At 41.7% G+C, this 144,179-nt stretch overlaps 4 protein-coding genes across 5 annotated transcripts; 1 reads left to right on the top strand and 3 right to left on the bottom strand.

The window, feature by feature from the left end:
- Positions 1-27,311: 27,311 nt before the first annotated feature.
- On the bottom strand, positions 27,312-30,906 carry edn2 (endothelin 2). The gene is made up of 5 exons (XM_085792318.1): positions 30,711-30,906; positions 29,900-30,053; positions 29,655-29,768; positions 28,917-29,000; positions 27,312-28,795 (listed from the first exon to the last, which is right to left on the bottom strand). Exons 1-5 carry the CDS (start codon positions 30,778-30,780, stop codon positions 28,699-28,701), a joined length of 519 nt encoding a protein of 172 aa, XP_085648444.1. The 5' UTR covers positions 30,781-30,906; the 3' UTR covers positions 27,312-28,698.
- Positions 30,907-47,743: 16,837 nt separating this feature from the next.
- On the bottom strand, positions 47,744-95,846 carry hivep3a (HIVEP zinc finger 3a). Of its 2 annotated transcripts, XM_085792316.1 has the most exons (8): positions 95,739-95,789; positions 71,058-71,094; positions 62,990-67,214; positions 61,840-62,027; positions 58,570-58,679; positions 58,391-58,465; positions 53,987-54,618; positions 47,744-49,089 (listed from the first exon to the last, which is right to left on the bottom strand). In XM_085792316.1, the coding sequence occupies exons 3-8, from the start codon at positions 66,851-66,853 to the stop codon at positions 48,568-48,570; spliced, it is 5,391 nt and encodes a 1,796-aa protein (XP_085648442.1). In that variant the 5' UTR covers positions 66,854-67,214; positions 71,058-71,094; positions 95,739-95,789; the 3' UTR covers positions 47,744-48,567. The 2 variants fall into 2 exon arrangements, with proteins under 2 accessions (XP_085648442.1, XP_085648441.1); XM_085792315.1 differs by lacking the exon at positions 71,058-71,094 and having other exon boundaries at positions 95,739-95,846.
- A 3,695-nt stretch (positions 95,847-99,541) lies between these two features.
- Positions 99,542-110,338, bottom strand: serinc2 (serine incorporator 2). Its single transcript, XM_085792306.1, has 10 exons — positions 110,219-110,338; positions 107,660-107,821; positions 106,124-106,302; positions 105,890-105,969; positions 105,603-105,740; positions 104,619-104,788; positions 103,894-103,984; positions 103,621-103,774; positions 100,445-100,660; positions 99,542-100,347 (listed from the first exon to the last, which is right to left on the bottom strand). The coding sequence occupies exons 1-10, from the start codon at positions 110,255-110,257 to the stop codon at positions 100,209-100,211; spliced, it is 1,368 nt and encodes a 455-aa protein (XP_085648432.1). The 5' UTR covers positions 110,258-110,338; the 3' UTR covers positions 99,542-100,208.
- A 7,217-nt stretch (positions 110,339-117,555) lies between these two features.
- On the top strand, positions 117,556-143,837 carry pkib (protein kinase (cAMP-dependent, catalytic) inhibitor beta). The gene is made up of 3 exons (XM_085790422.1): positions 117,556-117,759; positions 141,165-141,316; positions 143,533-143,837. The coding sequence occupies exons 2-3, from the start codon at positions 141,175-141,177 to the stop codon at positions 143,613-143,615; spliced, it is 225 nt and encodes a 74-aa protein (XP_085646548.1). The 5' UTR covers positions 117,556-117,759; positions 141,165-141,174; the 3' UTR covers positions 143,616-143,837.
- The last annotated feature ends 342 nt before the right edge of the window (positions 143,838-144,179 follow it).

Raw genomic sequence — 144,179 nt, 5'->3', positions numbered from 1 at the left:
CACGTAGTCTATAACATCCCATTATGGGTGAATTTCCTCTTTAAAAAAGGAATATTTTACAAATCGGCATTGCGATCTTGCATTGAACACCCTCATATTAAACTTAGAAACAGTGAACAAACAGAGGAAACCTGCGTCTCTGAACCCTGAAAAGGCTAAGCACTATAAATATGCCAGATAGTCCGAGCGTTTCGTGGTGAATAGAATCTGGACAATGCATGCGCTCTTTGATTAACCCCACCCACGTCTTCAAATGTATAATTAGTCAGCAGGATTATACTTGAGCTTTTGTTTTGTCTCTTTTTAAGATGTTCATTTCCTGTTACTAATTTGGAAAATCTGAGCATAAATTCCACGGATGAATAAGAGGGAGACGGCGGGGCTTCAACTCACTCAACTAGCTGTCAGACTTCAATCCATGACAGATTAATAGATAGTGCTTGGCTCCAGGGGTGGGCGAAGCACACAGCTTCACTGCTGGAGTCAAGATGCTCCTGGTCACGTAATAATTTTAACTCAAGTATTCAAAAGTACAAACAGTGGATTTATGTAACTGAATGTTTCTGACATAACCTACTGCACTGGATTATTTGTAGAATGTATGGAATGAGAAACTTCCAAACATGGATCAGTCCATGAAGAATGCTCTGCTTTATCTTTACCTCATGTAGCCATTAATAGGACAATGATGGGTCCAAGCTGTTCAGAAATGCAGCAACACTACACTCAGAATCATGAAGAGATGTTTCTGTGATCAGCACTGAAGTAAAGCATCGATACAGGATATTTGCCTGAAGATATTACATTCCTCAGGTAGGGCATACAATTAAAAAATGAATAAATAAATAAAAATCTGGCAAAACTCATGCATTTTCTTATGTGTCTCTTTCAGACTTCCTGGACTGCAGCATGATGAAGAGAGAGAAAATATAATGGTCCATAGATAATTTTTAGACATTAACCAAGTGGTAATTGCTTTCACTCATTACTATTGCTTATTGTGAATATAGAATAATGAGCTACAATGTTAGCTAACCCAAATAGCTGCTGTCTGGTTAAATTAATGTGCAAGGCCAGCTGAGCTAACAGCTAGCCCTAAAAATATTTGAACTACATTTAATTTTTTGTTATGTATTCAACCAGACACCTTTAAATCATTAAAGTCAGTGATCAAACAAAACGGTAACAGCATTTTTTTTAATGCTAAACTCACTTTATGCCTATATGGTCAAACCCCAGGAAGAATAGTGACAGTAAGGTTGCAACTAATGAGGATCCTAATAAAACATAAACATAAACCTGAGCTAATACATTCATATTAGGCTAATATGAATGTATTAGCTGAGGTTTATGTTTATGTTTTATTAGCCAATCAGCAACACATTGTTGTAACACACAAAAGTGCACACATAGTCCATATCAAAAGTTATCAAAAGTAGACATTGTGCAGAAGCAAAATAACTGAGGTCAGCAGATTAATAATAACACACGTGTAATCTACAGCTTTTCAGTATATTGTTGAGCAGTTAAATCTAAAACAACACGTTTTATCACCTTTTGTATATCTAAGGTGAATTTGAACAAGCAATATTGTTGTTATGACACTGCAATATTATGATTATAGTGATTTGTGTTCAACCATGTGATGAAAACCTGATATCCTGACAGCCATAATTACAGACATGAGTTTTTTTTTTTTTTATGTTGTTGTTGCTGGCATATTGTAGAAAACAAAAATAATGATAAAATAGTGTGACGTGTATAGTTTACATTCCATTGACTGTACAGTGAATAGATTAATCATGTGTTCTACGTCAATTCTCTCCGCTCTTAACCATAATATAAGGATGGAAAAAGTGAAACAGCAAAAACACAAATGTGGGTTATATTTGGTTTCAAGGGTGAAACCAGTGGCCTGATAATAGAGCCGCCTACACTTCCTTTTGTCACCCTGCAGGAAACCGACAAAAAAACAATATGCTCATCGCTGTGGACACAGAGGCTGATTATAAACTGCCCTATCACTGCTTCACTCCAACGTTAGATAACCCAGTGCCAGGCTGAAAAACAGATTATGGGTGACTCATGATTTCAACCCTCAATTACAGACCTTTATGACAACAACATGATAGGCTGCGATGACACGGACCGCCACTTCCTCATCAATCAGGCTCATTATGAGCTGTTCCACACACACACACACACACACACACACACACACACACACACACACACACACACACACACACACACTTAATTACCATCTGAAATAAACTTATAAACATCTTGAAAGTGCTGCGACAAGTCAAGTGAAAACTGATAAGATTATCCCTGCAGGACAAGTGGGTTGTTAAGGCAACAAAATGCAAAACGATGAATCAAAACAGAATGCATGATGGGTTATACATTCACTCAAGCTGTTAAGTTGCCATAAAACGGATTCACTGTCAGTCTTCCTTGGAACCATTTCATAGTAATCAGCAGCATATCAGAGGGAAGTATGCAGAATAAGAGCTGACAAACAGATAAGCTTATTATTTTATAGATTCAATACAGTGTATACTAAAGGAGTTAACAACAGTTCCACTGGCCCCTTGTTTGTTTTGTTGAACCATAAGAAGATAAAAAAAAGACCATGTCAGTGTGGTTTTATATCTCCTCTCTCAGGCTTCTCTCTGGAGCTCTAGTAACAACAAGTCAGTGAGCCAATCAGAGGAGAGCATCTGAGCCTCCCGTTCGACACAACACAAACAAGGTATTATGTCTGGTTTCACCACGTCATCACCCATGTTGGTGAAATAAGCGCATTAATTTGACTTTATCACAGAGCGGAGCGCGGGGGCGTGGAGGCGTCTGAAGGATAAAACCGCTCCGTCACATCACAGGAAGTCAAGTGGCCGCTATTGATACTGAAGTTGTCCCAGTATTCTAACACTGTACATTTTTTTCATTGTGGGTTTCTCTCTTAGTCACTCCTAAAGAAATGTGTAACCAGCCAGCTGACTCAGATGACGAGACCGAACTACCTGGAGAAAGTGGGACACGGCTCAGCGACCGGGTGGAAAGTGAAGTTAGAAATGACAATGACATGAATTGAAGGCTGATTCTATAATCTTTAAGGGATCAAAGGGGATGATACAAGTCACACATGATGTAATCTCAACCCGACTGTGAGTTTTCTTGTCAGTTTTATCTTTTGGCTTGATTTTCTTGCAGTAAAAAAAGACACAGAACAGAAGCATTTGGTTGTTGTTTCACATTGACTGATGTGAAGTCTGATGAGTGACAGGATAATTCAGAAACAGAGCTGATGTCAGATGAAGCTCTCAGATAACAGAACCGCAGAGCGTCAACATCACAAGTTCATTTCTGGAAATGTCACTTGGGATTACTTGAAAACACAACAATGTTAGAAAAAGAAACTGGCAGTTTCAGTTTTTGTAGAAGCAGGAAACTTAATTTTAGACTCAAACTGTGAATGAATCAGTCAAAGAAAATTCCATAACTCATTAAAGGGTTTGGAGAAAAGTAGGAAAGCCTTATCTAAACCAAATTTAACACAAAGGTCACCAATAAGCAGATTAGGTTTTATTCCAGCACTCGACCCAGTCCGTCTAGCAGAGGTGACACATCGTCTGTCCATGGATTCGCAGACAGACGCAGAAATGTGGCTGCGGAGAACAAACACAGTTTTTTTATGATGGCTAGACAAGCGGATGGAAGATTTTTGCATTACAGCATCAGGGAGCATTACAGTGTCACAGTGTCTAGTCATAACATTCAGTCGAATTTGCATCCTTTTACTTTCTATTTTTTTCGGACGGTTGGAGAGGACAATAGGCTTTTCATGCGATGCCATACCCATGATGTAATGAAAAAATAACGAAGTGATGTAACCTTCAGTGAAAGTGGCACGAATTAGAAGAAAGCATAGAGGGTAAAATAACCTGAATCATGTCTTTTCATTTTAAAAGACCCAGGTGCAGGTTAATCAAACTGATCAGCTGACTGATAACCTCTTCCATCCTTGTCCATGTCACCTGCAGAGGTCAGTGAACACATCTGACATATGTCATTTCGAAAAAGCTGCATTCACTGTCACTGTCATGTCTGGTTTTCCCCAGCTTCCCTAACAGATAACATTCTCCAAAACCCTCCAGCTAATCAAGCAAACCTTATACAGATACCAGCATGAAAAATAAAAGCAAATGTGGAATAACAAAAACAGTGAGAGGACATAACTATGACATCCTCATATTGTGAACGTATTGGTCTCTGGAGTTCTATTGTCTGTCTATTCAAGAACTTCTTAGGCATTATGGGACATGATCTTTATTGTGTTATTCTCAATTGGCGTCACTCATTAAGAATGAAGCTGGAGCCAGGAGGCAGTTACCTTATCTCGGACAGATATGAAGCAGAGGGTTAAGTCTGGCTTTGTCCAAAGTTCAAAATGCAATGCACATCGAAACACAGTTTAATGTCTCTGAATGAAAAATGAAAGTAACCGACAATGACATTCCCAGCCACTTAAAGGGAGCTGAAACAGTGTCAACAGTTGGCTACTATACAACCAGCAGATATGGAGCAGCATTAAAAGGACAACGAGGAGTTTGTATTATAAAAAAAAAGTCTCATATTAATGTGGATGAATCTACGTTACCCACACTTTTTAACTGCTCCATTTTCAATAAATATATCATTTTGTCTCTATTGTTATTTTGTTATTATTAGTGGTGGAAATGCTGGGCGAGCCGACCAGGGTATCCTACCATACTTTCGGTTTCGCGGACGCTGCCCGCCGGCGCCAAATCACCGTTTATGGTCGGAACTACGACGGTATCTGATAGTATTCAAACCTCTGACTTTCATTCTTGATGAATGAAAAAATTCTTGGCAAGACGTCTGTCTTGCGCCGGTCCAAGAATTTCACCGTGCACGCAGAGGCTCATGGGAAATGTAGTGTGAAAACACTTTGCTTTCCAAAACTCATCGTTGTCCCTTTAACATTTTGTCTATGGATATTCACATTCATCCAGGTCATCGTTATCTCTGGGCAACAAGCAGCTGGACATGTATTTGTCTAGGAAGACGTTTCACCTCTTATCCAAGGGGCTTCATCAGTTTGCAACGCATTGGTCTGACTAGTCCTCACTAGTCTGAATTTGATTGTCTAATGTTCAGAGTCAGTCAGAATTTAGTGGAGCCACTTTTCCTCTGTGCTGCTAACCCTCCTCCCGGCCATGTGCATTTATTTTCATTGAAGCCAGCAAGAAATCAATCAATAGAGTGGTAGGTAATGTTATATATCGTTGTTACAATGTGTATTGTGTAATCTGATCTGTCATAAACAAGAGATTACAGCAGTGTTTTCAATCTTGGGGTTGGGCCCCACGTGGGGTCACCTGGAATTCAAATGGGGTCCCCTGAAATGTCTAGTAATTGATAAAAACAAATTTACTGATAAAGATATTTTTTTAAACTAATTATTATTCTTTTTAAAATTTTATTTAAAAAAAACCACACACACAATCTTAAACAACTTTAACAATACTTTAACTTTCTCGAATATAAATCAAGTTCAGATAAAATGCAGCATATAAAAATATCTGAGCTGATCACATGATCGCGGGGTCGCCAGAAATGTGTGATGTCAAAATAGGGTCACGGACCAAAAAAGGTCGGGAACCACTGGATTGCAGGTTATGGGGTGCGTTTGTGTCTCGGTGCCGCAGAGACGAGAGCTGGGACACCGGACCGGAAGCTCTGATCTTACAATATTTTCAGCCAAGAGACGCTAGGTGGTATAGGCAAAGAGCCTCCATTCTCACTTCAACAAAATCCTGCATAGTTCCTCTTTAACAGATAGTTGCAGTTGGGTAAGTCACTATACAAACACATACTGTCACAAACAAATAGTCATGTGAGCCATTGTATTAAAAGGATGATAATATTGCTTTAAAAAGCACCACTTTCACGTGTCTGGACCGGACTTAAAATATAAAATGTGACTGTGGAGCCTCTCCTCACACAGATAAGATGTTGGTTCTGTGCCATTCTGGAAGAGAAACCCTCAGCTTTTAGCTTTGTAGATAGCTGACTTGATCAACTAGTCCAACAAAAACATTATTTTTGTCATTAGCTGCAAAGGCTATATTTTTAAGGCCAGGTGACTCTGCAGCTTCTGTCATCCTACATTATACAGGGGCTTCCTTCTGCCAACAACACCGGCAAGCCAAGATGGATTACCTCATTCTGATAATGAACCCTTTTAGGACATCATTGGCACATGAAATCCAGTCAGCTAATAGGTTTAAGATTTTTAGGTCAGAAAATAGGCCTGACATTATCAGTACTATTCAGCCTTTCAGTGATTGGAGTCGGGTAAACATTAGAGCCCAAGGCTGAGGAGTGAGTCACTGTTAAGGCTGATGTTGAGGTTAGGTTAGGCACCGATGGTCCAATGTTCAGGGTGGTCAATGTTAAGATTTTGTTTTGCATCACGTTCAACTTTGATGACTTTTTTATCTTCAGATTTGTATCATACACAACATACAAGTTGTACAATTGGCACTTATGGAGAGTTCAATGTGGAGCGAGATGAAGCTTATCAACTGTGCTTCAGGTTCACTCTATTAATCTCTTCTGTCTGAGTCTATTGTCTCACAGACAGAGGAAGGAGCCAGTGGTTCCACTTCATCCTTTGAAGTCGATGAGCTTTTTGTCTTGTTATTGACCAGGCTTAGCAAACAGGCTAATGAATTCCCCTACTGATGTTTCGCAAGTTTGTTCGCATGGGGAGTTTTGTTATCTCTGTTTAGTTACTTGATGTTGAACTGGGCACAGTGGTGAAAAACAAATGCCACATAGAGGGGAAAACAGTGAGTACGTTTACATGGTCAACAAAAGTCAGACACTAATCTGGTTCAGACCATACTCCGATTAAGAAACTACTATGTAAACAGTGATTTCTGATGACTTTAACCTGATTAAGGTCATAGTCATAGCAAACACTGATCGAATTAGGGCATGTGGGGTATTCCTGTTTCAGTTGCATTACCAATCATATACTGTATAGTACACACCTTCATTGCAATATCAACGTTCGTTGGGCGTTTCACTACATTTTATGACAGCACGCGTACACACACGGCCGAGTCAACTGTTTTATGGCAAACAAGAGATATCGAAGAGATACCATATTACATTAAAGCAACTCTCTCCCACCAATCCTTACTTCGTACTCTCATCCAGTGTCTCAGACGCTGTTGTGTGTACACATATTGCATGACAAATAAATAGGTTTAACTGCAATTGAAGCCTCCATCTAACTGCAATTGAAGCCTCCATGAAATAAAAAATGCAACACCCAAATTGGTATCGCACACACACAGTTATATTCAGTTATACATGTCACCACGGTGGCTATTCTGAATGCACTTTCTGCTATTTTATTCCTCTTAAATGAATCAATTTGTAACTTATATGCACAGTGCACCTACATGCTGAACTCAAGGTTGCATAGTTTGGTAACACTTTACTTGAATGCGTATTCATAAGCGTGTCATAAGCTTGTCATAACAGTGTCATAAGTCCGTCATGAATGTGTCATAAACATTATGTCAAATGTCATAATGGTTTATGACTGTTGTCATTAAGTGTCGTTCGGTTTTTGTAATGACAACTTGACATTGTTTGGGTTGTCTTGATTATGACAACTTGACATTAATCAAAGTGACATTACCAGAAGTTGTCTTTGTCATGACAACTTGACATTAAATTTGTTTGGGATGTCCTTCTTATGACAACCTGACATTAATCAAAGTGACATTACCAGAAAATGTCTTTGTCATGACGGTAACACTTTAGGCGAATGGGTGTTCATAAGACTGACATAACACCGTCATAATCATGACATGACGCCTGTCATAAAAAAACGTGGTAGGAGCGCACGCCTGTCATAAACATTAATGATGGATTATGACAGTTGTCGTTAAGTTTCATTCGGTAAATTATGTCACTTTTGATGCAAAGTTGACATTGTTTGAGATGTCCTTGTTATGACACCAACAAAACCTGTCATAAATATGTCATAGCAGATGTAACTGCCAGAAAAAAGGTATCCATCAAGCTTAATATCTTAGCATGACATTAAACTGTCATATATGGAGTCTTTTGACACTGGCTGTCACAAGACCATTATAATTCTGTCATACATGTATCCTTTTCATTAAGATGTCGTTAAGTGTAACTACACTGCCAAATTTAATTTATAACTGTCACATTTCCCTCCTACAGTGATTTAATAATGATTTTGACTTTTGACTGTTTTTACTGCATTCAAGTAAAGTGGAAAGATTTTGACTCTTCATTAAACTGTCATGAAGTGTCATTACATAGTCAAATCAGTTTATAACACTGTCATGACTGTTTTTACTGCATTCAAGTAAAGTGGAAAGATTTTGACTCTTCATTAAACTGTCATCAAGTGTCATTACATAGTCAAATCAGTTTATAACGCTGTCATGGCTGTTTTTACTGCATTCAAGTAAAGTGGAAAGATTTTGACTCTTCATTAAACTGTCACCAAGTGTCATTGCATAGTCAAATCAGTTTATAACACTGTCATGACTGTTTTTACTGATTTCAAGTAAAGTGGAAAGATTTTGACTCTTCATTAAACTGTCATCAAGTGTCATTACATAGTCAAATCAGTTTATAACGCTGTCATGACTGTTTTTACTGCATTCAAGTAAAGTGGAAAGATTTTGACTCTTCATTAAACTGTCATCAAGTGTCATTGCATAGTCAAATCAGTTTATAACACTGTCATGACTGTTTTTACTGCATTCAATTAAGGGGAAAGATTTTGACTCTTCATTAAACTGTCACCAAGTGTCATTACATAGTCAAATCAGTTTATAACACTGTCATGACTGTTTTTACTGCATTCAATTAAGGGGAAAGATTTTGACTCTTCATTAAACTGTCACCAAGTGTCATTACATAGTCAAATCAGTTCATAACACTGTCATGACTGTTTTTACTGATTTCAAGTAAAGTGGAAAGATTTTGACTCTTCATTAAACTGTCATCAAGTGTCATTACATAGTCAAATCAGTTTATAGCACTGTCATGACTGTTTTTACTGCATTCAAGTAAAGTGGACAGTCATGACAGTGTTATAAACTGATTTGACTATGTAATGACACTTGATGACAGCTTAATGAAAAGTCAAAATCATTATTAAATCACTGTAGGAGGGAAATGTGACAGTTATAAACTAAATTTTGCAGTGTAGTTACACTTAACGACATCTTAATGAAAAGGACACATGTATGACAGAATTATAATGGTCTTGTGACAGCCAGTGTCAAAAGACTCCATATATGACAGTTTAATGTCATGCTAAGATATTAAGCTTGATGGATACCTTTTTTCTGGCAGTTACATCTGCTATGACATATTTATGACAGGTTTTGTTGGTGTCATAACAAGGACATCTCAAACAATGTCAACTTTGCATCAAAAGTGACATAATTTACCGAATGAAACTTAACGACAACTGTCATAATCCATCATTAATGTTTATGACAGGCGTGCGCTCCTACCACGTTTTTTTTATGACAGGCGTCATGTCATGATTATGACGGTGTTATGTCAGTCTTATGAACACCCATTCGCCTAAAGTGTTACCGTCATGACAAAGACATTTTCTGGTAATGTCACTTTGATTAATGTCAGGTTGTCATAAGAAGGACATCCCAAACAAATTTAATGTCAAGTTGTCATGACAAAGACAACTTCTGGTAATGTCACTTTGATTAATGTCAAGTTGTCATAATCAAGACAACCCAAACAATGTCAAGTTGTCATTACAAAAACCGAACGACACTTAATGACAACAGTCATAAACCATTATGACATTTGACATAATGTTTATGACACATTCATGACGGACTTATGACACTGTTATGACAAGCTTATGACACGCTTATGAATACGCATTCAAGTAAAGTGTTACCCATAGTTTTGTATGGTTTAAATGTGATTTTTTCCTGTGATAATGTTTGAATGCTTCAATATGTTAATGAGCTGCTGGATACAATAATTTCCCTAAGGGGATAAAAAAGTTTCTATCTATCTATCTATCTATCTATCTATCTATCTATCTATCTATCTATCTATCTATCTATCTATCTATCTATCTATCTATCTATCTATCTATCTATCTATCTATCTATATCTACATAGGCCTACAGACATGTGTCATTACTGTAATGTACATATGTTCTGTAATATGTGAATTGGGAACACCAAAGGAATATTATTAAAGGAACATTTCAACATTTTGGCAAATTGGCCCATTGCCATAATCCCTATAGTTTTAAGAGTAGGTTCGGTGCAAACTATATTTAGTGCAGAGCCGTGAGCTGCTCAGAGCTACGCTACAGAGGCTCATGGAATTTCTTGGTTTCCCTCATCAAACTCATCAAATACACAATCCAACAATTCAAAATTGTTCGTTAGCCTCCGTAGCAAAACTCTGAGCAGCTCGCGGCTCTGCTCCACCGTTCTAAAAAAAAAGATGCACTGACAATTAAAGGTAACGAACCTAGTCCTAAAACTATAGGGATTATGGCAATGGGCCAATTTAGCAAAATGTTGAAATGACCCTTTAAAGCAACTCATGTGAACACCTCAAACAGACTATTGGAGAATTTGGAATAAGGTCAATAGTCAGATGTAAACATAGTCAGTGAGGCTCCAGGAGCTGTTTTGATTGACTAGTTTTTCCTCCTAGCGGCTCCAGCAGTTCAACATCAACCCCTTTGACTTATTACTTTTCAAATATGTGCAGATTCATTCATCTGTATGATTTTATACCATGATCAGGCCTGTCAAGCATATCTGGATCCACCCATCCTACTGCCACCCCCTTGCTCGTGTCATCAGGGATAATCTTCCTGGGCGTCCCCGCTGGATAAAGCTAAGGATGGGAGTGTGTCCAGGGAAACAGAGCATCATGGAAAGTTGATAAAAACAGTTGGGTTTTTTGTTGTATGGGGAGATTCCTGAGACTATAATTAGTTACCCAAAGATCTGCAGAGTGTCAGATATATTTAGGCTAGAAAATAAAACAAAGGTGTCAGAAGTTGTGGAATTCGTGAAAGTGCAGATTGATAAGATCGCGGTGCAGGGTAGTGTCTGCAATGTTTAAAAGGGGATAAACATTCTCAGCAGGGCATTAGCTCAGTTTTCTCCCACATGTACAATAATGACACGATGTTAGTGTCTCAGGCTATGATGGAATTTACCCATTGGAATTTACATTCCTTTGAGAACAAGGTCATTGGAATGGTTTTACCTCCCACTGTTTTAGATGAACGACATGTTAAAACAAGAACAATCCAACCGGGAAAAAAAACAAACAAAAAAAAACACACAGAAAAGAATTCTGGTCACATTAAAAACAAGATTAGATAATGTGTGAGACATTAGTTGCACTTAGGTTGAGGATCACACATACCTGAAGGCAGTTGTTAATGCTTGAAGATTAGCTGCTTAATTGTGTTCACTGCAGTTTGAGTAGGCGGCACAAATGGAGAGTGTCATTGCCACGCTAATCGCTCCCAGACTCTGATCTTTCGTGAGACGTTGCAAGTTCATGTTGTGCTCCAAGACGAGCAGAGCGCCCCAGGCACAGGTAGGCCTAATGGTTTTGATGGAATCGGTTGAGGTGTGGGTCAGAGCATCCCCTGGGTGTGTTCTGCAGATGTGTCAGCTCCCAAAGAGTGGTAATGTAGGGGAAACAGGTCTGAGAGGAAAGACTTGCCACAGGAGAGGTTTTTAACTTTTCTCCTCCAGCAAAATGATAGGTTCTCATTAATGAAGCAATAAAAACAAGAGAGTGACTTGAATCTTGTGTAAATTTGGGGGGAAATGTTTCTCAAACTGAAATTACATTACTTTATCTTAGGGCATGCTGTTTTCACTTGCCTACATCACTTTAATGTAAATGTTTCTCTTTTAAAGTTTCAAAGCAGTTTAATTTCAGTTTGCTTTGACTGGTTTGCATTTTATAGTAAAACTGAGACCTTGTTGTGCTTCCCTGTTTTATTTAAAGGGATAGTTCACCCAAAATTCAAATTTCACTCATTATCTACTCACCCTCATGTCGACTAAGGGCTGGGAGAAGTTTCAGAGTTACTGTATCCGTGCCTTCTCTGAATTACAGCGGGGCTCGCGCGATTTGCGCCGGCGTCAGTGTTGGACAGACCAGGAAGAGGAGCTTCCACTACAAACACACTTAAAATATATACTTATTTAATTTTTTTTGGAACAATTTCTCATGTTGGGGCTTCAATACAAGGCGGACATTACAGACGAGCTGTGTGGGGGTATTTGGATTTTTTTTGGTGTGTCTTTTTGGATGAAGAAAAGTGAGCTCCGTTCACAACCGTCATATGAACATGCAGCGCAGCACGAAGCCCCGCTGTAACTCAGAGAAGGCACAGAGGACTCTGGAACTTCTCCCAGCCCTTAGTCGACATGAGGGTGAGTAGATAATGAGTGAAATTTGAATTTTGGGTGAACTATCCCTTTGTAATGTAATATCACATTTAAAGGGCAACTATACAAACAAGTTTTGCTAACCCTCCTCTCGGCCATGTGCATTTGTTTACAATGAAGCCATGGAGAAAGCAATCAATAGAGCGATACACAACGATATATATCATATAAGATGTTACGACGTGTATATTTGTGTAGTCTTATCCGTCATATACAAGAGATTACAGGTTATGCATTTGTGTGGCGGTGCCGCAGAGACGAGAGCTGGGACACCGGGTCGGAGGCTCTGATCTTACAAGGTTGGTTTTCAGCCAAGAGACACTAGGTGGAAGGAAGAGAGCCTCTGTTCTCAATTACTCCAAAGCTGTTTGATTAAGAGGAAAAAAATCCTGCATAGTTCCCCTTTCAGTTGAAGAAGAGTTGAAGATTTATGAAAATGACAAGTAGTTCCTTGAAAACCAAAACTTTCCCTGATATTGAAATAGCATTATTCCTTCCACAAACATTCTTGGTCAGGGGAAGCTATGAGTTGATATTAAATATACAGTACAGGTACAGTAACAGTGTAGGCTGTAGTATTGTGTGACCGTAACAGGCTCGGTTCACAGGAGACAGTCTGACATGTCACGGCAGGAAGAGCACAGGTGCAAGTTGTAACACTAGCGATGAGTACATTCCATTCAGGTGATCGGGCTGCAGCGCTGCAAGCTGCCTCACTGCCTCACTGCTGCTGCTAATGGGACAGAGGCCTTCAGCCATGTGCCTGTCCCACTATGACAAGTCAAAAAAGGGTCAAAAATAAAACTGAATAATAATCAAACTGACTGAATTTCAAATCTACATTTCTTATTCTTATTCAATATATGTATATGATAGGTCTGGTGATAATCCAGATTCCTTCATTTCCAGCAAATCCCTTGCAAAGACCAAACACAATGCTGAATTGAATGAAGTATTGTTTGTATCAAAGCCTCATATCCTCTGTGCCGCCGAGCTCCATTGTTGTTCAGAAAATATTAAAAACACATCAGTCAGCCACCCTGTTGCTCTGGCTGACATGTTCCTTCATTACTGCAAACACACACACGCACACTGTGACTCAGTCCCACAGATACTGTGTGTCATATAACACTATAGGTGAGAAACTACATTCTTTATTCTGATCCAACAGGTCAAGTTACAAACATGTCCATAACAAATTCACTAAAAATCATTCATGAAATAGTTCCCTAGTTGCTCATTTAATTTTCAATTACGTTGTTATCTCCCGGCAATTTCTTGAAACTTGCCTTGCCAGGTACTTTATTGATTATACCAGGTAACATGTTCCACATTGTGATGGCCCTTTGGTCCTGGGTTTTTGTTTAGCAATATAACCTCTCTCATATAAATTATTTGAGAGTATAGACAATTTGGTTGTGTACTGTAACAGATATTTCTAATGAAACCCATTTAATTGCATGACAACCTCTCTACCACTCTAAGCCATGAGGCTGGTATATGAAGGCTCTCTGTACTGGACAGTGCAGTGCTAGTCTAGCAGCTTTGTTCTGAGCTATTTGAAGCTTGGACAGATGTTCTTTGGCTGCACTCGACCAGACACCCAACAACATTATCAATATGTTTTTCCCATAATAGATGCCCATCCATAGTGACACCAAGCAATTTGCCTCGTGAACTTGTTCAATCAGAACCTGAACCAACTGTGCAAGCTTCTAAAAAATACTTTCCAACAAAATCATCTTTACCCCTTTGAGTGAAACAGAATTGTTGGTCTTCTGTTCTTGGACAGCAGTGTCACAAGAGGACTCCAAAGACCAATCAGACTGTGAAGGCTGAAGGGGAACTCCATCATGGATCAGTCAGCCACAAAGGATCCAAGGGTCAGATCATTAGTTTCTCAGAATTGTAACCAGGCTGCACTTGGGAAGCTCAGAGCTGGGGCAGCTTGGTTGATCTGTGACAGATGCAAATAGAACCTGTGGAGAATGAGACCCCTGAATGGAAAAGGCAGCTTTTACCTGCACACTCAAAACCAGTAGTTCAACTTCATTGTCTTATTATTACCATTATTATCATATTAGTATATTTATGGCACAGGCTGAGCATCTGCCAAGAATAACATACCTGTGACATCCAGGTTCATCACATTTGAAACAGCATTCCTCACAGATAGAGGCGATAAGATTCACTTGGTTACACCTTCAGCCATGATATGATCAATACACCAAACAGTTTATCTGAAACTTAAAAGAATTCCTGTGCAACCATCCATAAAACATCATGTCTATTTCCTGACGCTCACTTGTATCTGACCTTTGGACAAGTGGTGTTTGATGGCGTGGTGGAGAACCACAGGACACAGATTATATCTGCTGAGAAATGGTACAGTTGTTAATCTCCTCCACTGGGCAAACAAAGTTCTGTTGTGTTAGATGAGGTGTGATGCGAGGAGGCTGAGGGCTGAGGGCTGTGTGTGTGTGTGTGTGTGTGCGTCTGTGTGTGTGTTCGAGTTTCCTCAGAAAATCAAACACAGTCTGACGCTGCGTGCCTGTTGACTGTTTCGGTCAGATTAATGAATAGATGGAATGAACGGCATTGATCCAGAGCTCACTTACCCCCTCGCTCCTTCTGAATGTGGTGGGACAGTGAAGATTTATGGCCCACATAGTTAAAGTGGGTGAATAAGCACTTAATAAACAACTGAGTGGATGCCCCATGTGGAGAAGAATGGAGACAGGAATTCTTATCGCATGACCTGCATGTGCAGGTGGAAATACTAAACACTCATTTCCTCTAGTGGAGACAGTCTGTGTAGATGACATTAACGATGACAATACAGGGAATAACACGTAAATCAAGCTTTGTCAAACTGTTTTGAAGACAATGCACCAATGCTTCATGTCTCTTGTGTGTTATATTAAATATTAACCCACTTTCAGCTGGTTAATCCTACCTCTACACTTTTTTGTTCTGCATTCTGTTTTTGCAAAACAGAAAGTGCAGCAGCTGAACATCTAACCCTATAACCCTAACCTGTGTTACGGAGAAAGACGGCGCTCAGCGTCACCCAGGCAGCTCTATGCCTCATGACATAAAGGAAACCAGTAATCAGCTGTTATGACCTGTCATGCAGATTCTTGGAATACATGGGGGTGATTTGTGACAGCTTTCAAAAAACAAAAACAGCAATTCAAAAGAAAGCAGAAGCCGCTTCATATCTCCAAACCAGCTGCCACAGCTTTCTCCACAGGATGGCAACTCAGTCGACACAACACTCAGACAGTCCACTGTCCTCTGATGTCATCAAAACTTTTCAGTATCCATACAAAATACAGAGAATTTCTTCAATAATTGCAGGATGCATCCAAAAGTAGCAGTGTCACGCTCAAGTTCATCTGTACTTCTACAGACTTTGTTCTCCATCAAGGTTTCCATCACACTCTAATCTAATACAACCCTTTAAAAAATCATTTTGCCCTATTTGTTTCATATCTGACTGTATAATGCCAGATCCTCCATGTCAAATTGTGCAATTTCTTGTTTTGTTTTTTTTGTTTTGTTTTTTTTAGTATTTTTGGGGCTTTTTGAGTTTAATTGATGATAGTAGTTAGATATTCTAAAATATTATGAGTTCTTCTTCACTTCTGACTGTATAATGCTGCAACCTCCATGTCAAATTGTGCAATTTCTTTTTTTTGGGGGGGGGGGCTTTTTGTGTTTATGTAATTGATATGATAGTAGACAGAGACAGGAAATGGGGAGGCAGAGCAGCGAAGACTGTAGCCTCTGTATATGAGTCCCAAATTGTGCAATTTTAGTTTAGTTGGTAGTACATGATTCTTTTTTTCTGTGCAACACTATGAATGATTGAGAAAGTCACAGTCTGTTCTGTACTGCAGTGAGTATTCAGACCTTTGTTGCTGATGTAACTTTACAAATGGCTGCAGATTTTAGGTTCCACAATTCCAAATGTCAGTACTGTATGTCAGTCCTGGGGATTTCTCAGCAGTTTTTTTTTTTCATCTTGTTTTTCGATCTCACAAACAGTAGATCTATGACATCAGCAGTGTACCTGACCTGCACACCTGATACTGTCTGCTGTCGTTTCCTCTGCACCTCTGCCTGCTCCAATCATGATTTGAATGAATGATATAAAAAAAAAAAGCCAGGGAATACCAGCATTCCTCTTTCCTTATCCTTCATTCCTCTATGTGTTGAATATCAGTGGATTTCCTAGTTACAGTTGAAATAAAATGTCATATTAATTTATCTTGATATAGTTAATCACTTTTGGTAACACTTTATAGTAAGTACACACTATCAAACATTATTTGAGCTTTACATACTGAATTTACAAATACTCATTAGTATGTAGTATATAAACACAGTTAAAAATGTTTTACTCATCATTGATAAGCACTAACTGTATTATAAACTACACACTAATGAGTATTCATGCATTATAAATGAAGAATTCAATATTTATTAATGCTTAACTAATACTTGATAGTGTGTACTTATTATAAAGTGTTACCTCACTTTTTTATTCTTTTACTAAGGCGTCCTTTAAAGCAGAAGTAAGCGATCCGGTCGTTTTGGCTAATGCTGCGTTCCAGGCAGGCTTTTGAAACCGTAAGTTACGGCTTCAAGTCACGACTTACGACTTTGTAGCGTTCCCGGCAACCCGCAACTCGCGTTTCTCCGTCCTGTTGCCTGTGAAAGTCACTATAACGGCCACTCGTAACTTCCGACCCGTGAACTCGCACCAGATCGAACTGGTACGACTTCACAGGTCGGAAAAACACGAGTTACGAGTTGCCTTGAATGCACCATAACGTCCTGTCAGCCGATGGAGTTAGCAGCCCCCGCCCTCGTCATGGATCTATTGGTCCTCGTCCCTACGTCACCACATTCACGCGCATCCCTTGGCTGCACACACAGCCCTTCATGCCGTTCTCTCTCCTCATTGGATAAAACTTGTAGGATACAAGAAAAGTTTTCTCCTCGGCTCAGAGCAGAGCAGAGTGACTGACAGACCCGTGTTTCGGTCCAAACACTCCATGTAAGTGATTCCCGTCGGAAGATATAACTATTTAAGTCTTATATTAACACAAAAATATCGCTTACTTCTGCTTTAAGTAATCTCCAAACATACATGAATAATACTGTTATAAAAGGAATTGTCGTCTTATATCTGTATTTCAAATTAATTTTGATATGTGTTTATTTGATTTATTATATCCTATTTCATATGTTATCATCTTGTATTGTGCACTTGTTCTGTGTCTGACATGCTAAACTCAGACTGCACAAAGCATTTGCACAGTCACACTACCAGGTCTTATAGATGGGCTACTGTATTGACGTGCACTGTAACACTGGTCCCTTCGCCCTCGTTGACGCCGATCAGCCACAGTTCATCACGTCTCCAGCTGCTCTGTACCTATAGCTGCTCAGATAGCAGCGGGACGTAGTCAGGTGTCTGAATAGCCAATTAAGATCCCCATCAGCAGCGATGGGACAGAGGCTGTTTACACAGGCGCACTGATTGTTTACACTGTCTCAATGTGAGACACAGATGCACAGAGGTGAGCCGGCCGGGCTATCGCTCGCTGCATCTGGTGTACGTGTGCCCGCACACAGAAGATGGGGAGGATGATCTAGATCATAATGTGAAGAATGCCATCCAGTACAGGCACGCCGGCAAGGTAAAGTAAAGATGTGTGTGTTTACAGCCAGGAGGAGGAATGTCTGGTGGTCTGAGGCCGCTGCATGCAGGATTAGAAAGTACAGGCAGGTCATCTCCATAGGAAACACTGATCACACACACTGTTAAATATACACACAGTATTTTTGTGAAACACTTTGAATGATTGCACCGCAGATGCTTAATGAGGCCCACCTTTGAACCGCTGCGAGGAAGCGTCCAGGAATGCCTGCTATTCAAAACATCTACGTAAGTGTTTATTCTCTGTCGGCCGCTCGTGACATTTGGTTTTGAAATGACTGGAAAGTTACAGATTTCTTGCAGCGGAACGACTTCACCTTCTGAGCCGGCTTCCTTCCTGTTCCTGCCCGCATGGTCCTGGTGATGGCTAGACTTCATGTTTTGGTATCAGCAGGCATGTTTGGACCGGCGGTGCTGATAGGTCAGTCTGTCCCCAGTCTGTCCCCGAGCCGCTCCAGTCCCCGCAAACAAAACCAGGAAGAGGAGGAATGTACCGACACCGGCTCTTACTGTAATCTTGGCCAGTTTGGACTGGAACTGTGCAGAAGCAAGAAAACTGTTGATGTGGCAAGAATATTTATATCTAGAAAACATTTTTAACTTTTTTTTAGATTATACAAGTTAAACATGATTGTGCAATTCTGTCCCTGATTCTGGAACCCCCCCCCTTCACTCAAGGTCGTTTCATGCATCACTCCCTTATGCATCATTAAGAAAGGTAAAAACACAAGCAAAAAACAAAAACAAATGTTGCCTATATTTAGTCAGATGTCCCAGTTGATTCAATGTAGGCTTCTTTTACACATTGGCTTCAGATTTAGAAATGGCTAATTCTACTCCTTATTGTGCATTTGTGAATGTTAAGGTTAGGTTAGATTAGGACATGTAAAATTACTTTGGCTTTGACTTGAACATTGCTGATGGTATATCACATTGAACCTGGATGAGATATGTCCATCACAACATTTGGAACTGCCTTAAATAATAATAATGGGTCATTTTATTGATCCCTGAAACATTTTCTTTTCTCTTTTATATGAGACTCTAAAAGTATATTCTGTTTGCAATTATGATGTGAATGTGATGTGAATACAACATGCAGTTTCTTTTGCCCATTGTTAATGCTTTAACATCAGACACCACAGACACTGTAAACAGCCACAGCTACATTGTTAAAAAAAAAAAGGGTTAGGGTTACACATCACTGATCGAAGTGTTTCACATTCAGACTCTGAGGCTGCATTCAAGAGAAGTCAGAACTCTGACCTTTCCGACTTGAAAAAGTGCAATCGAATGGCACCTCAAGTCGAAGCTCCGACTTGGCAAATCGGAGAAAAAAATCTACCCCGACTTCACCGAGAATGAGTTACGGTATGTAACATCACACAACAATCTTCTTTGCAGAGGCACACCGCAAACGGTAAAACATCAATTAAAATCCAGGTCATAGTTATCTCAAGGAAATTTAAATTGAACGCAACTGGACTTGGTTATTTGTCTTCATCAGTTCTTCATCTGACCAGCCTGTTATGAACTGATGAAGCTTGTTGGATGAGAGGTGACAGTCCTCAGTTCTAAGACAGTCCAGTGGCGTTTGATTTAAATTTCCTTGAGATCAATTAAAATGCATTTAAATGCCAAAATACGTACATTGAAACATTCTTTTTCTTAAAAAAATATAGTTTTTGTGCCCTTTAATATTTCTATGCCTTCTGTGATGCACTTGGAATGCAAAGTTTGTCCCAGTCCGCCATGTTTTTGGTTATCCTGGTGTAGCTGATGTGAATCTGGCCCTCTGCGTTGTGTTTCTCTGTACGGACTGCTTCAGATGGGGTTCAAACCCTGGTCTCCTGCACCACAGCTGACGATGCAAACCATTTTGCCAAGCGTTGTCAGCCGGTGTGCTCGTTCTTTATATGGGTGAGTGAGTGCACATCCGTTAACACTGGCATGGTGCATCTCGAACACTTTGAAATCGGAACTCAGAGTTTTCAACTGGGAAAGATCCGAGTTCCGACTTGTCTCGAACGCAGCATGACACCTAACCTGATATGATGCACGGCTCACTCTTTCTCACCTGAGTGTGTGTGAGTGTGTGTTATGGCCGTGCTCCCTGCAGCTCCTCCTCTCAACGGAGGCAAATAACTCACGGGGCCGCCTGCAGCGAGGACTGTAGCCTTTACACTCGCTTAACCTCCTGCACCACTTGGCGCCCCATCAATCACATCTTAACAATTGTTTATGCTTCTACCTGCTGTATGAAAAATGTGTATGAACAACACACTCCAGACTAGCAAGAGGTTGGACTTTGATAACTTTATACTGCTTATAGGAATCTTAGCATATTAGCTGACTGTAGCCGCTGTGTATTCTAGTCTAATCAGATACAACACTAATGATGAGGTAACTTTTTGTTAATTTAGAAACTGAACAATAAAATAAAACCCCCCTTCCCCGCGCCCCAATTTTTCAAGCACTCTTGAAGTCGATTCATTCCACCGCCGAATGCATGGCGAGCGATGAAAAGCAAGTCCCAATAACATCAGAATGTGTGTCTGCGAAAACAACAGGCAGCAGCCCGGGAAGACTTTCACAAACATTTACAATCCCATAATCACCATTTACCATCAACCAGCATCTCCAGGAGAAAAACAATCAGGGCAACAACATTGTATAAGGACTAAAACAAAGCCCAACAATGCAGCCAGTGTTATGACAACGGCGTGATTAGGGTTGCAATCTCAGCCCTCCATCCAGCCCCTATCAGTTCCCTGTGCAAACAGCAGACATGCTCCTGTTTTTCCTTTGTTTCTTTTCCTCTCCCCGTTCTCTCCTGTGCTGGAGGAATTCAGGAGGAATGCAGAAAACGCATCCTGTTTTCATTCCGCGCTCTTAGTCAGCTATTAACGCTCTGTAGTGCACGCTGGGGGGTCTGTGAGTTCACACTGACGTCAGGGTAAATAACTAGGGGAGTCACGGCATGCATGCACTTAATGGACACACAGGTGTGTTATGTAGCCTATCACTTTTTAATTAGTTTTTTATCTCACAATCCATGCACTCTCTGCCTGCACAGTCACTTTTACTGCACGAGTCATAAACAAACAAGCAAGAACCCGTCATATTAACATGTGACCGACTCTTGATTGACACTTCACATTATCATCTGTCATTCCTTAAACGCTAGACCTGTAACCGAGGACATCCTGTAGATAATTGGAAGCCAAAAAGTCTCCGACATCCTCTCTAATAAACATTTTCTGCGCTCACGTCCCTCTACAAGAACAGCCTATCTAAAGTAAACATCAGCTTATGGAGCGACAATGGGGACAGACTGCCCACCATGAAGAGATAAGCGCCGCACGTTACACTCCAGACAAAGAAATCCTATGTCTGGGTAACCACATGCCTCTTTTCATTTTGCCCCTCTGCAGGGTCGCCGTGTGTCGGCTCAGGAGTTAAACTTTAAGCATGGCTTCAAAGCCGACGACACGCCTGCTCCTTTTCTGCACAGTCAGGCTCAATTCAGGGATCCACAACAACATTTCGCTATTTCTATTAACATTTAGGCTCATTCATAATGAAGTTATTTGTCTTTAAATCCATTTTTTGGAGGTCTTTTTTCAATCACTGCATGCATTATCAAAATTCATCGTGAACATTTCAACAGACATTTGGAGAGATGATGGAAATTATGCAAATTCCTCCTGGCCAGTAGGTGTTCCACTCACACTGCCTGCTCTCGTTCCAACCTACCGTTTTACTGGTTGCCAGTTACAGCAGTAGCTAAAGTTCTAATGCTGTTGCCACAGAGATCATTCCAAGCCGACGTTGCCAACGTAACCAGATGTAAATATTTATATATTTCGGACCCGCCAAAATTTATTAAACAATTATTCATATACTATTAAAAAAATTTCTGTAAAATTAAAGGTTGAATATGTAGAATATTTATCAAAAGCTATATTTAAAAAAAAAAAATACATCCACGAGGCGTTTTGAGGGCTACAGAATGAAAGTATTGCCTCTCCTTAAAAAAATTTTTTTTGTCTGAAATAATGTTTTTAAAAAAATTTGACGGGCTCGACAATGACTTTCTGTCACGTTCTGTTTACATTCGCCACTGAACTTTTTTTTTTTTTTGTTCTGGTAATCCTACATAGTCAACCTTTAATACTTTTATTCTGCACCCCTCTAGACATTCTGTGGATGCATTATTTTTGAAAAATTCATCCTTTTGATGAAAAAGTTGTAGCTATAACCTTTAATTTGTCATTTTGTCAAACAGAAATGGATTGTCTTACACTTGGCTTTGTGTAGATTCCTGCAAAGCAATGAAGGATAGAAAACATGGCTGCATGCTTTGTTTATGTTGATACAGCAGGTGAAGTGGCTGTCACACCTGCTGTGCGGTTCATTTACACCAGTTCTTACTGGAAACATGAAGATGCACAGACTTAGTTCACTATTTGGACATGTGTCATCCTGCATCATCAATCTATCATTCAAACAACTTCTATTTTTATAGCACTTTTCATACAGTTTAAATGCAATGCAGAGTGTTTTCCATAATAAAAACACTGTGTCCCACCCACCCCCTCATCCCCCCAACACCCACATACAGCGTGAAAGTAAACTTGGAATAGATTGAACTGAACTGAGGAAACGCTATCTTAACGGTGATCACTTATGGGGAAACATTAGAGGTATTTTAAAATGAGGTGTAAAAGAGAATAAATACAGCTGGGACGAAGGTGAAATCATAAGAAAGGGTATAGGACAAAAACAGAATAAAGTGAATAAAAGCAGTAAAAGGAGTAGGAGAAATAAATATAGACAGAACTAAATCAAATAAGAACATGCTTAAACATTGAATGATAATGATAAGATGACAACCCAAGCAATAATGTGAAGAAATAGCCAAGAAATAACAATTATGTCTAGAAATAGCCTAGACATAATGGTCAATTTCATCGTAATGTCATGTTTTTTATAAAGGCAAAAGTTTACACATGCTTTTCATGCTTTGAATTTTTTGGGAAGGCCAGAATTTTTATCCACCAAGTCCTTGCAATTGTCAATTAAAATACATTATTTCTGGGCCATTTCTACACAATCAATCGTTATTTCTTAGCTATATTGACATTACTATGAAACTGACCGTTATTTCTAGGCTATTTCAAGACATAATGATGATGCAATTACTTGTTATTTCTTGGCTATTTCTTCACAGTAACACATAATTAGCAGCCTGTGAATTAAAGGCTTACCGATAAGATGAGTAAACTGTGAGAAAGTATAAAATAGTAAAACTAATATTAACAATAATTAAAATAATAATAATAAAGAAGGGAAATGCTGTTAAAAGCAAAACTAAAGTGAGTCACTATAGGTGAATAGGGGAAAAAAATTACTAACAGATATCACCATGAAACTTCCCAAGTTTATCACTTACATTAAGACAAATATTTTTTGTATTACAAGTTTTGTCAAATTGTATGTTTAAATATGTAAATGAGGCAATATCTGATGACATATGTGCTAATTTGCATACATTTCCAGAACCGAAATCTGCCACTTACAAAATTCTTGTTTTATTTTGTTGACATATTAGAGTCAGAAGTTTTTACATAGGGGATTTTGGATATCTCTTTTTATCACTTTGTAAATGAGAAAATACTGTCACCAGTCCTAAAAAAAAATCCAATTTCGCCCTGTTTTTAGGAACAAAACTTTGTATAAATAAGGCTTTGAATGATATATCAATAAACCCCTCTGTAAAAACCTTCAGAATATAGAAAGGGATCAAACTGGAAGGTTTGGTGTCTGTAAGTGCTGCTGAAGTTGAGATTTCTGGCTCAGAGTCTGAGTCTGAAAAACTCATGTTGAGAAAACGGCCTTTAAAGACTTGCACTGTAAAATTCCATAGATTGTTAATGTAAATTGTACTTTTGCAATAGGTTGCAGATACAGAGGAAACAACATGACATGACATGGGTCAGACAACAGGCACAGCACAGTATGCCACAGTAGCATGTTAACTTTTGGTGAATTTAGGAGAAATCTACTGATGAAAGAGACAAAATGAAGTAAAATAACCACCTTAATGTGGATTTTCTACCATTTCTTTCGACTTTTCTGCCCTCAGGTCCCAGTCGAGGGCCATGATGACAGAAAGACATCTTGTTTCTGTCCTGTATTTTGGTACAATTAAAAAGGCCACTATCAGAGGACCAGAGGGCACGAGATGGCTCATAGTGTGAAAGCAGATCTGAAAGATAAGCTAGGACTAAGACCATTAAGAGCTTTAAAAACCAGTAAAGGGATTTTAAAATCAATTCTGAAGGAGAGCGGAAGACAACCATCAGTTGAAGTTGTTGAGAAATCAAAAATCAAACTTGGAGCAGAGAAAGCAGAGCAAAGTTTTCACCTTAGGTCAACTGACTGACATGTTTATTCTCCACGAAGAGACAATGCAGCCACTGTATGTTCGCTGTGAGGCAGATAATGTGTGTGTGTAGGAGTGTGTTTGTGCTCAGGTTTTGACCAGTATTGTTTCCAGCTGAGTGTCTCCAGTCCTGACAGAATCTGTTAAACTGTGAAATGTCCTGGTTATTTTCTGTCCCACTCATGTATTCCAGCACCTTCACAACACCGTGCTTCTGAATTCAGCTCTGACTGGTGAGTGTGTTAATCAATCAGTGTATTGTTGTTAAGGAGGACAGGTCGTAGGCCGAGAGGCTGGCGGCTCTTTCCGACAGGACCCGTCAGTATATTAATAGTCTCTGTCAGGCTTTTGTGGAGGATAACTCCTTCTTTTGTAAAGTGCCTGGCAATGTACCTGCTGCATTTATGGTATCCATGGTGTTGAAAGGTGTGCTGGCTAAGTGTGCTAAGCATTTGGAATAATTGCTCCCCACCCTGAAGAGAACTCTTCTTACTTTGCATGCTCCAACCTGTGGTACACACAAACAGCCGCTGTCAGGGTTATTAGACTAGAAACAAACCTACATAACCTCGGTGCTGCTGATTGATATCTCAGACGATGTTTAATCAAAAGTTCTCACTTGTTTTATGTTATCTGTTCCCTTTTACCTTCCATAGCGGCTTCCATAAATGAATAAACTATATTCATTGACAGAAAAGGTTCTGGCAGCTACAACAAAACATTTTTCTGAGTGATATTAAAAATCTGATAGCAGACTTTCAGATCTGCCTTGGAATGAAGACGTAGCTGTCACATACTGGAGCTGAGTAGATAACTGTTTCACTGGCTCCCCAGCTCTCTCTTGACTACTTGAAAAGTTAATTTCCCTACTACGGCTCATGAAAGCAAACCCCCACCCCCACCCCCTTCTCCACCCTTCACCTACATCCTAATCACATGCAGGTTAAATTCTAATCTTTCATCTACATTTTATTTATTTTTACTATACTGAGTGATGTCACGCCCAAAGAATGACCTGCTATTTAACTTCCTTGTACGTCATGTTTCATGTGACCTACTATATGCTGCGTCATGTTATGCCTAGACAGGGGTGATCATTTTAATGGCAAACTTATATCAAACTTCAATTAAAGCAGAAGTAAGCGATCCGGTCGTTTTCGCTAATGCTGCGTTCCAGGCCGGCTTTTGAAATCGTAAATTACAGCTTCAAGTCACAACTTATGATTTTGTAGCGTTCCAGGCAACCCACTCGTGTTTCTCTGACCTGTTTTACCTGTGAAAGTCACTATAACGGCCACTCGTAACTTCCGACCCGTGAACTCGTACCAGATCAAACTTCACAGGTCGGAAAAACAGGAGTTACGAGTTGCCTTGAACGCACCATAACAGTCCTCGTCCCTACGTCGCCACATTCACGGCGTCCCTTGGCTGCACACACAGCCCTGCATGCCGTTCTCTCTCCTCATTGGATAAAAACTGTAGGATACGATAAATGTTTTCTCTTCGGCTCAGAGCAGAGCAGAGTGACTGACAGACCCGTGTTTCGGTCCAAACACTCTATGTAAGTGATTGCTGTCGGAAGATATAACTATTTAAGACTTATATTAACACAAATATATCACTTACTTCTGCTTTAACACCTCAAATACTGTTTTCTGGTGGCACAGTAGGTTGAGTGCCCCTTGTGTAGAGAGCCTATAGTCCTCACTCCAGGCGGCCCCGGTTCGAATCCCGCAACGGGCAGCCCTATCCTGCATGTCATGTCATTCCCCCTCTCTCTGCCTCCCCATTTCCTGTCTCTCTCAACTGCACTAATAAAGGCATAATGTATATATTCTTCGTTTTGTGTCAGCTTTCTGCCTGTGTTTTGAATCAGCTGTAAAATACACTAAAAATGTACTTTGCATCCAACTTGTTTTTCGTCTCTTGGTTATGAAAATTTTAGTTTTAATATTTTTTAGTGTGGGTCTCTGGGCCTTTTTTTGTCAGTTTACCACTTGGCTTCACTGTAACCTTCCTCTTGTCAGCTTTCTGCTACCATCTCTTGTGTTACGGTCGGTTCTCAGCCGAATCTTAAATCAGCTGTAAAACACACTAAAAACAATTATTTATCATCCCATTTGTTTCTCATCTCTTGGTCACATTGTTAGACTTTCTTATCCATGAAAAGGTTGGTTTTGCACCTTTGATTTCAGTTTTAGTAACACTAATTATTGTTCTTATCGTTATAACCAGGTCAAAACTGACACTAACAACACAAATGTCATAATTTTAACCGGAGAATTTTAGAATTTTGTGAAAAAAAAAGTTTTGTTTTATTTTGTTTAAATAGTTAATAGTTAAATAGTTCCTGACAAAGTCAAAAAGCCTTGATGCTACAGTATAAACAAATGTATGTGGTACTTTTATGCATTTAAAACCTAAAAACGTGTCACTGGTGACCCGAACATATATATATATATACACTTACTACTACTATATACTTACTACTACTTTTATACTGTTTTCTGGAACATGTGATTTGCACCTGAAGATCCAACAATCGACACTTAACAATTAAATACAATAAGACTTTTATTTTCCCATACACAATCCAGTGCATTATTCATAAAAATATAAATACATCTCTGAATAAGTTAGCCAATAAATAAATTCAATCATTCAGCATTTGACAGTAAACGTGTAAGCTGGTAAACGATCCATCATACACAGCATTGAGGATGAATACGGTTTATATATTTCTATTTGACCATATAGATAGATACATAGATACTTAATTATTCCTCTAAAGGAAATTCAATTGCCCATCAGGTGAGTATATTTAGACTTGAAGCTCAACAATCCAGGTCAGGAGCCACTGCCTCTATCAGTTCTTGGTGAATGCAGACAAACTGGACAGATAGATTCATGGCACAGAAAAAAAAAGTGCGGGACACAAAAAAAAAATTGCTTTTGAAGTGCATAATACAAGTCAAGAGTCAACAATTCGCAGTCGCTAATAGAGAAAACATAAGTGTTTTTTTTTTTTGTCAGGGGAGAAAAACAATTGTTGCGTGTTTCTGGCAGGCTGCATATCATTGAAACCTTCTGGCTTATCTTCAATCAAAACATTAAACAGGAGCTATGCAATAAACACTCAAGCCAACACAATAGAGCCAGTGTAGTTGTTATGCTAGATGAAAGTATACTGTATATGTGGATGTAGAGGAGCTGACAATAGACCTTGTATAAAGTGAACAGTTTGTGAGATAAATCCCAAAGTGATGACCTTCATTTCGCTGTTGAAGCTGCCATTTTCAAGTAAGCGTCATACTTAAAAAAGAAAAAAGAAAAAAGCAGTTTACTAATTTGCCATAAACATTAGGCGGGACAGAGGATTCCAGCTCTGATACAGAGGAATATTAAAGCAAACCAAAGTTCAGCAATCGCAGAGTAGGTTTTGAGTAAACATGGACAATCAGTTCCCAACTAGATACGGAGTTTCCACCATCCCATAATCCTCAGTGTGGGCGAGTTGCAGGTATAAAACCGTCCTTGTTGTGGAAGAGTCAAACCAAGGCTTTGTCCATAGAAACTAAACAATTGGTCACTGATTGGTCATTGTCAAATTCTTTACGTGGTTGCCCACTAGTCCTGGTGTTGGTTTCCCCATTTCCGTTCTTTGAAAACACCGTCCTTGGCATGGACTCTGTTTTTGAGTTCAGAAAGGTTCAAGGAGAGTTCAAGAAATAACTCTTAATGTCTCCACCCAACATTGCTCCTGCCACAGGGCTCCTGTCTTGGGTAGCTGCCAGTCTTCCTGTTTTGTTGATCGGTTACTCCGTCGACCTCTTTCCATCTCTGGATCCCCAGAGCGGGAGAGACTCTGACCGTTAGAGGAGCCTCCTGAAGGTAAGGGTTGAACCCACGGTGATCGAACCGCCGCCTCTGGTGCTCCTTCGCTCCTCTACCTCCTCGTTCGGTTCTTGAGCCGGTTGACTTGAGCCACGTTCTTGTTTGACAGAACCTCTTTTGCGATGGCCGTGTTGGACGTAACCAGAGCTCTGCAGGGAGAAAACAAAAGAATAGAGGTCAGAGGTGCTTTAAGATGCATTAGAAACGAGCATCCAATCACAGCCCAATGTGGATTAAAGGACCGATCCATATGGTGTCTTGTTCATTTACCTGAAAGATGCGAGCAAGTTGTCTCTGTTGATGTTCTCTGACTTTCCCGTTGAGCCCACAGCATCGGTCTTAATGTTCTGAGAGCTGTGAACAGAAACAACAACAGCATTAAAAAAAAGGGCATTACAACCTTGCAGTGCCTGAGGGAGATGAACCCCTACAATACAGGATTTTGTCTTACATTATTAAATTACTTGAAGTAAAATGATGTCAAGGTCGACCGAGCAATTTCCCTGGAATCCTAAGCCAATGTATTTTTAGATGCCTTATGGGTAGAAATGCAGGGTGTGCCTTATAAAACACCATCTTGGATAAGATCTAGAGATGGTGACTAATCCGTTCTGGCAGTTTCATAACCGCAATAAAAAATGGCAACAAAGCATTCCCTTGAGCGAGAGCAGAAATGTACGGTTTCCAAAAATAGCAGCTGTGCTAATAACACTTTGTGATTCATTTCAAGGCCTCCGGTGAAGATGCGGGCCGTTCTGTCCCACTACCCCCATGCTCTCGCACCATTATCACCCCCTGGATCATTTAGCCTCCTGACTGACTGTCCTCTACATCAACACACTGTTCAGGCCTGTCACACATGACTGACGCTGGAAGGAGACAAAAAAAGAAGCTACTTTGATACAATCAAGGCATCCTGAGTGTACGTGATGGCAGGGAGTTTCTTGTTGCTTGTCTGATGGAGGAATGAAATGTCGAGAAGTAAGAAGTAAGAAGCAAGGTGCTTACCTCTTGTGACAGAAACCGGAACATGTTTTATCGGCAGCGTCGAGGCATCTGCAACGGTCGGCTGAACGGCGGCGGCGAGACAGGGGACTTCCCAGACCGTACGGAAGGAGTTTACTGTAAAAAGGACAAAATGAAACTTCTTAGGACACTGGTGGAAGGATGCAGGCGTCTTCTACTGGAGGTTGGAGTCGAGTCAGGGGGGGGGGGGCTGGGTGTACAGGTAGAGGTCTCATCATCAGCCTTACCTTGGCGTGTTGACCCAGATTATATCCAGGTGACAGAAGTAGATGCACTCTTTATCGTCCCAGCTGTTGCAGGAGCAGCGTTTGGTCCTCACGTGGGCTTTCTGCTGAGCCTGAGCTGGCAGCTCTGCCCGCTCTGATAAGGGCAGTCCGCAACCTAGAAAAACACAAAAGGAACCCAAGATTAAAAAGCGCCAACTAATCCTTTACAGTGTGACTTTGCAAGTCAGTGATTAACCTCGTGGAAAACACAGATGGGCTAACACCCACATGTGGTCCAACAAATGAGGGAGAGATTAAAGGGAGGCCTATTTATCATACGATAAGTCAAGGCACTTAATCCATATCAAACATGGCCTGCAGGCTTGCCAGAGGTGGTTACATCACTAATTCTAATGTGGTCACTCTTCAATTAAAGGTGGGTCTTCTGCTTATCAAAGTAACTGGATGGCTGAACCCAGCTCTTGTTTTGTATCTGATGGCCAAAGGCTGCAGCTTTAAATAATGTGGTTTGCAGGACAATATTGTAATAATTCTGGTTTTTACAGCCTAAAATCTTTATTTATTGTATTCTAAACCATTAAAAAGCAGGCAGATTATTATTATTATTTTTTTTTTTTTTATTTGAAAACCTTTATTTAACCAGGCAGAATCATTAAGAACAAATTTTTATTTACAATGATGGCCTGACATTATTACAAAAACCAACATGTTATATAAAGAAAATGAATTATTCTGACTGGATTTTACTAAAAAATGACTTACACTGAGCCAAACATCTAAAGAAAAAAAAAAAAAAAAGAAAGTTGCTTACCCTCTTGCAGAGCCATGCAGATGATGATGACTGAAGTCAGGATCTTGCACATGAAGGAAGCCATGGTCATCCTCACTGTCTGAAGTTGTGATGTGTAAAAAAGCAGCAGCAGTCAAGTTGACACACTCCAGGAGGTGCAGACAGCTCTTAAAGCTTCTAGTGTTGTTGGAGGCTGGAGAGCAGCAACAGGTGCCTTGTGTTCATGCGGCTGCCAGGACTCGTACTTATACCCCCTCTACGGGCTGATATCACCACGGCCCCTCCCACCTCCGTCTACTCATCTGTCTATGCAGAACAGCGCTGTTACACAACAAGGCAGCGCATACTCCACCTGCCCTCCTCACATTCCACCACTGACCTTAACACACACACGCTGCATGGAGCGCCTCCAAGTGGCCGAGAAGCCCAGAGACAACGTGTGTATAGAGGGTGTGATGTGATTGAAGAGCCGGCACTTTATACTGTATGCTGTATGTTTTCAGTGTCTTTGAAGTGGATTTTTTCACACCAGTATTTTTTTTTTGAGCCCTTATTCTTTGCTTGTAGAATTTCAAAAGTGTCTAAGCAGCACATGTGGGACATTAGATGTAAACTTAGAGATGTAAAATGCTGGCGGACCAAAACTGAGGTCATGTGTGGTGTACATCTGAGGTCATGAGACATAAACAGAGAAAAACAAGATGTACTAAACGAAACTAAAAAAAAAAAAAAAAAATCCAAGACAGTTACCAAAAAAGGGAATTTGTTTGGCCTGCACACGTCGATGTGTCTCCCTGGGCGTGTGTGTGTTGTCTGCCAGTCTGTGTGGACATGTCTGAGGGTGAGGTGGGAAAAGCAAAGGAATGCGAGGCAAATTCTAGCAAGGTGAAAGAAATCAAAACAAGTGAGCTAACATGAACCTGTTGTCTTTCCCAGAACACACTAATGATTTTTTTTTATTAAAAAAAATAAATTATATGATAATAAAAATGTGACTTTGTTATAAACACATAACACATAAATACACTGTAGTTGGAATAAAATACCTCTTCTCATGAAATGATTGTGACAATGTGATTTATATCTTTTCAAAACTTTATTGATCAGTCTCTTCCAAACATCCCGCTGTGAAAATTAAACCACAATTAAGCTTTACAATAGGAATAAAGAAGAGGGTTTAATGGGCAACAGTTAAAAAATGAATGCATTTGGGAACAATTATAACTCAATAATCCTTAGTGTGTGTAGCTATCACTTTCTATGTACTTCCTCCTATACAGTAGTTGTGTTTCTCCTGCAGACATTTTAGTTTGTCACAACGGAAAATCCTGGGTGTGATTGATGACATTAAAAACAACTGCATTCCATCCAGGTGAGCCAGTTCCAGCATCCAGGTATCAGACATGCTGAGTAATGCTGGGACAGACACTGCAGGCGAGCCACGGTTAACAACATTTGATGTTTCGCCTGAACGGTTACTGCCATGACAACGTGACAGTATCATAATATCAACTTTCACCTGGGGGATGGGGGGGGTTAAACCTGTTGACATGTGCTGGGAGCTCAGAATCCAGTCAGAAGTGACAGAAGGTTGTGAGATTGTGGAGAGAGGAGACCAACAGAGACTGCATGGGTTTGCATGTGATGTGCCGCACGGTTGATATGCAGATGATGAAGTCAAGGAGAGCTGTCGGCCATCCCACCTCCTTCACAAACCCTCTCCATCCCCCCTCCAAGAAGGTGAGGTCACGGCACGATTGTCTCACATAGCCGTACACTGTCACACAAACCATATCTCTGTGACACACATTAACCTTCTGAAAGAGATATGCAGCTGCCTGCCACATCAGCTCTCTGCTGCCCACACACACACACACACACACACACACACACACACCCTTGTAAATCTATCTTTGTGAGGACATGTCATTGACATAATGTATTACCTAGCCCCTTACCCTAACCTTAACCATCCAAAACAAATGCCTAAACTTAACCATTACTCTAAACCTAATTTAAACCTAATTATAACGTCTTAAAGGGATAGTAGCATTTTTTTTAAAGTGGGGTTGTATGATCTACAAATAGCCCCTAAGTACTTTAATTGTAGTAGAAGACGCTCTGCACTCCTCCCGTTAGCAACGCCAGCCCATAGCCCTGCCCAGAGATTTACAACATACAGTGTTGTGAACAGACCCAAAGAAACGGCCTATTTTCGCAGCCTAAAAGAGGTTTTACCTGAAAAAAAATACACAGTTCCATTGTTCGCTATAATATAATTTTTTCCAGCCCTTCAAAGTGCAGGAAAAACGCAGTTTTTATTTGGACCTAACCAACTCACGTATCCCTCCCGCCCAGGGTTAGCGCCCCCGATCAGCAGTTGGTTAGGTCCAAATAAAAACTGCGTTTTTCCGGCGTTGCTAACGGGAGGAGTGCAGAGAGTCTTCTACTGCAATTAAAGTACTTAGGGGCTATTTGTAGACCCACTTTAAAAAAAATGCTACTAACCCTTTAACCCTCAAAAAGCCCTTTGAAAAAGTGAGGACCGGCCAAAATGTCCTCACTTCCCAAAAATGTCCTCAGTCTGTTGGTTAAAAACTCGTTCCGGTCCTCACAACGTAGCATGTACAAGAACACACACACACACACTATTTCGTACCAGTGACAAAAACAGACAACATGGATTTGACCACAGCCTGGCTGCCCAAACAGTCCAAACTGTTACAGTATGTCACGCAAACGCCCCGAGGTGTCCCCTCCTCTTATCGCCTATAGAATGGGTTATATAATGCGAATCCACAGGCATGCAGGAGCAGAAGAAACTAATACAGTGTTGATAACAGGTACCACAGTGACGAAGGGACGGACTGGGACTGAGCTGGAATGAGACTTATGAAACTCAGACAAAGACACGGTCAAAGTTTGAATGTGACATTATTTATGGCTCAATATGTCGGTACTTTATTATTGGTGCACTCAGTCTATAGACTAATAAAATATGAAAAAGAGATCTGTTTTCAAAAATGTCTGTTTATATCTAATTTGCATAAAATGACATGTACTTTTCATCATCACCATCAACATATTAATCACATTACAACATTGTAAAGTTAATATAAGGTAATCATTCCTCATGTTATTTAAGTCTTGATATTACATCTTTCTTGAATTGATCATATCTGATAATTTCAATGTTTTTGATTGCTTTGCATCCTATTCAGTTTTTGAACTCAAATTTAGCTTTTATCAATGTATTTATTTGATTAAGTATCACCAGACTTTCAATAACTAAAATTATTGAAGGAATTATTGAAAAAACTGTTCCAAAAACTGTTCCAGTGCCCCTGCCAGTGCATCAGACGTAGTGGGAAATGGTACAAAAATGAAATGTATTTCAGTGGGCCATTTTTCAGATTCACGAAATGATTTAGTTCCACGCTCCCTTTGCCATAAATGGTTTTGATTCTAACTCTAGCAGAGGCCGGACCCAGAAGCCGCAGTTGAAAACAGGAAGGAGTACAATGGTCTGGGTCAGTGAAGAGCATCAAATCGAGTATGGAAAGTCTTACAAATGTCAAGGAATTTTTTACTTCAGAGCTCCAGCAGCAAAACAGTAGATAAAAGGGGACACCTACAGGAACAGGAAAAAACACTGCTGAAACATGCATATTAGTGGATGTTTGTGCGCAGTCACACTTTATAGGGGGCAGGGGGCAGGGGAAATGCCAATAGGATGTGACAATGAGGGAAGACTGGCATTCGACCAACAATTTGTTACAGTGAAGAAAAAAAAACTCATCTAGAGCAAATATTTGTTCATGGAGCAGACTGGAGGAATGGGCTTGATCTAAAGGTACCCCCCCTCCCCCTCATTTCCCCTTCCCGCTGTCCCTTTCCCCTGCTGCTTTCTCCAGACAAGGCAGGGGCAGGGTAAAAAAAAAAGAAAAAAAGTGCCCTTATCTATTTCCCACTTCCGGCTGCTGCTGAGGGCGACAGAGGAATGTGAGATGGCGCGATGACAAACAAATAGCGGAGCCATGATTGCAGAATCCTGACAAATTCCTCTGGTATGAGGTGAAACATATGGGCTGTGACACAATAAGGACACAAACAGGATCCCCACATTCACCGCGGAGCGACAAATAACTCGGGCATTTATGCAAATGCAAATCGAAAGATAAGCGCTGATGTAGGCCGCGCGGCATGTCCGGCTAATTAGCCAGCTGTCCTAAGTAGCAATGTTTCCAAGCTAAGTCAGGATCATAAGCTGGATGTGTTTTGAGGTATAGAAAATAACCCTGTTTTGATGAGCTTGTACAGTATAGATTCAGGGAAAAGAGAAACAATTTGTTGGAACAGTTACAGTTAAGTTTTAAAAATGAAACCTAGCCTGCTTCTTTGGGAGGATGTGAGGCAGCTTTCCTTGTATGCTCCGTGGAAATCCACTGAGCATTTCCATGGAGCATGCACCTTTATTATGGCAGGTGTGGTGACAGTGGTTGATGCTGAGTCATATGGTTTGTAGTTAAAGGGACAACGGGTTTCTATTCGGTTATAAAAAAGTCTCACGTTAATGTGGATGAATCTCCGCTACCCACACTTGTTAATGGCTCCATTTTAGATAAATATATTGGTTTGTCTCTATCGTTATTTTGTTATTATTAGTGGTGGCGGAAATGCTGGTCGAGCCGACCAGCGTTTCCTTACTTTCGGTTTTGTGGCGAGTCATGAGAATAACGCAGCCGAATCGCCGTTTATGGTCGGAACTACGACGGTATGTGAATCTCTTTGGACCTCTGACTTTGATTATTGATGAATGAAAACATGAGTCCATCTTGCGCCGGTCAAAGAATTTTACGGTGCGCGCGGAAGCTCATAGTGTGAAAACGCTTCGCTTTTCCAAAACTCCTCGTTGTCCCTTTAATATATTACATGCCACTCAGCTTGAAAAACAAGGTATTCATGGTAGCCTGATATTATGATCCATGGTGTTGTTACAGCAATTTCTCCAACTTAGATGAAAAGAGCACAAGTCAACAAACAGTTGACCATACACATGCACCAGTTACAGCAAAATAAAAATATGCCATTTCATTCATTCATTTTCTATACCGCTCATATGTGCTTATTTTTCTTCCATTCTGCCATTCATCTAGGCAGCTCCATTCTGACATCAAAACATTACATGAATCATTTTGAAAAAAAAATGTGAAACACACAATCACATTTACAAAAATAGTACCAAATTTACACAAGGTGTTGTTTATGAGGATGTGATAATAGGCTGATTAAAGGGGATGCAAGTCTCTTTGCTGCTGTGTTGCTAACCCTCCTCTCCTCCATGTGCATTTGTTTTCAATGAAGCCAGCGAGAAATCAATCCATGGAGCGGTGGATAATCATACGATATTATGATGTGTTTATTTGTGTAGTCTTATCTGTCATAAACAAGAGATTACAGGTTATGGGGCGTGTTTGTGTTGCAGTGCCACAGAGACGAGAGCTGGGACACCGGGTCGGAGGCTCTGATCTTACAAGGTTGGTTTTCAGCCAAGAGACACTAGGTGGAAGGTGGAGAGCCTCCATTCTCCCTGGAACTAGTTACAAGTCATTGATTAAACCATCACAATTACTCTGAAGCTATAAAAATGTAGCATAGTTGAGGTAAAAAATCTTGCATACTGTAGTTCTTCTTTAAAAAAAGCTGCAACTTTTATTTCCATATACATTCCACAGCTTATTTGGGCTATTTTAATGTAATCTCTGGAAGGCTGGTCTGTGTGTGTGAATGCAATGTGAGGAGGACATGGTTCGGCAGTTAACTGTCAGTGAACTTTAAGACACTTTGTATACCAGATGAACGTTCTTGGTTAAACATTAGCACCATTAGTAATGAGACACCACATCAAGAGAGAAACCACCATGTCATCCTTTTTTTCCTTTTGGGGACAAAACCATGCAGGAAGCAGGCTTGGCAGCCGTCAGTGGAGGCTGAGGTAAGAGAAGAGCGTTGAGCGATGACTCACACTCATACAGACACAGCCCTGATGTGAGTGTGGTGGATGATGTGGGCCCAACGCCTCTAAGTGTAGATGGATGCTCCGATAGCAGCATCTGCCACTATGTCTAACTGGTGTATACAGATAGAAGCTAAGCAACCACCTCAGGTGACTGGGATGTTGGCGTCTGCCACACCACACCTGTCTGCACCCGCCACTCATCTGTAGGGATTTAGAAGTCATGTGACATTACTACTAATCATAAGAATGTTATACAGGGGCGCCTGTACACAGCACAACACTTTTGTTCTTGCTCCCATTTTTCATGAGCTGTACTCGAAGATCTAAAACGTTTTCGATGTACACAAAATAACTATATCGCTCAAATATTGTTCACAAATCTGTCTAATGCTGCGTTCAAAACAACCCGGAAGTCGGAAAAAAACGAGCTCCGAGTTGTCAGAAATGAATTGAAAGGCGTCGAACTCGGAAATTACAGATCAAAAACTCGAGTATCATTTCAGAGCTCCGATTTTCCGACTTGACGTCACAACAAGATCAAAACATGGCGGCCTTCGTCTTAAACGGTAAGAATTTAAAAATTTGAAGTTATTTGTTGAGGTTTTAATGCATATTTTTTTGTGTATTATTGCAGTTTATGAAATATGTGTATGAGCTGTGATTGTTGTATTGTGTTGTGAAATTGTGGTCCTTAAATAACATGTAACAGTTATCTAGGCTATAACATTATGTGCACTCATCTGCAGCGTCTCTTTTCCTCTTAATTTGCCTCCAAAATAAACATCATTTACTGCTGCATATATTTTTCGTATTCAGCAATGAGCCACGATATGTCAAACTTCCTTCGGGTAGGCCTATCCATGTTTTTTCTCTTCTGAGGTCCTGCAGCGTGAATGTAATGATGTCAGAAGTCGGAAATTTCAGAGTTGGGAATTCCGACTTCCAATTTGTTTTGAACACACCATAAATCTGTGTTAGTGAGAACTTAGTGAGAACTAAAAGGCCACTCTAAAATGTGCAATTTTATCACACAGCATAATGCCACAGAATGTTGCAAGTTTTGAGGGAGCGTGCAGTTGGCATGCTGACTGCAGGAATGTCCACCAGAGCTGTTGCCTGTTGAGTTGAATGTTCATTTCTCTACCATAAGCCGCCACCAGCCCAGTTCCTCCACATCCAGCATGTGGCGTCTAACTAGATCTGTTACGAGGGGTGAGTGTAGTATTCCTCAACGTAGAACTCAGTTTGGCAGCTCTTCTTTTTCCTGTGTGGCCATGAGTCAGTGGGATGTCCTTCCCACAGAACTTATTCTATGTACAAATCCTCACACATTCTCATGCTTGTCAAAGCGCTGGTTACTAAGTAAGCAAGTTTGCACACATTGTTGAGTATTATGTGAGTGTGTGTATGTGTCTGGCTATGACTGTGGCTATTAGAGGAGGATGATTGTTATCTGTGTATTGTATGTGTATATGTGTTTGAATGTGTGATGAGAGTGAGAGAGAGTGTATGTGCTGTTAGTCCCTATTGTGCACTTTATGATTTGGCGCTCCTGTTTCCCTGCTTTTATTAGTGCATTCTGTCAATTTTTTAAATATTATGTCCTATTTCAATTAATCTTAATATTGTGTCTGTTTAGCACTTTACCTGCCCAGGGACTACAGGCGGAAATTAGCAATTGTTGCTATAACCTGGCTCAAAGCATCTCTTCTTGTTTTACAAGATTAATGTTTTTTGTGCATTGTCCCTGTTTTAAATAAATTCATTCCATTCACCTCCAAGATGGTCTGAGATCAGCCACCCGGACAGCTGCTGCAACAATCAGTCTGTACTGTATATCCAAAGAATTTCTGCACAAACTGTCAGAAACCGTCTCAGGGAAGCTTCCCTGCATGCTCGTCGTCCTCATCGGGGTCTCGACCTGACTGCAGTTCATCGTTGTAACCAACTCGAGTGGGCAAATGCAGATGGAGTCTGGCACTTTGAAGAGGTGTTCTCTTCACTGTTCAGGGCAGATGACAGACAAGCGTGTACAGTATGGCGTCGTATGGGTGAGCGGTTAGCTGATGTCAACGTTGTGGATCGAGTGGCCCATGGTGGTGGTGGGGTTATGGTATGGATAACGAACACGGGTGCATTTTATTGATGGCATTTTGAATGAGATATCGTGACAAGATCGTGAGGCCCATTGTCGTGCAATTCATCCACGACCATCACATGTTGCAGGCATGGCCCCATGTTGCAATTAAGGATCTGTACACAGTTCCTGGAAGCTGAAACCCCCCCAGACCCCTCCAGTACAATAAAATTGCACATTTTAGAGTGGCCTTTTATTGTGGCCAGCCTAAGGCACACCTGTGCAATAATCATGCTGTCTAATCAGGATGGATTATCTTGGTGCTCACTAACACAGATTTGATACTTTTGTGAACAATGTTTGAGAGAAATAGTTATTTTGTGTACATAGAAAAAGTTTTAGATCTTTGAGTTCAGTTCATGAAAAATGGGAGGAAAAAAACAAAAGTGTTTACACAAAAGTGCTGCTACAAGAGCATATTCTTTTCTTTTTCCTTCAGCCCCCACATAAAATGTGACTGGGGTTGCCTTCTTTCACCTGCACAGTATAAAACTAGGAACATCCTCTCTCAGAGTGACGCTGAGAAACTGGTCCATGTATTTATCACTTCTAGGCTGGACTACTGCAACTCTCTCCTGTCAGGTCAGGATGTCCAAAAACTATGGAGTTATTTTTGTCTCATAAATATCTGTAAACGCACAGAAGGTGATCTACAAATGTTCCTTGGTTTGCACACGTGTTTTGTTATCCACAAAGGGTGATCTACAAATGTTCCTTGGTTTGCACACGTGTTTTGCTATCCACAAATACAAATTTCTAATTTGTAACTTGTATTTTGGTTTTTACAAATAAATGTGTATTTGTAAATATATTGTATATTTGTAAATGTATAATTTTCCATTTGTAAAAACAAAAAAGCCATTTGTAAAACCGAAAATTCTGTCTGTGAAGTGTGACTCTGCATTTGTGGATCACCAATCACACACACGCATCTCTTTCCGCAATGACGTATTTCTGAGACATTCCTGCCGAGATCCACACAGATCCACAAACTCACAGCTGCTGATTCACAAAGGGCCGCTCTCCTCACCAGGAGGAGCAGTGTTGGCGAGTAGCTGAATGAAAACTAACGAAGAAGACTGCTACTGGCTTATCTCGAGAAATTATTTTAATTCCCACTGTTAATGCGTCTCTTTATTAAGTTTTAATGTTTTTTCATGCGATAAAGTAACTGTTTAGATCCCCAATATGCGGTTAGTTTATCCAAATGGCGCCTGTTTGGAAGTTTGCTCCGCCGTTCGCGGAGCAGTGAAGCTCCATCTGTGGAGCAGCTAAGCTAACTAGGCTACCACCGGACGAGCGGTCTATCACAGAGGCTACCGCCGGGCTGCTGTGGTGGTCGGCCGGCTAACCTCCGCTGTCATCCAGGTCTCCCCCGGCTCGTTTTTTCCCCCGGAATGACGAAGCTGGTTAGCCAGCCCACCGCAGCAGACCGGCTGCTGTTTAGATCTGATTAGATGTTTAGATGTTAGACTGTTTAGACCCCCAATATGTGGTTATTTGTATCCAAATGACGCCTGTTTGGAAGTTTGCTCCGCCGTTAGCCTAGTTAGCTGCTAACTAGGCTACCACCGGGCGAGCGGTCTATCACAGAGGCTATAGCCGGACTGCTGTGGTGTTCGGCCGGCTAAGCCGCGGCGTCTTCTCGGGGGAGAAAACGAGCACTTCAGTAAACCGGTTGCTGCCTCTGGATGAGCAGATCATCACAGAGGAAGCAGCTGGGGCTGCTGGTCCGCCAGCTAAGCTGCGGCGTCATTCCAGGGGAGAGACCAGCCCCAACCCGGTTGCTGCCTCTGGATGAGCGGATCATCACAGAAGCAACAGCCGGGCTGCTGAGGTGGTCGGTCGGCTAATCTGCGTCGTCCTCCCAGGGGAGAAAAGGAGCCCATCAATCTACCGGCAGTTTTTTAGAGGTTTACCGCCGGCTGGATGAATTATTTTTAGGAGATACATGTTGTCTCATTCAGTGGTGTAGTCTGTAGGCTATATCAACAAACAAAACTATTTAGTCTATGATGGGCTATGTACAGTCACCACCGCTACATCAATAAATAAATGTTTTACAATGAAACGGTCAGTCAGTTGACATTAACAATGCAGGTCGTTTTCTCCCCTGGGAGGAGACCGCGGCTTAGCCGGCCGACCACCACAGCAGCCCGGCTGTAGCCTCTGTGATAGACCGCTCGTCCGGTGGTAGCCTAGTTAGCTTAGCTGCTCCACAGATGGAGTTTCACTGCTCCGGCGTCATTTGGATAAAAATAACCACATATTGGGGATCTAAACAGTCTAACATCTAAACATCTAATCAGATCTAAACAGCAGCCGGGCTGCTGCGGTGGGCTGGCTAACCAGCTTTGTCATTCCGGGGGAAAAAACGAGCCGGGGGAGACCTGGATGACAGCGGAGGTTAGCCGGCCGAAAACCACAGCAGCCCGGCTGTAGCCTCTGTGATAGACCGCTCGTCCGGTGGTAGCCTAGTTAGCTTAGCTGCTCCACAGATGGAGCTTCACTGCTCCGCGAACGGCGGAGCAAACTTCCAAAGAGGCGTCATTTGGATAAACTAACCGCATATTGGGGATCTAAACAGTTACTTTATCGCATGAAAAAACATTAAAACTTAATAAAGTGACGCCTTAACAGTGGGAATTAAAATAATTTCTCGAGATAAGCCAGTAGCAGTCTTCTTCGTTAGTTTTCATTCAGCTACTCGCCAACACTGCTCCTCCTGGTGAGGAGAGCGGCCCTTTGTGAATCAGCAGCTGTGAGTTTGTGGATTCTGTGTGGATCTCGGCAGGAATGTCTCAGAAATACGTCATTGCGGAAAGAGACGCGTGTGTGTGATTGGTGATCCACAAATGCAGAGTTACACTTCAAAAACAGAATTTTCGGTTTTACAAATGGCTTTTTTGTTTTTACAAATGGAAAATTATACATTTACAAATATACAATATATTTACAAATACACATTTATTTTTAAAAACCAAAATACAAGTTACAAATTAGAAATTTGTATTTGTGGATAGCAAAACACGTGTGCAAACCAAGGAACATTTGTAGATCACCCTTTGTGGATAGCAAAACACGTGTGCAAACCAGGGAACATTTGTAGATCACCTTCTGTGCGTTTACAGATATTTATGAGACAAAAATAACTCCATAAAAAACGTCTCGTGAAAGTTTTGACAGGAGTTAGGAAGAGAGAACACATCTCTCACATCTCGCCCACTTGAGTTTCTCTCCTGCCTCTTCTCCTCTCCTCCTCTTCAGTGGGTGTGAGGGTCTAAAGGCAGAGGATGTTGTTATGTCATGTATTGCCTGTTGACACAAACTGTAAAAAAAGGGGTTATACAAATAAAATTGCCTTGCCTTACTTTCACGGGTTATACTTTTCCCACATATCACTGAAATTCTTCATTTATTTGTCACATGACGACATCTATGTATGACGGTCAGAAGAAGGTCATTTTAAGTTTCACTATTGCTACAAGGTTATTGTTAGTATGCAACTATTACTGATCAGTCTAGAAATGTTGAAAATTTAACTTCCTGACCATCGATAGCTGTCTCCAGAGGTTGGATGCAACCAAGCCTCTTTCCCACACTCTTCTTCCACTGACCTTAGTGTGACGAGGGCTTACTCCAACTCAATATTAAAGGGGAAGGGGGGGGTAACTAAAGATAACTAAAAAGGGACCAACAACGCCACCTGGGGAATTGCACCCCAGGAAATAAAGAACAATAACCTATATTGCAGAACTTATAAGGACACAGGTTCGAAAGACTAAGGAGGCAGAGACAATAAGTAAATAAATTAAATATTTTTATTGCAAAAATAATCAAACAAGGATAAACAGAAATCTAAAAGTAATTTTAATAAGGGAATAAATCTAAAAGGCCGGCTAAACACACGCTCAAATTAACTATAACAAAACTAAAACAGTGGGCTGGGGCCTCAGTGGGAGGCAGACTACTAGAGACGTGACGATTCCCACTAGCCTGGGGTGTTAACACAAAAACACAAAACACTACAAAATCATGCACTAAGGTGCCCCAGTGCCTACTTGCATGCAACGGGAGTGAGGTTTTCCACCACTGTGCCTAGCCTCCCAGCTGATGACACCCAGGCCACAATGCAAATCAAAGAAACAAACATAAGGATCTCCCTGAAACAAAATGCAAACAGAGGTAAACAAACCAACAACCCAATTGACAAACAATGTATTTGAAGAACAGAAAGATCAAAACTACAAGAAATCACAAATGGCCAAATAAACAAAAGGGTTAAAGGCCAAACAAAACCACTGGTCCAAAAAGAAAAGAGGGAAATAAACCAAAAGCAAACCTAACGGAAAAACAACAAAACAGAACAGCAGCAGGGGATCCTATAAAACAGAAGACATAAATTAATAAAGGAAAAACAACTGAAACTCAAATGAATTAAAAAGCGGGGACCCTACTCACCACCCTGGGAAGCAATCAGCAGAGACTGAGCTCAGCCATCTTGGCTCTTTTATACTGCACCTGGGAGGGGGAGGAGCTAATGAGGTGAGCTACATTCACAACTACAACTGAGGTTCACTACATTAGCATGCTAACAACAGTTAGCCATGCCTAGTGTGGCGCCTCACTGCCTGACAGTCGCTGTGAATCCGCCCTGAAGAAGTAGCATTATAACATGTGAACACAACAATAACTGAAAGGTTTGTTAAGATTGATAATAACTGACTAATTAGTGGCTACTAATGCTAGCCATGTAGCTGAAAAATCAAATAAAGAAACAAAAATGTGTCTATAAGTACATGGTTGCCCTACAAGAGCAGCACAATAACATTTTACAACAAAATTATTCATAGTTTATGATGGAGCTCTTTTGAAATGACAGCTGGAATATTGTGCGTGTGCGCCAGAGGTGGTCCAGATGTGGAAGAAGTATAAGATGTATATGGGCCAGATTCAGGCTGTGGGACTGGGTGTGTAGGAGACAGGCATAGAAAACAAGCATGTGACTCAAATAAATGTCACAATTATTTTGCTATTTCTCAATAACAAAGCCAAGATGAGTTGAATTAAAGACAGCGTTGTGTTTTTCATTAGAGTGACAGACACAATTTATCTGTTAAAATCGGATCAGAATAGTTGCTGATTACTTCTTCTGTCAAGCCACATTAGAGGAACCAACTAATCTTATTAATCAGCTGCAGTACAACTAAAAACAATCAGACCATATAGTATAGTCGTATTTGAGGTATATTTGATTTGATTTTATAAGTGAAGTGATCAGTGATGCTTGCATGCTCAAATAGAAACTATAGGGTTTTAAAATCATTATTGCAAATGGAACATGTTGGAGAAAATGAAAATGATCGTCAGTTATAGGTTTTCTATTTTGAAGTCATTTTGACAGAATGTAAGATATTAAAAATCTATTCTATTATTTTGTGACACTGGGTAAAATCCCCACAGAACCTCAGTTTTATGTTGATATGATGAGATGAAAAATTAAATTATAATCACATCTTTACACTTAGTTACAGCTCATTGTTATGATTTCCAATATGACAACCACAAGGCCAAATGCAAGTCAATTAGCAGAGTTTTCATTTTCAGTATTCTCTCCCTTCAGTTCCCTGGAAAAAGTCAAGGATTTCTGCTCTTTGTTTATCAGGTGCTGTGTCGGAAGCTGGGTCACTCTGTTCTGCTGTATTTCCATAACGACAGAAATCCCCTCCTCACGACTGCATGTTTCATTGTCATCTAGATAAAGAAATATTTTTCTTTACAAACCATTGCATTTGTTTTTGCAACCGCTCTTCTTAAGAGTCTTATCTTGGTATTTCTTCTTTAGAAACTCGTCATAATATTTGTTTCCATTATGGATCACTCAGGAGCTGACACATATTTTCAGAGGTGGGACGGGCTCCTATTATTATTGTTACTATGGACATCAAACACTGTAGGCTGCGGCTGCCCAGACTAAAGCTCAGTCACAGTGCAGGATGCAACATACAATCTTTCATTTTCTTCATTTTTATTGTCTGGTTTCTATGGGTGTGGACTCTCAGAATAAAAGTCATTTTTAAAAAGCTTGCACGTGTCACCTCTTGGACAGTTCAGCACAGGAGAGAGGGTTTCACCTACTTTCAGTGTGATGTCATCCTTTTCTGTCTAAGAACGGCTGTGGACATTTGAGTTGCTTTCTCCTGCCACCCAGTGGCCACATGGCTCATCTCTAGTGCTGGGAACAAAGACGAGCTGCCTTCAGGACAGCAGCAGGGTGATCAGATGTCATTTACCATGTGTGCAGCCACAGTGGAATATTACAACACCAAAGCAGCACATTATATAAGTTTAGAATAAAAAATAAAAGAACTACTGAGTCCAGGATTGGAAACAATATTTGAAGGTTAAGCATGACCCTACCACAGCCACAGGGTGGAGCTACAATCCTCAACACGGTGTATGCAGGTTTAAGGAAACATGTTTGGCTTCTCTGAAGTGTTAAAGCTACATGTGAGCTGGAGTCAAAAATGGAAACAGTCAAGACATTTAACTGAAATGTAAGCTGCTATAATAATATGTTGAAAATGTATATGTAATATAAGAGGTTGGTCACGTGTTGAAGCTCATTAAAGGCTCAGTAGAGCATGAAAAGACTTCAAACTGTGAAAAGTCTTCATCAGGAGGTTCTATAGCTCAAATAAATGTGTGAAAGCAACTATGGGCCAGTCATGCAACAAGGACAAAGCCAGAACACAATGAAATGTTTGATCCCAGTTGGGAAATCCATCAATTAAAAAGTAATAAAAAAGTAATGATGCTAAGTTGCAAACAATAAGCACAACACCGGAGTATTAAGAGCAGAAATTGAATTGAAATAGTTGAAGATGATATTACTGGGTGATTAAAACCTGAGATCAGATCTGTTTCAGTTTGAGCTGCACTAAATTTTAATTGAAGAAATGGAAATAAAGTTAATATAAAAGTGATCCATGGTTGTAGCCTATAGTTTATATTCTTACACATCAGTTAATAAAACGAAAAGGGACAGACACACTCAAATCTGATTATTGTTAATCTGTTTAAAAATACAAAAGGTGCACATACAGTCTGAAATTTGTACAAACATGGGGTGGTGTTTAGCTCAGTTGGTAGTGCACCCGCCCCATGTGTTTATTCTACAGTTAAAAGAGCAGACCTGGTTCAAGTCCTGCGTCGAGATATATATATTTATAAAGATGTTATTTTCTTATTCTAAATTCAAAGAGCAGACCTGGTGATATAGGTGACAACTGGTTGATAATACGTAGCAGCTCACACCCACAGCACATCTACAGTATACTTTGATTTTCAGTGCTTATTATACAAAGATAGATTAACTGCAGGACATGAGGACAGGACAACTGCTATAACCCTAACCCTCCCACTGAAAACAGTGGTATCAGCTTAATTGAACCTTTTAATTTGAAATTTTTTACCATACTCACCTTTTACTGTCAGAACACCTAGAGTTGTTTCCTGTTTGCTCTGTCCGGTGTGTGTGTGTGTGTGTGTGTGTGTGTATGTGTGTGTGTGTTGGAGGTTGTTCTGGAGCTGGGCGGAGCTAGAGTTAACGACCTACACACCTGTGAATAATCAAGCCTCATCAGCCTGCTCCTCAGCTCGTTAAGGCCTGGTTCATTCTTCCACTATGGTCTCACTACTGGTAATAATATAGTAATAATAAACCACTGAGTTCTCTGTGTCTGAACTAATGTGTCCAGTCTAAAAACTGTGGTACAGTATGACATGTACTTTTTTAACTCACCTATTCCTACACACCTACTCCTTTGCCCTGCTGTTTGACTCAGACAGTGAAGTGAGTAGGAAGGCAGCAGCTCAATGGTTGAAAAATGTAGTTCCAGTGTTTGTCAGCAAGATGAAACAGCAGAAATATTCCACATAAAGGATATCTGATGTGAGCTTTTTCAGTGCACTGGAAAAAGAATCATGGGAAACTTAAAGGGATAGTTCAACGTTTTGGAAAATTGGCCCATTACCATAATCCCTATAGTTTTAGGAGTAGGTTCATTAACTTTAATTGTCGGTGCAAACTGTTTTAAGAATGGTGGAGCAGAGCTGCGAGCAATGGAGGCAAATGCAGAGACTGCTTGCTGAAAAACTGCCCCCGACGGGAATGCACATCAGCGGTTTTGCATGAATTTACCTCGAAAACAAACGTTGCATTATTATTTCATAGCCTGGTGAATGTGCAGGTCACAACTGGTCCACCAGAGCGTTTTGGAGTTGTTGGATTGTGTAAATCCCATTAGCCTCCGTAGCGTATAGCTCTGAGCAGCTCACGGCTCTGCTCCGCCGTTCTAAAAATAGCTTGCACCGACAATTAAAGGTAACGAAGCTACTGCTATGACAATAGGGATTATGGCAATGGACCAATTTTCCAAAAATGTTGAACTATTCCTTTAAATCCACTTCCACTTGGCACTTTTATGTAATTGTTATATGTTTTTCTGTAACTAACTGCTGTTGTATTACTGTATATCTGTCTGAAACAGGTTCTCTCTTGGAAATGTCTCAATGAGATTACCTGTTTAAATAAAGGTTAAATTAAAAAAAATAAAAAGCTAAACTGTACAATGACTATAGATAACCCCATGTCATATTATCACTTTAAATATCACAAACTATGTACAAATTAAAGCTGGACCCCCCCAGGACTTGAAACCACAGTTAATAAAGTAATGATAAAGACCCTACAAATCATACATTTACATTCCTGGTCATTTGTTAAGGCTTCCCCTCCATCCAGACAGCCATTGACTCACATTCATGTCCTGACACGTTGAAAGTTTATTTATGTCATTGTGACCGACTCAAAAAACCACACGGCGCGTACCACGGTTTTAATATAAATCTGTAAAAATGAGAAGTTTAATGGTAAACATGAAAATGACAGTGATTGTATCATTTATAAAAGCAACAACACAAAAATACATGTATCTGTTTATGAAAAAAACTGTACCGTAGCTACCATGTACGCGAAACAGGTTTCCTCTGGATATCAAATCATTTGTCAGTGCACTCCAAACGTCCCCACCCCCCCTGAAACTTCTTTTCTTAATGATCTTAGAAAAGGAGGCGATCGTGACCCTGCTTCTTCAAAAAACACAAACGAAGACGACAACAAACAACAACGAAAAAAAAAGAAACCGACAAACAATAAGAAGAATAATCACAGCCTTTAAGAATGACAATTCAAACCACAATCTTGACGTAAAATTGCACTTCAAAATACTGGTCAGGGTGAATAAATATTTGTAGTACCTTTCTATATCCATTTTGGTAATACAGTACATTAACACAGCAATAGTATATTAGAGCTGTCAAAGGGTTAATAGGGAAACTGATTAAAACTTTGTCTATTTTCATTCCAGCTGCTTTTGCATATAGTACAGAATTTGCATAATAGCACATAAATAAATTAACACCAATGACATCAAACAAGAAGGTAAAAAAAGATTTACAAAACATACTGCATATCTAACATAGTGTCTATATATATTATTCATATAATTACATAACAGCGTCATTCAAAAGCGGTGCTCAAGTGCTCTTGCCTTTTTGTCCTCGGAGTCTAAACCAGAGCGCGGTGCAGGATTTTCCCACGCAGGCTGGTTTTTCAGTTCTTTTTGCACTGTCCCTTCAGACTCTCCCTCCTATCACAGTTATGTCTGGGAGGAAGGAGTCTGGTTTTGGCCTTGGGCGCTCTCGTGGTAAACACACCTCTCTGTAACATGTGCGTCTGTGCTCACCTCCGGGCGCCCGGTCTCTGTCCTGGGACTGGACGGTTGCTGGACGCTGAAGCATCCTCGACTCTTTCTGCGCGACAGAGAATCCGAGGGACGGCCGCCGCCGCCGCCGGACATTTCCCCCGACGCCTCGGGCGACGTCTCTTTGAGAGTATCTTGCCGCTGCAGTTGAGAAAAGCGTCCCTTCAGAGCGTCCCTCGGCGTGCGGGACGTCCCCGTGCCTGTGGGGTTGGCCGGCGGGCTGGGGCTGGTCACCAGGCTGTAAACAGGGAGGGGGGACCTGGGCTGGATCATGTGGATCCCCCCGATGGGGATCAGGAGGCCCAGGGCCCTGCTGGGCTGCTGGGAGTGCAGGGGGAGGTGACTCAGGAGGTTGTGGGCTCCCCGGAGCCGCGTGGGGGGTGGGGCCACGTGGGTGGGACCGACCTGGTCCACAGACTGTAACGACACCAGATGAAGTGAGAGGTCAATGTCAATGTCAATTTATTTCTATAGCACATTTCATATGGCGAGCATAAACTCAATGTGCTTCAAGATAAAAGCAAGATGGCAATACATGTGAGTACGTATTAAAACAAAAGCCAACGTATTGAGACAAACAAACTATTTTTTTTTTTTTAATTAAAAGCTTGTGAGAACAGATATGATTTGAGATTACACTGGAAAGAAGATATTTTTGGAGATGAGCAGAGTTCAATGGGTAAAGAGTTCCACAGTGTTGGACTAATAATAACTGAATGTATGCGTGGTACATTGAGGAGAGATTTACATGAAGATCTGAGATATCTGTCTGGTGTATGCTGAGTGAGCATGTCAGAAACATAGAAAGGGGCAGCACCATTAAGAGATTTAAAAACAAGTAAGATTTTAAAATCAATTCTGTATTTAACTGGGAGCCAATGGAGAGACTTTAAAACCGGAGTGAGGTGATTGTACCTGTTTTTTTTGTTAGAATTCTGGCTGAAGCATTTTGAATGAGTTGAAGTTGTTAATCCGGAGAAAAGAGCGCTGCAGTAATCTAAACGGCTAGAAATGAATGCGTGAACCAATTTTTCAGAGTCTGATACAGATAAAAGTGATCTAACTTTAGAAATGTTCTGTAAATGATAAAAGGCAGTTTTGGAAATACAAGAAATGTGCTTTTGAAAGTTAAGGTCTTCGTCGAAAATCACACCTAGGTTTCTGACGTGTTCACTGGATTTCACAGAAAATGGAGACAGTAATGACGGGAGCTGGTGCCTGGTGAATGGAGATGAAGTCAGTACAGTGGAGACAGAAGCAGCAGTGACTCAAACATCTCTTGGCCTTGGTGCTAAAAGCAAAACTCTGGAAATAGTTCCTGGGCAGCTGTAAATATATTCTCATCTCTGGACTTCAGAATCCTCCACACAACCTTCCCTCCTTACACAACACAAGCACACACTGGATATTACATAAAGAGCTTTTGTTTGTTGCGACTCCAAATTTGATTAGAGATTCTTTAAATCCCCGAGACGGTGGAACTTCTGCTCAACAGCGCCCGCTCTGGCTGTGATATAAATTACAGGAGGGAGGCACAGAATTCCTGGATTTTTGAGTCAGTTGTTTGAAAGATACCGGTGTACTCGAGGACCCTATGACATCATGTTGTGTGTGGTTACTAGGGTTGGTCTAGAAAGAAAAACATACAAAACTTACTCCATGTGCAGCCCAAGGTCGACATTTTCATTTGTGCCTGACAGAGACTATGGTCTGGTCCAGTTGCTGTGTGAAGCTGGAGACCTCTTGGTGTCACATGATGAGCCTATGAACCTAGTGCAACTGGTCTGCTCACATGAGAGACATAAACACAGCAACGTCTAAAGACAGATGTGTGGCTGCATTACGGATTCATAAAGTATGAAGACAACGGGTAAAGCCTGTTGATGCCTACACTGTGTTAGCAATACTCTGGAATCCTTATAGAACTTCATAAATGCAGGATGAAAACACACTCTCATGATTCGCTTCACTTTCCCCTCATGATGAGTGACTCTCAGCAAAAACAGACAACAACATTTCTTGATAGTTGAACTGATAAGAAGGTAAACCTACTCCTAAAATTATAGGGATTATGGCAATAGGCAAATTGTTGAAATATCCCTTTAAAACCGTTACGTGACAATTTACTAATGTTTGTGATATTGTCATAGAACATGACACAATATCAAGTATATTTGAAATACTACACAGGCAGGGAGCCACAGTGAGATGAGAGTATAGAGAGAGCTATTACTGTATCTGTCACATTGTTGTGTGAATAAGTGTGAATGCACCATACAATACTGAATTGAATATATGCATGACTTGTAGACCAGTCTTATAGTGTGTAAATGAAAAGAATATGTATAGTAGGCTGTGTATGTATCTTTATGTGTATATAAATATATCAGATGTAGTAATATTGAGATATTATGGCGTAAATAGGTATTAATATATATAATTGTATTCATAAATGGTAAATACAGTAATATAAATAGTCAACTGTGTGATGTGTATGTACATGTATATATAGAGAGATATATGTAATATGTAATTATATATGTATTAGGTATTAGTTGTCTCACATTATACGGATATACGCGTCTCTCGACTGGATCTAATTTCGTCGGAACGACTTGTAATGACACCAAAGTTATCTGGGTGAGTAAATGATGGTATTTTATGCTAGAAATAAGGTCCAGATTGTAAAAAAACGGCAATTCCCCTTTAAAGTAACTGTAACTCTGGTCTCCATTCTGAATGACAATGTTAATATTTTCTATGACGCACCAGGGTGGAGGTGCAGATTTCACAGATTACAGCATAAATTCACTGCGACTGAAGTATCTCTGACTAAATCAATATTTAATGGAATCTGGAATCAAATTGATCAGGGACCATGGCAACAGGCAGCAAATTGATTGTGGAGATCACCTGGCAGCAGCCTGGTCCCCGTGGTTACAGGTGCAACACCCTGCCCTGCAGTGACGCTGACTGCGGTCAGAGGTGAGCGCACCAGCGTTTTCCACTGTTATTACGTCTGAGCGTTACAAGGCGGCCGGCCTGAGAGCCGGAGGAGCAGGAGCACAGACAGGAAACAACAAACACATCTCCTGGTGAGGTTCTGCGGTTGAAAACAAATGTCTGGATTTTCCCACACTTGCAGATGGAGTGAGGTAATGGGCACATTCCTTGGAAATCTAACGAGAGCAGAGGGCTGTCCAAATCCTAAAATCATCAAGTCCACTTTCTGTGGTCTTCCAGAGAGTCCACGTAAGACCAACAGAGAAACAAACTGCACTGGGACTTTCCTCATTAACGTCAACATGGGAAATACCCACTTTGTGCCACATGTTGAGGATTTGATGTGTTAAAGTTCTATTGCCAATAACAACTATTACATTATTTAATGTATCCTGTCTCCATGTACGACCAGTGTGTGAGGAGAAGAACTTTAACCACAGCCATGGAAACAAGTAAAGAAGTCCTATGTAACATTGTCCAGTGCCTCTATAGACCTGGTATGAGGACAAAGATATCATCATTATTCTATTATTAGACATATACTGGAACTGCATCAACATATTTTAAGGTATTTCTGATAGATATTCTCTATTATGATATTTTTATGCAAAACTCAAATGTAAGATTCTGTAAAACACATTTATCCTACATCTATACATTTAGAAAACAGCTCACTTTCCCGTGGTTACATGTACAGTGTATCTACTATCACAGTAGAGGAGTTAGGGTCAGTATCTGTAAAGAGTTAGATCACATTAGCCACCATAAGCTACTGCTCATACCAGACTATGTTAAAGGGATAGTTCAACATTTTGGCAAATTGGCCAATTACAATAACCCCGCCCTATAGTCTTAGGAGTAGGTTCGTTACAGTGCAAGCTATTTTTATAATTTATGCAAATCTGCTCATGCGCATTCGCGTCAGGGGCAGTTTTTCGGTAAGCAGTCTCTGCATTTGCCCCGAAAACAACTCTGTCTCGTAATGTTGCGTTATTATCTCATAGCGTGGTGAATGTGCAGGTCACAACTTGTCCACCAGAGCGTTTTGGAGTTGTTGGATTGTGTATTTGACGAGTTTGATGAGGGAAACCAAGAAATCCCATTAGCCTCCGTAGCGTAGCTCTGAGCAGCTCACGGTTCTGCTCCGCTGTTCTAAAAATAGCTTGCACCGACAATTAAAGGTAACGAACCTACTGCTATGACTATAGGGATTATGGCAATGGGCCAGTTGGCCAAAATGTTGAACTATCCCTTTAAGTTGTAGCAGCAAATCCCAGAGAGTGGTCAAACAATCAACAAGATATTATTTAGGTATTTCCTCTTTTAAAAGTTCTATAGTTATTATCTTATATTATTATAACCCCAACATGAACTAGTGCCTGATCACTGCAGAGCTATGGAAGCTTTGAAGTGAATTAAATAAAAGTTTATAACTTTTTTTTCCTAAAAATCCAGATGCAGTGGTTGCATAACATAGAACACAGTCAATAATATAATATGTAAAAGAAAAACAAAGTGCATTAAGCAGATCTCCATGAGCCAGGACAAAGACAGAGTGAAGCTACCATGAACAGAGGTCTCTTTTTTTTTTCCAGCCCTGTAGAGAATGTGAATTAGAGCCTGCTCCTCCGGGACCTATATTAGTGTGCAGAGGAAGTGCTGTGGTTACACCATAACATAACCACAAGTTTGGAGTAGGCATGTTTTTTTATTTTATTTTATTAGGCTGAACTGAGATATTGGCCCATGTTGTTTTTTTTTCGTCGTCGACATGTGGTTCCAATCTTTGGTATTTAACGATCGGCCCCTCGTCTCGTTTTATCAGCGGCTGCCCAGGGAAAACATGTTGTGTCTATTTGGGAGCTCTCCTGCATTATTTTAAGGCCGGAGCTGCAGGCTGGGTTTGACTGATATAAAACAAGAAGAGTTGCCTTTCCTTCCTTTTCCAATAAATGTGTGACTTTTAAATAACCTCATATGTACCAGCCTATCTATATTTGCTCTCCATGTTGACTTACTGGGATTTAACTGAGCCACACAAGATTAGCTTTGTGAGCCAAACGCTGATTTATTTAAAACTGTAGGCTAAACTAACAGAAACGGATCAAGTCACAGGTGAGTGAAGACGGTGGTTTGTACAAAAGCCACGTTCTGACCGCTGGTAATTATACACAAATGATTATAAACACGGCAAATCCAGACTATAACACAAACAAACAAACAAAAAAAAAAGTATTATTATCAATCCAAACCGTGCCAACAGTTTGTGTCGCTGTGTTTTTGGAAGCAGAAGCCCGACGGGGGGACTCACCAGTCTGGCCGTGGCCGGTCGGTCCCTCGGGTGTTGACAGGGTTGATGCTGAGCAGAGCTGTCTGCCAGGGAGCCCGGGGGCCCGGAGGACTCTGATCCGTGGGGCTGGACCGTTACAGGAGAGAGACCTCTAACGGGGGAGGCCGGTCTCAGCGGGGAGGCAGAGACCTGACAACTGGTTGGGGAGAGGGAGGGAGGAGGAGGAGGAGGAGCGGGAGGCTGGTGCGGCCTGAGCGACGGGGGATGCGGTGGAGACGGATCCCTCCGTGGAGTCAGGGACTGGGCGGTGGGAGACTGGGAACCTCTGGACGACACGGACGACGACGACGCGTCCAGGCGCCTGCGGGCGAACAGCGCCCTCCTGGACCTGGCCGAGTTCTTCTGAGCAGAATCCGTGGGGTTGAAAGCGAGCGGCTGGCCGGGCTCGGGCTCGGGCTCCATGGGCTGGCCTCCTGAACCAGCCCTCTCACTATCAGAGGACTGGCAGCTTTCAGACACCTTGGACCAGCTGTCTTCACATCTGCCATCCTTGCCCTTGGCACTGTCGTCCCCATCACGTCCACCTCCTCCCACATCACAGCTCTGCTGACCTTTCTGTTTATCTGGGTGAACTGGCTGGTCCTCACACACTCCTAGGACAGAGACAAATCCACTGTTGAACACATTTTGCTTTCTCTACACTTTTCTGACTGAAACTAATTCCATTACTCTTTTAGGAGTGTTGGTGCCTATAAGAAGATATACAAGAATTAGGGTCAAAGCACACTTTATCTACTTATTTTTCTTCTATTTTATGAACATGGGGCATGATTTTATCCATTATACCCAATTTTATCTTAAGGGATAGTTAAACATTTTGGCAAATGTGCCTATTGCCATAATTCATATATAGTCATAGATTCATTAAATTTAATTGAATGAAATAATCATGAATAACTATGTAACATTATGACATATGAAGCAAAAACTCAGAACTACTTGCACTTTTGAAATCACTCCGTCCAGCAGCCGTGTCTGGAATGTACTGTAGTTCAGACTACGCTTTTTTTTTTTTTTTTTTAAAGTATATTTTTTGGCGTTTTTGCCTTTTTTATTTGATAGGATATAGTAGACATAGACAGGAAAGAGGGAGGCAGAGAGAGGGGGAATGACATGCAGGAAAGGTCTGCCCGGCGCGGGATTCGAACCGGGGACACCTGCGTTGAGGACTGTAGCCTCTACATGGGGCGGCCGCCTTAACCACTGCGCCACGCACCGCCCCCAGACTACGCATTAGCCTTGAAAACAGTTAACTCTGTCTCGTAACGTTACATTATTATTTCATAGCGTGGTGAATGTACAGGTCATAACTTCTCCACAAGAGTGTTTTGGAGTTGTTGGATTGTGTGTGTATAGTTTGATGAAAGGGGACCTGTACCATTCACCTCTGTTGTGTTAGCTGAGCAGCTCACGTCTCTGCCCTGTGGATCTCAAAACAACATGCACCGATAATTAAAGGTAATGAACCTACTCAGGGATTATGGCAATGGCGAATTTGCCAAAAAATGTTGAACTATTCCTTTAATGGTTATTACTGCTGTGACGGACTTTGATTTGATTTGATTTGAGATATTTATTGACAACAGACAAATGTTTAAACGTGAAAACATACATCGACACAACTGCTGCCAAAGGGATAAAAACACAAAAAAGCCGACATCTTATTTCCATCGTGGTCCCTTAAACTGTGACTGTTGTTTTTATTATTATGATTGTCGTCTTGTATTGTTGCCTTTTACTGCACACCAAATTTCCCCTTGAGGGAAACTCTGAACTCTGATAACATTCTGTACGGTTGGATAGCGGTAGCCCAGGTAGATGGGGAATGGGGATGGCTGACAGCGGTGACTGCTTTGTTGTGACATCACAAAGTCACAGAGGTCCAGACGGCAGGTTTTAAAGCTCAGCTGTGTGAATTTCTCTGTGGATTGAGGCTGCCTTATAAGAGCACACTGACATCCACCTTTATATGGCATTAGATCTTTCAGCATTGGCCTCGTCTACAGCACACACACCTGAAACTACTTCCCCGTTTTGGCTTTTGTTTCAGTCCCTATCATTAAATTATCGTAGGAATGGATGAAATTTCATTTCATGTTACGAAAACCTGACATTTCCTCACCGCAACCGATGTGAACACATGTCGACGGGCTAAAAATCAAACTGACTACAGACATCACTGAGCTGTGCTGGGGCCAGCTACTACCAGCCAAGTACATTCTTTCCCTGGGTGTGTAGCATGCGATCGCCTCTTTCATGTTCCCATGGATCTTCCATCTCATAACTTGTGCGCCCAAGATCCTGACACGCTGCTGATTGTTTACACTTGTCTTCAAGTTGAAGTTCAAACAAAGTGGCATGTCATGTAAGTTGACGGACATATCCTTTAAAAGGTTCCAACAGTTGTAAAGAGACCACCTCTGTTGTTGAAGTTAAGGAAACAACTGAGACCCAGCTCAGTGATCTCACTGCAGCTGTGATTTACTGGATGTACCAGTACATTGACAACAGTTATTAATAATATCCCTGTCCTTAATGATGAATAAAGCACATGGTTTTATTCTGTTGGTCTGGAATATGTAATTATATGCAATTTAACTATATCTTATTGCTAATATAAGTTTGATAGATGAGTCTCCTGCCTGTGCTTTGGTTGACAAAATATTCAGTTAACATTTTTTAAACAGCACCCTCAATGTTATAAACACATAATAAAAAAAAACTAATAGCAATACATTATGATGAGTCACCACGGTTATTATAAAAGTAACATGACCAGCTGATCCCAGAACAGTGCAGGAGAGACAATCTAATTAGCAACTCTAAATGAAAAGTGTGTTTCTTACTTTCTCCGAGCCCTGTCCTTCTGGCTGTTATAACGTAGACCGACTCAGAATGTAGGCAAGAGTCGGTCACAATCAGCAGATGCAAATCTACACCACACGTTCCCACTTCTACAGACAGGAAGTGAAAAGACAGTGTTGTAAATCTAATCAGCTGGACTTATAGGCTGCAGGTGGAAGAGACTCAGGAAGGTTCCTGACTTCCTGACAGCAGCAAAGATCAGAGCTGAGCAAACTCTCTGAATAATGAGGGAAGGAGCTTTGATGCTTCTTATCTTATCTCCACTAGCAGAGGAAACACTGGCCACTGTTCCTTACAACTCTGAGACACCACAGACCCAGGGAAATGTTGGAAGACGTACCAGAGCACCTATTATGTTTGTGGCATGATGCAAAATTAATGGAAATCTTTCTATGACAATATATATGAATTTACTCTCTTTCAAAGCCAGTAAGGAAATGTCATAACAAATAAGCTTATTGGATGTATCGGGGATCATCCCTATGTTCCCCACTTTGTATGGAGCCAGGGAACATAGCACCCTTTTTCTAAAAAAGGGTGCTATGTTCCCCGCTGTGTCCAGACTGGGGAACATGCAATTTTTGTACCCATACCTGGAAGTGGACATCTGGGTGACTTGGCATATTTTTGCCTATTTTTGAGTGAGAAGTTGAGTTTTTCAGAAAAAGGGTCCTATGTTCCCCAGTATGTATTGCGACCAGGGAGCATAGGACGTCTTTTGGGAAAAACAGGGAATATAGGACCCTTTTTGAAAAAGTGGGTCCTATATTCCCTGATCGGGGAACATAGAACCCAGGGAACATAGGTACACTCCCATGTATCGTATAGTAGTTTTTTTTTTTTTTTTGTCTTTAAAAAAAAAAAAAAAAATTCACTCCCACTGGGCAACTTACTTGTGATGTATTTTCTCTGCTACAGTAAATGTAGGTATAAGAATGTCAAAAATGCCCCTTGTTCAGTCTCTTAGTGCTCACTCACACCAGGCAATCATACCGTGCCCAAGCCCCCTAAAATCTATATATATATAGTATGTATTAGGAAGGGAGTGTTTGTCCTTTGTCAATAAAGTTGGTTTGAGAGAAACATAACATAAGTATCAGTCAGAGAAATTATAATAAGTACACACTATTAAGTGTTAGTTAAGCTTAAATACTGAATTCATCATTTACAGTAACACATGAATACTCATTAGTATGTAGTTTATAAACACAGTTAAAAATGTTTTACTCATTGATAAACACTAACTGTATTTATAAACTACATACTAATGAGTATTCAAGCGTTATGAATGAAGAATTCAGTATTTATTCATGCTTCCCTGATGCTTAATACTGTGTACTTACTATAAAGTGTTACTGATTTTTCTCTTTAGTCTGTACAAATTCTCCACTACCTCTCATTGACCTGACCGGGGAAAAGGAGGAGCCTAAAAAGCGTTAAAGCATTAAAAAAACAAGGGGTAGAAAGATTCATGAAGGTGAATATGATGGTATACTGTACCTTCATCTGTGGCGCCTCTATAACAACAGGTCTCTGCTCCATGGGGCTCAGATCTCACATGTTCGCTGAGACTCCCTGTAAATACACAGAGGACAGAGTGAGATGTCTGACAGAACAGAAGCATCATGTTCCTGTCTGGCCATCGACCACTGCCCCCCCCTCTCCCGCCCCCTCCTCACCTTCGGCTTTAAAAGCAACGTCACAGCGACTGCAGATGCACGGAGACGACTCAGAGGAGCGGTCGGCGGTGCACTCCTCCCCCTCGGCTCCACCCGGCTTCTCATTTGATCTGTAGACGTAAAAAGAGAGCGAGAGGGGTTGAGCCTTGTCCTCGGAGCTGTCGGTTGTCTATTGATGCTCTCTGGATGGTGACAATTAGTGGTGTAGTCTCATTTTTTGTAGTGGGTATACTGCTTTTTAGGTGGGTAAACTGTACATACTTGTATCACTTGTGGTTCTCAACCTTTTTTATATCAAGGAGGACCCCAAAATTGACACAAATTAGACCACGGACCCCCATTGGACAAAATTTAGAAGCAAACACCAGAAATACACAAACAATCAATGTATGTTTGAATTAGGCATACATTTTTGAAAGATTAGAGAGAAATTTCTGGGAAAAAAAGTGGTGCAATTTCTCCAAAAAAGTTGAAACATTTCTAGAAAAAAGTGGTAAAAATTTTCACAAAAAAAAAAAAAGTTAATTTTTTTTTTAGAAAAAAGTGGTAAAATTTAGCAATTTAAAAAAAATAAAATAAAAATCTGGTTAAACTTTCTCAGAAAAAGTGATAAAATTTCTCAAAGAAATTCTAGGAAAAGTGGTAAAAAAAAATAATACAAAGAGGGGTAAAAATTTCTTTAAAAAATAGTAAAAAAGTAGAACAGAAAAATTGAAAGGAAAAGTGGAAAATTTCAAAAAAGAAAAGAAAAAAAATTAAAACAATTAAAAAAGTGAAAAAAGTCTAGGATAAAGTGGTAACATTTCAAGAAAAAGTTGGGGACCCCCTTGAACCCTGTCAACCCTCCCACTTTGAGAACCATTAACATGTAGTTTTGTTGTACTGGGTATACTGAAATATTTATGCATTTTCAGTGGGCATACTGACTATACCTGAGTATCACATAGACTACACCACTGGGGACAATCAATATGAGTCGTAACAGGAGCTGACAGACAGGCAGCGGCCACTTTAGCACCTGTAAGCAGCTTTTCAGTGCCTGTGTTTACCCAGGGTAAGTGCGCTATCTGGCCCCGCGCTACGCAGTGAGCTCACACTGTGGCAGCTGGGTCTGGGGTCCAACCCCGCATGTACACTGAGGGTCTCACAGCGAGGCACCCACTTCAGCCTCAACAGAGCTGCTTTCATAAGCCAAAGCCAGACCCCTCCCTCTGCCTTATAACCCCCATCACGGCTCCTCACACCACCGCTGTGTCCAAACAAGGGGGAGCCTACGATGTGGCCCAAGGTCCGGAGGGTTTGCTGCAGCCGGGCCAATAAAAACAGCTCCGAGAGGGAGGGAAACCCTGGCCCAGACCAGCTGCTGCCCCAAATAAGCATGAAAAACACAGAAAATGAAAACACATTCCTACGACAAACAATCGTTCTGATTATAATCGGCTGTTTTTTCTTCTATTTTCACTGCAGGCTTCGCGGCTGGATAAACTCTGCAGGTATCATAAAGGGCGGCTTTTACAGTCTCGAAGAAAAAACTCTCTCTCAGTTTAATGAAGGAGAAACACTTTGCCTGGACTCTGCGCTCCCACACCGTAAAGCAGCTATATATTCATAGCCCTTTTCTTGCAGCACCCATTGATTGAGTGTTTGTGCCCTTGTCTTCCCCCAAGCCGGTAATAAAAAATGTCAGGATTGGACTAACTACCTCTCTGCCTACCGTTTTGTCTTTTTGTGGCTCAGACAGACCGAACAGACGGAGAAGGAGAGAGCGAGCAGGCGTGAGGGTGACTCACTCTTTTAAGGAAAGCTGTGATGAGCGTCAACATGAGCCACAACAGGGATTTGTTCACAGACACACTCCCGAAAACCAAAAAAAGAGACACACAGATGGCGGCTCTCTGCGCCCGTCGCCTGCACCGCTTTGCTGCGGTGTTTATTTCTGATGGGTATCACAAGTCCTGAGCGAGGCTGCTTTAACACCACTGAAAATGTATTTCATAAGATATGTGTGTGTGTGTGTGTGTGTGTACTTCAGCTAAGACACATAAATAACAGAACTGTGTTCAAACTAATTCAAACTTTCATTTCCACGCGTCACTTTAGAGTTTCAGTGAATTTGAGTCATTTAATGTATTGGTAACTTCTCTCTGATTTTGGTTCTTTAACTATTTGTGGTGCACTTGAATAGAAAATAACATCATACTAGTAGGCCTAAATAGTGGATCTGTATGTCCTTAAACTGCATTAAACTTTGCAAATGTTTTGCTCAGGACCTGAGGAAGTGCAGTTTTAACTGTCAAGTGTTGGTGGAGCAGAGGAGCTACACATGATGAGCTGAAGCCACAGCATCCCGGAGAGCAGCGCAGCACAATGTATCCAAAGCCAAACCTAATGTATTAGAATTATTAAGAAGTGGAAGAAAATGACTTATACTGTGTCACCTTATTCTGTTGGACCCTGCATTGTTTATTACTGTTGACGGCCAGGTATGTGAGAGAAAATCTAAATCACACCTAGGTTCCTGTCTATTGTTACCTGTAGTCTGTAAATGGTTATTGCTTTTTATGCTGATGTCATTAATCCACATCATCACCATTTTAAGTTTAAAGTCACATTCTTCATCTTAAGTATAAATATGGTTTCTCAAATTCAGACTGTGACACACAGATTAAATCTATCAAGAATCACACTGTCGAGAGGAGTTCCTAATATTTGGTCAATCTTTATTTAAATGAGATGGGCAAAATATTAGGAACACATCTCAATCAGATTCAATGAAAATTGAGTGAGTGAAACCTAAAGTGAAAATATCTCCTTAGAGTGAGGCACATCAATCCTTTTGAATCAGATTTGTACATTATGAATCTGACTTTCAATTCAAATGCAACACAATATGACTAATAACACATGCACATATGTAGATATGTAGTCATTCCATTGGTGTCAGTGTGAGAGAATGCAATGTGCTGTCGCTCCATGTGAATGGCTGTGACGGCTTGTGTAAATGAATCTCTGCGGGGGCACAGGAAGCTGGGTAGTTTCCTGGCTGCAGCCCCTCAACAGACGGGCTCTGCTGGTGCAGACAGCCGACCCCTGGCCTCTCCCAACATGGTGGACAGACAAACAGTTTCCAAAACATACCACACCATGTGACACAAGCCTTCAACACTTGAAGTAATCAATATAAATATCTGCAATATGTCATCGGTAAAACTGATGTGAGCAGCTGACTTCCTATTGCATAGCACAGAGCTGTAGGGAAGTCACACTCACCCTCTCTCAGAGATCCAAACTTCAGGAGGTTGTTCATTCCTGGAGCATGGCCTGACTTCCTCTTCCTCCTTCTTCTCCTTCTTCTCTTCCTCCTTCCCCTCCTGGCTGTTTGATGTGTCTGATGATTTTTGTCCCTTTCCCTTTCCCTCTCCCTCGTGGTCTCTGAGGTGCGACCGGCTGTTGAAGACCTACACTCGAAAGAAACATGGGCAAATTCACCAATTCTGCTCCAGCATGCCCAAGGGAGACAAAAGATTGGGAATTCTCATTGAACATTGTGTTTTATATCATTTGATGAAGAACATTTGTTTCCCCTGTGTGTTGTAATTGATTGTTTTTATGATTATCTTGTCAACATTCTTTTTCAGTAAAAATTAATTATCATTTTAGAGATTAAAAATATAAATTTGTGCCATGCCAATGCCCTGTTTTAAATCTTAAAGGGATGTTTCAACATTTTGAACAAATTTGCCTATTGCCATAATCCCTATAGTTTTAGGAGTAGGTTCATTACCTTTAATTTTCGGCGAGGCGAGGCGAGGCAGAGACGAGGCGAGGCAGAGACGTGAGCTGCTCAGCTAACGCAACCGAGGTTCACTGTATTTCCATGTTTCCCTCATCAAACTAAATAGACAACCCAACAACTCCAAAACACTCTTGTGGACAAGTCGTGACCATGCAACATTACGACACATGAAGCAAATACTTGGAACTACTTGCGCTTTTGCAGTCACTCTGCTGAGCAGCCGTGTCTGGGATGTAGTTCCGGCTATGCATTTGCCTTGAAAACAACTCTGTCTCGTAATGTTACATTATTATTTCATAGCATGAAAGACAGAGTTGTTGGATTGTGTATTTGATGAGTTTGATGAGGGAAGGCGGACATACCGCGTGCTGTGCAGAGCTCATGTCTCTGCCCTGCTGATCTAAAAACAGCTTGCACCAACAATTAAAGGTAATTAACCTACTCCTAAAACTATAGGGATTATGGCAATAGGCCAATTTGCCAAAATGTTGAAAAATACCTTCAACAAGTCTATAAACAATGAATATGAACACTTTAGGATCATTTAATAGTGTTGGTATTCTTTAATTTTCTAATACAATATTGATCAAAAGTGACAATCAGTGGTTGGTGCAATGTAATTACCTCACTGGACCATGGCCTTTTGATGTCCTCTTGCTCCATTGACTCAGTTGTCGTGACTGACATGGAGGATATAGTGTAGATGGAGGGGCTGAGTCTCTGCTTAGAGTGCAGCAGAGAGAGAGCCGTCTTGCTGGAGAGGCCAGGTGGGTTGGGGTCATAGCTGCTAGTGGACCATGATGAATACACTGAGGGCTTCTGTTCACCCAGAGCTGAAGGGTTTGGTTTAACGTAGTTCAAATAGCACCAGCTATTACAGGTGCTGGACAGCAGGCTGGGGTATGAAGGTCCGACATGTGTGACGGGAGAACAAACACCTGGTAAACACGGTTGAGCCTCACGTTTTAGTTCCTGGTTGCACGTGTCCACCGATGCCTTGTCAACACATCCCACTTCCCTCTCTTCTTCTTCTTTCACTCGTTTCTGCTGCTGCTGGGACTCGGGTGGGAGCTCTATACTGTTCGAAGGAGAAAGCATGCGTTTGTTGCCCCCTGAGCCTGATAACCTCTGATCATCATCATCAGACCACAGCTCAAAGTCTGGACCTGAGTTCCTGTGGTTCCTGTATTCAGCTGTTAGAACACCTACATTGTGTGAAACAGCATCAACGGCCTCCTGGGGCCTCGGGGAGCTGGCCTGAGACAGTGTGGTGTATATGGCACACGCCGGGGTGAGGGTGTCTGTTTGGAGACGCACCGCTACTGAAGGTGATGTGGCTGGCCTCAGTAACTCCAGACTGGATGTGATGTGAGGGACAGAGTGTTGGATATGAGAGCGACTTACTCGATTGTCTGAATAATCTTCATGTCTTAGAGGAATCTCCAGCTTCAGCCCTGTAGACATGGGGAGGTAGCGAGCTCTGGCTGCCCCTGATGGTCCATGTGTTGAGTAGGGCTGTGGTGCTTGGGGAGGGGGCTGTCTGGTATTGATGCCTGAGGCATCTTCCTTTAGAGGATCTACAGAAGGACCATGGGTATGAGGGAGTTCTGTGCTGCCTGATAACTGAATATTTTGACTAAGTTTCCACTGAGAGAAGATCTCTTTGCATTGCGATCTAACGGGATTACGCAAGACTGTATCGCCTGATAAAGGAGAAGAAGGTGCCCTACTGTAACACACAGAGGTTGGACTTGCTTGAGAGGATGTGCTAGTTGTGACTTGTTCAGCACTACTGCTTGATATGGCACACTGGTCTTCCTCTTCTTCATCTGGATCTCTGATTGCAGTGTGTCTTATGAGGAGACATTTCCTTCTTTCCCTCCAGCCAACTGCAGAGCGCTCTGGAGACAGACAGCTGTAGTCAAAAGACTTACTGCGGGTCTCAGCCATTAGGACACTTGGTTGTGGGTCATGAGGTGCCTGCTCAGAGGCCGAGCGCCTCATCTCTCTGTGCTGATGCACCCCAGGAACCGTTAGCATATGAAGAGCTCTTGACCTCCTCAGTGGTGATGACGTTGCGATGTCCATGTCGGGTCTGTTCGACTCCTCAAAGGATGTGGAACGACTTGATGCATAAGACGCACTACTGTCCTGACTGGGGCTGCGGGGCAAAGATATCGAGTCAAAACTGGATTCCCCCGAGGACTGGGCAGCCTCAGCTAGACGTAAACGCTTCTTCTTTGGAGGAAGTTTCTCAATAGGGAGTTGGGCCAGAGAAGGGCTTCTCTGAGGCCACTGGAATTCATCAGGTTTCTCTGAATGTTTGGCTATGGAGGTTGGATCTACTGAGATGGCCGTGCTCATGTTAGAATCCTCCGTCACCAGTATCTCTGGAACTTGCACATTGTGCTGGCGGACCAGCTTTCGGGTCGCCAGTTTGGTCGGTTGCTGTTGGGGTTGCTTCTGAGGCAGCTGTTCATCATGAGGTGGAGAGTTCTTTGTTGCCTCAGCAACTTGATTCTCATTGCACAGAGATTCCTGTTTTTCAAATGAACTTGTATGTTGAATTACTGAACAAGTTTGCAATGTAGGTCTTCTGGAGCCCTCGTAAGGGATGTTGCTTTCATCTTTACCCTGCCCAGACAAGAGGGCAGGAGACGGTAATGATGGGGAAGAGGGTTCATCAAATTCAAAACTCTCTTCTTTTCTCCTCTTGCGCACCGCTGAGGCCCCTGCTTTGACAGCATGGTTAATTAGCTGTGAGAACTCCATTTGACTAATTACTACCTCGTTTCTGGGGTGATGTGCTAAGCACATGCTTTGCTTGTGTTTCTTGTAACCTTCCCAGTCTTTACATCCAGTCCCACAGGCCTCACACTCATATGGCTGGGGTTGACTTTGCTTGTGGTCAGGCACAGTGGTTATGCTGTCCAGGTAAAATGAATGGGGACCATCCTGTTCCTCTTTTGTGAATTCGGCACCCAGCGGGATTTCAATGGCTGGTTGCCGTCTAAGCATCCCATAACGCCGGGACGCCGCTAATTCCGAAGGCGGTCGTTCATCGAAGGACTGACTCAGGCGGAATTTGCTGGGGCCGCCACTTGGGGTGTCAAATGAACTGGCTGCTGATGGCATCGAGTGGCTTCTCACCAGAGGGGCAGTAGATGTTTGGCCAGCTGGCTGCTCCACGTTTTGTGGTTGATGATGAAATTTTTCACATGGAACTCCCATGGTGATGGAGCCACTGTTTTTATAAACCAGATCTCCAGGTTTCTGGCTCTGAATGAGGGGCTCCTTCATCGTGGAGATCTTTTGAGACTCTGAACTATTCTTTCGGGACAGAGAGAATCTCCTTGGTTTTACACTGTCAATTTTACTTGTGTCAACCACTGCCTCATTGATGGTGATGAGCTTGGTAATGTGGTCAATGACCTGCTTCTTGGGCACTGTGAAAGGGATGCTTTTTTCCTTCTGATCAGAGGGCTGCTGGTTGTGATGACGGGACATCCTCTGTAGGTGTCCAAGACGTCCATATTTGCCGAGGATGATCTCTGCATAGCTTTTGGCACTTGTGTTCGGGGGACTGTCCTGTGACTGCTCAGTACTTTCCGAGCGAGAGAAATAGCCAGATTCTGTACTGCCTTTGCTGCCTAGAATTAAAGATGAGGTCTTTTCATCTGATGAATCTTGAGGGCCATGTTTCCCTCTGCTTAGACGCAAGGCCAATCTCTTCTTCACTGCGAAGGAGTCATCAGTTCCTGCAGTGCTATCTTTGGCCCTGTCTGTTTCATGATTCTTGGCTGAGGACACACTGCTTTGTCTTTCTGTATGGGAAGAGGCTGAGGACAGCTGTCGGGTTTCGTCTTCCGACTCGGTGACTTGCTCCTCTAAAGATCTTGGCTCCCCAAGCGTCAGACCTGCCTTCACCCTGTGGGTATGCGATTTGCGGTGTTTGTATAGGTTACTCTTGGTCTTAAAAGAGAAGCCACATGGGGCACAGGGGTAGGGTCTTTCACCTGTATGGGAGCGAATGTGTTTCTGTAGGACACTAGGTTTTGCACATGCACGGCCACAGTAAGTGCAGACATACTTTCCCGGCCTCTGAGGCTTACGCTCTCGTTTCTGTTTTGGGGTGCCCTCTTGGGTCTCTGGTTTAGCTTGGGTAGGGCTACCTGCAGAGGAAGGTGGGACTCCTGGGGACAAACTAGAACCTGTGGTTGCTTTTGTTGCTTCATGTTTGTCTTCCAGCACTGTATCCGAGTCAGTGCTCTGCCGCTGGTGCCTGAGACGCTTACGTTCAGGATGCTGTCTTCTGGACTGTTTGGGTTGCTGTTGCACGCCATGGGGCTTCTGGGAGCTGGTTTGCTGTTGCTGACCGGGCTGGGAGGGAGACTTGGGCTGCAGGTCTCTTTGAGGAGACTCCGGTTGACAATGTTCTTGATCTCCGGACTGCTCCCCAGTCGTCAGGCGACTATGCAAGGTCTCCATAAAATGGAAAGACAGCCTCAGGTAGACACGTGGGATGCGTCCGCCTGTGCCAGGCTATCAAGTTTGAGCCAAATCATTAACTGGGTAATCAGATTAATGTGGATGAATTCTAACAAATTATTTCCTCTTAAATTGGTGGTCAGGCCTCATAATGTCCACTTGTGTTTCTCAAACTTTAGTGTTTGACATCAGTGAGTCAGTGACATCAGTGAGTGACACCATCAAATGTAGAGCAATGGCAACAAACAGTGCAGCTGTGATAGGTCCTGTGCTGTGGAGTTGGTCCTCTCTCAACCCTAAGTATCCCATCATGAAGCAGTCAGTGGAAAATGAAGTTCTTCCGTCCTTTCAACATGAAGATCTGTGAAGACAAACAACTCATTATAGAGACAGAACAGTGCATGCAATTCAGTTTTGAAACACAGATAACCCCCTGACCCTCCTCTTGCTAAATATAGATATTTATGTTTCATGCCTTACATAATCCACTGTATGTGTCATAACATTCAGCTTTCGCTTTCCCCTGGCTGCTGAATATGTTTAAATTAGATTGGTTTATGTAATTTTTTTTTTTTTGGTACAAAAGGACATAAACATGCAGCAAGTAGAAATAATGATTCTTCTAACTTTTCCCTCCCCAAGAGAGGAAACATGTCCAACCACTGTGACAGCAACATCTCAATAACCGCCTCATTTGAAATCGTCACGGTCTTTAACGATTTCTAATCAACTGCGCGTTGCTTATTTCAAAGCCACAGAGCACAATGTTTTCATGTTGGACTAGCACCACATTACATATCTCACCCATTCCAATAAAACAAATCACATCTTCCTGCTGCAAGACAGACCAAAAAAGAGAACCAAACAAAAAAACCCCACAGTTTATCATTTTCACACGGGAATACAAAGATCCTCCTGGTTGAGGAAGGTTACATCACTCCCAGCAGTAAATGGAAATCACTTCAGTGATGCTTTCCTCTTCATATCAAAATGTGTCATAAAAATACTTTTTTTTCCTTTCGAGGTCCTTATGAAATTCCTTTACTTCAACTTTTCTTTGCATAATTAATTACACCTAACTAAAGCACTGATCAGTGTAACATGCCCTAATTAATGCTCCGTATTTGATGTCTTGTGTCATCCAATATCACACCATGCTTCCCTCAAAATGATGATCATACAGAGATGCAGTGCAATAATACAGCACTAGAGCAAATGTGTGGCTTTACCTGCTTCTTCATCTCAGAGCATACAGATCATTTTTACTGAGTGACTGTGATTTTAGACACTTCAAAATGACAAACCAAATGAAAGCTCGAGATAGCTGTGAGTGCATACACAAGGTGACTCAGTGGAGATACTGAAGAAAACTCCCAGTGTTTTTTTGTGCCAGCATACTGAAACAGTAAACAAGGCATCCCACGCACTGACCAGCTGGTTTCTACACCCACGTCCTGGTGGAAGACGGCAAAGATGCTGGATTGCATCCAAATGACTGATAACAGGTTGATAACCATCTTTGGTTCAACTTGTGAGAACATTCTAATGCTAGCCTCAGATGACTGTAAAAACCCTAAACACTTTTCTTCACAACAATAAAAGCAGACATAACATACATGGCATGATGTTCTTAGTTTGCAGAAGACCATTCAGATGTCACAGCCTGAATCTCACTGGTAAGGCTAAATGTAGGTCATACAGGTATGGTGTAGCTGGACTAAGAGCTTTTACAGGAACGACTGGCTGAAAATAAGAGCTCAGGCTGTGAGACTGGAGTGAAATTTCAGCTTGAGCACTTGGTACCTTAAAATCACATGATATTTTTAAACTCATGCGATGCATCACACTCGCTCCAGAGCGAACTAAAGACTGTTGATTTGCACCTCTCATGGTGCAAATGAAGCTACAGGCATTTTTCTTCTCTCTCTACATGGATTCTGCTTCCTCCCATCCCTTTGCTATAAATCACATGTCTAGGTGCAATGTTCTCAGTGTTCCAGTCAGACTGCAGTTTGCGAGGACAAATCACTGCATATGTAGCATGAAATGAATATCAACATGGAGATGTTTTTTTTGGTCCTCACACACACATATTTATTATCTTATATCTTTATAGATCATCACTTAAATTACTTAATAAAACATAAAAAAGACTCAAATATGGGTCCTCATGTTTTACACATGAAAGTGTCTTATGAATTCTACTCTACTATGTTTTATAGTTCTTGACTCTTGCAGTATGGGGCTACATTGCTGCTACTAACACATTCTAACTGTATGCATTTGCATTGTGAGTGATGGAAGTGGAACAATAAAGAACCATGTGAAAAAAAATCTGTTTCTGTTGCATCAAATCCGTGCACCTTTCACATATAAAAAGAAAGAAAAAAATCACTGCTTTTTCCATTAAAGTCTTCCAGGAAGCTATGACAGTGAGTCAGAGGGCACACTAGCAGAGTCACTGAATCAACACTTTAATGGAATGAAGCTATGGTTAGTTTGAGGGATTGAACCTATCCTAACCTGCTAATTCATGCCATGACAGTTAGCCTATAAGGAACAAACTCATCAAGCACTGGGCAGCAATAGGAGCAACATGTGCAATGTAAACATTTACTGTCTGTAGATCTGCAAATATATGCGATGTGGACATATTACAGGTACAATCACTGCACCTCCAGTTAATCCCAACGCCTTCTATAAATTTGAGAAACGCTGCATCCATTCACACACGACACAGAAGGAGAATATTGTATAAATGGCTTTTTAAAAATCTTGTCAATTTCCTCTTCTCACACTAATGGGCACCCAGCGGTGGTTCCTATGGTAACGGCCCTAAACCATGTGGTAGCAGATGGAAGGAGAGCTGGAGGGCTAAATTTATCTTCCAGCATCCTCACCGACTACAGAGCGAGAGCGCGAGAGAGGGAGAGGGAGAACGAGGCAGGCGAAGGTGCCTCCCTCCTAGAAGCTACGGCTTTTTTTTTTTTTTGCAGAGGGAATGGTACACATCTCGAAAGAAAATCAATACTTTGGGAGTCTTGAATTTGTACTACACTGATACTCCTCCGTTGGTACAGGGTGGGGGGAATAAGCGAGGAACATGCAGACATGAGGGATGACAAAGAACACCGGACCGATCTCCATGAAAACACCACGCTACGTTACTGTATTCTCGCCGCCAACACGATTTCAGACCTGTCTTTTGTTTTAGAAGAGCAGCCTAAACACAAACGCGAGGGATTTATTGTGTAAAATAACACACGCTGCCTTTGGTTAAAGTCAATTCTCAAACAATAAACAATGGAAATTCAATACATCTGAACGCTGAGAGGCGAAAAAGTGGGAACTTCACTGACAAAAAAAAACCCCCCAAAAAAAACGAGATCCTGCGGACTGATGCGACCTGAGCAACAGTGTCAATGTGCTCATCTGTTGTTGTTGTTCCCAAAAAGTGTATCAGCTGAGCATTAAGCGATGCTGTCAAGTCACAGAGCAGCAGCTTCATCAGCAGCAGCCTGATGGAGGCTCTCCGTCTCCGGGGGGGACGGAGGAGGAGGAGGAGAGCCCTCTGGGAGTCAGCGCATGCACAGCCATCCCTCTGTGTGTGTGTGTGTATATATGTGTGTGTGTCCCCTTGGGAACAACTCCCCAGTCCACAGGAGGACGAGGACATGCCAGGCATTAGGAGGCTGGGATGCACGACACAGGGAGCTCATTCACTTCCCAGTCCGAAGCTGCGAGCTTTAAAACATACACACAGCCCACGAAAAACCCGCTCACTATGTGCACGACACGCTCCCTCTGCTTCATTCACACACAGACACACACACACACACACACACACACACGAGCACCCTCACTGCAGAAGCTGCTCTGTCTGCATAATGTTTAAAAAAAGGCGAAAACATTCGGTTATTTTCAAACGTCTCGCTGCCTGATTCCACAAATTGTTCCTGTTCCTCCATCATCCACTGGTTCATTGATGTAACAGCTTTCTCCACTAACAAAGACCTGAATGAAGAGGAGAGGAGAGGAGAGGAGAGGAGAGGAGAGGAGAGGACACCCCCCCCTCCACCCCCCTTTTCCTCACATCACGTCACTGACATCACCTCACACACACACATCAAAATCACAGCAGATGATGACAAAAAACATATCATTGGCTTTTTCTTTTCTTTTCTTTTCCTTTCTTTTTTTTTACCTGGTAGCAGGTGGTGCTGTCCTCCGCTTGTGAATGACTTGAAGAAGGGAGAGCGGGGACAGGCAGAGAGAGGTGAAGGGAAGGAGGGAGAGAGAGAGAGAGAAAGGATGAATGAGAGTGACAGTGAAGAGAGAGGGGTAATCGAGTCTCGGCTCTACGTGCACTGGGCTGCAAACAGGTAGCTGAGTATATTATGCGTATGAATGAGGAGGAGGGGACACTCTCTCTCCCTGTCTATCTCCACCTCTTTCACACACACACACACACACACACACACACACACCCTCCCTCGCTCAGGTCAAAGTGAAGTAGCAGCTCCTTATTTGGAAGTTGACGTAAGCTTGTGTTGCTTTTGGCAGCGGTGTCGGGCTGCACAGCTGGCAAAGCGGTGAGAGGTAGAGGGGCAGGGTGAGTGGTCGCTGGTTTAATTTGACTGGGAGCTGGGGTGGGTGGGGAAGGGGTGCGGGGGGGCAGAGGGGGTTACTTCATATTTTTAAAACACAGTTTACCCATTCAGGTCTCATTTTTCCATCATAGGCGGAGGGCTACGGCCGCTGCTTTCTGAGAAAACCCTGGAAAATTTGAAAACATATAAGGACCGGCGTGGAAAAAAAAAAGAAAAAAAGAGAAAGAGAAAGAGAGAGGGAGGCTCAGGCGTTCAGTTTTTTAAGAGCAGCTCTGGAGAATGTCCACACACCACAGTGCCAGTGTTCATGCTCCTGCCAGGGGTCCGGCTGAAACGAGTCCAGGCAACTCTGACATCACTGCTCCGCTCTTTTATGCCACGGGTTTTCCCCCCCCTCCGCCAACTGACTTTCCTTTTTTTTTTTTTTTCTCTCTCTCTCTCTCTCTCTCTCTCTCTCGGCAGGCTGAAAGCTCGCAGACATGTGGAGCATTGAGGGAATACCAGCCGGTGGGATGAAGGCAGGCGGTCGGCCGCTCATCTGGCCGGCCGTGAAAAAAAAAAAAGTGGGGAAGCAGAGAGGGGAATGGAAGAGAGCCCGGGGTGTCCATCCTCCACCAGGCAACACAGAGCCCTTCTGTATGAAGACTCTTAATTTGAAATTTGGAATGTGGAAGCCAGCTTGGATTGAAGCTGCCGATGGACTGTTTCGTCAATAAAGGGGAAACAGCTGCAGACTTACTTGTTATTGTTGTTGTTGAGAGATCAAGTAATACAAATACATAGCTGCGATTTTGCAATAACCAAATAATAAGTGCTGTTTCCAACCACAAGTTTAGTCTTGCAGAAGGTCAGTTAAAACAAATGCCTTCATAATAACTCCTCCAGCCAAGTGAGGAAAACTCAAACTGCAACTGGAACTTATAGAAAACTGATCAGTGTTGGAGTTTTTAAAGGGGACATATTATGGACATATCTTTTAAAGGCTCTTTAATATTTAGGTGTTTTTCTTGCCTTCCAGCCCCCAAAATGTGAGAATTGACAAAGAAATCTGTAATTTTCAGGCTCCCTAGGTTGAAATCCATGTGGTTTTACGAGCTGTTCCCTCAGATGTCTTATGTAACAAGGTTTCAAATTTGCATAACACCACCCCTACCTGGTACCAGTAGAAGGGGCGGGGCAAGCAGTGGTTCATTTGCATTTAAAGGGACAGGGCTGTTTTGAGAGGATGAAAAGAGCTGTGATGTTTGATCCTTGGGGTATTTTGACCAAAGCATGTCACAGACATGTCTTTAAGACACCTGGGAACTATTTTAATTTGTGGAAAAGGGGCAGAATATGTCTCCTTTAAGGTCTGTAAGCTAGCTGTTTGTGCTAATGAGTGGAAAGAGAAGAAAATAAAGTGAGTAAGTGTGTAAAGTATGTACATATACGTACATACTATGTTTCTGGTGTTCATAGTAATTACCTTTAATTGCCTTTTATAAGCTGATGGTCTCTTGATACTGAGCTAATAAAAGTCCACCAGGTTGTGCTTTATGATTTCAGATTGAAAAGTGGTAAAATATTCCACGATCATCATTGAATAGACTATATATGAAAAGTTATCTTTTTGTATGATGTACAAAACCCTTCAGTGTGTGTTTTTCAACATGTCATAGTTTCAGTTCTTTTCACTGGTGAGGGACTGGTGGTGTGGGACGTTATGCGCCAACTCCACCCATCAGCCATGATGAACTGTCACAGTGTTATTGACTTCACCTGTCACAGTCACACTGTTATGCCTGATCAATTTATATCTTGTGTGTGCTTACATCTGCAAGAGCTGTTTGTGCTAATGAGTGGAAAAATACAGGAAAGTGGTCAAATATTCCCACCAAGTAACAACACTGTACCATCATCACTGTCTATGTATGAAAAGGTATCTTTTGGTATGATGTTCGAAACCCTTATGTGTGTATATAGATATCTGTTTCATAGGCTGAGGGACTGGTGTAGTATGGGACGTTATGCATCAACTATGTCAACAGCATCATGAAAAACTGACCCTGGATCTGCCACAAATGCTCCCAAAACCCTGCTAAGACCTCATGAGCGGTCATTGTAAATCACCAGTCACTATCCTTTATAAACATGTGTGTTTGCTATTAATTTCATTATCAAATCATTTACAGTTATCAATTATTTTCATGTTTAAGCGGATAAGTGTTAGCATTGTATGTGGGGCACACACCAATGACTTATTTTGGAAATCTAAAACTCTAAAATTGTTTGATTTGGTGGAGCATAAAACAGTCCAAGTATTATATAAAGCAAGGAACTATCTGCTACCAAGAAACATTCAGAGAATGTTTCACGAAAGAGAGCAAGGTTATGATTTAAGAGAGAAATCAAATCTAAAGGTTGGTAGAGCTCGCACAACAAAGAAAAGTTTTTGTGGAGTAAAACTGTGGAATAATATGAGTACTGAAATCAAAAACATTTCGAGTGTAATCATGTTTAAAATGAGACATAAAGAAATGATTCTCCAGAGGTACATTGAATAATTCACACAAGGTGTTTGCTTACTTACTATTTGGATTAAAATGTGTAATGTGTAAAATGTTTAATTAGAACATATGGTTAAAATTATAGGGGTAGGATTAGATAAGTTTATACTTCTTCCTACTCCTTTTCGCTCATGTAAACTGCGTTGCTTATGAGATGTTGTGTATACATTTTTCTGTTCACTTATTATATTATTATTTTATCTTATTTATTTATTTATTTTTTACACTGTCGTTTACATGATCGAAATAAAGATATCAATCAATCAATCAATCAATCAATCAATTGTGAACAGTGAGGTGAGGTTCTCCAGTATCTGCAGCTACAACAAATGGGAAAACTATTACTGACTTATCAAACTAGTATTTTTGGCTGTTAATAAGAACACACTGCTGTCAGGATTTGAATGCCAAAAGAAAAGAAAAAAAAACAATAATTCTAGTTGTATGATTATTTAGTTTTTTGGAAACTTCTCCAAGAATTTCCCCATTGGATTTGACTTTTAATAAGAACAAAATAAACATGGTTAATGGCTGCGATCAGGACCAGGAGGGGGATTAGTTCTGATTTTGAAGTGGTTCTTAGATTATCAAAGAGACAAGAACCTGCAACACTGTGCATCTGCAAATGCTGCCATTACGGTGGCCTGAATGTTATCACTTCAAGACAATCCTTTAATGTGACTTACAGGATATTCCTTGGTCGTTCACGGCAAATATTGATGTTTAACATCAAGATTGAGAGTATTTTTATATCCTATAAAAACGTCTCACACACCTTCCCATTGATGACAAATGATATTTACCGAGGCCTGAATCTGCTGAAAATAAAGGTGGTTATTGCTTTCAACATATTTGGGTTTGTTGTCGTACGTTCTGACTGGACTAATATTGGCTCAGTAAATCTCTCTGCACTTGTCAGCCATTCTGTAGGTGACAGAGCTGCCAGTGTTGAGCTCTTTCACAGGGGAGTTGGGCCTGGGTGCAGCTGCATGGGGCTCGTCTGGATGGCCTTGTCACGCCGCGAACATCGCGCTACCAAACACATTTCCTTAACGGGAATATTTCTATTTGTTAGGAATGCAGGGCGAGACGGGGACGAAAACAAAAAAAGATAATACTGACCTCTTTTCTCTAAACCCAGCACTGCGATTTTCATTTTGCACCTCGAGCTACACAATACATTAACATTTAGCAGTAGCTGAATAGAAATCATGTGCTATTTTTAAAGCTGCAGATGCAGAATAAATCTCTCTTTTTCCTCTCTCTCTTTACTTTTTGTTTGGTTTTGTAGAACAGCTATAACCTCTAAACACAAACCTGCGCTGAAAGAAAGAAATAATCACAAACTAGGCTACTGCTTTTCTTCAAAACTACAAAAGTGTTTTGTCTGAATCTTTTCACTACGTGTGCAATAATTAGCCTACAAACAAAGGAAGCCACCTAACTATAATTTTGTTTATCTTCCATCCCATCACTCGGTATTGAATAAAACTTATATGACAAAAGACGGTACTATGTATGTAGAAATCATCACCGGTGGAAGGTCACACTTTACACACACATCGTGAACACTGATTTACAGGTAAAGTGTATATTATTGTGAAAAAGCATTAAATTACTTGGTTGTTGCAATCAGGGTGTGGAGAAGATTTCAAGCAATTCAGTAAAAAATGCCACAGTAAGATCCCCAACCCTACCTTTAAGTTGAACTTAAGGGTGTCATCATTTTTGTCTAGGCCAGTTTCATTACTTTGTATTTTAAAATAATTCTGTTGAACCACAATTCAAAAGCAATGTCTGATTTGTGTCAGTTAATTTTCACTACATTTTTATTTATTATTACTTTTGTCAGTTTCAAGTTGTTTCCGTGACAATTTAGCAACAGATTTGTCCACCTCTGTATTATGATTTCATGTCCTGATGTAAGTGGAAGGTAATATTTAATAGGGTAGATGGTTCAAAACCTGCATTAAGTTTTTATATTGCTTTCTGTAATGAATGCCAAACATAAATACACATACTGTTGTATGTTGTGGTGTTGGTTTGTTCAGCCGCCTGCTATGCACCGGAAAACTAAACACAATCTAAGATGCTACAACATCTAATGCAAGATTACAGCAGCTATAAAGGGATAGTTCACCCAAAATTAAAATTTCACTCATTATCTACTTTACTCTCATGTCGACTAAGGGCTGGGAGAAGTTTCAGAGTTATCAGTGGCTTCTCTGAGTTACAGGGGGTCTACTGAAGCCCCGAAATGCTAAATTGTCCTGAAAAAAATTAAATAAGTCTATATTTCAAGCTTGTTTGTAGCGGAGGCTCCTCTTCCCGGTTCGTCAAATTTGGACGAACCGGGAAGAGGAGCTTCGAGAAGCTTCCGCTACAAAACAAGCTTGAAATATAGACTTATTTAATTTTTTCCGGGACAATTTAGCATTTCGGGGCTTCAATACAAGAGGGACATTACATACGAGCAGCATGGAGGTATTTGTATGTTTTTTGTGTTTGTCTTTTTGCTACGAAGACAGTTGGTATCCATTTGCAAATGTTATATGGACATGCACTGCTACGCCGAGACCCCCTGTAACTCAGAGAAGCCACGGATAACTCTGAAACTTCTCCCAGCCCTTAGTCCACATGAGGGTGAGTAGATAATGAGTGAAATTTAAATTTTGGGTGAACTATCCCTTTAAGGTATCAGCTATTTATTGTAGGCAAATTGTTTTGTGCAGATTTTAAGGACAGTTCAGTTAACATCAACACAATGAACTGGTCTCTCTCCATACTATAGACGTCTAACAGACCTGCTGCACTCAGAGAAGACTCTCCATCAAACTGGAGGCTAACGACAGTGACCGGTCAATATTTGATTTCACCTAAAAGGCCAATAATGGCAGATACTCTGGTCTGACCCTGCTTGGTTGGGGGCGGAGTGTCAGCACAAGCAGTAGTATGCTGGTTTCGCCCTGCAGTGCCACAGAGGGAGTTTCTGGGCAACATGCCACCTGTCAGAGGAGAGAAAACACAGACAGTGTCCTCCGTCCGCAGCATCCCAGCAGTCCAGGGATTCACATATGGTCCAGAGAGCCTGTGACAGCACAGGGTGGTCCCGTCACCCTGTAGCACTCTATGATCTCTCCAGTGGATTACAACTGTCTGTTTATAATGTGGTTCCATTAAACTGGGGAGGACAGAACCAGACTTCAATCCTGCAATCGGGATTATGTAATCAGATTACAAAAAATATAAGTAACTATAAAACCACATTACATTTGAAAATATCCACTGAGATTACAGTTACGTTGTCTGGGGGATATTTATAAGTGATTTCTTGCAGAGAGCAGGTAGTGATTGTGTGAGTGCGTTTACAAAACAGATTGTATATATCATAGATCATATAATTCACCTTCTAAGTAGATGAATGACATCTGATGCTGAGCCGGGCTCCTCCTTAGAATAAGGTGTTTCGAGTGATCGATTTTAAAGAAATTCAAAATTATCCACAACAATTTTTTTGTTTTTGTTTTTTGTAATCCATTAGTTATGTTAATTGATATTACACAAGTATTACCATGTAATATGTAGCCTAATTGAGTAACTGACAACACATTAAATGAATCAAGTATCAACTCTACAGAGTATCTTAAAGGGATAGTCCAACATTTTGGCAAATTGGCCCGTTGCCATGATCCCTATAGTCTTTGGAGTAGGTTTGTTACCTTTAATTGTCGGTGCAAGCTCTTTTTAGAACGGCGGAGCAGAGCCGCGAGCTGCTCAGAGCTACGCTACGGAGGCTCATGGGATTTCTTGGTTTCTTTCATCAAACTCATCAAGTACACAATCCAACAACTCCAAAACGCTCTGGTGGACAAGTTATGACTATGAGATAATGACAAAACGTTACGAGACAGAGTTGTTTTTGAGACAAATGCAGAGACTGCTTGCTGAAAAACTGCCCAAAGGGGACACGCATCAGCGTTTTTGCATCAATTAATTTACCTCAAAAACAACTCTCATAACGTTCCGTTATTATCTCATAGCGTGGCGAATGTGCAGGTCACAGTTTGTCCACGAGAACATTTTGGAGTTGTTGGATTGTGTATTTGATGAGTTTGATGAGAGAAACCAAGAAATCCCATTAGCCTCTGTAGCGTAGCTCTGAGCAGCTCACGGCTCTGCTCCGACGTCCTAAAAACAGCTTGCACCGACAATTAAAGGTAACAAACCTACTCCTGAGACTATAGGGATTATGGCAATGGGCCAATTTGCCAAAAATGTTGAACTATCCCTTTAAAGAGAAGAGGCCCTTTAATGTTCAGTATGTGTACCTGACTAAAAATACCAGCGTCCAGATCTTAAAGGTTGATGTCTACCCTTTTTTGCATCTGTGTGCATGTGTGTGTAAACCCAGCCAATAAATCCCAACATATGACCATAACCACAGGTCCCCTTGCCTCCCTCCAGACAGCCAGCCACAGGCAGACCAGAGACCCCCCCCCCCTCCTCCCCCCCAACCACCACCACCACCAACACCACTCCCACCGAACAACCGCCAACCAGAACGGAACAGATCCCCCTCTCTCGACCTCAACCGGCCCGGCCGGCCACAGAAAGCAGCAGCGTAACCAACACGTAGTAGGCTGCTCTGCCTTCTAAAAACTGTCTCAACACACACACACAAAGAAAAAAAGGCCCCACGTGCAGCACGCCCTGACTTCCCTACAGTGGACCATGTTGACAGATGTTGTACAGAGCTCGGCTGTGGTGGGCGTTACCGGTTCAGACCCTACTACCAAATGTTCCAATAACATACTAATTCCATATGTACAATTGTAGCTTTATGGACCAAACAGGCCTGTGTATGTACTGTATGTACTCATTTGCCTGTTTAATAGAACTAATGTGTGGTGATAACTTGTCTGATTTGCTGCATTTCCAGCTTGTTTTTGTTCACTGTACCAATGTGTGACCATAGGAGCTTTATTTACGGCCTTGTTTAGCAGAAATTCTACCAAATATAGGAGATGTGAGGACGGCGCCAATGAATTTCCACAATACAGAGGATTGAATTAATCCAGTGGATGTGGTGGAAAGAGCTGGCCTGCCTACTAGCATGCATGTCTCAGTAACAACAAGACGGTTCATTTTGCTGATAGGAAACAACAGTTGGAATCCATCAGTTGTACCTTTACACACTCAGTGTTACATTCAGCAGACTGTTGCTGTTATTGATTACCGATCTAATGTCATGAAGTCACAGTTATATAATTCTGATATTGACTGATATTCAGTCAGACTGCCTGCAGGTACAACAACACACCTCCATAACGGTGCTGTGTAGAAAGTAAAGCTTGTCTCAGCTGTAATGTCGACATAAAGAAACTGATCATAGAGTCAGCCATGTTTGACTGTGTGCTCACTTGAAGCTGATCTGTGTGTGTGCTGCTTGTGAAAAAACAACAGAGCACATGAAGATGTTCCTGCATCAGCAGCAGGCTGACCCGTCAGTCTGTGTAAACTACAATATTAGCAAACATTAGCTCAGCAGCTAAAGAGCCGTCTAGTCTTACAGTTTAGATCAGACCTGCTACGTGAATGTCACAGTTCAAATTCTGTTTGCTTTGGGACTGCCTGTGGGAACTTCCTGCCATATTCAAGAGCAAAATATATGGCTGATGAATTAATATTTGTTGTTTTTGTCATTATTTTAACATTTATGAGTTGAGTGTTATCAAATAACAAGCTCTAGTGCCAATATTGTCTTTTTTAAAGTCTTTTTTCAGAGTTTTATGCCTTTATTTTGAAAGGATGGCTGGAGAGAGAGAGGAAATGGGGATAGAGAAGTAGGGAATGACACTCATTAAAGGGCTGCTGGGTGGAATCGAACCTGGGGACGCTGCAGCGATGACTATAGCCTCTGTTTATGGGGTGCCTGCTCTACCCAGTGAGCTATATGACGCTCTAATATTGTCATTTTCTCACAGTTTTGCAGACAAAGCAGCATATAAACTCCTCCAAAGCTAATCTGATAACACAGTTTATTATTGTTTAGTATTATTCTTACAACCACAGGCCTCAGTGTCATTATATAAAACGGAAAAATGCCTCCTTATCCATGTCAAACTGACGTGCGCTGACAGATGTGCAGTACGGACCACCAAAGCGTTAACCAATCCCTTAACAGTTTCAGTCAATCATGCCCCGCGGACTGATCCGCACGGGTGGTCCACCACCAAAGCCCTATTTTGAGCCAGGAAAAACCCTGCGTCCCCGCCGCCGGAGGCCGTGCCAGACACCGGCTGATGCTGCTGCAGCTCCTTGGTCAGCAGCGCAGGCCGATAAAAGCCAATACTTTACAGCCCTTAAATTATAGAGACGGCAGAGGAGAGGGTTCAGATACGTAGCCACATACCGTATACGTGTGACCACCACAGACTGACACAGTTCAGAATGGGGATGTCACCATTATAGATTTTATAGGTACGATTATTGTCACGGTATTACGATTATTATGCAACAATCAATTTCTTTTAAACACTATGAATGTGTCAAATCAAATATAGCCAAAATATACTTACATAACTGATTGTTTAGACAAAATATTTTAAATATGTATTAAAGCAGAAGTAAGCGATCCGGTCGTTTTGGCTAACTTCCTGTCAGCCGATGGAGTTAGCAGTCCCCGCCCTCGTCCCTACGTCACCACATGCTACGCGTATCCCTTGGCTGCACACACAGAGAGGACCGCCCCTTTATATCCTCATTGGATAAAGGTTGTAGGATACAAGGAAAGTTTTCTCCTCAGCTTACAGCAGAGCAGAGTGACTGACAGACCCGTGTTTCAGACCAAACACTCTATATAAGTGATTGCTGTCGGAAGATATAACTATTTAAGACTTACATTAACACAAACATTCCGCTTACTTCTGCTTTAATATAGGACCAATTAATCCCCTGTGGGAAATGTTTCAAATCTATACCAAATGTTTAAGTTTATTTTAATCTTTTTTTTTTAAATTACAAATGACACGCTTACATTTACATTCCTATTAATTCAGTGTTACGTACAGTATGTACATGTAAATTTACCAGTATCTGTGCATTTACCTTTACTTTGACGACATGGTTCTGACATATTATCTTTTTTGGAAACTGACAGTATTTAGGAATCTTTACGATTAATTAATTGTGGCGTCTAATACCACGATTAATTGTGAAAACAAGTAATCGTGACATCCCTAGTTCAGATAGTTCAAGTACATAACCTGTATATGCAACAGAATTCCACACACACACACACCATGATTTCTTTTCTGCTCTTCAAACTTCACTATTCCTGATGTATATCCCATAATTACACCAGGGATCGCTATGAATAAAAATTGTGCCATATTGATATTTACGGCCGGAGACTCACCAACAACAGGTTCATTTACAGAAAAGCGGGGGAAACTATATATTTAGAGCAGCAGCGAAACCAAATCAGCAACAAGGAACGAGGGACAAAGAGCAAAAAGAAAGGGAGGCATTGTAGAGAGGGGAGAGAAAACAAGTTGAAAACGCTGAGAGGAAACGCTAAATACGGAAGAGATGACCGGCCAGCCTGCTATATCTGTCCCCACATCTAAGTTGGGCTGCCTCTGCGAGTGTTTGTGGTTTCAGGGTGTGAGTGTGGGTTTCGGCAGGCCCCGCCGGCTGAAACTGTGACACTGTTTGCACACACCCGCCGCCGCCGTGATGACAGAGTCACACTGTTATAAGGCTGCACCTGCACTCCAATGAGAAGCCTGCGTCTGGCGGATCAGCGTTTCTGGGATTGAACAATTAATTCTTAGGGACGCAAAGCAAACAAGAGGGATTCGTACAATCAAACATGCGAGGAAGCTAAGCTAACAAGACGAGTCTGTGTTTGTGCTGTTTGCTCTGACAAAGCAATATCACCTCCGTACCTGGAAATCCCCACCAATGCTCTCTGCTATCAGACTAGTTGGATTTTACTTGACCGATAGAAAGAAATCTGGATGTATCATTCATTAACCACTCTTTAAACCGAACAAACACCTCGCTAACATCTGGCTTCTGTCATCAGTGTGAACAGATACATCAGCATTCACTCCTGGGTCAAATGACAGTGAAGTAAACCTGACTGACTGACTGACATAAAAATAACTGAACCACTTGGTATACCACTTTTTCTATAGTTAGAGTCAGTTTTCAGTCTATATGAAGTAGTTAGCCTCATGAATTTGAATAAGGGATCAACCAATTATTGGCATGGCTAATAATCTGACTCAGCGTTTTTAAAATAATCGGCATTGGCTGTTTTTTTCATAGATAACAATAAAATAAATGTATTTCTAATTTTTATTCTTACTGCAAAAGAATACTGGTTCTAAATACTGGATATCGGTTTCATTGATTTCAAATAATCAGTATTGGTATTGGCCTTTACACCCTTTTCACAGTGAATTCCAGTTTCTTCCCTCTGGACGGAGGTTGTCAGTCCCATACTGCAGAACAAAACGTTATAAAAACAGCTTTGTTCCAGCTGCAGTAACACTGGTAAACAAGCTGTAGTTTGCACAAAAGCTGCACAAGTCACTTTTCGGAGCATGATGTATCCCCTTTTTTATCTCATTGCTTTTATTCATTCTTAACTTGGAGGAAATTTTGCTCTTGGTGTTTTTACTTCTTTTTTAGTTTCATGTTTTTTACTTTTTTACTATTTATTTCATGAACTGCAGCACTTTTTGTCGAGCCGAAGCTGTCTCTTGTTTTATGTGTATGTGTTCTTTTTAAATGTCCTGTTTCTGATTTGATTGTTCGTTTTCTGTTGCTTGTTTAACTCTCGGCTGCAAAACTAGTTTACCCTTGGGTATCAATAAAGTAACCTGAACCTGGCCCTGAAAGAAACATAGTGGTCAATCCCTAATTGGAATCATTTGTTTTTTTCCTGAACATAAGTTGAATTGATTTATTCAGTGAATTTCAACTTATTAGTGTAATAACTCATCTATCAGACGATGTAGCCCAAACTTTGTGCAAAATTATATTTTCGAGTAAATCCGGGATGAAAGTGTGGTAGTTTTTTTCGCATTGGACAATGCAGGCGCACGGATTATGTGTCACGTTGCTCACGATTCATCAGCCACTGATACTGGATCCGTCATCTGTCAATCAAACGTCTGAGACACACACACACACACCGAGGTCGGTCTTGCTCCAAACATTGAATATCCCACCCGCTCGATAACGACCAATCAAATTTGCTTTCCTTACTCAGGTAAACTCATGCGGCAACTCGTGGAAACTCGTAGAAGGAGGCACGACAAACAGGACAAACGGCCATTTCTGAACACCTTTAAAACTAGTTTGCCAGCAGATCCATCTCCACAACAAGTGACCAAACTCTATCTGCTGATGAGGACTGTGTGATACAGCTGAAACCTTAATGTTGACACAAGTTCACGACCTTTGTCCGTTTCAAAGCGACTAAAAGTTTCAGAATCATCATTAAAACTATTTCTATACAGAAGCAGCTCCAGCGAAACCTCATCGCCACAGTATGAAACAGGCATTTAATGAGAGTGCTTTGGTTTGGTAAGAAGAGCCAGTGGCTGAGGCTGAGATGCCATAAAGATGTTTCAAAACCAAATCACTGCCGATATCAAAGCAGTGGGAGTGCACGGTGCATCAGCGCATGAAAAGAGCCGGGAGAGGGAGAAGAGGCTCGATCAGGAAGCTAATGGAAACCAGTGAATAGCTGATAACAACCACATGCAAAGTCTTCACAGGAGCCTGAGTGTGTGCAGCGGGCTCTAACTCGGCATGATGTGATATAACTCGGGCGGATCAATACTAACACTGTTGAGCCTGATGCATCAGGCTGAGCCGAGCGCTGGGTTAAGCGGGATACGGAGAACAAAAGTACATCCCAGCCTGCTTTTATTTCAAACACAAGGGGAAAAAAAAAAGTCACTGACCTTTTGTGAATCCACTTCATTAAGACACAGTTCACTTCTAAGGCCAGCATGCCAATTTCTGTGGAAAACACTGCTCAGATAAAACCCGTCCAGTTTTTTTTTTTTGTTTTTTTTTTCCAATTTTTGCTGGACTGTAAATGCGAACCAATCTGCCTGGATCTCAAGATGATGTAATGCAGGGAGAGAGCAGCCATATGTTCTCTTATTTCACCACCAGTGAATCAACAGACAGGGATGAGGCAGCCTGCCAAAGAGCCTGCCTGTCCATGAATCTATATCTCCCACACACGGGGACAAGGAGAAGCTGCTGTTACTTTTAGGCAGCGCTAATATTTTGACATACACTCAACGATGCAAAGCGATAATTGAGGTGCTGATACTGAGCTCTCTCTACCTGTAGGTCCTGGCTGAGTCAGCAGCAGCAGCAGCAGCAGCTCCGTGTGGAACCAGCGCTGCCTGCCGTCTTGGTGACGGGGAGGAATCATGGACAAAAGACCTTACTGTGGGACAAATCCAGAAAAATAGACACAAACTGGCTGTTACATAATTCAAAAGCCTGCGGTGTTAGTGCCACATACTGTTGTCCTGTCTCCCCCCCTCAGATAAAACCAACCTTGATCCACAATGACAATGTCAACAGGAGTGAACAGAGGAGAGGATGCAGCTGTGGACATCGCTCTGGACAGCTTCCTTCTTCTCAAAGACACAGCAAGTGCATAGTCCATCCACACTGTGAGGGAATCAATATTTTTTAAAGATATTTTTGAGGCATTTTTTAAGGTGAAAGTGACAGAGACTGATATGAGGGAATGACATGCGCTAAAGATGGCCTCGGTCAGGAGTCAAACCGGCGATCAGCGTGTCAGGCAGATGCCAACGTGGGACGTGCTCCCACTCGACCACCGAGTACCCCTAAGTAATCAATAGTTTTTATGGGTCAGATGGCTGTGTGTAATGTGAATATCACCCTCACCACCAGCTCTGACTCTCTCTCAGCGCTTTAGCACCTTTCAGCTCATTGTTTTGTTTCTGATTCTCTGTTTTCAGAGCAACACACCGTCATAAGTCAGGGACAAGCAGTTGATAAAGAGACAAGCAGCTTTCTCAGAGTTAGTGGAGACCAAACAGAGCTAAGAGAGGAGTTAATATTTGAACTTATTTGTATTAGGCACTAGGCTCTGTGTATAAAGCCTGCCTGCCTCTGTAAACCTTATGTTATACAGTATATTGAGATTATGTGACATTTTTTAAGGGCATACTGTATGGCAATCCATGATCCAAGTGCGTTGGTCACAACGGCTAGCTTGAGTAGCGCCTAATTCGTCCGAACAAAATTGTAAACAGCTGGTATTTAGACAAATTAACGACACACTGCTGATCTAAACGGCTACTTTCTCGCCTAAAAATGTTTGAAATGTTGATAAAGTGATATTTACAGAGTTTAGAGCTAAAATGAAATCAGCTTCTGACTGCTGATTTCGGCTGGGGTAGGAGGCAGGCTAACACTACCTATACACTTCCAGTGTTTGAGATAAGCTAGGCTAATTAGCGGTGCGCCAGCTCTGCCCGTATCTCCCTTGTTACTGCACGCACAGTCGAAAGGATGGTGTCTATCTGCTGGTCATGGACTCGCGAGTGAGGTAAGACACAGACAAAAAAAATGTTGCCGTATCCCTTTAATTCTGAAAATCCTGACCAGAAGTTGTGATTGACATCTTTCTGCCTCTTTAAGAATTTGTCTGGCCGGTGCTCTTGTTTAGAAGTTGCTATTTGCAAGACCTTAAAGAGGAACTAAGATTTTCACCTTAACTTTGCTACATTTTTACGTTAATTAAACAGCTAATTGTGCTGGTTAAATAAATGACTTGTAACTTGTTCCAGGGAGAATGGAGGCTCTCTGCCTTCCACCTAGCGTCTCTTGTCTGAACACCAACCTTGTAAGATCAGAGCCTCCGACCCGAAACGCACCCTGTAACCAGTAATCTCTTGTCTAAGACCACACAAATATACACATCATAACGTTATGTATCACTCTATTGATTGATTTCTCACCGGCTTCGTAAACAAATGCACATGGCCGGGAGGAGGGTTAGCAACACAGAGGAAAACCAGCCGGACTGACATAGTTCCCCTTTAAATAAGAAAGCTAATTTGCTAATGTAGGATTGTGAGATTCAGTCTGCCATAGCCATAGGTCTGGGGACACAAACAAACAAAGCTCCAAATGAATGTAAATGTTGCCTGCAAACACTTTTTCCACAATAACTTCATAAAGTCACAATGCTAATTTTAGCAAACCAGAAAACCAGAAGCTGCTCAGGAGCAGCCACGCCCCAGAAAGTTTCATGAATGATAGATGGAAAGACGTGACTGAGAAAGAGGCTGGAAATGAGAGAGAAAGCTTAGTCGAGTCTTTTCCACAGCAGACGTTTTTACTCAGAGAACACAGGTGACACTAATAACATTAATGGCTGCGCTCCATTAAGTGTCTCGGTGAGTTAGCGCGCACGCGACCGAGGCCCTGGGATTGTTATTTTTAGTTAGTGTATAGCGTGTTTCCTGAAAATGACACGGAGCTGGGAAAAAATGTGCACATTAACCTCTGTGAAACCTGCAGCATGACATCATACAGTTAAGTCATGTGAAAGCAGAGAGGAAAACACTCCAGTTGAGTCTCTGACGCTGAAGCTGACTCCATCATAGAGGATTTGTAATAATGACGACCAATTACTGTTTTAACACGCTTTGAATTAAATGGTTCAAAGGAGAAGGGGCAGGGTTGGATTTTTTCTGTGTGAGTGTGCATTCACTAGGTGATTTGTGAATGAGAAGTGCAGCTGACAGGCCTTCTGCCTGACAGGCTGCTCTCTCGGCGGGGGTCACAGAAACCAGAGGCCCTTCCACCTCGCCGAGCGGCCCAAGCTGCGCCCATACGCTCGCCTCCGGGGTCACTGACGGCATCCGAGCCCTTCCAGCAGAGGGCCGCGCTCCAGCCAAGGGCCTAAACAACTCGCAGTGTGCGCCCACATGCTCTGATTCCCATGCACCTCTCTCTCTCTCTCTCTCTCTCTTCACACACACACACACACAATGCATATATATAAAAAAAAAAAAAAACTACACTTAACACCCAAAAATATGGCATTCACCAAACACACGTGCGAGCTTCCCTGCCAACACGTTTTCCTGTGTGCGAGCAAATGCGTAGGCAAGGATGCAAACGCACGCCCGCATACACGAGTGTACTGTATCCTTTCATTAACAAGGATGAAAGTCAATTTCCGCTCCCGTGGTCTGGGGGCCGGCTGCTTGGCGGGGAGGAAATCTGTTCGCTTATAACGCTAGTTTTGACATTTAAGCCTGAGCCTCTGAGGCCGGGGGAAGACCTCCTGATCGATGACCAGGGTCCCCCTACCCCCCCTAAGACGGCCTGGACTTTTCTAACCTCTTACCTAAGTGTGGATGATGCGTGTGTGCGTGCGCCGCGCATCCTAACACGCCATGTGAGTGCTGGTTACGTGACACATCTTAAATCACGAACACATGGTTTCTGAAGGAGGAATCTGTGATTTATTGCTGCTGTAGTCGCTTAGCGGTTTCCAAAAAAAAAAAAGGTGTTTTCTACGTTTGCGGCAAGGACATGGAGCTGGATGATATATTGCACTGGGAGGAGATGTGCTCCAATAAGAGTAATGCAAGTTCAGCAATATACCGTAAACCACTGCAAGGGACGGTGAACAGTCGCTCCCTATGCTTCCTATTTACACTGAGGTGGAAGAGCAGGGTTAATATTGTGATATGTTGAACCAGTGTTTCAAATGAACATTAGAATAGTGCCTTTAATTGATTAGGCCATAAAACTAAAGTCAGGAACTGCTGATCGACCACGTCTGAAGGAAAAAGTGCTCTGACCTGACCAAGGCCAGGATGGCGCGTGTTCTCAAAGACTTTCCTAACTGAGAGTGAGTTGTGTGAAAAGATAGAAAAAGAAGAGAGAGGCTGCAGCGGACCAATCACTGTCCAAGGTGGGCAGTACTGTTGGATTGTCATTTTCAGAAAGTTACAGAAAACGTCTTATACCCTTCCCCACAATTCAGAGGCGGTCCACACGTATAGCTACATGTTTTATCATTTTGTCCACACAGAAACTGCATCTTGGAAGGCCGAATAAGGTATTTTCTAAAAATGCCGCCCCAGCATTTTCATGTAGGCACCCGAAACAGATTTTTTGTGAAATGATGATATCATACCCCCCACCTCTCTAACCTGTAACCTGAGCCACACTGCTAGACGTAATACAACAACAATAAACAACAATGGTTGACTACCGTTGGGTCCTTTGGATACTGCGCCTGAAACGATCCCAATTGTTTTGAGGGAAGCTCCGTTTCCGTGTGGAAAAGGCCTCACGCCGGGATTCTACTGGATGCGGCTCCGTTGCGGAACGGCTGCGCTGCAAGCACCGCCGTCCGTCAACACCCACCGAATGCATTTGTGATGCGCAGTTGCGCACCGTTGCGGATCCGCTGGACAGTGGGACTCACGAGGACCCACGAAATCTCGCAAATTCACACATAATCGCGCAATACAGTAGGATGTAGAACCACAAGACCAGAAACAGTTAAAGGGACATTGTGTAACTTCTCCTGTTATCTATTCATGGAAATCTATTATTATGTTTTTCATTAATCAGTAGCTAATCACCCCCATCAACAAACTGAAGTGTTCCTTTCAGCTCTGAATTTGCCGTTCATATCATTCATATCTACATGGAGCGGGTAAGCTCGGTGCTGGCTGCCATGTGGAGTCGCCATGTTTTTACATTCAGTGGCAGCGTGACGGTAGGAAACCACGGAAACTCAGCGGAGACCCAGCAACCTCAGGTCGAGGTGGCGTCTGTGAAAAAAGTCACCGCGGTAACGCAGTGAGGAGGAATGGAGCGTTACAGTGATGTTGCATTCACCTGCAGTCGGGCAGACGGCCGTCGGTAACAAACCAGATGTCATTTTAGTCACAGAAGTCCAGAGAAAGCCGGTAAAACGTGGGTCAGGTAAACAATACGACATTGCCATGACAACATATTGTCACGTGTATTGTTTTGCCTCGTGCTGACAGACCACTTGTTTACATAGAGGCTTGTTTATACCATTATGTCTGCCGTCTGCCCAATTTCACGTGAATGCAGCATGAAAAATACGATTGAGTTGCTTGTGATATACAACCGCAATGCTAGATGGGAGTAATTCCTACACAGTGTAGGCTACCTGTAATGTAATCCAGAGTAGTAAGAAAACAACTCGGTGCTGAACTGTTAATCTGCCTATTTTGTGATTTTACAATCAGCATCTCCTCATCCATGGTGTCTGAAAATAGAAGCTCTGCGCATGTGTTGCGGAGGGCTCCGGATTGCCAGTGCCATGCCGTAACCGTCACGACGGTGGAAGCACACACATTGACTAGAATACTATCGGCTCCGCTGCCGTGCCAGAGCGGAGACTCGACGCACACACATCTGGTGGAATGAAGCCGTCAGATGTTAGAAAGATGTGTAGGAGAAAGGAGGAGTTCAGATACTCTTTAACTTTGACTGACTCTTTGTTTGAAGTGAGCAACAGCGAGGACTAATAAATGAAGACACACACCAGTGGTTTCCAACCTTTTACAAATCATGGTCCACTTGAAAATGTCAAAAATGTTGGCAACCGACATCCAACCCTGTAACAATGCACAGGGAAAATACTTCCTCAAGGTGATCTCTATGTTCCTTGTATGACAACTAATGAATAATTCTACCTGTTGCTAACCAGCAAGCCAGTATATGATGTAGTCGGAGACACAACAAAGTCTAAATTGCTCTTGTTGGCTTATCACAGTGGTTTGCCTTGATACAAAAATATATAATGATTTATATATATGTTCTAATATCTTTTTCTTGTACTGCTTTGCCAATGATCTGTCAGTCCACTTGCCATAACATCACGGCCCCTAATCTGTGGCCTGGAGCCTAGACCACATATTGGGAACCCAACCCACTGGTGTCGACAAGCTTCAGACAAATGACAGCCACCCCTAATGTTGACATGATGAATATTTAAATAAACTTTTCTCTAATGTGTCTGTCTGTCATCCGCACACTCCAGTTTGTCCTTAAAGGATTCCAGTTTGGCAAGTTGAGACGGATGACTCCACATTTTCTCCTGGGTAAACACATCTCCGGTCCCTCCCCTGGAAGACTGATCCTTCTCTGTTTCGCTGAGGCTCAGACTGTGTGTCGGCCTGGTATTTCCTCTCTCTGCTAAGTGCCTGGAGGACCGATGTGGACTACATCAGCGAAGCTCCAGAGATACAAGTGCCCTCACATTTCACCTGCTACCAAGGACACTGTAATGACTGACACCTGAGGGATGAGGCGCCCGCTGGTGACTCCATAAGAACAAGCTGTATGAATATCAATGTTGTCCTTTCGGGCTCTACTGCCCTTGACTGAACAGAGGGACCTTTGACAGGGGCTTGAGCAAAAAAAAAAAAAAACTCGAGAGTGTGCCATTTCATAATGCAACAGAGACACCGCATAAATGTTTACCATACCACCGGAGCCGGGCAGGGTTAACTGTGGGACTGCTCGTGTCCGGTGCCCAACAAACCTCACACACCATTCTGGCTCCAGAGGCAAACACGCTGGAAACCATTTGGGCTTCAGGCCTATCAGTGCCACCATAAGGCCATTATGCTCCCACGTTAGCACCCATGAAACATTAAGCTCGTTAGGGGGAACGCTAACCTCCAGGGAACAATAATAGACTAGGAATTACAGTGATGATAATGGTGTTGTTTATATGCTTGACACCCACTGAGCTTAGTGAGTTGCTGTGGATTAAAGAGTGGGCAAAAAAAATCAGTTTTCTATTTTCATAACTTGATACATAACTGTAAGAATTCAACCAAGAGATTTTCTAAAGTCTGCTCTCTCACACTTGGCTCCTTAACTATTGACAACAACACTGAGAAGTTCAAACTCCTCAACACACACACGTACGTACAGTGTGTCATCAGGGTGCTGCAAAGTTGAGAGACTCCCATGGTTCATAACAGAGATATCCTGACTTTTACTTTCTAGTAGAGTGAATCCTACAACTCCCACAATGCAACTCAACAGCATCAGTTCAGCAAAACGTATTCCTTTAGAACTTTGCTATCTAGTAAAACCCAATATCATGACATCATCAGTTACCTGTATGAAGGCTTGGCCCGGCCTTGCTTCTCAATTACAATTGTTGTTAAAGGGATAGTTCAACATTTTGGCAAATTCGCCCATTGCCATAATCCCTATAGTCATAGGGGTAGGTTAATTACCATTAATTATCGGTGCATGTTGTTTTGAGATCAGCGGGGCAGAGATGCGAGCTGCTCAGAGAAAACAATGGAGGTGAATGGTACAGGTCCCCTGTCTCTCATCAAACTCATCAAATACACAATCTAACAACTCCAAATCGATCTGGTGGACAAGTTGTGACCTGCACATTCACCACGCTATGAGATAATAACATAACATTACGAGACAGAGTTGTTTTCAAGACAAAAATGTAGCCGGAACTACATTCCAGACACGGCTGCTGGGCGGAATGATTTAAAAAGCGCATATTGTAATTATTACATAATTATACCTTATTATCTCATAACGTGGTGAATGTGCAGGTCACAACTTGTCCACCAGTTTTGGAGTTGTTGGATTGTGTATTTGATGAGTTTGATGATGAGGGACAGGGGACTACTGTATCTACCGTTACCTGAGCAGCTGGCGTCTCTGCCCTGCAGATCTTAAAACAACATGCACTGACAATTAAAGGCAATTAACCGATCCCTATGACTATAGCGATTATGGCAATGGGCAAAATTTGCCAAAATATTGAACTATCCCTTTAATATACTGTATCACACTGTACACAATAGGGCTGGGTTGAAAAAATTGATTCCCAGATTAAAATCGATGATTCAGCCTGTTACTCTCTGACAGTTTGTGCTGCTGGAAATGAAAAAAAGTCAAGTCAAACGAACAGTGAGTCAAGTATTTAAACTTGCCACTGTGGGAAACGGCTGCAACTGAACCATGTGCAGGAATCATAGGTGAGCTGTGGCACATGAACAAACAGCTAATGGCTCTGCACGTGACACACACAAACATGACACATGAGGTCCCACAGTGATGTCACCACAAAGTCTGGTGGAGAGGAAGCTGTGTTCATCCACAGTGGAGCCAGAACACTGAGGGACATTAACAACGCAGCAGCCTACCCCAGTGCATTACAGCTACAGTTTCTGGAGATGCACGTCTCACCTGTTGGTCATGCTAAATAGAGAGTGCATTAATGTTAGTGCTTTGGCTCTGTTCCTAATGTAAACATTATATTTTTAACAGTGCCTATCTCTGTCTGAACCATGACTGAACTGAACTGTGACCTTGTGAATCAGAATTTGAATGAATTCAGGAAATCAGGGGCAATACCCAGATGTCATATATTATTTATCATAATGAATGTCCTAGGCTATAAATGATATAAAGTATTATTAGGCCTATATATTTTATTATTATGATATCACCAAGCTTTCTGTTTCACTCTCTCCAAAGATTCCACCATGCCACTATTCCCCACACATCAGTCCATTCATGATCACAAAAACACACACCTTGTCATTTTGACTCTACATCTGCATTGTCATGGTTACATCAAGTAAATCTTTCATGAAATGTTAAGAAAGCCACTCATTGTACATGATCGGTCCTCAGATGTGCTGTGGTATCTCTGGATGGTTAGTTCAAAATATATCCATGTTCACAGTAGCCTATAACAGATTTATGACTAGAAATATATTCTGTTTATATTGCATTATGCTTTAAAAAAGCTACGCAAGGTCAATGTTCCCCTCGCCAGCGACCCTACAACCACTGACAGACTCCGCCTCGTGTGAGTGATTGATGCAGGTTACACAGCACCACAACTGAGCGCTGGTAACATAGCGGGCATCCATTCTAAAAGGTGAAGGACGAAGCCAGGGCAGGAGAAAATGATAATAAACAGCCAGAGTCACAGCCACTGGCTTTTCCACCGGGTCTCCGAGGAAAAGAAATTCCCTCTTGAGGCTGCAGAGTGACACACAAGAATGACAAAAATCTGACCCCGTCACTACGGAGCGAGGCAGAGGGACAGCATGACACAGAGAGAGAGAGAGAGAGAGAGGCAGTCCAGTTCTAGTGAAAGGATGACAGCACGTCACATGAGTGGAAGGCCTTACTGGACATCAGGAGTGATAGAGAAATCACTTCAGCCAGGCCTGAGTCATTAAATGATCTGTTTGTTATGCATTAGTAATTCTTATTCCCATGTTTCATAGAGGCTGCAAACACGTGGTGCTGTGTTCCAGACATCAGCAATGACCAACACGTTCACAGGAAGTTGATTAATCTGTGAAATTAATCAAATAATTTTGACAGCCAATTAATTATTTTAATAACACATGAGGTGTTCTGTTTCAGTACATTGTTGGTTGGAAAACGCCAAGACACAGCCCCATGGGCTCAGTCAAAATGTGATTCCGGTGTTATTTTATAGATTTAATTCAAAAAAACAAAAAGATAAACAGATTAATCACAGATTAAAAGAGTCATTACTCCGGTCGGTGCTATTCAGGAGGCAGTGTCCCTCCTTCCAAAGCTGATAATGGACAATTTATCATCGGCATCAGACACCCAGTCAGCACTCATTGCACCACTTTGTGCTCAGAAATGTTGAGTGTTGGAGAATTATTATTATTTTTTCAAATGATTATTATTTTTTTCTACATCTCATGATAAACCGGCTGCATGCACATTAAGGAGATAACAAAAAACGCCTTGTTGTATCAAGTGTTTTGCAGCAGGAGCAATGTTGCAAGCCACAGCTGTCCTCAGATGCCCTCTAATCCAGCAGCCACCATAGCAATGAGGAGTGTTTCAGGGCTGCAGAGTTGGTCTGCACACTCGATCATTTATAGCTTTATAGCTGTGCACTCACATCGTTTAGACTGTTGTTTTTTCTTTCTTTTTTTTCCATTATAAATTAAATGGTATAAATAACCAGTTTCTACTGTAGGGATGCTCAGGCGCAAATACACTTGGCTGTTACACTGACATCCAAATCACCCCACCAAACCAATTTTTAAGCTCAGTTGTGATTATGTAATATTTTCGGCGACTTGATCCTGCGGCCCAAACAAAGCAGCGGAGGATGGGGGGGAAAAAAATAAATAACCGCCCTGAACGGGACTGTTTCTCATGCATGATGTCATGTTGGATGCCTTACAAGCAGGTTACGCAGAAATGTCCGAGCAGCAGGAAGGCGTTGTGCAGGCAGGCAGGCAGGCAGGCAGCGCTGGAGCCGATGGGTTTCGCTTTCTGTTGCATGTGAGGAGAGGCGACCCCAGATTCCGTCTATTAAATCACACATATGAGTCTTAAGTGGTATATTTAAAAAGCATGAATGATGCTATTGTCTGCATACAAACCCGGTGTACGATCGGCATTCAGAAACTGAGTAAATAGGCTACAAATCTCCCCATAATAATGATCTCTGGACAGCAGCAAGGAAATAAAAAAAAACGGGATGATTGATTATTTTGTTGTTGGTGGACGGTGCGTTTGCCTGGGGGGACAAAATAATGTCTAAAACCTCTCAAGTCATGTTGTTAACGGGCATGCGCGCTTGAAGGCGAATTAATAAATATTAAAGTGTAAGATTTTTTTGAATGGAGCTTGGTTTTTTGCTACAAACTGGTCGCAGCGCGTTGATGTAACCCGGTGCCACATAATGTAACACGCCACCGATGGAATATAATGAGCACAGATGATAACACACCTGTGTAGAGAGCATAATGTGGGGATTTTAAAAAAGAAAAAAAAATGGAGTAGGCTAGGTTAAGTGGCTCAGAGGCGTTAGCTGCTGTGGAGCTAGCAGAGATACAGTCACAGCACTGACGATATGGATTCAGATGACTCGTGTAAAGTAGAAGCACACACTACTACAGTTGTTCTACATAATGCCACAGCCTGAACCACACAGAGCTGCCGTACCTACTACAATCAGCGTCAAGCTCACGGGAACGACAGAGCCGCCACATGCGTCGTTTTCAAAATAAAACTGCACCACAACACCCGAGCTCCTCTACTCTCCCAGTGCTGGGGGGCCACGGACCCGCTGTGTTGTTTTAATTGCGGTATTTTTTTTAACACCACCCCGGCTCTTCCACACACACACAAACATTTCATTAATTTACACACGGTCGCAAAAAAAACAAAAACAAAATTCGAGGCGTTTACTTTTTAAACCTGAACTCAACACACTTCCTGTGTCGTTATGTCCAATTCTGGCTCGCTTGCCGCAGCTCACCGCCACCTCCTCCCTCTCACAGACAATGAATGAAGCCAGTTTGGGGGAACGGACAAGCCCAGGACCGGTCCAGGTAGCCCGGCAGCCGTGTGATATGACGGCTCAGAGACATTACAGACACGGGACAATGTCCCCCTCTCAACCCCGGTTCACCTGCATTTTTATCTTCCCATTTTGGTCTAATAGCGACAGGGGGGAAAAACACGTTAAATGACAAACAGCCGTCCTGCCAGCGCGTGTCAAATATCACAGTAAAACACGACCACACAACACACGATAACACGTCCAGCAACGCCTCGCTGACACCGTGTATGGGCTTACATTACCTGCAGGATGCTCAACTTCACTTCTCTGCGCTGCGGCCACAGCTTCACGAGATCCGTCAAGTCGCGCGAGGTGCTTCAACCGGAGACAGGAAACGTTCAAATGTGGCCTTCAAATTAAAAGCAGAAAGGCACGAGCCTGAGACGTTGGCAATATTGCAGCGGAGTTTAAAAAAAAGCTAAGCAATAGCCATGTGTTTATGAGTTATTTTGTTAAGTTGTATGTAGGTTTAGCTAATGCCTCAACACTTTTAGGTCAAAACTTTATCCATTACAATTTTTTTGACCGGAAACGCAATACCTAGCTTGATTAGTGTCATCTTCAGCAACACATTCAAGACCACTTATTAGCATAAAAACGATTCACCCAGCCAGACCATGTTATAAGTTTGGGATAATGTCATTATCAGGAATTAATGGGCGACGTGGAGGCATGACAATAGCTATTATAGGCTACACTTGAAAAATTAAGTAGGCTATAATTACCAGGAGATTGGAGAAGGTATCCTTGAAAACTCACTCAGTATTCCTCCACACAGGCAGCGGTAAGCACTTCCGGCCACAACTTTTTTTGTTAGTTTGTTTTAACAAAAGACAATGAACGTGCCTATAGCCTTCAGTTGTGGAGATATTTATTGTCAAGTATAAATAACTAATTTTATTTTAATTTAATGTCGCGGTTATAAAGAGAAAACTCAAGGCAGAACCACATTAGGCTATATTGTGTTAGCTATAATGTCATATTATCTCCGAAAACACTGTTAATGTTATTTTTGAAAAATGGCCGAACGTGTCTTTGTCACGTTTCAGCTGAACTACTCTGAAGCTAAAGTCATCCTGACCTCCGGTTTGTAAGTGTCTCATTAATTTGAGCTTGACAGATGTGAGCATCCCGCCACAGCTGGAGCGCGAGAGAAACAGCTCGCATTCACTACCGCGAGACCACGCCCCCTTACAGTAACACACAAATACAAATAAATATAAAACTGCACAATCTACGCAGTAATTTAAGACTCTGATAGACAGTTAAGTGTTTTAGTCATTGCCCTAAGTTTTTTTTTCACACATTTGAAATTGCCATCTAATGAATAATAAAATAGTGGAGAATCAGAACGAATCATTACTATCTTTTTTCTGTTTGCTTGTTTATCATCTGGACATGATCTCATCCTGTGGTTTCAGAATCAGGAAGAGTTTCTCATCAATTATTCAACAAATATTTGATTTTACAAACTATCTTATTGATTTGCATATTGATAATAGGCCTATTCCAGCATTATGGAATGTATTCTGACTCTGCTGTGTGCTCACACACTCAATCGTGTAAAAAAAAAAAAAAGAAAGAAAAAAAAGTCATCTAATGAAGACTGTTGGGGCCGCCCATTAAAATCCTCCATGTGACAGGGCTGCATTTAGCTTGTTTTTCCACCTCGGTTGCCAGGTGTTTCAAACCCCCAAAGGGGAAGGAGGTGTGTCGTTGCCGCCGCTGCTGCTGCTGATGATGATGATGATGAGTGTCAGAGTCCCAAGGCGGTGCCCAGAATAAGCAAACCACAACAAGCAGAGCAGTGAGGTGAGCCCCCAATAACTGGCTTATGCAACTGATCAGAGACTCATCCAGGATTATGTAACAGCATTAGGTCAGCCTGCTGCTCACAGCTGGACCAGGGACTACCACTGTCACTGTTCCCCATAACAGTACGGGTCAAACCACAACCTCGGGCGGGACTAAACTGTTGCAGAGGCCGGTGTGATTGTGTTGGAGGTGGTGTCGACGTGCAGCAGGATTGTCACAACTGTCACCTAATATCACAAGAAACTAAAAAGCGTGTCATGCATGCATGGGCCGGCTGAATTGGCTGCTCATTGCGCTGCATTAGCCTGCTTGATGTTCAGCATCCAGGCTCTTATTGCTTCCTAATGTGTCCTTTATGGTCCATCTGAACTCTCTGTTCTGTTTTTTCTTTTTTCCTTTTTCTTTTTAAGACAACATTGGACTCTAATATAGGCCTACCTTTAAACCATAAACACATGTGATCTTTAAAATCTGGAAAAATAAATTGTCATACTTTTACAAAATACACAGTAATGAAGTTTAAAATAATCTGTTTAGGTATTGTGTAAGGAATCGAATTGCTTTGTCAGGGCTGTATATTGTGGTTGGATCAGTGATTAAAAAGCCAAATGCTGTTTGATTGTAATGACAATATATTTTTCCCACCTAGCCCTGCCTGCCCTCTTGAGCTTCTCCTAGAAGATCAGAGCTTTTTAGCCTGGATTTAAGGAAACTTGATTTGATTTGATTTGTATTTGTCTCAAGCAAGCACAGCATAACCTCAGTATATGTAAAAAATAATAATAATAAAAAAAACAATGACACACTGTGCAAGTTTGAGAAGCAAAGCTTATCAAGTTCAGACCCCCCTTACATGACATACTATCATACATGTCTATAATTCCATACAATTTAAAAGATTAAAACATGTAACTTTAATATGAAATAGAGCCATAAACACACTAACTGAAATCCTTTCTAAAATGAAGTGTAAAATTAGCTGTCCAATTCTTTAGACCACAGCAACACATCAAAGCTGCTCCCAGGACTGATGATGAAGAAAAACACAAGCCGAATTGATCAGCTACATCTGAAAAATGATCCTGTAATGATGTCATTTTTTGCCCAAGGTGTTGAGGTGAACTTCACATCTGGAGATTTTACTAAAGTACTGCATTTACTGCATTATGGGTAATGTAGTATCTGATGTTTTTGGAGCATGACCCATACTAAGGACAGTTACTCAGGATATTTCATTCTGCGGCTTTATTGTCCCCCAGAGAAGTGATTGATTTTTATGTGGTGTTTTTATGAGGTATTGGAAATACATTTCAGTCATGAGGCCACGACTTAATGAACTGCATGAACATATTTGATGCATTTATAGGTTATTTTTGCAACTGAGGGATCCGCTGGCTGGTTGCACTAATCTATGCAAACTACACAACACAACCTCATTTGTTACCCTGGGCCAGTTTAAAAAACATTGTCATAAACATGCACGCTTCTTAACGTAACTGCTTCAAAAAATAATCCTAAAATTGTTGATAATGTGTGATTGTGCTCTATGTGACTGCTGTTTGGTTTGTATTATTATGATTTATGCAACTGTTATCTAAAGAGATCTAAATAAAGGAAAGAAAGAAAGAAAGAAAGAACACGAAAAAACTCAAACATGGAGGTAAAAGAGGATGCCCCATGTGTAATAGAATATTCCAAGGTTACTGTGTGGGTACAGGTGTACTGTGCACAGTAACATGTCTTGGATTTTCTATCAGACATCCAAATCTGCCTCCAGACACTGGAGCGTTTGTCGTTGTAGCCTCGAATGAATTTTGTTAAGTATAATGAAGTGTTGTATTCAGCCGCCCCTGCTCATGCTGATCTTGTGATAGGGGTAAAGCACATTCCCTCTATAGCACTTGCCAAGTATGTGTGTGTGTGGGTATACGTGTGTGTCTCTGCTGCACCAGGGGAATCCTGCACAGAAGGAACACAATAAATCACATTTGAGCAGGATCATGTGATTAATGGAGGGAGGGCAGGGAGCCACTTGGAAATACATGCTGACCAGACTTGATGACACTTTGTTTGCTGTTTCACATGATTTGTATGTATCAAAACAACAGCTTTGAAAATCTAACACTTCCTGTGTCAGAATCAATTGCACATAAATATAGAGACATAAAAACAGTCTGATGTGATGGACAACAGACCCACCTGCTGGACACAACCACTGTTTACACTCAGGTTAAAGACAAACAGGATGTCATCTTTATTGATTATAATGAAAAGTGAACATATGCCGAGTAAGCACTTTTACACTGAAACGTGAAAAAAACTTTTAAAGGTATCAAAAATGGTCCCTAGGAATAACTTGTGTATATAATATAATAAACCACTCTTGTTATAAAACAGGACAGTAAAACAAAGCTGTGCAATAGAAATGCAGAAGTAGAAAAGCAGGTCTCAGCATTTTAGACATTTTTTACATAAAATCAACCTGATTTGTAAGGGAATGATGTATATATATAAAAAAAAAAAGAAAATGTAGTGAAATAAAAACATACATTTCCCACAGACTTGGTCTTGTTGTATAAAAGCATGTAGTGCTCTCATTTCTTATAATTGTAACAGTGGAGAAAAAAAATACCTGAGGGAAAAATTGTGTGTGATTAAAGCTCGACTTAAGATTTCTACTGGAGACACAATTTACAAACATCCACATCACAGTAACATGTGTGGCTTCAGCACACATACACATAAGGCATATCACCACTTAGGTTTTACAACTTTAAATCAGGATTTGTGAATGAAATCAAATATTCGAGCAGGAAGATTTGAAGCTAAAGCTGTTTTTTTTCCTTTAGGTGCAAAGAGCAGGAGGCTCCAACCGGCGCTGACAGACTCTCCCATGGTTAGTTGAACTCTCTGTCAGGGAGCACCAGCGGGGCCACCAGGGTCCACAGGTAGAGGGCCAGGCCGAGCCAGCTGGAGCCGATCTTCACCCACACTGCAGGCATGGTGGTCCGCATGTTCTCCATGTCCGCGCCAGGCCTGGTGAGCCGAGAGCAGAGACACAGGGTCAGATAATCACACCCCCGTGTTAGAGGGGGGAAGTGGGCCTGACGGTGACGACTAGGCTGATACTCACTTGTACCAGTTGGTGAGGGTCATCATGATGTAGAGAGAGGCCAGGAAGAGGCTGAAGTGGAAGAAGGAGTAGCTGTAGGTCACGGCCTCCTCCTCGTTGTCCACGGCCCGTCTCACCCCGTCCTCCCCCGGGGACGCCTCCTGGTCGGCGGTCAGACCCTGGCCCTCCTCCGTCTGCATCAGCTTGTTCACCTGGGTGTTGTTGGAGGAGCGGATGCTGTGGTGGTGGAGAGCACAGGGACTCAGTCACAGGTCTGCTTCACACATTTGGATTTTATTGTGATTAATGTTCTCAACTGTGTGTTTTTTTTGTTTGTTTTCCTTATTTGTCAATTGTATTTGTTTAATTGTGTTTTTAACTGTGTCCTTAACAACAGTTCAACATTTTGGAAAATTGGCCCATTGCCATACTCCATACAGTCTTAGGAGTAGGTTGTCACGCTCTGGTGGATAAGTTGTGACCTACACATTCACCACGCTATGAGATAATAACAGAACGTTACCAGACAAAGTTGTTTTAGAGGTAAATTCATTCAAAACCCTGATGCGTGTTCCCGTTGGGGACAGTATTTCAGCAAGCAGTCTCTGCATTTACCTCTAAAACAACTCTGTCTGGTAATATTCTTTTATTATCTCATAGTGTGGTGAATGTGCAGGTCACAACTTGTCCACCAGAGCGTTTTGGAGTTGTTGGATTGTGTATTTGATGAGTTTGATGAGAGAAATCAAGAAATCCCATTAGCCTCCGTAGTGTAGCTCTGAGCAGCTCACAGCTCTGCTCCGCCGTTCTAAAAACAGCTTTCACCGACAATTAAAGGTAACAAACCTGCTAAAACTCTAGGGATTATGGCAATAGGCCAGTTTGTCAAAATGTTGAACTATCCCTTTAACTCTTTTGAGATGAAGGCAGCTTTCCACCATGGCAGACAATAAAGACTTTATTGTATTGTACTGTATAATTCACAGTAAATAACTTTATCTTTTGCATTTTCTGGAAAAGTCTTCTTAGTTCAGATTTCCTGGTTGAATTTGATGCTGAATGTTTGTGTCTATTTTTCAAGGCTAAACATCTACAGTTGTGTATTTATACAATGCAGCTCCAGTCTGGTCTCCAGATGAAAACAAACAGATCAATCACTTCTGGGTAGACAATAGGAGAATTGAACGGCACACCCGCACCAGGCAGTTCCTCCCTCCCTTCCTCTGAGGGATGGATTCTATGAGGTGTTGAAACCTTCCTCTGAGACTCAGCTCCGTCTCCACATGTGACTGCATCCAATCACTGTCTGTAGCACAGTCACGCTGCCAAGCTATCACATGTTCTGATGGATTCCTGCTGGAGACTGGAGGTGACAGTGAAGTTGACTGGGCTCACTGTCATGGTGATGATGAAGACTTCAGCTCTGACACAGGGAGCGTTTACATTCAAAGAGGTGAACTGAGGGTGAGGCCATGAGGGGATGAAGACCATCACTAACCATATACCATAATAATCAGACTGTGTAATCAAATGACTGACTGGTATGAATGTGCAGAGTGGAGAGTCAGGGAAACATCATATGTGATGTATCATAAAATGTTTCCATCTCCCTCCACTGTTTCACCAACGATGTCCTGTCAGCTTTAGCTTTAGGACCAATGACATGGACTAATGTTGACAACTGATGATTGTATTGTCTTTGCAAGTGTGGGACATTGTCTTTTTTTTTGATTGTGAAACACTATATCTAAAACAAAAATAAATACATTTAAAAATAATAATAATTAAGACAACTACACTACATAAATTGAAGGTGATTTAGTCTAACTAAATAAAAGAGAAGTTAAGTAATATAGCGACTAGTCTCGCTGGCCAGACCAACGCTCCGGCCGTTTGGAATTCTTTCAACCAGTCACAATCGTTGTGGTCGGCGCCATAGCAACGGTGTGTTTGCAAAATATTGCCGGTTGGAAACTGGATTTGGGTCCGCAGTCTAACGACGGTCGGCAACCGCTGACGGATATTTATTCTTTTGTTCGGTTTAACGGCGGTTGGCAACCGCTGACGGATATGTCTTCTTCTGTTCGGTTCATGACACAGCTCCATGGTTCGGTTCCTGTTGTTGTTTGTTCATGTTTCCCTTTACCGGGCGGACTGTGAAAGCTGCAGCACGGAGGCGGGACTTCTGCCGAGTGGCTCGTTCCGGGCAATCAGAGGCTAATCGCAGCAACACACTTCCGTCAGGCCAGACTATATAGTGACTGACTGTTTTTTAATGGTGCAATAAGTTTGTAGTGTATTTTTTTGGTTTACTGTTACCTTGAAATGGGAAATCAATGATCAAAAATCAAATCGTTAATAATTCAAAATCAGATGGAGACCTCAATCGAATCGAATCGGGAAGTTGGACCGATTAACCACCCCAAGAAACATTCCTCACATCACCAGTGTGGACCTGACATCAGTCAGGCTGGATCCATGGATTCAAACTCTGAAGCCGCCATCTGCTGACTCCTGATCAGATCAGCCTACAGCGTGTGTTCTAGGCTGGAGGCAGTAGACTGTGACATGCTCTGCTGCTGTCTCAGGGGAACTGCTGTGTATTGTGAGATGGTTTTCTGCTCATCACAGTTGTGAAGAGTTGGTTGTCTGAGTTACTTGAGCAGGCTGGTTGTCAGCTCCTGGGAACTCTGTCCTTAACAAAGCATCTCTGTCTGCACATCTTCTCAGTCTGATGTTTTATGTGAACATTAGTGACGTGACTGCAGGACTTAACACAATTACACACTGCATTGCTGCCAAATGATTGGCTGATTGGATAATTTCACCAATAAGCAGATACAAGGGTGTTTCCAAGTGCTCAGTGTGTACAGTTACAACTGTGACAGACAGAAGTACTGATGTTTTTCATTATGATCTTCTAAAGCTTCAGACATCTGTAAAGAATGAAAATGTAACTTCCTCAAAGCTTCTGCTCTGACCTGCTGTGCTGTATCTCCAGATAAAGTTAGTTTGGCTCCTTTTTCTTTCAGAGCAATGAAATGGAGTGTTTCTCTTAAAGAAATCAGTATCAACATACACCTACAACATGCACTGACAAAGGATAGCTCACAGCTGCTCTGGTGGTGATGTCAGAGTCTTGCAAAAGGAAGTTCTGATGAGGTGAAAATACCTGTAGTTGACAGTTAAATACTAACCTTGCATAAAGGGTGCAGAACAAGAAAATCATCAATCCCACGATGCTTTGTGCATCCCACCACTGGGTATTGGGAGCAGGGGGAGCAGGGCCTGGTGGTGGAGTTGCAGTGGGCGGTTGGACCAAACTCAACAGACTTGGATTACACTGGCGGTCTTAGGATGGAGACAGAAGAGAAAACCGTGTTGACAATGTGACTATCGAAGTAGGTCTAATTGAAGCTTTAATCCTTACTCCCACACTCTGAATAGAATGCAGTTGTGTTGGGACTCACTGGGGTTGTTGGTCATGGCTGACCAGGTGACATACATGGTGTAGAGGGAGATGAGGGAGGCCTGGAGCAGACCTGAGCTGGGCTGAGCCTCCTGTGGAGACGGAATCATTCATTAATAGCCTTGATTTACCATTTAACAGCAGGTGTACACACAATAATGTATGAAGAAGTGCACCTGAGCAATACCACCAAATCAAATGTTCCATTATCTTACAGTAAGTGTGCCATTTTCAAGGTTAATTGTTCTTTACACAACCAAACCTGATCTTAAAACCAAGCATGACTGGTTAGTGGTTACAGTGAAAACCTCAGGGCAACATGGTGATTTCCATTCCAGACTAATTGCAAGAACAAGGTTAGAAAAGAACCTGAGCACCACAACTTTGTTGGTTTTGAAAAAGAATGGATAAATGCTTCTGAGCACTGCGTTAAAAACTGGTTTCACCTGCTGATCAGTAAAATCACTGCAAGAACTTAACCTCTGGACGGCATCCAAGCAGGAAACAACTGCTGCTCAGAAAATATTACAAAACAGCTAGTTTGAATGTTGGTGGTGTTTCCTTTAGTCTGGTGATTAATGTATTGGATCAGATGACATGATTGACAGGGACCAGGCAGTGGCCACCTCCCTTTCCTTGTATAGAGTGCATACAACACCTGAAGGATTAGAAAACAGCATCTAGTGGCTTCAGACCCACACACAGTGCCCATTAAGTGTGCGTTACCTGAACTTTGGGAAGAATGGCCACGATGGACACAACGATGCAGAAGATGAAGTTGAGGCTGATGAAGACTTTGTGCTCGGTGCAGCCGTCAGGTTGGATGTAGAACAAGTAGAAGAGCACGACGGCAGTAAAGGCCAGGACATAGTGGATGACGGTGAATGACAGCAGAGCTGAGACCAGAACACAAACATACAGTCATGACACAATGAAATCACCAGTAGAGTTGGTTTCAGGAAAAGACTGAGAGAAAGTATAATACACAGAGAGATTGTTTTGGACTGCATTTAACTTTCAGACGTGTTGTTTCCTATTCTGTTATGAGTTGCATTACATTTTTTTAAGCATGTATTTATTAGTTTTTGTTTGCAAGTTACAGCAAATTAAACAAGACATTATTACATGCAAGAAACAGCGCAAACCTTTTCTCCCTGTTCTCCTATTCTGTTTTTTCCTTTTTTTCTGTTACAAGTTTCCATATGTCTGCTTCATTTATTTCCTTTTTCATATTTTATATTTATTTTTCATTTATCTTTACCTTTCCTTCCTTTCTTCCAAGTTTAGCTTGGTGTATTGTTTGTATTGTTGTTGCTTTATCAATGCATGACCCAGTTGGCTTGCTTGATTCAGTATAATTGTCTTTGCTAAACACTCAAACATGTATGCAATTATTTGTATGTATATGTTCAGACTGAGCATATGAACTTTCAAAAAATTTAATATTGTAACTGTGGACCCCAGGAAGAATAATGGGGATCTATAATAAACTAATAATAAAACCTGAGGGTGAAACAGTTGGAGAAGCAGGGTTACCTGGCAGCATCAGATTACTTCTGTATAACACAGGACTTTTTCATTAAATTACAGTTATGGTGTATTTTGTGTAGAATATTCTGGACAGCGAGGGGAATATTATTTTGAAATAAAAATGGGGAGACTATTTTGTTGAGAAATAACAAGTGTTGTGTTTCTGTGTTGCTTTTTCACCTGCAAACCAGCACTTGGAGTTCCCGTTCTCTGCCCTCTCCAGCCAAGACTGGTTCCAGGAGTGGGCGAAGTCCACCAGCAGGATGAGCTGGATGATGATGAAGATGAACGAGCCCACCATGCCGAAGTGATACCACACTGAGAGGAGACGGAAGAAAAACACACAAAAAAACTTTACAGGGCTACTGTCTATGCAGCTCATCCAATCTGCTGTGAGAAATATTCTAACATCAAGACTGACTTTTACTTTGTCAGAAGACTCTGATATACATGTTCAGACTTCATACCGTCGTTGAAGATTCCATCAGGGATGAAGAAAGCTCCCACTGTTATGCCAACCAGCACAAGGAACTTGAAGAACCAGAAACTGAAGAAGGAGAGTAAAGTTACTTGAAATGAATGGAAGGAAGAATGAAAAACAGAATCATTAGAGATGCAGTTCCCCTGTTTGGCCAGCAGAGTGCATCGTTCTCTCATGGTGAAAGTCTGTACTGAAGAAGCGTTGCAACTGCAGCACGAACCCATTTTGGATGGCGGCTCTGGGGTCCTTGCTGCTGCGCACGCGGATCATGATGATGGAGAAGAGGAAGAAGAAGCAGGCCATGGCGAAGCACATGCGGTACACCGACTTGTAGCCCACCATGATGTCACAGTTGACCTTGCCCGATATGCTCGTGCTTTCCGTGCAGAAACCTGGAATCTGACAATGTGAGAGCGTACAAAGAGAAGGTACAGAAAGTAAATTGAATAAAATGATGTATAACTGTCTACTTAAGCTGTATAACTCGGGTGCATTTGTGTCACCATGGATTCTACAGGTTAAGCAGATACTGAATGACTGTGGTTTGTTGTATGTACCTTTGGCTCTCTCAAAAATGTATCAACACTGACTGGCTGAAGCTAACTGTTGAACAGACTGAAAGATCAGTTCTTGTAAACATGGAAAAGTGAAACTGGTAGCATGACGTCATCATGTGACATTTATATAGAGTTTAAATTAGAAAAGTACCTATTGTGTCCAAAATCCAAAGTTTGGACAAGTCATTGGAAGGTATAAAGGCCTACATAGAGGTCAGAGGTTTTGTAACCTTTGTGATAACTGTCCTGGTGATAAGTTTCATATTTTATTTATAAGTATAATACATTTCAGAGAAAAATATCTCCCAAAGTATTATGTTAGTCGCCCATCTATGTTTTAACTTATTTTGTTACTTCAGTTTGATAAAGCACAAGTTATTTATAAGTTAGATGCCTTTCTGAAGAGCTTCCTTCCTTTGTTTAAGTGATATTTTATTACATTGATTATTTATTTAGCCTTTTTTTTCTGTTTCTTTTTTCCTCCAGTTGTCAGAGATGGAAAGTATGTAACAGCCCTGCTACTTGCTACGCTTGATTACTGATATTGTCTAATGTAGTGTTATTCAACCTTGAGTTTGAGACCCCATGTGGGGTCGCCTGGAATTCATATGGGGTCACCTAAATGTCTAGTAATCGATTAAAAAATTACTTATTTTTTAAACTAATTATTATTCTTTTTTAAATTATGATTAAAAACCCCACACAATCTTAAACAACTGTATTCTATACTTTCTATATTATTCTATTCTATATTCTATACTCTATATCTGAGCTGGTGCATCTGAGGTCACGAGCCAGAAAAGGCTGGGAGCCACTGGTCTAATGTTTGTACTCCATATACCATGTACTTGGTCGTGAGTTAAATAAAAAGTGAAGTGAAGTGAGGAATCAAAGGGCAGGCCAGGATTACACCGGGTCATCTCCAGTACTTTGTAGTTTGGCAGTAGCTTAAAAAAATAAGATTCCTATGGGACATCTGGTAGATAAACAGACACATAATCCAAGCATCCTGTCCAGCTGCTCTACAATCTCTCTCTCTCTCTGGGTTATTTCTCTCTTTTTAACTCGTTTGGAAACGACATGTGGGCTCAGAGAGATTCAATACAACTCAGGTCATAGGAGATGATTAATGGTACCCCGATGCAACTGGCCCCGTGCGGGTAATTAAATTCGATCTCATCTAGTCTTATCTAATATACCTTTTTAAGATGTTCCTCCATGCCCGGCAGGATCATAATAATAGACACCAGGGTCCCGAGCAGCAGCAGGAAGGAGAAGGCCAGCCGGCTCATGGTGGAGTTGTACGTGGAAGGGCAGCATGCCGACAGGAGGCAGGGGGCCGAGCCGCACAGACACGACGCCTGCGAAGAGAAGAGAGAAGCCAGGGAAGGAATTAGCAGGGTGTTCGTTCATACTGATTCATATTTCATGAAATTCAGGGACAAGGCTCCAGAATTGTGGGATAATCAGTGTAATGCATGCATGGCTAGCCACGACTGTGAGGAGGAGGGGGGAAAAAATAAACACAAATAGCCTAACACTGTGTGTGCTGTCTTTCCTCTCCAGCGTGCTTCCAGAAAAGCAGAGATAAATGATGATTCTCAGAGGCAGTCGGACTCGTCAGGCCTGTGATTAGGAGCTGCCGTGGTAACAAATCTCTCCCTCTCTTGGTTTCTTTACACCAGCGCTGAGAGAGGATTCTGTATGACTCTTTTCAGACGCAGGGCCGCTGAGAGGTGTGTGAAGGCAGCACCGAGGCTGGAGCTGAGATCAGCCATCCTTCACTAAACATGAGTGTGTGACTACAGTATACACACACACACACACACGGGGCCTCTGGTGTAAACGCCTCAGCCCTGATGAGAACAATCCAGTTTCCATGGCTCTGATTGGCCTCTGCCATCCTGCCTTGGCAACAGAAACTCTAATCTGAAACAATCAAGCTACACAAACCCAAAACACCAATCTCCTAAGAATTACAATGAACTCATGCTGATAATGCTGGTTGTTCAACATGACAGGGCCCATATAAAGAGCTTTTTACTCATTTATTTATTTAACACTGAATAAAACTGGGCATTAAAGGGATAGTTCAGCTTTTCTGAAGTGGGGCTGTATGAGCTACAGATACCCATTAAGTAGACTAGATGCAGTCTCTGCTCCCCCCACTGAGAAACACCGGCACGTTGCGCTGCACCAAGACTCAGGCAGTACACTGTTGTCAATGAGGGACGATTAATCAGCGTATTTTCACCACCTACAAGAAGTCCCGTCTCAAAATGATACACCAGTTCAAGAGTAGGATATTAGTAAAAATTTACAATGCATCAGCTAGTCAAAAAAAAGTTTGTTTATCTGGAACCACCCAACTCATTCAGTACTCCTCCACACAGGCAGGCTCGGCGACGTGCAGTATCACTCCGCCTCTTCCACACACCGCTGATCCAAACAGCTGAACAGTGGAGTGATACAGCACTGTGTGGAGGAGTACCAAGGAGTACTGAGTTGGGTAGTTCCAGATAAACAAACTTTTTTCCCGACCAGCTGATGCGTTGTACATTTTTTACTTTAGACCTTACTCTTGAAATTATGTATTATTTTGAGAAGGGACAAAAATACGCTGATTAATCATCCCCCATTGACAATAGTGTACTGCCTCTGTCTAGTCTGTGCAGCGTGATGCGCCGGTGTTTCTCAGTGGAGGAGAGCAGAGACCTTTCTACTGCATCTAGTGTAGTTAATGGGTATCTGTAGCTCATACAACCCCCATTGCAAAAAAGCTGAACTATCCCTTTAAGCCTTAGTATATAGGCTATACAGTATGATGCCTGTTTGTGCTGTACCTTTATCTAGAGCTCACTGTGTAACACTGTAGAACATTTTGAGAAACTTAAACGAGTTTTGTAACAAAAACATGTTACACTTCTCAAACTAAGGTTGTGGTGCTGACACAAAGGTCTTGTATTGGCACTAATGTGTAATCTCTACTCTAATGTGCACCTGAGAGATCGACCTGTTTGAGAAGATTTACAGGTGACAGCTGTTCCATATTTGCTTCTGTCTTTTGTTAGTGACTTGCACTATCACAAATAACCACATTAATAATAATATTTGCGTGTGTATTCTGTGTTTGGTAAACAATAATCCTACATCTGTGAATTTGATTGGCTAAAAATCTATATCTTCTTTTCATTCAGAAATAACAACAGAGTAGCTATGAGTAGGAGAACAGTTCACGCCCTGTTCAAAGAAACGACGTCAGGTCCTGAGTAAAACCCGGAAATAGAAAATCTTCCATCGTTATATGGGATATACCTTGTGGATCTGGCAGATGTGGCGTTTAAATTCATTCAGATTAACCCACTTGTTGACTATGAACCTTATGAGAATGTGACTATAAACTTAATGAAACTTTTCTTTAGATAAAAATCACAGTAGGACACAGAGACGGCCAGACGTCAGACCAGTCCAACAACCCGATAACTCCCTGTCTTCTTCACTGTTTGGTAATGTTACATGTCTTATATATCTCACAGAAACATCATTAGTATCAAATATTAATCATAAATCTTATGTTTCTGGAGACATTCCTAAACCTACGCAGCCGTTTTATAATTACTTTCACGTGACGTCATGACGAAACCAAAACAAGCTAACGTCTTGGCTAACAATGCACAAACTTTGCTAAATTAACCAAGGAAATGTGAAAATTTGAAGTCTGCGCGTCCCTTAAAGAAACAAAGGACAGGTATACTTACACAGCTGGCAAGGGAACCCACTGCCAAACAAGCACCCATGGTGATTCAACACAAAAACAACCGAGCAGAGCGCAATGTGTCCGAAAAGTTCAGGAAGAAACCGAGTGAAACGGTGAAATCAAGTCTGTTTATGACCACACGCGGAAACGCCCATCGTCTTTCAAAATAAAAGCTTTTATTTAGACGGAAACGTTTTATGTTGGCGCAAATGACTCTCAACTTCCGGTTTCAGTAGTTTCAGACAAAATACTAGTGCGAGTGTGGGATCAAATAAGAGTCATTTCTGTCGGCTACTTGTAGCCTACAATTATGTTCAAATGTGTGATAAAGTTTTGTGGTTGTAAAAATATTTTGTGCCCGTGTAACACTTTGTGCATACGTAACACAGTCTTGAAGGTGTATAAAAGATTTTGTGCATGTGTAACAACGTTTTGAAGTTGTAAAAATATTCTGTGCATGTGTAACAAAATTTTGAATTTGTAAAAATAGTTTGTGCATGTAAACACATTTGTATCCGTGGGAATATAAAACTAAATCCGACAGACACACAAATTTCCCACCTTCAAGTGCGACCCTGAAGTAAGTTTACAAAACTCAAGTTAGCCTACAAGCAAAGATATTCAAACCGTCTTTGCTACAAGTAGCCTACGAATTTTGACCCTGTTTTGACGGCTAAATGAATAGCCAATCAGCACGTTCCTTACTGACTTGCCAACCAACCCGGGGGGAGACCGGGGTCAATTGTAACAGGGGTCAATTGTAACATTTTAAATTGCACCAATCAGAAATGAGATACAACCATGAAATTCATTATGCACTTGCTTTTTGATGTTCCCTCTCTGCCTACCAAAGGAAAAACTTATATCTCATGCATTTCTGATTTTATCTGACATGACTCATTTTTGAGGTATGAAAGTAAAAAATTTCATCATCGGTATTTTTCTCATTCCTTCTTAACCTTTAATGTCTAATAATTGAAACACATCCAGTTTTGTTGACAATTTTGTTGGCTATCATTTGCTATATTTGTCATATGTTAACTTTGTTGTTTGTTGCCAGCAGACAGCTTTTTATCATGGGTGGTGAATCGGGGGCAATTGTAACGCCCTGTTACAATTGCCCCCGACACCATCAAAATGATGTCCAGTTCAGTAACACCCTCAAATTAGTTGATTTCCCCCCTTTATAATATAGAAAAGTGCTATATTAATTTATATGTATATTTATCTTTGTTGTCTATTAAAGTTAAAATATAGTTTTGATGACTTTTCTGATAACTCTGTCAAAAAGCTAGCTAGCCGGCAAGCAGGGTAGCTTTAAAGTATAGCTTAGTATTGAAACTGATTAAAAAACTGGTTGTAACTATTTATTTATGAAGCCTATTTATTTATTTTATAGCGGCAACAATTATTCAATCAATTGATCGACAGAAAATTGATCTGCAATGATTTCGAATAATCGGTTCAAGCTACTTTTAAGCAAAAATGTCATAAATTCACTGGTTTCAGCTTCCTAAATATGATTATTTTCTGGTTTTCATACTTTTATATGATAATATAAATTGATTATCTCTGTATTCTGGACTATAAATTGACAAAAGAAGACATTTTGAAAACTAATCATGGCCTCCGGGGTCTTGAGATGGACTTCTTGATCTTAACTGTTAACTAATAACTGTTCTTACCAGTAGACAAGTGTTTTTTATATATGTTCAATTGATATTAAATGGTATTAACTATGTCTACATTCTTGGGAGTTTACTTTGGTCCTTGGTATTTATATAAAGGTATAAAGTATGTTGTTACAATTGCCCCCGTATGTGTTACAATCGCCCCCGCACGTGGGGGCGATTGTAACATTTGCCTTCTTGTGTTTGAATCAATATTGTGACTCAAACATTTTTTGTAAAAACATTTAATTACTGTTAACAAGTAGAACATAGATAGAAGATTCCTACATAAAAAAATTATCCAAATAGCTCAAGTGGTTTTTGAGTTATGACATCAAAACCAAAAAATGTTACAATTGACCCCGGTCTCCCCTACCACCCATGTGCCAACCTACCATCCAAGAGCAGCCGCGATCAGAAACAAGAGAGTAGGTTTTTATATTGGCGATTAAAAAAAATAAAAAATAATAATAATCATTTCGAGCAATATCATGTGTTACACGTTGGTTTGAATGGTGATAAAGCTAATGCCTACAGGCACAGCTGTAGCTACACACTGAAATTTGTTCTACAAGGCTCTGACCGGTCTGACTGCTTGTCAGACGTATATAGATATTATTTGCTTCTGGATGTTTAATAATAATACATTTTATTTATAAGCCATAATGAAGCGTGCTTCGATTTTGATCGATTTTATGTCCGCAAAGCTTCGATTGTCGATAATCGGGTCAGCCCTACTTTGGTACAAGTCGTTCTGATGAAATTAGCTCCAGCCAAGAGCCGCGTGAGTCGGCAGCAGAATGCAGCCTCTAAATAACACATTATCTGCAGAGAAACTTGTTCATTTCACCAACATTTTGTTATGATATGCTAGTGCTATTACCCTCCGAGTACGGGGTTAGCTGTTATCAACATCCGGGGTCTGTAGGTTGACCTATACTGACCTCTGACCTGGATGATGTCATCTCTGAGCGCTGCACGGCTCATTTTGATAATAATCATTCTGCTTCGGCATTCGGGTCCATTTTTAGCTCAACTAGCCAGAGCTTTAGTGAGTCCAGGTTGCGGAGAGGAAGCCTGTGGAAGCTGAACTTCATCCAGCTGCTCATTTTGTTCTGTCAGAAACACGCAGAAACGAACCGTAACATTAGCGGTAGCAACAAGCCGCGCCGCGCTCAGAGATGACATCATCCGGGTCAGAGGTTAGTAGGTCAACCTACAGACCACAGATGTTGATAACAGGTCACCCCGGACTCAGAGGGGAATCATAGCTGTGTTTGAAACCTGATACTACATACTATATACTTCCAAGGTTCAAGGTGTCTTTATTATCCCCAATGGGGCAATTTGTCGTGCAGCCAGCAGAGAGAAAAAGAAGAACCACATCATACATATACATAACATAAAAACACATAAAATAACTCATCAAACGGTGGACATAATAAATAGCTACAGCATGAGAGTGTAATACAAAATACAACACGTGATACAATAAAATAAAATAAAAAGCAGCCCAAGGATAAAAGAGGAGCTAGCCTCCTCTTTTATCCTTGGGCTCACAAGACTAGTAACAGTGGGAATAAAAGAGTTCTTGTATCTGTTGGTCTTACATACTTTCCATACTCCATACATACTCAACGATCAGACAGTAGGCTATACAGAGCATTTACAGTGCAGCATAGCCTACTACATGCTGACTCCTACCTGAGCCAAAATCAGCAGTCAGAAGCTGATTTCATTTTACCTCTAAACTCTGTAAATATATCACTTTATCGACATTTCAAACATTTTTAGGCGAGACAGTAGCCGTTAAGTAGCAGTGTGTCGTTAATTTGTCTAAATACCAGCTGTTTACAGTTTTGTTAGGACTACTACTTTTGTTTTGAACTAGGTAGCCTACAATATTCTACAATCCAATATGCTTACATAATAAATAAATAAATAAATAAATCATAATCCCTGTGTGCTGCATGTACAATTAAGAGGCAAAAGTCAAGTTTAAAAAACTTTAATTCATGCTTCATTCTTCTTCTTTTTTTTACATCAGAAACTAGGCTACTAATTGAATATAAGCTCCACCGTCAAGGATAAACAATGTAGCCTAAATACCAAAGGTCTCAACGTCTGAATGTACCTACTGTCTGCCACTGATGGCAAAACTACTTGTTTTCTTGATACTCCTATAAAACTCCTCAAACTTGTCATTCATGCCCTCATAACATCCAGAGCCACTTATTGTGACACTCTCTTCACTGATATACTAAATAAGACCACTATTGAGCTACAGCCTATTCACAGTGTTGTTCAGGGTCATAGAAAAAATCTGAAAAGACAGCACAATACTCCAGTTCTCAGTTCTGTGCTCTTGCTTCAAAGTTTGACTTATTGTCTATAAGTCTGGGCTATGGAGAACTAACATTTTGATGAGATATTATCTATCTTATAATCAGTGTTTTATATTGGTTTTTTTTTCACTGTTTCCTTATTGTATTTATGCTCAAGCACACCGATGATCTCTGTGTATGATAATGTGCTGTATAAATAAATCAGCCTTGCTTTGGTGAAAATTTCTATTTCAAGTTTTGTTTCCACCAGTAATAAATATTCATACTCTGATTCACACATTATGCCTGTGTTCTAAGAGACGACTTGGCTCTGAGGGACATCCTTATTGTTCAAACAGTACATGTAGGAAACACAGGCTGTCACAGTGATGCTTCACTTTTTTGGGTCTTTTGCTCTGTTGTAAATCTGCCTGTGCTGATATTTCTGAGCCTGCCATTCCCACCTTGTCTAACTGTGATCCCAAGTGTGAGTCCTATCAACACCTGTGTCTAACACCTTTGTTGGAAGCAACATTCAGATCCTTTAAAAAACAACAATGTAATATACTCCATAAAGGGAGTAAGTATACTGAAATTGACTGAAAAAACATTAACCATGAATAAAAACATTTTTTTTTTTAGGTTTTCAGAGAATAGTGCCTCTATAATATTACTGATCAGCCAGATTTAATGGCCAGATTGGAACGAAACAGGAATAATGATGATTTCATTTCACCAGAGGTAGCACACAGTAAGCAAACATGAATGACAATGAAGGTCAGACAGTGAGTTTAGAGCAGCAGGAGGCGAACCGCCATCTGTTTGTGTCTAACCTTCAGAAACACAGTGAAGGTGTTCACCTGTGACTAAATGGTTTCAGTGCAGCACATAGCTTTTACTTCTCCACACACCCTTATTTTAACGTAATCCAAAGAGTCTTTATATCCTTAAAACAATTCAGAATCATGGTTCCATGACAGTAGGTAATGATTATAGATAATTAGATGTATAAGATGATGCTAATCAGGTAAAAGTTTTTGAAATATTCCTCCTGGCACTGAGTGAAAGTGACAGTCATTCTCCTCCGAATCTTTGATTAAAAAAAAAAAAAACCCTCATTCTGTTTAAGTACAGTTCAGTGGTATCAAGGGGGTCATCCCTACGCTCCAGCCAGGAACATACAGGAGTAGGACCCGGTCTATGTTCCCTGGTCACATACACAGCGGGGAACATCCTTTTACCCGTAGGACAGTGTTTTTCAACCTTGGGGTCGGGACCCCAAGTGGGGTCACCTGGAATTCAAATGGGGTCGCCTGAATATTTGATTAAAAAAAGAATTATACATACTTTTTAAAATTATTATTAAAAACACCATGCACAATCTTAAACAACAGTTTTCTACACTTTCACATTCAATCAAGTTCAAATAAAATTCAGCATATAAAAATATCTGAGCTGCCACATTTTGATTGACGGTGCGGGGTGGCCAGACATTTGTGATGGGGTCACGAGCCAAAAATGTTGGGAATCACTGCCATAGGACCTGGGGAATGTGCAATTTTTGGTTTTTGGTCCCATGAGTTTGAGTAAGAAGTTGAGTTGTGACTTCAGTGAGAAGTGGAATTGTCCTATTGGTTGGGTTTAGGCAATAAAGAAAGGAGTTTGTTAAATTTAGTAAAAAGACCAGAGGCTAGACAGGCCAGATAGATAGTCCAGAGAGAGTCCATCGACCGGCAACATGTATGTATGAATGGTGACCTGGGAACATATAACAATAGGACCCTTTTTGGGAAAAACGAGGAACATAGGTCACTCCCCTCAAGTATTAGCAGCACTCCATGTTCCCTCTGTGGTTCTCCACTCTGTGAACAGTGAGTTCATGCATTTCACACATTTATCAATGCTTCAATGGTACTCAGCTGAAAACCATAAATGGAACAAAGAACACAGAACACTGAGGGTGTAAAAAGAGCCTGTTGATTGGAGAAAACACAGCCTCAGGTGAAAACACAGTTGACTTTGCTATTACAGGAACTCTGTTCCTCTGTTGCCATTTTAAGGTGGTATTCACCCATCCAGCAAAACACGTGCTTCACTTTATCATCCATCCAGCAACAATTGGTCATGAATCGATGAAATACTTTTTTCGTGCCACCAGGGACTGAGGGCACATGCCTGAGCGACTGAATTCCATCTGCTGACAGGTGAAAAAACGATTCCATCTCATCTGAACATGTAGACAAGGTGCACACACCCTTACCAAAAAAGACAATGGTACAAACCTCTGAGCAGCAGTGGCAAAACAAAACAGCTCTTACCGAGATTCATATAGGAAACAGTACTATTGTGACTCCAAAATAAAACAACAGCTTGAAACAAATCCAAGAAACAGAACTTCATTAGCACCTATGACACCAGTAGCCTAGTCTAATAATAATAATGACTATTATATGAATAATTGCACCATAAAGTCGCTCTCATAAAAGTTGCATGCAGGTATTTGGCTAGCAAATACAAAAATAATTTAGTTAACAGATGGTACAGATTCTATTTCCCATTTTTTGTGTATAATATAGCCTAGCTAAAAGACAAAAAATATTTTGGCCAGACCTCTACATAATGCATAATGCATATTTTTCTAAATAAATGACCTTGACAAAGTCCATTGTAGCCTAATATATAGGCGGATAGAACTGGATTGTCTGTGAAGCTCCTATATAGCCTATCATGCAACATAGTGGAACATAATATAACAGTTTTCAGTTTAGCACAGATGTAAATACCCTTGGAGGTCAAACCATTTACTGTAGCCTAATTATGACTAATCAAGCTATAGGCAAGCATAGACTTTTTGAAAGGCAGGGGCAAAAAGGAAAAAAAAGGGCACTGAAGAGGGCATTTTAGCATGCATTTTGGCTCCCAAGAGAGCAATTTAGTACACGTTTTGGCTCCTAAAGGGCACTTTAGCACGCATTTTGGCTTTCAAGAGGGCACTTTTAACATGCGTTTTGGCTCCCAACTTTAGCACGCGTTTTTCAACAATTTGTCCAGCTTGGGATTTGATGAAGCCTAGATTTTGTTTTCTCTTGCACTTGTTAGTGTTTCCTGTGATTTCCCACTCAACCAATGACAGGCCTCCTCCAGTTCAAGCGTTATAGCCACCGTTGCTCTGCTTTTACTTTGAAGGGCCAGATCCCCCTCTCTTCCTGTATCTTCCGGCCTGACTGCGCGCGCCTTGACGCTCCTCCCTGTTGCTGCTGCTGCTGGTGCGCGAGCGGCGCTCGAGCTGTCTGTGTTGCTGCGCTACCGTCCCCACCGTTCAGTCCGCTATGTCAGCGGGGATGAGGCCGTGTCACGCGTGGACCAGCTCCCTGACACTCCGCACTTTCTCCTCCTCGCCCCTGCAGAAGATGGTGTCTGGCGGCTGATTCCAACTTCGGACTCCTCGGTGTTTTTTTTTTTTTTTTTTTTTCCTCTCCCTTCTTCTTCTTCTTCATCATCATCATCTTCTCCTCTCGTCCCTCGGTGAAGCGCACTGAAATCAGTTGGTGAGTGTCCGTCATTGCGTACATAACAGTAGCCTATAGACGCTGTCACCTGTTCTGCTCCACAGGTAGGACATCAGACTGGCTGCTGCTGCTGCTGCTGCTGCTGCTGCGCCCTAACACAGCCAGCAGCAGCAGCAGCAGCAGCAGCCTCCAACGAGAAGCTGCTGCTCACAGTACAGAGTCAATGAGGCATGCTGGGGCCATTATCCTCACATAAACTGAGATTAGAGAAAAAAAAACAATCTAAACAACAGCAGGAGGAGCTTAAACAACTAAATCCAAGCGACCAACTTTATCAGCCAGAATCAACCAACCATCATGTGAGGCATCAGATGCAGCCTTGTTAATATTTAACAGTGGTGATCCGGTAAATGTCAACCACACAGGGCCGAGTGGAGGCTCCTCCAGTCAACTCCAGCAGCCTGTCTGTCACCTCCATATGGGCTCACAGCGCTGCTCCATGGCAGCTGGATTATCTGCTCTGATTTATTAAAAAGGTGCATTAACCGTGACCTTCAGATGCTTCTCCTGCTATATGGGTGAACTGTGGAATGAAACCACCAGGGGGAATGAACAAAGTATCAAGTCAACATGTTTAATTTAGACTGTGAAAACTGACAGGAAGAATCTGGTGTTCTTCTCACCTGAAAAGATCTATATGACATTTCACAATGCAGGTTTAGCTGGTTTATTTCCAAAGGGCCTATAAGGTTACAAAGGCCAATGTGTGGCAGTATGCTGTATTTTAAATGGCAAGGCTCTGCTTTTCAAAAAATAAAATAGAAAATTACATAATTTAACATTGTTTTCTAATGTGAAAACAAATCAAATCCCTAACTATAATCTTATGCTAAATGTAGATGAAAAATTCCTGTGTGTGTGTGCTGTAGGCCCTTCATGTCCTCATCCTGTGGAGAGCATATGAGTGCCAGCTCCACATGTGTGCAGTGTTTATGCTTTGGTGAATGTGAAGCTGAAAAAAAGAAGAAAAAAAAAAGACTCAGAACACTGTCAGTAAGTCTGTCTGCCTGTGTTTAGTCGTGTCTTCTTGAACGTGCTCCACTGTGAATCATTTACCTCACAGAGGAAAAATGAGGCCTGGTATTTTTGATAGGCTATTCATTTTAATATTAGTTTTTAGCTCCGAGACCCTCTCTTTCATTTAAAAAAAAACTCTCATCCTATGTTAATTACATGTGCATGCATGTTTGATAATATAGTCTCATGTCTTGCTGCTGTGGAATGTGCTGATCACCTGTCAATCTAATCAATAGCAGCACTTTAACATTTCAGTGCTGCTGAGTTGTGTGTGTGTGTATAGATCTGGTGGTGGCTGTTCAGTTTGCTCTCACTGCTAATGCTAGTATAAAACTAAGTTGTTCTGGTGTTTCCTGCAGTTTCACCCAGGACAACCCTGGTGAAAGTGCAACGTTTATTACTTTTATGTTGTTTATTACTTTAAAGCTGCAGCACGAGATTTATTATGACCCCCTGAATTGCAGTGGAAGAAGCTGTAAGCGCGGCAGTGACGCACGTGTTATCATATATCCCCCGTCATTCTGCTGATATTTTAGCACAGAGATCCCTGTTCATGCTTCCTGGACCTTCCTGTCTCCCATTTGGTGGCAGGTGGGTAGTGTACACTGGGTTTATTAGAGTTTTTAATTATTTTTTTTCTTGCAGAAGCAGCCTTTTGCAGCTAAATAGGCTGGTGAGAGCATGGAGAATGAGACGGACAAATTGATTTAATTAGCGGGTAGTGAGGGAATAAACCTAAACAAGTTTTGTAGAGCTGAGTGAATATAATATAATATAGCCTAATAATATAATATAATTTAGTACTAGATATAATATAAGTGTTAAAGAAGGGCCCTAATAGCTCTGCGATTAGCATTAAAGGAACAAGCTGAACATTAAATCTTTTCATTGTGCCTACTCAAAGTGTTTTTATGGCGCACTGGGGGAACAGCGACATCAAATTCTTGGCAATACAGTCACTTCTAGTCATATTTAAATCCCCTTAGTTAATATTTAGTCATGCGACGTGAAGGTAGCTCGCTCACGTCGGCGTGGCGGGCGGGCGGGCTGCTCTGTTCTGTCATCGCCGGGTGAATCATCTGACATCCCATCATCTGTTCTCCTTCCGCATTCCTGCTCTTTCTTGGAAAAATCAGGCTTCGTGTCACCGTGCGTTAACGTAGATGATGGCAGACAGATGATGACATCGTACCGTGCGCGCCCCCCCCACACACCCACCCACTCTGAGTCTGGAGTCCCAGAGGTGCCAGACGCTGTTTCGATCCTTTATCACTAACCTCCTGAAGTCAGCCTTATCTTCAGATAGGACGGGGAACAAAGGCTGCCACTGTAATCGGTAAACAGGTAACTGCTTTACCTATGAAATCTGTTTAATCTTCAGTGGCCTCGGCAACACTGAGCAGCTTATCTTCATCCTCTATCTAACACTTCCCCTCATTAGAGCCATGACAGGCACATAAACAAGGTGCAGGCCTCTCCTGACCAGGGGTTGCAGTAGTCTGCATGTAGGCCTACTGGATGTGATGAAGGCTGGTGTTGTCATTTCACTATAATACGCATTCACTTCAATATCAAATAACAAAGCTCAAAACTAGTTAAATGCTAAAATATACCTGATTGATTGGAACATTTAGGCATTTTATGGAGCAAAATGAAAATGAAAAATACTAAAATTCCTTCAATCGAAATTCTTTTTTTTAAAAATCATTGACACATATAAAAAAAAGTAAATGTGATGGTTCTTAATGTAAATTGTAATTGTGTAAGGCTCATTCCACTGGTTGGAGTTGTTACAAGACAGAAGTTTGAGCACATCCATTATTTCCCCACAAAGAATGGGCTGACATGCCTGGATGAATTTATCATCTACCAGCAACTGTTACCATGGCACCCCTATCAACTGAAATGAGCAGTTTGTAATCCTTTCCTTAAAGGGATAGTTCAACATTTTGGCAAATTGCCATGTTCGTATACTTTTAATTGTCGGTGCAAGCTATTTTTAGAATGGCGGAGCAGAGCCACGAGCTACTCAGAGCTACACTACGGAGGCTAATGGGATTTCTTGGTTTGAAACCACAACATTATGAGATAATAACGGAACGTTACGAGACAGAGTTGTTGTGCATCAGCGGTTTTGCATGAATTTACCTCGAAAACAACTCCATCTCGTAACGCTCTGTTATTATCTCATAGCGTGGTGAATGTGCAGGTCACAACTTGTCCACCAGAGCGTTTTGGAGTTGTTGGATTGTGTATTTGATGAGTTTGATGAGGGAAACCACGGAATTCCATTAGCCTCCGTAGTGTAGCTCTGAGCAGCTTTGTCGCCGTTCTAAAAATAGCTTGCACTGACAATTAAAGGTAACGAACCTACTCCTAAGACTATAGGGATTATGGCAATGGGCCAATTTGCCAAAATGTTGAACTATCCCTTTACATAAAAATCAGGCTTTTGTGGAGAACCATGCTTTACATTCCTCACATTTTGGCCTTTTTTTTCACCATCCTTCATCCGCTGTTGAATTTCTCATGAAAGAAAGAAAAGTCATCCTCTCCTGTCAGATAAATGACAGCCTGACACGGTTTTTACCACCCGCCGCTCCATCGGATTCACATTGATTGGGGACCTTGCCACTTTGAGGATGGAAGCAGTCATTTGCCAGGCTAAAACCCAGCCCTTTATTATTCCCCCTTGTATTGACCAGTGACCTATAAGAGTTTACTCTGAGCTGCTGCCTCTCTACAGCCCATTGCCCTTTTACTGTCACCAATGGCCGGCTGCCATTTGGCTGCAGCTACTTTCATCTTTACGCTATTAAAACATGTCGGTCAATATTATTTCCCCCCACCTGGGTGCGGAGGACACAGAAGACATGGACGTGTATTGCAGAGACGTAGAGGACGGCGGATGGTAACGGGAACAGAAGCTGTGTTAGACTGTTTTGTTCCGACCTCAACCTCTCTGTGCCTGTTTTCCCAGCAGCCCGGGCCTGAGGAGAGCCAAAAGAAGTGGCAGCATAACTCAATAGATGTCCCGACGTCCTGTCCTGTCCCGCCCCCCCCCCCTCCCTCCCCTCCAGCATGCCTATGCCCGGCTCTATGTGAAAAGGACCGTTGCTCTTCAATGTCATCTCTCCGGCTGCCATCCTCTCTGTACTGATTAGATGGGAAGGGGACAGTAGGTGAGATGGGGTGGCTTCTTCTGCAGAGACAAAGGATTTATTGTAAATCCCAAAAGCATCCATTCACTTCACAGATCAGTGACCTTTCTCAGTGCATCAGACGACACAATGGAATCAGCTAGCCCCCCCCCCCCCCCCCCCCCCCCTTCATAATTACCACGTGGAATCCCGTCTGCCCCAGAAACAGAGCACGGCATCTCAAAGCGGGCCCGTCGGACGTCGTCCATCAGAGGAGCCCTGTTCTGCCCCCCTTTGGCGGGTAAGAGGGGCAAATGGCTGTTTGAATGGGCGCCACAAAAGCGCGGTTTTGCCGCCTTTCTGTACGGGAGCCGCGCCTGCCGACTTCACACGTCAGCATCGTCCAATTGTTTGTTTTTTTTTTACTGGAGCTGAATTTGTCAGTCTGACAGAGACACAAGTGTAAAAATTTGTGGTGGTGTTGTTGTGTCTGCTGTGAAAAGACAGATGTTTTTGCTGACACATTCCCCACGGCAGCTTCACAAGATGATAATAGGTGAAATAATTGTTATTTTTGAGCCTGTTGTACTGCCAACAGATGAGATATAATAATTAATAAGTTGTTTTCACCAGAACCCTTAGCTGTTACTGTTTATCCCTGCAGACGCTGGGGGAGGATTAGGGTTAATATTCGGGTTAAAGCAGAAGTAAGTGATATATTTGTGTTAATATAAGTCTTAAATAGTTATATCTTCCGACAGCAATCACTTACATAGAGTGTTTGGACTGAAACACGGGTCTCTCAGTCACTCTGCTCTGCTCTGAGCCGAGGAGAAAACATTTATCGTATCCTACAGTTTTTATCCAATGAGGAGAGAGAACGGCATGCAGGGCTGTGTGTGCAGCCAAGGGACGCCGTGAATGTGGCGACGTAGGGACGAGGACTGTTATGGTGCGTTCAAGGAAACTCGTATTTTTCCGACCGTGAAGTCGTACCAGTTCGATCTGGTACGAGTTCACCAGTCGGAAGTTATGAGTGGCCGTTATAGTGACTTTCACCGGTAAAACAGGTCGGAAAAACACGAGTGGGTTGCCTGGAACGCTACAAAGTCGTAAGTTGTGACTTGAAGCTGTAATTTACGGTTTCAAAAGCCTGCCTGGAACGCAGCATTAGCGAAAACGACCGGACCACTTACTTCTGCTTTAAGGTCCATATTCCGGTTCTGAAACATTCGGAATAACCCGTTTACATGCATGAACAAACAGGGTTATTCCTGTATACGTGGTAATTGTAATCAATTGGGATATCCCGAGCAAAACAGCGACGAACGGACAACATCTCGACGTACGGAGAACGTCATGACGCTATGCGCGTCATTTCGGCTTCTTCTTCCTGTATCCAAAAACAACAACAACAACACGGTGAACTCGCTATCCCGGTACTTCCTACCGTCTGCAAAAGACATGATGTTCATGTCTTTCACCACTTATGAAGTCATGTGTGATGTGTTTCCTCCTCACTCTAAAAGTGTGGTGTTATCTTGCATTTCGCCATGTTTACAACAAGTAGTTCCTGTACTCAAAAGACCAAGTTCCTTGCGATTAGAACATGCGCAGAACACAAATTAATGTTCCTTTCGATGGGTATATCCTGATTGGCGTAATATTCAGGTTAGAAAAGGAGTAACCCAGGGGTCATTTTCGGGTTTTTAAAAACCGAAGTATGAGCATATTCCGGCTTTTCAAAAGAGTTTTGTACTTCGGATGAAGACCACAATACCAGGAAGCACTGGGTCTCTTCAGTCTGCTTCTTGTTTTTACAATCCATTTCTCTCTTTTTAGTCAGTGCAATTGGCTCACTTGTTGTCATTTTAAAAATGGCGGTTCATTGTTTTCGCGGTTCCTGTTTGGTCAGGTAACGCCCTTCGCGCCATCGGTGCACAATTGGTTCTGGACCAGCTTGGAGTTGGTGTTTGATTGGAACCAGTTTGGAACCAGTTTTAAAAACCAAGAGCCGGTTTCTACATCAGGCGCTGGGTCTGAACCAGCACTGGAACCAGTTTGGGGGAAAGGGGCAACAGACACAGGGAGAACATGTAAACTAAACACACAACTACCCAGACATGAGAATTTATCCCAGAACCTTCTAGTTGAGAGAATACTAACTGTTACAGACAAAGATCATTCTTACAAAAACACAGTGTTGTACAGTATATTCACAGTATGCTAAGTTTGACTCCTGTGGAGAAAGTTCTCAGCTCTAGCTTCCTGACTCTCTAACTGGTGATCGTCATTTATTCACTACGATTACAGGATTACTATTGCAACAACACATCAGTAGGGTAAAACTAACTTGTCTGACAACCGTCTAATCCCAGATCATGTTCCCTATTAGTGGGATAACAATCCAATGCTTGGTGAATTCAGTTTCACACTGGTCCGATGCTTCACCTCGATGTGTCTATTGGCGAGATGTTCATAGTAACTGATTTCTTTGTAAACCTGTGAATATTCTCATTTATCCAGGTCATAGTTATCTCAAGGAAATTCAAATCGAACGCAACTGGACTTGGTTATTTGTCTTGGAAGACACTCTAAAGACTGTCATTGGCACATGGAGCACAAAGGGATCCAGTGACATCATCGGTCTTGTGAAAGCCCTCTCAGAGGTTAAATACCTGAGTCTCCACACCAGATAGTTGGACCAGTCCCCAGCCTGGTCAGATGCGAGCATGAACTGATGAAGCCTCTTTGATGAGAGGTGAAACGTCTTCCAAGACAAATAACCAAGTCCAGTCGCGTTTCCTTGAGATTTCTTTGTATGTCTTTGTTGATATCAACTGACTTCTACATACCTGATCCTCTAAATCCTTTTTTTTTTTGGGGGGGGGGGGGGGCAAACAGCTTTTTGGTTCACTACTGCTACATTCTGGTCTGTGAGCATCATTCACTTTTGCCAGAGTGAACCACCCTCATGCTCATTAGTTGCATTCAGTTACAGGTCATCACTCATCATTAAAAAAAGAACAGTGCTCATTTGCAACACTGGTTATAATGTGGCTGAAATAATCAATGATGATTAAATTGTTAGATCACTGAATCCAATATTCTCCATTTCCACGTATTTTTGTTGGTCAAATGCGGTAATAATAACACCTTAAGTCTTAGCCATTAACTTCTTACATCATTTAGAAATCATTTAGAAATGAGGAGAGTGATGGAGATCTGATTTCAGTGATTTAGTTCAGTGAATTTCACGCTTCAGTTCTGATTTCTCGTTCTTTGTGGAAGGGAAGAGAACATGACATTGGGTTTATTTTTAGGGAAACATCACAGGTTCCATTCTCCTGAATTCTCTGGCCTCCCATGGAGCTAATTGAGGTGGATGAGGCATCAGATCAGAGTTTTGTACGGCTCCCCTGTGGAGATATTCCTGCCACATCCAGCTGTGAAACTGAACAACCTGGGATTTCCCACGAGGAGCCGAAGGGGAAATGTCAGGGACCAGGATGCCGCTTTCTTCTCTGTCGAGTTTGGACGTTTGAAAAAAAACAAAAAAAAACAAAAAAAAAACAGGATGGATAGATAAGTGGAAATCCCAGGGTTTCTACTGGTGGAGATGAAATCCTCTTCTGTCGCAGCTCTTCTTTTATCCTCATTGCTGAGCGCAGCTTTAATCACAACCACAAACACAAACACAAGAGCTTGACACTTCTGTTGATGCAGGGTGGCAGTGTGTGTGTTGGCTTTGCAGATTTTTTTTTTTCTTCTTTTTTGTTGTGTATATGTGTATGTGTATTTCAGCCGATGCCCCATTTGCCAGGGTTGTTGTCAGAGAGCGCCAGAGGCCCGTGGGTGGTAGCCAGCCAGCGTGCAGGAGCAGCACGTGCAGCCGCAGCCGCCCCGGCCCGGCCGCATCACTGTTGACATGATGGTCTAGTTTGGAGAGAGAGAGAGAGAGCCCGGGGTGGAGGACGGCCTTGGTTACACTCTTCAAAACAACGGGCTTTGTGCTGAAATATTGATGTGACGGCAGCGCACACTGTCCTCTGGTGTCACACATGTATCGAACATGTGGGACTCATAAAGTAGATTTATTCCCATGGCCTTACTACTGCTGCCCCTGCTGCAACTGATATACGACCTCTGATACTGTTGGTTTTAAATCATAAACCGTGACATGTGTTTTCGTAGTTGCGTGTAAAGAAAGGAGCAGAATCAACATTCTGCTTGTTTGTTCCTCTTGTGTGAAGATTTATTATCGGTTTATGTCAGGATGAATTCAACTAGTCTGTTATGTGTTGGTGTTGGTCAGAAAAATGAGCAACTTGAAAACATATCTTTGCTTTCGGATGAAGTCTAGACATCATTCATTTTAGCCCAGTGATTCTCAGATGAATTGAAAAACATTTTAATTTCTAGGTTTGCAAGTGCTGCATGGCTAAAATTAGCACAAACAGCTGCTATCTTACCTGTTGTGTGGTGAGTTCATGTGGAAAGGAACTTTATTGTTTTGCTCCTTTCCTCTACCACAGTTAGCATGCTAACTAGCTAGCTCCACACTGGTGGCTCCTTCCCATCAGTTTCTGATACTTACTGTGCGTTCACACCAAAAGCTTCCAAAGTGTCAAAAACGCTCGAGGGTGGGCGTCAGACAAGACAGCTCCCAAAACGGCAAATATTTTCAGCCGCTTTGGCTGCTGGTCACGTGACTGGCGTCAAAGTTCAATCGCGCTGGTCATTGGGAAGCCGAACTACAAAAAAAAGAGAAAAAAGGCAGCCGACGGACATCTTTATTCTGACAGGTTGGCGCCGGTTGCCGCTGAACCGCATCATAGCTAATTACCCTAAAGTTAACCACGGCTCAACTTCTCGTCTGGTGACGCTTTGGACGCTTTGGAAGCGCGGCGACGCCTGTTGACGCTTTGGACGCTCAGTGTCGCCAGGCTCTCATTGAAAATGAATTGACTTCCGGCGTTTTGACGCTTTGGAAGCTTTTGGTGTGAACACACAGTTAGGGTGGGTCCGTCATCTGATTTGAATCAATGCAAGGATGATACATCGTTGCAAATTTTCAATTGGGCCGGTTTGCAAAGGCAAAACTCGAACGGCCCAAAAATTGTAAACAAAACTCACGTGGCCACGAATGTCGTTCGGTTATTGGTAATACCGGTTAAGCAAGTAAAACAACGTCCTCGCAATTACATCATTGTTGTCTTATTTTCGTGTTGGTGCTGGACTGTATCAGCAGACTGTAACGCGCTGCACATATGAATGGCTGGTAAGACTGCGACCATTAACGTACATTAGCTTATCGGACGTATCACAGAAGACGACAGGCAGTAATGACAACCTACCACCACTTTTTTCTTTTGCCCTACGAGGACCAATGAGGTCAGTGGGCAATAATACGTTAATAATCACAAACATATAAAAATCACCATAACAGTAGCACTTGTTGACAGAGTCAATGCATCTCCTTGAGTGAATGAATGAAATGATGCGTAAAACGGTGCCATTGGTGTGGATGGGGTTCACACCAGAGTTCACTTGATAGCAGACCTAGACCACCCCCATGATGCGGACCAGAGAGCGGATGTTTGGTCGGCACCAGAGTTCGAGGCCAGCATTCACGCCAACCCAAATGAACCGCAGCAGGAGGTAAATGCTCCAGGGTTTGGTTCAAATGCAGCAAATGCAGCTCAGGCTCCCTTTAAAACATGATTATTATGATGAGTTTCTTTTTCTAAACTGATCTTTCTATGATGGAAATTAGAAATAATGATATAGGCCTAAATCACACTGAATCTCAAAATATGTGCATCATGTTTGTCCTCATATACCTGAGTTATAACTTTGAGAGAGAGAGAGTGATTTTACTCACCTCATGCAGTATCTTTGCAGTTCTCCTTCAAACTCTCCCTCTCCCCCCTGTGGAGGAGTCTTACTGTTTGAAAACATCAGTAATATAGGTCTTTCTAAATCAATTCTGTATCGGTTCATACACCTAGGTGTAATACACACTCGTAAGCCCTAGAAATAAAACTTTATGCGGGCTGAGCTTTAATATTTTCAAGGTTTTAGTGGTAAAAAAAAAAAAGTTTGAAATGAAGAAAAAGAAACTTTCCCCCAGAAATCAGAAATATATATTTTTAAACCACTTTTAGAAAACCTTTTCACAGGAGAAACTCCTCTTCTACTAGTATGAAGACTCCAAACAGTATAGACATATAATTATTTTCTTGCACGCTCGTCTGAACTGTGATTGAAATCAGTTTAGTGTCCTCCAAATAGATAACTGGTTTTAATTGAATAGTGACCACAGCATGCAGTGCAACAGAATCACAGCTATTTGTATCTTACTGATTTGTGACTCTCATCAATCATGATCTGATTTTAAGTTTTGACTTTTAGTTCCTCAATCCAAGATCCTACACTTACCATAAAGTCACTTAATGATTTGATGATTTGTTTCTGTTATAATTGTGCTGTATCCACGGCCAAGCTGAGACAATCCTGATGACATCACCATCGTTATTAGTTACTTTCATTTGATCTAATGAAGCCCAGCAGTGAAGACATTACATTACATAGCTGCTTCCACACTGAGTGCTGCTTCTACTGTATGAGTACTGTAATCCAGCATTCATATAAAATCTATGGCGGCCCCCCCTACTGGAATCAAACCAAACAAATAAAAGGTGAGCAAGGCCACCAATCTAATTAGCTCCAGAATCTAATTTGACCCAGAGTAGAGCTACATCAATGGTGACATTGGTGTCACATGTGGTGCCACCACCAGGCAAAAATAGGACACTCTTTATTGGACATTGTGATTGTATCAGGTTTGCCCTTTGTAATGGAGCAAATTGGAGGCACTTGTGGTCAGGATTAGTTAATAATCAGTGCTGAGTCAGAATGTGAACTCTGAATGTGAAAGTCCTACATGACCCAAATCGTCCTGTTCTTCTTACTTGACATGTTCAGTGCTATAGAGCGTCCCTGAGGCCTCTGCCAGCGCTGCCTGCCCGCCCGCCCGCCTGCCAGCCGTTCTTTACAGCTCTCTGTCAAGTGTGCTAATTATTGTAAATAGCCGGGTGCTCTGTTGTTGTGATTGACCCTTATGAAAAGCCGCTCAATCTGTCTCATATTTGGCAACGCCAAGACCACTCTGTCGGCCTAATTTCATATAATGGCTTGTTGTTGTTATTGCACATTAAATGCAGTTAATTACCGAGTGGGTGGTTTGCTTTTAAGGACTGTAACAGGAAGTGCTCTTTGGACGAAAAAACAATATGGCTGAATGATATCAGTGAGTGCCTGTTACTTCCTTTTTGTGTCGTGGGTAGTTCCTGAAACTGTTTTCATAATTCTATAACAATTAAGTATACTAATTATATTGATATGTTTTAAATTGTTGTCTGTGTTGCTTTAGACCAGGGGTGTCAAACGTGTGGCCCGCGGGCCAAAACCAGTGGGTCCAATCTGGCCAAGTGAAAATAGGCCTAGAAGATATAAGAGACATAATGATGTTGAAGTTGCACATATTTTTCTCAAGAAATTTCTGGTTGTTCATAATGTTTTGTAAAACAACAGTTCATTAACTGTGAACATCTTCATAATGTAGGCTACTTGTACTTCTTTACAATAAAACAAAGGGAAGTTCTTGTTTTTTATAGGTTATTATTCTACACTGGTTCTACCCACTTGAGATACAAATTGCACTGTAGACTATGTGGCCCCTGAACTAAAATACACCCCTGTTTTAGACCATTAAATAAGACAAAAACCAACAATTTGCTAAACCTGCAGTCTTGTTAATATAATCTAGCTGCTGCCATGCTGATAGGCATTTCCAGTGTTAATGTGGCAGATTAAACAATCTTTTTTTAGAATGTGTCAGAATATAGTTAAGCTTGTTGCTCATTTGTTGACCAAAAAAAAAAAGCTCTTTCAGCTGTAGCTAGCTAGCTCCATTATTTTGCTGAGAACTCAATCTCCAGGTGACATCGTTTCTGACTCCTATGAAATGTTAAACCTTCTTCAGTTGAAGATATTTTGAAATACGAGAAAGTGCATTGTTCTGACAGATAACCCCCATTATTACACTGCATTAATTAGAAAATAAAGATTAGACTCATTCTAGCATTACTATAGTGAAACATGCACACATTAATGCTGCATTATATGTATTTTTAAGTTTCTCTGCATTTGCTGTAGTGTACACTTAGTCAAACCAAATGAAGAACAGACTTGCTAACCAACTACTGTAGTTTGGTTGCTCCCTAAGCTTTAGCCTACTGTAACAACACAGCACTGATTACCCTGAGGTGCAGGTCAGGCTTATTTCAACGTAACCTATAGACTGTATGTAAAAAGATGTAAGGGAAATCCCATCAAACGTGTCCTTTCTACTTATGTTAGCTCAAGATCACTGATAATGAGATTAACATATGATGTGTTCCTTGGCTTTGGAAGCCACATTAGATGGTTAGCCAGGCATGCTAATAAGTTTAGCTTAGGTCAGAGCCGACCCAGTGAATCCATCCTTTACACGCGAGGTTAGAAATAAAGACATCACCCTACTGTTGGGATATTGAGAGGGCTCGCTCTCTCTCTCTAGACTACCAATCTCAGAAAACATGCCACTGAGATTTTAGAGATGTTACACCGTGATTGGACAATTTTGTATAGCCAACAAGTGATTGAATGGTTCCCATTTGGAAGTGGAGTCCTCTGAAAAGACACATCGGGGAGATTCTGCATGAAATGGGTGAAATTAGGTGATTAACAGGAGACTCCTTTTTTTTTGTCAAAGCATTTCAGCTTGAACTACATGCCCAGACTCATCTCACTAGACCTTCACGGTCTCTCTCTTCAACCCCCAACCAGGCAAATTATCTACAAGCCTACACCGACATGTTTTTTTTTTGTCTGCAAACGCTGGCTCCTGCAACATGAAAGCAGGCAGCCATGGTGAGAAAAAGATCGGAGGGGATCAGCAGAGGAGACGAGAGATCTGCCTGGTATGTTTGTGAGATCTGAAGGGAGGCTGTGATCACGCTGTCTCATTAGATCAGTCTCACCTCTCTGCTTCTTCTCTCTCTCTCTCTCTCTTTCTCTCTCCTCGTGCCTTGGAAGAAAGGAAAAACACAGCTTTTTCGTTTTTTCCCTTTTTGAACATCAGCTGCTGATATCAGAGCCGCGCTTTGCCTTGTAGCCTTTGTGTATATGCTTAACCTTCTGTGCACCTGTTAATGTGCATATGACGAGTGAAGCCTTGTTCTTTTTCCTCACACTTCTTACTCAGGTGGTGGATTTTGCATGGAATTTAACAGCGTTGCACTGAATTCATCTCATCTCCTGCGTTTTCGTTGTTTTTCTATTGAATCATAACAGTTATTTTTAGTATACCTTCCTGAATTCTCCACAGTTTTTTTCGTTGCGCTCCTTTATTATTTCCATTGCTTACCTGCAAAAACAATCCACCACATGATGTTAACATCAAATCGGATGTTAACATAATGAGACATCTGCATGAGCAGGGGAAAAAAAAACAAAGAAGCAAAGCAGCATAAAGATAGTCCAGCGTCGTCTCTTGCTCCCCTCCTCCACTATATAGCAGCCTTTATAACAATGGTGCAGTTTCCATGGCAGCTAGAGTCATGTTAAGCTTTAGGATAACAGCGAAAAAAAGTGGGGAGAAGGACAGGGAATAATCACAGGGTTTGAGGGACTAAAAATAGCAAGGGACTTAATCCCAGGCATTACTTATTCATCTCAAACTTATCGTGTCTGTGCCAGCTGTGTAAACATGATTTCTACAGTTCCTAGTCGGGTGGGAAGGCAGTTTCCTGACCTCAACCTCCTCTGTCTTAATGACTGACTAATGCCGTGACTAGGAGTGGGTGTGTGCGTGTGTCGGGGAGGGGTGGGGTGCACAGTCTGGATGGACGTCTGTGGTTTGGATTTGATGTGGTGAGACTGTCTGGTGAGGGAAAGTAATCTATAATCATTCCCTCTTGCTTATTTATTGATCATCAAACCTAAAAATGACAGCGTTTCATTTAACTGCTGCCTCATGTGTTGTGGGCATTGATATATAATGTATAGCCTGTAGTGAGGCTGTATTCTCTTCTCTCTGGCGGTCGGTCACGCTGCGAGTGTTAGAGTGATGAGCAGCAGAATAGAGGTCAGCCTCAGGCAGCAGGCAGGGGCCAGGCTGCTTGGCTCAGACAACTGATATCTATCATTGTCTCCTGTTCAGAGAGGAAAGGCTTGGATGGATGTGGTTTTTTAAAGTGATGATATTTTTACACTATAATCACAAGTAGCTTAGATTTCAAACCAGTATTTTATATGTGCACACTGTTTATAATCATTCTTTTTTTTAAAAAAACCTTGAACACTTTGATGGTCTGTTTGTAAGATATTCTCCAAGTCATATTGTGGAAAGCACTTTGTATTGTTAAGCAAATTATTGGGACATTGTTCGCTCACCAGACTTCAGATCAGTGTAGTAGAGTTAGAATTATAAAATGTTTCGTGGCTCCATGCAGCTATATGACAATGTGCAACATGTATATCAGTTGATTGTTAAAGGGATAGTTCAACATTTTGGCAAATTGGCCCATTGCCATAATCACTATAGTCATAGCGGTACGTAGATTTGTTACCTTTAATTGTCGGTGCAAGCCATTTTTAGAATGGCGGAGCAGAGCCGTGAGCTGCTCAGAGCTACGCTACGGAGGCTAAAGCAATTTCTTGGTTTCCCTCATCAAACCCATCAAATACAAAATCCCAAAACTCCAAAACGCTTTTGTGGACAAGTTGTGACCTGCACATTCACCACACTATGAGATAATAACGGAATGTTACGAAACAGAGCCGTTTTAGAGGCAAATACAGAGTCTGCTTGCTGAAAAACTGTCCCTGAACACAACGCGCATCAGCGGTTTTGCATGAATTTACCTATAAAACAGCTCTGTCTCGTAACGTTCCGTTATTGTCTCATAGCGTGGTGATTATGCAGCTCACAACTTGTCCACGATAGCCTTTTGGAGTTGTTGGGTTGTGTATTTGATGAGTTTGATGAGGGAAAACAAGAAATTCCCTTAGCCTCCATAGCATTGCCCTGAGCAGCCTGCTGCTCCGCTCCGCCGTTCTAAAAATAGCTTACACCGACAATTAAAGGTAACGAACCTACCGCTATGACTATAGTGATTATAGCAATGGACCAATTTGCCAAAATGTTGAACTATCCCTTTTGGTAGAAGAACAGAAATGTCTTTGTACACATTTGATCCACTGAGTACTAATTTCTTGAGCTTGGTAAAGAACCTGTTGCCTTCACCTGCATGTGCTGTGCTGACATTGGCTGGTTTGCGTGTCCTGTCCTCTCTCTTCATACACTCACATAATAAGTTTTGATTTCATTGTCAGACCAAATTACATTTGAATATTTCATCCCCTCCTCTCACCATGTGTGGCCACAGCTCCTTTCTATTTCACTAATAGCTATTTATCTTGTTTGATGGATGATGAAATCGCTTCATCTTCCTGTATTCTGCATTACAGGGCCTGCTAGCATAGATTATACTGATTTATTGTCATAACTGTCATCAGTGTCATTAACAGAGAAAACCTCTCGTGATCCATGTACAATACCCATCCAATACAAAACCAAGCTAGTGAATAAAATGTATATATTACATAAGTAGATAAATAAAAGCTTACGTCTGTGCTCCAACAGAGTCAAGGCAGTAATAGTAGATCTATCCAGTCCACCACATCCACCACTGTAACCAACCCAGCTTTAGACAGATGCCTAGCCTATGTAATTGACAGAAATTAGATAAATAAGTGAATATAAAAATTTATGAATACAGAAATGCATATGTAAATTAATAAGTAGGCCTGTCAGAATCAGAATCAGCCTTTATTGTCACTATACAGAGGTACAGCAAAATTACAGCAATCAACCCGTCCGTACATATAGCCTACAGCATACAAGACAGACATAACATGACTGGGCGGTAAGAGGGGGGAGGAAAAGGGGAGAAACAAGAGGAGAGGGGAGGAGAAAAAAACACAGCTCCCAGACTATGCTCCTATGGGGGAGTACAGTGTGGGACCTGTGGAGATAACAGAAATAGAATGCACATATATAGATACATAAATAATGCAGATGTGAATAAATAAATATAATAATACATGTCATTTCATCATCTTAGCATTCCTTCATTCTTTTCATGCCATCCACTCTTTTGTCCTTAATGGAGTGGAGCCTATATAACTCCTGTCTGTCTTCAGTCATGCTCTACAGCCTGTGTAGTTCTTGTCAGGAGGACCATGGGAGAATGCTTTTCTGCTCTTGATTGGAGTCTGCCTGGTGTTGACGTTTTAACACAGAACAGTAGAAGCTGTACGTGTCTCTGTTTGGTTGCCTGGATGCACTAAAAGTCCGAGTTATCCAGCTCTCAGCATCTTTGTTCAGCTTGCTCTCTCTCTCTGTTGCTCTGTCCGTGGTGCTGAAATCCTCCATTCACCGCCATTGCAAATGTCTGTGGAGACTAGGAGCTCTCCCACTCACTTTGGACTTGCATTTCCGTTCCCAATAGCTGCGGTGCCTTGGCGAGCTGCAGCGGTCACAATTACTCTTCAAGTGACAGGCTGGTTAAACTCTGCGCTGGATCATACCTGCTTTGTTAATTACCACAGAAGATGACATGGGTGAAAGGTCTTTTTTTTTTTGTCCTTTGGCACGTCAAACTGGTGAAGATAGGAACAGATAATTTTAGCTGCGTGATTATTTACACAGTAGCCCTGCAAGACAGAGGATGTTTCAAGTACATGCGGTATAATTTGTTGCTAAATTATAGAGGTCACTGTGTTTAGAAATAGCCCAGGTAGCAATTTGCGGCATTAATGAGCTCTTATTTAATTGCAGAGCTGTCACATGTTAGCAGTTTGAAAGATGGCCTTTTTGTGCCCCCACCCTTTTTTTTTGTTTGTTAGCATCTTCACACACTCTCATGGAAACAACCCTTGACCCGTGTGACAGTTCCTCCATCAAAAGGCTCCTGTGTACCTCGACCTTTGTTGCGCAACACACCTGCGGCTTGTTCCTGTGGCTGACTAATCTGGTGCGGGCCATCACTGAATCTGGGTCAATTTTCTTGACAAGATAATCCCATCTAAACTGTTGTTGGATTAGCAGCTAAAATAAACCTGTTCAGATGATGGGTCACTGCCTGTTTCAATGTTTAATCCAAATGGCTTTAATGAAAGTCACCAGCCAGATGTTCTAATTATAGCCCAGACTCTTGGTGGGGTTCCCAGGCTGTTATTGACACTGATGTATCTGGATTGATGCCACTGGGGTCTAATGTTTGGCCCTGATGGTTTGGGTTATATTTACCTAAGGGAAATACCAGCAGCTAAATAATATACATTGAAATCACCAGTGGATTCTAAAACAATAGTTCAACATTTTGGCAAATTTGCCCATTGTCATAATCCCTATAGTTTTAGGGCAAGCTGTTTTTAGATCGGTGGGGCAGGTCCCCTTTCCCTCACCAAACTCATCAAATACACAATCCAACAACTCCAAAACTCTCTCGTGGACAAGTTGTGACCTGCACATTCACCATTCTATGAAATAATAATGTAACATTATGAAACAGAGTTTTTTATTTCGAGGCAAGTGAATAGCCAAAACTACATTCCAGACATGGCTGCTTGACGGAGTGATTTCAAAAACGCAAGTAGTTCTAAATATTTGCTACATACACAGTACCGTATGTTATTATAGCGTGGCAAATGTGCAGGTCATAACTTCATAACAAGAGTATTTTGGCGTTTTGTACATTGTGCATTTGATGAGTTTTGAGGGAAAGGTGAAAATAGCGATTTGTGAGCAGCATGCGTCTCTGCCCCGCCGATCTCAAAACAGCTTGCAAAGACAATTAAAGGTAATGAACCTACTCCTATAGTATCGGGATTATGGCAATAGGCGAATTTGCCAAAATGTTAAACTATCCCTTGAGGTATTTGACAGACTAAAACCCCAACGCCGATGAGGAAAATACTCCGACATCACACTGGGAGCTGTCACCAGCTGGTATTACTGTAAATGTAAGGTCAACAAAGACCAGACATCACAGCGAGTCAATACATCAGCCGAAGCCTCGTTCTAGTTTCGATTATCCAGACGAACAGTCTTTTCAGATCCAGAGCCAGTGGCTTTTCACTGATAATCAGCTAGTCAGTCTGGCAACCTCCTCCTCTGCTGCCCGGCTCCCATCACGCTGCTGTTGTCGGACATTTAGTTGAACAGTGTCCTCAGATCCAGGACAAAGAGCAGCTTTGACGTTTGGGGCCTGATGGGGGGGGGGGGCAATGTTCTGGATTCCCTGCCCACAGTACAGTCCTACTAATTTAATACTGCAGACAAGGTCCTTGGTGTTTTTTTTGGGTGTGAAGCAGCACAGGGAGGTTTATAATGAGAGTATACTCAGGGTAGGTTCTTTACATTTAAGAAAAAAAGGATTTACAATTACAATAACCTGTTTGAACTAAAAATACAGACTGTGCCTCAGGGTTTCTATAACCTGCTCGACACACTCATAGACCCAGGTAAGCCTGTCACAATCATTGCATAATCACCTCATCGCAATTATTTGAGCTGATTGCAATTTTTTTTTATTGCATAATCGTCGAAATGGTTTCCATTCATGTGTATAAATACAGCTGGATGAAACTAACAGAAATGTCATATCTCCATCACTATCTCCATGTAATTTTCCACCGTTTGAGGTTTGACTGGTCCTCTGTTAATGACATAATCACGTTGTGCCCCTTTCTTCTGCTGTGGTTTAATGGCACATGAGTGGAGAATACGTGCCACAAACTGTTGATATCCAGGAGCTTAACTTCTGATATAATTCTATAATAACTTCTATAATAGCCAAATGAAAAAGGAAATAAAAAAGACAGTTAAATCATAAATCACAACTGTATGTATGGCAATTAACTGTCAACTTCAATTTCATGATCGTGACCAGCTGTAGACCCAGTGCTGATGCAATGAATGATAAAGAAGCAATGACTGGAATCATCATGGGCACTATTACAGTAAAGTTAGCTTCAGTAAGCCAGCAGTTATTGAACAGAAGCATCAGTTTTACAGCATATATTAGCACTCATTGGTTGAAATCTTTTCAAACCAGATGTTTTGAAAAATGACAGTCGTATAATGGATATTTTTATTACTTTTTTTATTGCAGTACCTCATTATTGCAAAGAGATACGACCAAAGAAACAATAAGGTTGATGTTTTTTTAATAGGCTATAGTGCGTTTTAACTGAACCGTTAAATAAAGGTAATTTACTGTGAAAACGGACAAAAGATAGTGAATGAACTGTCAAGTACTACTTAACAGTTCATTGAAATAACACTTGTTTGAACTGAACCCAACAAAAATAACATCATCCACATTTGTATAATTCTTCCAGTGAATATTAACCATTCCACCTCAAAAAAATGACTCAAATCACAATTATAACGATACCTGTATGTGTCTAAATCAGTTGAGCCCTGCCAACAAGTGAACCTCAGTGTGTGTCTGGATTTGTCTGGGCCCATTCTCATGTTCGTTTTTTTTAAGAAGAGCACAACATGAACTGTACGACTACATTTTGACATCAATAATTCATCAACGCATGAATTATTGCTGCCTTACTGTACGTTCACCCTGTTCAGTAAAGCTCTGGATGCTCTGAGTGTTTGTATGTGTGTGTTAAATAGATGCTATCAGCTGTGTCAAAGATGCTCCGCGCTACAATGCCCGCTGTCGCCTCCAATCAAACTGAACCGTGCAAGATTCTGCCATTTCATTGTGTCTCCATTGTCCTGCCGGCGGCGGCGGCTCCTCCCTCTTGTGTGCCGAGTCGCGGGTTTAGCTGTCAGCGTGCGATTGTGTCAAAGTGTTGGAGGAAATATGTTTATGTCCGTGGAATTGTTAAAAGAAAAATAGGCCACTATGAACTACTGTGACTTGTATGAGCTCAGTGTCTGAGGCTGAGCTATAAGACAGTGCTCAAGGCTAACAGATGGCCAACCTGTAACCCCCCCTCCTCCTCCTTTTTATTTTTATTTTTGTGGAGATCTAGATTGTGCATGTGTTTAAGTGTAGCTATGTCCAGTTCATAGCTGCAAGTGCACATGAACTCACATGCCATTGCTGTGTGGAGAGAGAGCGATGGGAGATGGGTTTGGTTATTTAAAGCGAAGAGACGACGCCACAGAAGAGGGAGACATGGGGGAAGAGAGAGAATGGATTCGAGTCGTATACCTGCCAGTGGTGCTTTTTTTGTATCGTTGCCATAGCAACAGCGGCTTGCTGTATTTGTGTGTGTGTGTGTGCGTGTGTGTGACAAGGAATGTAATTCTGCTGGTCACCAGTGTAGCCTGGAGCTGACTCCCCAGCTGCTGGTTGCCATGAGCCCAGACAGACGCATTCTCCGCTCCACTGATGAATCTTCTCTCCCGGCGTTACTAACATCACTAAACACAATTAGGTGCGTTTTTGTTGTTTTGTGTATGTGTCATGATGAATCGTCCCTGCTGCTCTCTGCTGTAAACCCCCAAAATACACATTACATTGTTACGGATCCATTTGAAGATTATATTTGTGGTTTTAATAACCCAAATAGCATCAGTGTAGTGTTACGTCGCCTCTCTCAGCTTTCTCTCTGGAGCTCTGGTAACAGCAGGTCAGGGAGCCAATCAGAGGACAGGCTCAGGGCTGACTGTTGTGGACCGTCAGCAGACAGCTGACTGACTCTTTTCACTCTGATAAAATGTGTAAAAAATAAAGAAGATGTCAGGTTAGACAAACCCAAACTGACCCAACCCAGTGATGTCATAAAGTTACAGAAACCCTGACAGCTGGTTGTAAGGATCGGTTCCTCAGTACAGGCTGTGTGCATTTACTGTAACACAGTGTTGTCATAGAACATAGACCTGCTTTATAAAAGACATGATGGTCTCAATATGGGACTTTAAAAGCAGTCTTTAAAGTCATTAAAATGACCAGGGTATCAGATTAGAGAAAAATAGGTTAAGTAGATTAGATAGACCAGACAGACAGACAGACAGACGGACAGACAGATAGACAGACAGATTGATGGAGAGAGGGAGAGAGAGAGACAGACAGACAGACAGGCAGACAGACAGACAGACAGACAGACAGACAGACAGACAGACAGACAGACAGACAGACAGACAGACAGACAGATAGATAGCCAGACAGACAGGGACACAGACAGACAGATGGACAAAGAGATAAAGAGACAGACAGATAGATAGAGAGACAGACAGGGACACAGACAGATAGACAGACAACTAGAGAGACAGAGAGCTAGAGAGACAGACAGATAGATAGCCAGACAGGGACACACACAGACAAATGGACACAGAGACTTCCTGCTCCACTGTGAGAAATACTCTTTAATAAGAAACTCTCACTTTAAAGAAATAAGTAAGAAAATCAAAAGATTCCACCTAACACCAGAGGAGAAAATGTCAGTCCTGCTAGGAGAAGGGACAGCAGCTCCTCTGGCAGCCAGGTATGTGTCTGCTTGCCACAACCTGAGGGACTCTTTAACATCCTGACTTGCACCATTGTTTGTACCTGATTGTACTGGATTCTATTGTGGTGTAGTTTTATGGAATATTGTTTATTTGTTATTGAATATTGAGATGTGTATATGTACTGTATATATGTTATATTGAAATGTATTTTGAGTGGTTTGTGCAGTGCTTTGGCAACAACAGGTTTCTGTTCATGCCAATAAAGCTAATTGAATTGAATTGAATTGATAATGAGACAGATAGAGAGACAGACAGACAGACAGGGACACAGACAGACATAGAGAGACAGACAGACAGATGGACAGAGAGATGAAACAGACAGAGAGAGACAGACAGATCATGGAGAGACAGACAGACAGATGGACAGACAGAGACAGACACATATGACACTGGTGGTGAAAACCTCAAACATTCTTGCACATGTTACTCATGTTGCTCTGGACTGGAGGACTTGTTTAGGGGGGTGATGGGGGGGTGATGGGTGCAGCAGCTTGTCCACAGCCTGTGGAGAACAGCTGTTTCTCAGCTGGTTTGCCTGAGAGGTTTGGGGTGTGTGTGTGTGTGTGTGTGTGTGTGTGTAGAACTCTAATGTTGATGAAGAAAAGACAGTCAACCATAAATGATGTCAAATACACAAACATAATGTTCAGCAAATGATTCTAATCATATAATAATCACAATCATATCAGAGTTATGTTGCTGTTAGCAAAGTCAAAGCAAAGCCACAGTCACTGGATGAGTGAGGTGACAACATTCATGTCCATTCAACCCATTTTAAAGGGATAGTTCACCCAAAATTCAAATTGCACTCATTATCTACTCACCCTCATGTCGACTAAGGGCTGGGAGAAGTTTCAGAGTCCTCCGTTCCTTCTCTGAGTTACAGGGGGTCTCGGCGTAGCAGTGCATGTCCATATAACGGTTGCAAATGGATACCACTTTTCTTGGTAACAAAAAGACACACCAAAAAACATCCAAATACCTCCATACTGCTCGTATGAAATGTCTGTCTTGTATTGAAGCACCGAAATGTGAAATTGTTCCGAAATAAAATAAAATGAGTCTATATTTCAAGCTTGTTTGTAGTGGAAGCTCTTCTTCCTGGTCTGTCCAAATCTGATTTGTGCCGGCGTCAGTAATCACACTGCCGACGCCGACTTATTTAATTTTTTTTGGAACAATTTCGCATGTCGGGGCTTCAATACAAGACGGACATTACATACGAGCAGCATGGAGACAAAAAGACATTTTGGTGTGTCTTTTTGTTACCAAGAAAAGTGGTATCCATTTGCAACTGTTATATGGACATGCACTGCTATGCCGAGACCCCCTGTAACTCATAGAAGCCACGGATAACTCTGAAACTTCTCCCAGCCCTTAGTCCACATGAGGGTGAGTAGATAATGAGTGAAATTTGAATTTTGGGTGAACTATCCCTTTAACCCAGAGTGATCTCTACTGATGTTATAATACAGTATACAACAAACAGTGTTCTATCCATTACGCCGATGAACAGGTGTTGAGTTCCTGGCAGAGTTTAACCCTGTCCTGTTTGTTCTGTAATCGTAGAGGGATCCCGAGATGACGGAAGTGGAGCCGGTGTTGGACTTTGCCTCCTCCGGGCGCTCGGGGAGGAGAAACGCCCTGCCTGACATCCTGGGCTCTCCAGCGGGGGTGAACCCTGGAGACCTGCCCCTCAAACTGGCTGAGCTGTCCCTCAAAGGTAACACACCGCACCCGCTGTTTTACTTTGGTTGGAAATTGAGTTTGCAGTGAAAATCCCACACACTGTCAGAGCATGAACGGTTTCCTGCCAGGAGTTTTGTTTCAGCTTTAACAGCATACAGTATGTTGTTGCTGTTTGAGACATAGAAAAATGATGGGACACACTGAGAATAAGTCCAGTGTAACAAGAGGAAAATTCACTCTATCGGAGAGTCAGAGAGAGGACGTTGGGCCAGTGTTGGAGCACAGCTAGTACTGACACATCACAGTCAGAGTCAGGGTTATTGGCTATGAGGAATTTGCTTTGATTTTTGATGCAAAACAATTAATTAAAAGTAAGAAGAAAAACTATAAAGAAAGAGGTACTGCAGGTCAGGTAGCTTAACAACTCAATGACATAATGCAGCCCAGTGTCAAGTATAACCAGTATTTCCCCCCCCCCCCCCAAAAAAAGAAAGAAAATCTGTCACATTATTTAGAAAAAAACAGTTTTTAGAATATGTCATACCCAGAGTTGCTAAAATGCATGCAGAGACGCAGGAAACAAATCTATTTCATTGGAATGTTTTCAGAAGGTAGTGTAGCATTTATAAGAGACCCTGAGAAGTTTGCTTTTAAAAAGAGTCTCATATGAATGTGGATGAATCTACGTTACCCACACGTGTTAATGGGTCCATTTTTGATAAATATATCCTTTTGTCTTATAGTTATTTTGATATTATTATTTAGTGGTCCACTCGCCCAGCATTTCCTAGTTTCAGTTTTCTGGACGCTGCCCGGCGGGTCATGGGAATAACGCTGGCGGATCGCTAGTTGGCATCGTTTATGGTCGGAACTATGATTGTATCTGATCGTCTTCCAACCTCCGACTTACATTCTTGATTAATGATGATTAATGTTTTCGCTTTCATCCGTCTTGCGCCGGTCCAAGAATTTCACCGAGCGCGCGGAGGCTCATGGGAAATATAGTGTGAAAACACTAGGCTTTCCAAAACTCCTCATAGTCCCTTTAAATTCAATGTAGGTAGATCAAATATTTAAATTTTATAATTCTTTTGTGGTTACACCATTTGACATTCTCAGGGCATTCAGTCTTACTTTTGTTTGTTTTTTAAAAGGTGCAAATGTCACGTACAAATGACATAAAACCAACATAAATACAGAATGCACATTTGAACAAATCTGATGCTCTTTAGATTCAGATATTCCTGAATTGCTCATCTCGCCAACCCTTTTTTGTCACTGACCCATAAACTAATTAAAATAAATGAATATTCACAATATGAATATAAATACAACACAAATATGTACATTATGGATGATGGAATGTGAAATAATTACAGTATGAAGACAAAGAATGTGCATAAGATGAGAAATATCCAAGTAATCCAGGACAGAAGTCGGGTGGGAGGGGGCAGGCAGTGACAGTGGAGGACAACACATGGGAATGGGCTGACTGGTCCGTTCTGTGGAGGAGTCAGATCATAACAGCATAAGTTATTTATCATGACCATGACTGGGGTAGTGATGTTATAACCACAATGTTGTTAGAACAGACCAACAAACTCTCACAATTATTATAATTCCTCTTTTTTTAACCTTCCTGTTGTCCTCCTGGGTCAAGGAAGGACGAAGGGAAAGAAGGAAGGAAGGGAAAAACGAAGGAAAGATAGAAGGAGGGAGGGAACAGATTGGGTCAAAAAGGAAGGAAGAACTAAGGACGAAGGGAAGGAAGGAAGGACAAAGGGAAAGATGGGAGGAAAGATAGAAGGAGGGAGAGAACAGATTGGGTTAATTGGGTCAAAAAGGAAGGAAGGAAGGGAGGGAGGGAACATATTTGTTCAAGGAAGGAAGAAGAAGGAAGAAAGAATGAAGGAAGAAGAAGGAAGGAAGGAAGGGGAAAAGGATTGTGGAAAGAAAGATGGAGGGAGGGAACAGATTCGTTCAAGGAAGGAAGAAGGGAGGAAAGAAGGAAGGGAAAAGGGAAGGAAAGAAAGATGGAGGGAGAGGGAACAGATCAGGTCAATTGGATCAAAAGAGGAAGGAAGAAGAAGTAAGGACGAAGAGAAGGAAGGAAGGAAGGAAGGAAGGAAAGAAGGAAGGATGGAGGAAGGGAACAGATTGGGTCAATTTGACCCAGAAGGACAACAGGAGGGTCAAAGATAATTTTTGCAAAGTCACAGCAACATGTCTGGTCTTGTGTCTTCTGCACAGATGGTCCGGGAGGGGCCCAGTCGCCCTCGGCGGAGCAGCCCCCGGCGCCGCCCGAGGGCTCGGAGGGGAAAGAGGGGTCGTAGGGGGCTCGGATCGCTCAACCTCCCCGGAGACTTGCGGAGATAACCTGAGAGATGGGATTGGATTGGGGGGAGCGGGACGGAGCAGCCTGTTGGATAAGGCAGCGGAGCCGCAGAGGAGAGACTGACGCAGCCACTGCCCCACCACCACCACTGAAGAACGCTCAAGAGCTTTGGACTTTTTTCCTAACCCTGAGAAGAGTCAGACAATTGATGTAGTTAAAGAACCAATGAGAGTGCGTGTATGCGGAAGTTGTACAGTACGCACACTGCGGGACACACTGAGAATCAAAGGGACGGTGACAGATTGTACACTGTACACTACTATTTTTCTATGATTTATTTAAAAAGTAAAAGGAGAGCTGGGGGGTTCAAACTGTCCGGGACCTGCTGTCATTTTTACACTGACCTCAGCAGGAGGGAGGGAGGGAGGGAGGGAGGGAGGGAGGGAGGGAGGGAGGGAGGAGGGGGGTGGGTGACACCAGCCTGATGTGGTTCACACAGCTTTTTAGGACGCTAAACGGTACATTTACAGACCCCTTAGTGTCGTCTTCGCTCACTTACTTA

The sequence above is a fragment of the Trachurus japonicus genome, chromosome 11 (genome assembly GCF_045865225.1).
Source record: "Trachurus japonicus isolate A0001 chromosome 11, Traja_1.0".
Lineage (NCBI taxonomy): Eukaryota > Metazoa > Chordata > Actinopteri > Carangiformes > Carangidae > Trachurus > Trachurus japonicus.
Note: the sequence above shows the minus strand (reverse complement) of the source record. Positions and strands in the feature narration are given on the sequence as shown.

Bases quoted from the DNA above. Each gene is read 5' to 3' on its own strand.
- pkib (XM_085790422.1), top strand. From the start codon at position 141,175: ATGACGGAAGTGGAGCCGGTGTTGGACTTTGCCTCCTCCGGGCGCTCG. The intron at 141,317-143,532 runs GTAACACACCGC...TCTTCTGCACAG, and splicing joins GGCTGAGCTGTCCCTCAAAG to ATGGTCCGGGAGGGGCCCAG.
- hivep3a (XM_085792315.1), bottom strand. From the start codon at position 66,853: ATGGAGACCTTGCATAGTCGCCTGACGACTGGGGAGCAGTCCGGAGAT. The intron at 58,466-58,569 runs GTGAGGAGGGGG...GTGTATTTACAG, and splicing joins CGTTGCTTTTAAAGCCGAAG to GGAGTCTCAGCGAACATGTG. The intron at 49,090-53,986 runs GTGAGTCCCCCC...GTGTCGTTACAG, and splicing joins GACCGGCCACGGCCAGACTG to TCTGTGGACCAGGTCGGTCC.
- edn2 (XM_085792318.1), bottom strand. From the start codon at position 30,780: ATGACCATGGCTTCCTTCATGTGCAAGATCCTGACTTCAGTCATCATC. The intron at 30,054-30,710 runs GTAAGCAACTTT...GTGTTTTTCTAG, and splicing joins CTGCATGGCTCTGCAAGAGG to GTTGCGGACTGCCCTTATCA. The intron at 28,796-28,916 runs GTAAATGAACAA...TTCTCCCTGCAG, and splicing joins AACTTGCTCGCATCTTTCAG to AGCTCTGGTTACGTCCAACA.
- serinc2 (XM_085792306.1), bottom strand. From the start codon at position 110,257: ATGGGTGCTTGTTTGGCAGTGGGTTCCCTTGCCAGCTGT. The intron at 107,822-110,218 runs GTAAGTATACCT...TTCTCTTCGCAG, and splicing joins TGGGTTCCCTTGCCAGCTGT to GCGTCGTGTCTGTGCGGCTC. The intron at 100,348-100,444 runs GTGAGTATCAGC...TCGGCTCACCAG, and splicing joins ACCCTCACCAACTGGTACAA to GCCTGGCGCGGACATGGAGA.